The sequence below is a fragment of the Petromyzon marinus genome, chromosome 62, assembly GCF_048934315.1.
Source record: "Petromyzon marinus isolate PM22_M1 ecotype Great Lakes invasive population chromosome 62, UKy_Petmar_22M1.pri1.0, whole genome shotgun sequence".
In the NCBI taxonomy this organism is placed as follows: Eukaryota; Metazoa; Chordata; class Hyperoartia; order Petromyzontiformes; family Petromyzontidae; genus Petromyzon; species Petromyzon marinus.
In genome coordinates this window covers 9,776,973-9,921,151 of record NC_133728.1, presented here as the reverse complement: position 1 = coordinate 9,921,151, position 144,179 = coordinate 9,776,973, and the positions used below count along the sequence as shown (strand labels likewise).

At 46.9% G+C, this 144,179-nt stretch overlaps 5 protein-coding genes across 11 annotated transcripts; 4 read left to right on the top strand and 1 right to left on the bottom strand.

Annotated features, from left to right (window-relative positions):
* The first annotated feature begins 16,990 nt into the window (after positions 1-16,990).
* Positions 16,991-34,684, top strand: LOC116955933 (nicotinamide N-methyltransferase-like). Its single transcript, XM_032977292.2, has 5 exons — positions 16,991-17,150; positions 26,026-26,198; positions 28,277-28,484; positions 30,561-30,650; positions 32,196-34,684. Exons 1-5 carry the CDS (start codon positions 17,095-17,097, stop codon positions 32,536-32,538), a joined length of 870 nt encoding a protein of 289 aa, XP_032833183.1. The 5' UTR covers positions 16,991-17,094; the 3' UTR covers positions 32,539-34,684.
* Positions 34,685-49,483: 14,799 nt separating this feature from the next.
* On the top strand, positions 49,484-62,864 carry LOC116955931 (uncharacterized). 4 transcript variants are annotated; one of them, XM_032977290.2, is made up of 5 exons: positions 49,484-51,102; positions 53,249-53,341; positions 56,771-56,854; positions 58,108-58,242; positions 60,782-62,864. In XM_032977290.2, the coding sequence occupies exons 2-5, from the start codon at positions 53,263-53,265 to the stop codon at positions 61,633-61,635; spliced, it is 1,152 nt and encodes a 383-aa protein (XP_032833181.2). In that variant the 5' UTR covers positions 49,484-51,102; positions 53,249-53,262; the 3' UTR covers positions 61,636-62,864. The 4 variants fall into 4 exon arrangements, with proteins under 4 accessions (XP_032833181.2, XP_032833179.2, XP_032833180.2 ...); XM_032977288.2 differs by having other exon boundaries at positions 53,211-53,341; XM_032977289.2 differs by having other exon boundaries at positions 49,484-51,111.
* A 14,236-nt stretch (positions 62,865-77,100) lies between these two features.
* Positions 77,101-94,301, bottom strand: LOC116955927 (uncharacterized). The gene is made up of 4 exons (XM_076053734.1): positions 94,233-94,301; positions 91,758-91,857; positions 81,300-81,449; positions 77,101-80,541 (listed from the first exon to the last, which is right to left on the bottom strand). Exons 2-4 carry the CDS (start codon positions 91,855-91,857, stop codon positions 79,397-79,399), a joined length of 1,395 nt encoding a protein of 464 aa, XP_075909849.1. The 5' UTR covers positions 94,233-94,301; the 3' UTR covers positions 77,101-79,396.
* A 4,134-nt stretch (positions 94,302-98,435) lies between these two features.
* On the top strand, positions 98,436-117,961 carry LOC116955926 (uncharacterized). Of its 3 annotated transcripts, XM_032977280.2 has the most exons (5): positions 98,449-98,663; positions 101,897-101,996; positions 106,628-106,804; positions 109,363-109,497; positions 114,349-117,961. In XM_032977280.2, the coding sequence occupies exons 1-5, from the start codon at positions 98,472-98,474 to the stop codon at positions 115,515-115,517; spliced, it is 1,773 nt and encodes a 590-aa protein (XP_032833171.2). In that variant the 5' UTR covers positions 98,449-98,471; the 3' UTR covers positions 115,518-117,961. The 3 variants fall into 3 exon arrangements, with proteins under 3 accessions (XP_075909848.1, XP_075909847.1, XP_032833171.2); XM_076053732.1 differs by lacking the exon at positions 109,363-109,497 and having other exon boundaries at positions 98,443-98,663; XM_076053733.1 differs by lacking the exons at positions 106,628-106,804; positions 109,363-109,497 and having other exon boundaries at positions 98,436-98,663.
* A 14,821-nt stretch (positions 117,962-132,782) lies between these two features.
* LOC116955936 (nicotinamide N-methyltransferase-like) lies at positions 132,783-143,053 on the top strand. 2 transcript variants are annotated; one of them, XM_032977295.2, is made up of 5 exons: positions 132,783-133,085; positions 136,212-136,378; positions 137,389-137,596; positions 138,299-138,388; positions 140,929-143,053. In XM_032977295.2, the coding sequence occupies exons 2-5, from the start codon at positions 136,216-136,218 to the stop codon at positions 141,272-141,274; spliced, it is 807 nt and encodes a 268-aa protein (XP_032833186.2). In that variant the 5' UTR covers positions 132,783-133,085; positions 136,212-136,215; the 3' UTR covers positions 141,275-143,053. The 2 variants fall into 2 exon arrangements, with proteins under 2 accessions (XP_032833186.2, XP_075909846.1); XM_076053731.1 differs by lacking the exon at positions 132,783-133,085 and adding an exon at positions 133,094-134,088.
* Positions 143,054-144,179: the final 1,126 nt, after the last annotated feature.

Sequence of the window (144,179 nt, the reverse complement as noted above, 5' to 3'; positions counted from 1 at the left end):
CTACACAAGGCTGGAATGGGCTACAAGACCATTGCCAAGCAGCTGGTGAGAAGGTGACAACAGTTGGTGCGATTATTCGCAAATGGAAGAAACACAAAAGAACTGTCAATCTCCTTCGACCTGGGGCTCCATGCAAGATCTCACCTCGTGGAGTTGCAATGATCATGAGAACGGTGAGGAATCAGCCCATAACTACAGGGGAGGATCTTGTCAATGGTCTCAAGACAGCTGGGACCATAGTCACCAAGAAAACAATTGGTAACACACTACGCCATGAAGGACTGAAATCCTGCAGCGCCCGCAAAGTCCCCCTGCTCAAGAAAGCACATATACATGCCCGTCTGAAGTTTGCCAATGAACATCTGAATGATTCAGAGGACAACTGGGTGAAAGTGGTGTGGTGAAATGAGACCAAAATGGAGCTCTTTGGCATCAACTCAACTCGCCGTGTTTGGAGGAGGAGGAATTCTGACTATGACCCCAAGAACACCATCCCCACCGTCAAACATGGAGGTGGAAACATTATGCTTTGGGGGTGTTTTTCTGCTAAGGGGACAGGACAACTTCACCGCATCAAAAGGACGATGGACGGGGGCATGTACCGTCAAATCTTGGGTGAGAACCTCCTTCCCTCAGCCAGGGCATTGAAAATGGGTCGTGGATGGGTATTACAGCATGACAATGACCCAAAACACACGCCCAAGGCAACAAAGCAGTGGCTCAAGAAGAAGCACATTAAGGTCCTGGAGTGGCCTAGCCAGTCTCCAGACCTTAATCCCATAGAAAATCTGTGGAGGGAGCTGAAGGTTCGAGTTGCCAAACGTCAGCCTCGAAACCTTAATGACTTGGAGAAGATCTGCAAAGAGGAATGGGACAAAATCCCTCCTGAGATGCGTGCACACCTGGTGGCCAACTACAAGAAATATCTGACCTCTGTGATTGCCAACAAGGGTTTTGCCACCAAGTCATGTTTTGCAGAGGGGTCAAATACTTATTTTCCTCATTAAAATGCAAATCAATTTATAACATTTTTGACATGCGTTTTTCTGGATTTTGTTGTTGTTATTCTGTCTCTCACTTTTCAAATAAACCTACCATTAAAATTATAGACTGAACATTTCTTTGTCAGTGGGCAAACGTACAAAATCAGCAGGGGATCAAATACTTTTTTCCCTCACTGTAAATAAAAGACACCAGTCCAGAGTCGTCCTGGAAGTCGTTTATTACAGCTCTGTGTGAATCTTTTTCCTTGAAAAATTACAAAGGTGTTTTAAAAGATAGTGTGTAGTTCTGAAGAGGACTGTAGGACGTTTGCAGCTTTGGGAAGTTTTTCTGGTTGCTTGTGGGGTATATTCATCCAATAATGTTCCCAAAGTTGGTATAGTTTGTTGTTACCCACAAACTTTGGCGCAGTTATTTCTGTTATACAGTTGGTAATGCCTTGAAAATCATCGTTATTGAGACCGTGTGTTCCTCCTGATTACCCTGTAGAGACTGCAACCACACTGAGACATTATGCATTGCAAGTCTTACTCCCTTTAATCAGTTGTGAGCATTATGCAGCATTGAATAACCATTGTTGCATCCAGGGACCCTCCGGGGATGTCCGTGTTATGGTAATCCCTGACCACCCCCCGAAGATTTCAGCTTTAAAACCCACAGAGTTGGACTTGCCGTCCTTCTCTGGAGCTACAGGGACCACCGACCGGAAAATGGAAAGCACTTTTTAAGGTAATCAAGGGTGCCAAACCACTTTGTTTTTATAATGTTTCTTGATATCTGGACTCGTTGGGTACTTTGGATAGTGGGCAAGATAAAGAACCACCCCCAATCCGCTCCCTGGATCTTGAATGGGAAACAGACACCACTTTTTTATGAAACCAAAGGTGCCGAACAACTTTGCCCTTATTCATATGCTTAGTTCTTTCGGTAAAGTCACGTTGAAGGGAAACAACAAAATAATAAAATATATATAAAACAATAAAAATTCTCACGACGTTTCGACCATAATACAAACGGTCGTCTTAAGGTGTGTTGGTTTGCATAAATTTATTTTTAAACGGTGCATTTATTTATTTATAAAAAACGTTAGCGCCACGCGCAGCGATTTAGCAGTTTATTTAGGACTAGTCCATCTATATTCTGAAAAGAGGAGGGGGGAGACGATTTTTTTTTATAATGTATGCTGTCTGAAAGCCACTGTAAGCGTGAACAATCAATTAAGACCTGAAATGGTTTATCAAATCTTTCCAATGATTGCTAAGATAGAATCCATCTTCTCGGTTGAAATTGTCTCTGTGCTTGTATATGTGAATAGCCTCATGAACGAATCTCTCATGGTAGCCAGATGGCTTACAAAGAACCTCTGTCTTGGAAAAGTCAATGGCATGTGAGCCTACTGAATTATAACAATGATCTGCCACGGCCGAGGTGTTGGTCCTACCATGTTTAAGGTCTGCTTTGTGTTCACGAATGCGGTCCGAGACATGGCGTTTGGTTTCTCCAATGTCTGAGCGTGGTTGTGTTTCGCTAAATTCTCCTGTTTGATGAGTACTAGGTGCCTCGGTGAATGTATATACTCTGACTTTAACATAGCTATTTCTGTGACCAGTTACTAGCTAATCACTAAACTATTTAAATGCTAAATTCTATGCTAATACCTTTGTCAAGGGGCACCTCTGCGGATGTGTATACTTTAACTTAGCTATTTCAATGAGCCATTTCAATGCTAAATTATATGCTAATTCCTTTGTCAAAGCCCGTGGTCTTCTTCTTCTTCTCACACAGCTTAAAGGTCGTGATCTAAGCGTGGCTTCTTCCACTCCAGCGCTGTCCTCCAGACAGGCTCGTCCCTTCACCTGATGAAGGCCGCTTGTGTTGTGGCCGAAACGTCGTGATTATTGTTGTTTTATTATTTACCTACGTGACTTTACCGAATAGAACCAAAGAGTATGGATCCTTGCAGTCACGAAAGCTTTAAATCTAGAATTGATAACCTCTACGGGGAGGGCTTTCACCTATCTGTTAGAGCTTTTAACAGACAACGGGACAAGAAGTCACAGCTCATCGAGACGCTGACCTTCCTCAAAAGATGCCGCGATCACAAGGTAATACCCATCGCTTTCACACTCACTTCTGCTGCTGTATCTTCTCCGAATTCTAAACAGATTCTGCTTAAGGCCAGCCTATCTTTAATCTCAGAGAGAATAAGGCTACTCCGATTTGAACTCGATACTTTAGACAGGACTCTCCTACAAGCTCATTTAATGTTAACACAAAAAATGTCACCTTCTGATTGGAATCACGTAGACAACATGACTGCTTCTTCTGCTGAGTCACTGTCAGTCAAATGTAAAGCTAACCTGATTTCTAAATTCAACCACCTATCAAAGAAGAACCCAGTTCCACATATAACAAAACTAGATATTAACAAAATCGTCATTAATCAGAGTAGCACCCCGATTTCGGACAATCTGAAAACAGTACTGGCTAGGGGACTAAATTTTGCTGTCACCCCAAAACACATACCAATAGATGATATCATCTCTCAGGTCGATGTAGCCCTCAAAGGCGTAGGACACATCCAAGCAGACGTTGCGAGAGCTGAAATAGCCACTATTCTTAAGAATGCTAAGAAACCCATTAGTAACATCAGCAAAAATGAACGCTCTGAACTCGCGAATTTAAAAAACAGAAGTGATATAGTCATCCTCTCAGCCGATAAAGGAAACGCTACTGTTATTATGGATAAAGATTCATACAACAACAAAATCCAGAATCTGCTCAACGATGGAAGTTACTCAAAAATAAAAAATGACCCCACTAATAGCCTAGCGATAAAAACCAACAAGATCATCACAAGTTCGACCTCCCTAATCGACCCAACTAAACGTCCCTCCTTAAAACCTTCTGCTGCAAGACCACCTAGATTCTATGGTCTTCCCAAGATTCATAAAGAAGGCACCCCACTACGACCCATCGTATCCACGATCAACTCCCCTACCTATAGACTAGCCCGTTTTCTGTCAGATACCTTGCTGCCTTTCACTGGCAAGACCACCTCAGCAGTACTTAACTCAGCCCAATTGGTCTCTATGGTCAAAGACGTTGTACTGTCCCCTGACGATATCCTTGTCAGCTTCGATGTGGTCTCTTTGTTCACCAAGGTCCCAGTACCTGATACCATTGAAATAATTGAAAATTTGGTCCAACATGGACTAGACCCCGACACACCTGCACTGGTTAGGCACTGCCTCAACAATACCTACTTTACTTGGAATGGCTCCTTCTACAAACAAAATGAGGGTACCCCCATGGGTTCCCCCTTGTCACCAGTGATAGCCAATATTTTCTTGGAGAAATTTGAATCAGATGCCATCCAGACTTCCACCCTCAGACCTTCCCTGTGGAAGAGATATGTGGATGACACTTTCGTCATTTGGCCAAATGGCCTCCCAGCTCTGAACCTTTTCCTACACCACATCAATTCCAGACATCCCGCCATCAAATTCACCATGGAACTGGAGAAAGATGGCAAGCTACCATTCTTAGACGTTCTGTTTGAGAGGAGACCTGATGGCTCATTGGGACATTCTGTCTACAGGAAACCCACCCACACAGATTCCTACTTGAAACCTGATTCCCACCACCACCCAGCCCAAAAGAATTCTCTCATCAAAACTTTATACCATAGGGCTCATTGCATTTCGGACCAACACCACCTGACCAGTGAATTAAAACATGTACACCTGGCCCTCAAAAGGAATGGTTACTCTGACCGTACCATCCGCCAAGCTGTCTCTCCTTCCATACAGAAACAACCACTTGATACTCCGGTCAAAACCATCACACTTCCATATATAGCAGGCGTTACTAAAAAGATTTCCAAAATTCTAAACAAACACAAGATCCAGGTCCGGTTCAATACAGTACACAAAATTCGTGATCTGATCCCATCCGTGAAGGATGTCATTCCTGATTTACAGTACCCCGGGGTTTACAAATTGAGTTGTACCTGCGGTTATTGCTACATCGGTGAGACAAAGCGACATGTCTCTGACCGAATTCGCGAGCACAAATCAGATTTGAAACACGGCAAAACGAATTCTTCTGCCGTAGCTGATCACTGTTACAACGCTGTGGGGGATCACGATATAATTTTTTCTGATACCAAGGTTCTTTGCAAACCCACGGGCTTTTATCAGAGATTTGTTCATGAAGCAATTCAGATCTCCAAAACAGACACAATTTCAACCGAGAGGATGGTTTCAAATTAAGCAACCATTGGAAAGATGTTCTAAATCGAACTAAACATTAAACTAATTTCAATGGTACAGTATATTTTTCGAGTAGTGGTACCCCAAACTTTCGCAGCTCTTATAAATTCCCATTTTCACACCATCAATGGGTAAAATCCCCCTCCCCCCTTTCCCCCCCTCGCCAAACTGCAAGTCCACCGGCACGTACACCACCTCTTTGCTCGCACACAGGTCCGATGTCTGAGCGTGGTTGTGTTTCGCTAAATTCTCCTGTTTGATGAGTACTAGGTGCCTCGCTGAATGTATATACTCTGACTTTAACATAGCTATTTCTGTGACCAGTTACTAGCTAATCACTAAACTATTTAAATGCTAAATTCTATGCTAATTCCTTTGTCAAGGGGCACCTCTGCGGATGTGTATACTTTAACTTAGCTATTTCAATGAGCCATTTCAATGCTAAATTATATGCTAATTCCTTTGTCAAAGCCCGTGGTCTTCTTCTTCTTCTCACACAGCTTAAATGTCGTGATCTAAACGTGGCTTCTTCCACTCCAGCACTGTCCTCCAGACAGGCTCGTCCCTTCACCTGATGAAGGCCGCTTGTGTTGTGGCCGAAACGTCGTGATTATTGTTGTTTTATTATTTACCTACGTGACTTTACCGAATAGAACCAAAGAGTATTTCTCCAATGTAACTACTACCACAGAGGCAACTTAGTTTGTAGACACCAGGGTATTGTATGTCCGGAATCACATCTTTTACAGACGGAACCAGATCACGGATTTTATGTAATGTGTTGAAATGGACCTGGATCTTGTGTTTATTCAAGATTTTGGAGATCTTTTTTGTGATCCCCGCAATGTAGGGTAAAGTGATGGTTTTGAAAGGCTCCTCAAGAGGGTTCCTCTGCATGGTTTGAGTGATAGCTTTGCGGATTGTATAGTCGGAGTAACCATTAGCCCTAAGAGCTTGGTGTACGTGCTTGAGTTCACTGCCTATGTGTTCCTGGTCGGATATGCATTGGGCTCTATGATACAGAGTCTTGATGAGAGAATTCTTCTGTGATGGATGTTGGTGGGAATCCGGTTTCAGATAAGCATCTGTATGGGTAGCTTTCCTGTAGACAGAGTGGCTCATTGAACCATCAGGTCTCTTTTTAATTAGGACATCCAAAAAAGGTATCTTGCCATCTATTTCGACTTCCATGGTAAATCTGATGGCTGGGTGTATGGAATTGATGTGGTCGAAGAATTGGTCTAGAGCAGCCCGGCCATGTGGCCAGATAACAAAAGTGTCATCCACCTACCTCTTCCATAAGGTTGGGCGCAGAGTGGCAGTCTGGATGGCGTCAATCTCAAATTTCTCCATGAACATGTTAGCTATAACCGGAGAAAGGGGGGAGCCCATTGGGGCGCCCTCAGTTTGTAGAAAGTTCCATTCCAAGTGAAGTATGTATTGGTTAAACAGTGTCTCACCAGGGGGGGTACCTCAGTGTTTAGTCCTTGATGAACCAAGTCTTCAATGATTGCAATGGTGTCAGGTACAGGAACCTTGATGAATAAGGAAACTACATCAAAACTGACAAGCAGGTCGTCTGGGGACAGGGAAATACCCTTGATTGTCGATACCAGGTGAGTAGAATTTTGTACCGCAGAGGTGTTTTTTCCAGTGAAAGGACGCAGGATTTCAGACAAAAAACGAGCTAGTTTGTAGGTGGGGGAGTTGATAGTAGAGACGATGGGACGAAGGGGTGTATCTACTTTATGTATTTTTGGTAAGCCGTATAATCTTGGTGGCCTGGCAGCAGGAGGTTTCAACGAAAACTGTTTAGATTGATCAATTAATGCGGTTGAATCAGAAATTATTCTGTTGGTTTGTGTGACGAGGCTGTTGGTGGGATCTCTTTTTATTTTTGTATAACTACCATCGTCGAGTAATTCTTTAATTTTGTTGTTGTGTTCTATTTTATCCATGATGAAGAGATGCCGCGACTCTGGGGTAATACCAATCGCATTTACATTGACCTCTGCTGCTGTAACTTCTTCTAATGCGAAACGAATTATTTTCAAAACTAGCTTAGCTCTTATCTCAGAAAAAATCAGACTTATACGCACCGAACTAGATCAGTTAGACAAGACACTCTACAAATCACACTTATCATTGACGGCAACAATGTCCACATCGGATTGGGAACATGTAGACAATATGACTGCCTCTTCAGCTGCTACTATGTCGACCAAATGTAAGGAAAACCTGATTTCCAAATTTAACCTCCTCTTCAACAAAAGACCGGACCCACACAACAAAAAGTTAGACGTTAACAAAGTCGTAATTAATCGCAGTAACAGTTCTATTTCCGATGGTCTGAAATCCGTTTTAGCTAAAGGTCTAAACTTTGCATTCACACCTAAACACATACCAGTTAATGATATAATTGCCCAAGTAGACGTTGCTCTCAGGGGCCTGGGTCACATCGCTGCAGACATAGCAAGATCTGAAATCGCTGCAACCCTCAAAAACGCTAAGATGCCAGCTAGCAATCTCAGCAAAGATGAGCGTTTTGAATTATATAAATTAAAAAAGAGGAATGATATTGTAGTCCTCTCAGCTGACAAAGGCAATGCTACTGTCATCATGGATAAAATAGAATACAACAACAAAATTAAAGAATTACTCGACGGATTTCAGACCATCGGAAATAGAACTGTTACTGCGATTAATTACGACTTTGTTAACGTCTAACTTTTTGTTGTGTGGGTCCGGTCTTTTGTTGAAGAGGAGGTTAAATTTGGAAATCAGGTTTTCCTTACATTTGGTCGACATAGTAGCAGCTGAAGAGGCAGTCATATTGTCTACATGTTCCCAATCCGATGTGGACATTGTTGCCGTCAATGATAAGTGTGATTTGTAGAGTGTCTTGTCTGACTGATCTAGTTCGGTGCGTATAAGTCTGATTTTTTCTGAGATAAGAGCTAAGCTAGTTTTGAAAATAATTCGTTTCGCATTAGAAGAAGTTACAGCAGCAGAGGTCAGTGTAAATGCGATTGGTATTACCCCAGAGTCGCGGCATCTCTTCATCATGGATAAAATAGAACACAACAACAAAATTAAAGAATTACTCGACGATGGCAGTTATACAAAAATAAAAAGAGATCCCACCAACAGCCTCGTCACACAAACCAACAGAATAATTTCTGATTCAACCGCATTAATTGATCAATCTAAACAGTTTTCGTTGAAACCTTCTGCTGCCAGGCCACCAAGATTATACGGCTTACCAAAAATACATAAAGTAGATACACCCTTTCGTCCCATCGTCTCTACTATCAACTCCCCCACCTACAAACTAGCTCGTTTTTTGTCTGAAATCCTGCGTCCTTTCACTGGAAAAACCACCTCTGCGGTACAAAATTCTACTCACCTGGTATCGACAATCAAGGGTATTTCCCTGTCCCCAGACGACCTGCTTGTCAGTTTTGATGTAGTTTCCTTATTCACCAAGGTTCCTGTACCTGACACCATTGCAATCAGTGAAGACTTGGTTCATCAAGGACTAAACACTGAGGTACCCCCCCTGGTGAGACACTGTTTAACCAATACATACTTCACTTGGAATGGAACTTTCTACAAACAAACTGAGGGCACCCCAATGGGCTCCCCCCTTTCTCCGGTTATAGCTAACATTTTCATGGAGAAATTTGAGATTGACGCCATCCAGACTGCCACTCTGCGCCCAACCTTATGGAAGAGGTACGTGGATGACACTTTTGTTATCTGGCCACATGGCCGGCCTGCTCTAGACCAATTCTTCGACCACATCAATTCCATATACCCAGCCATCAGATTTACCATGGAAGTCGAAATAGATGGCAAGATACCTTTTTTGGATGTCCTAATTAAAAAGAGACCTGATGGTTCAATGAGCCACTCTGTCTACAGGAAAGCTACCCATACAGATGCTTATCTGAAACCGGATTCCCACCACCATCCATCACAGAAGAATTCTCTCATCAAGACTCTGTATCATAGAGCCCAATGCATATCCGACCAGGAACACATAGGCAGTGAACTCAAGCACGTACACCAAGCTCTTAGGGCTAATGGTTACTCCGACTATACAATCCGCAAAGCTATCACTCAAACCATGCAGAGGAACCCTCTTGAGGAGCCTTTCAAAACCATCACTTTACCCTACATTGCGGGGATCACAAAAATGATCTCCAAAATCTTGAATAAACACAAGATCCAGGTCCGTTTCAACACATTACATAAAATCCGTGATCTGGTTCCGTCTGTAAAAGATGTGATTCCGGACATACAATACCCTGGTGTCTACAAACTAAGTTGCCTCTGTGGTAGTAGTTACATTGGAGAAACCAAACTCCATATCTTGGACCGCATTCGTGAACACAAAGCAGACCTTAAACACGGTAGGACCAACACCTCGGCCGTGGCAGATAATTGTTATAATTCAGTAGGCTCACATGCCATTGACTTTTCCAAGACAGAGGTTCTTTGTAAGCCATCTGGCTACCATGAGAGATTCGTTCATGAGGCTATTCACATATACAAGCACAGAGACAATTTCAACCGAGAAGATGGATTCTATCTTAGCAATCATTGGAAAGATTTGATAAACCATTTCAGGTCTTAATTGATTGTTCACGCTTACAGTGGCTTTCAGACAGCATACATTATTTAAAAAAATTCGTCCCCCCCCCTCCTCTTTTCAGAATATAGATGGACTTGTCCTAAATAAACTGCAAAATCGCTGTGCGTGGCGCTAACGTTTTTTACAAATAAATAAATGCACCGTTTAAAAATAAATTTATGCAAACCAACACACCTGAAGACGACCGTTTGTGTTATGGTCGAAACGTCGTGAGAATTTTTATTGTTTTATATATATTTTATTATTTGTTGTTTCCCTTCAACGTGACTTTACCGAAAGAACTAAGAATATGAATTACTGCAGTCACGAAAGCTTTAAATCAAAATTTAACTTTGCCCTTATGAAGTTTTTTTTTATATATATGGACTACATGGGGTACTTTTTATTTCGTGGGTGAAACAGACAATAACCTCCGATCTACATCCTGAACCAAGAGCAGACCAGACCCGACTTAAGGCCTGAAGGCATTCACCCTTGACCACTCTGCGAAGGTTGCAACTGAAAAGCTTCCAAACCCACAGAGGGGATGGCCTGCAGACCCCACGGTTTTGGCCAAGTACACCGAGAGGTCGCCGACCAAAACTAAATTTTCCAAACGGGTTCTGGGACCCCCTAGAACCCCAATCGCTTGTCGGCGTTCGCCATGCCTGGGGGTGGTCTGCATTTGCCAGGGCTGGGGGGGGGGGGGGCGGGGGGGGGGGCTCCTGTGAGGGGTCAGGGGCGATGCTGTCGGGTGGGCCGGCTCGGTGGCCGGGACTGTTGTTGTGGTGGCTCGTTGCAGGCGCCGCTGCTGTTGTGAGGCCAAGCCGGTATCCGTGGCTGCTGGTGACTGACACACCCATGCGGGTGTGTCAGTGACCGAGGCTGCAGATGCGTTGAGTTGTTCAAAGCGCTGTTTATAGCGCCAACCAGGTCCTGAAACTGCCGCTGCGTTGATTCTCACAGAGCGAAATTAGAAGCGCCAACAAAAGTTCTGAGACTGCCGTTACTTACCTTGGGCTTTCTGTCACGTTGCCTGGTCACCCGGCAGTGCAGCGTGCGTAAATGTGTGAAAGGTCGTCGTGGTGTTCTTTTATGATTGTCGACACGCGGGGTCGCTGTGTTGGTGAACTTTTGAGAGTTTTGAAGAGTCGGTTGTTTTTAGGTTGTCGAGAAATTATTATCCGCCACGGTTGGTTCGTACCCCTTGTGCGTCGTACGTCAATAGTGCGTAACGAATAAAAGCAGAGTTAATTAAAATCCAAATCTTATTTTGATTCTCTGTATTCTAGATCAAATTACTGTCCATCTTTCTGTCGCCGTGAAAGCACGTTGAGATTCGTTGCCGCCCTATAAAAAGTATAGGGAATTTCACGGGAGAAAAAATGGATTCTAACTCCTCTCTCTCCAATAAAAAAAAAATTAGCAACCCACAGTGAGCCCTTTATCCAGCAGTGGATTGATCATGGCTGATGATGGATGTGTGTGCACGTGTGCACGTGCATCTCTTTCTCAAGTGACACGCCTTATGCGGTGCCATCATGGAAACGTGGAATTTCGACAATCGCCTTGTGTATTGCTGTTTTTCCCCCTCCTCGATCACAGCGTGGTCTCTCCTCCCTCCAGGCCTTGGCACGATGACTATGTTTGAACAGTGGGCGCGTGACGCTTGGGGTTTGGCGACTCACCCGGGGGGCAAGCCTGGCTTCACACCAATAATGAATCATTTGGCGGGACCCCGGGGTCCCGCAAAAATCAGGTCAATGATTATTACTTTTCAGTCCGCCCCACTCCGTGATCCCGACAGCAACGCGCCGCCCGCCCAGACTGGCACCAGCAAGCGCCAGCAGCAGCAGGCGGCGATCGACACGATGGGCACCACCCCACCGGCCAAACGCAAGCCCCGGGGGGACAACGCCCTCCGGTCAGCCGTCCATCCTCAGCTTCTTTGCCAAGGCGAGCCCCACCGCCGCCCCCCCTCCCCCACCAGGCAGTGAATTTAACGTGTCTATGTAATTTTTCAACTTCTTACGAAACTTAGTGCCCCGAGTAGCTCTCGACGAGGCCGATCGATTTGACCACTAGTTTTGTTGTCGGTAAGGCGAGACTCGTGTCGCTACGCTGGTTTTTCCCATCCCCCGGGACAGTGATGGTAGCCCCGGGGTCCCGCCAATTGCTTCAATTATCTAAAAACAGTGGCCTGGGACACGTGCGGGAATTGTGTGTTTTGGGTGTCAGTAAGTGTGCGCGCACGCATGTGTGTCTGTGTGTGTGAAGGTAGTGCAACGGTTAATCCGCTGCGCTACCAATCCCGGGCGACCCGAGTTCGATTCGCGCTTCTGACCAACACCAGTGACGATTATCTGAACCAGGTCTGGGCCTCCTCTAGGGTCAACTCGGTCTCAAATGAGTATCGAGTGCGGTGTATAAAAACATCGCCACTAAGGAGACAAAGGCGGTCGGGCGTGGTGCTGACCACCCACCCCCTCGTGTACCGTGCCGGCCTTCATAGGTGCTCGCATACAGTACTTGCCCCAACAATCTGTTAAGGCTATGCAGGGGATCTTTGTGTGTTTGTGCCCTGAGCGAAATTCTGAGGAAGGGCGGCATTTGTTTTCAGACTGCCCGACATGACATCATCATAACTATCTGAAACACAGGATGCGTCATGACTGGTGCATTACATTTAACCAACAGGATGACTCTATCCCGAGTGGCCACTTATGCTAGCACCTGGGACAGTAGGTTATAAAAGACGATTAACTCACCGGCTTTGTTTGCATCGCTCTACTGATGTTGATCTTCGGTGGGGACGTACAGTGAGGGAAAAAAGTATTTGATCCCCTGCTGATTTTATACGTTTGCCCACTGACAAAGAAATGATCAGTCTATAATTGTAATGGTAGGTTTATTAGAACAGTGAGAGACAGAATAACAACAAAAAACTCCAGAAAAACGCATGTCAAAAATGGTATGAATTGATTTGCATTTTAATGAGGGAAATAAGTATAATAAAAGCAGAAGGCTGCTAGAATTTTGTGCCGCCCATGGGCTTGTAATTACCTACACGCTGTTCCGGCGTTGACACATATACACATCATGGCTCACGCCGGGTCCAAGCAAGAACATCTGGACTAAATAGTGACAGACCAGCAGATGCGGGCCCATGTCCTTGACACCGTGGAGCTGATCTGCCCTCTGACCATCGGCTTATCATCTGTAAGATGTGCCTGCCATTCTTCCACTCCAGTTGTGGGTGTCCATCTGGGAACCCCCTTCAAACCCAAATTAGCCTGGTCTTAGCTAGCAGGAATTTCAACATCGGTTGCAGCTGGGCTAGGTATTGTCCCTTCCTCCTAATGCTGAGGGTAAATGAGTGAGGTTCAGGAATGTGGTTCATGGGTATGCGGTCCAGACCTCCACCGAGACCCTGGCTGAAGGAGGCAGTGTCATGGATGGTTGAGAAAAACGACAGGCCCGCACTCGTTTTCTTCAACAGCCAACATCGGAGAATGAGGAGGCTTACCGCAGCCTTCACTCGGAGGTTTGGAGAGTTGTACAACGCTGCACGGATGAGTGGTGGGTGTGCTTTGCTGATGAGATGGAATCTGCCTCAGTAGCTCGCAATCACAAATCACTCTAATGCCATTCAAAAAATAACTTGCAGTTCCTCATCTATCACCTTCCTTAAAGGAAAGAACAGCCATCCGATTTCCAACCGCAAGGAACTGGTCTGCAGGTTTGCAGAGCATTTCTATGAAGTCTTGGAGGAGGCTAATTCCCTCAGCCCAGACATCATGGGGCAAGGTAGGGACGTCCCTGCTCTGGCTATGGTGCCTCAAATATTGCTTCAAGTAGCCACCGCTTTTGAGTGGTTTGCCGAGGTGCCATCTGTGGAGGATGTACGAGGGGCGATCCGTAGTCTGACACCAATAAAAGCGCCGGGCAGAGATTATCTCTCAAGTGAAATGCTGAGGGTGGGTGGCATCTGTGTGCAAACTGCCCTACATGACATTTTCAGATCTGTCTGGACGCCAAAACAGGTTCCGCAGGATTTGTAAGAATGCCCTGGTGGTCCGTCTCTTTAAGAAGGGCGACCGGACATATTTTAACTACAGGGGCATCTCTCTCCTCAGCGTGCCGGGAACGGTTCTGGGCAAGGATTATCCAACATCGCTTTGCCAGGCACGCCGAGGAGAGGCTTGCGCAGCCCCAATGTGGTTCCAGACCAGGGCGGTCCTTTACGGATGCCAAATTTTATGTACGTCTGCTACTCCAGACGTGTAGGGAATTCCACAATGTCTACATTTATGCGCCAGTTAGAAACATTCAGGCTGGCCTGCCTGCGATCCATCCTGGGTTTAACCAGGCTGCGTTGTGTGAGGAGCTCACACATCCTAGAAAGATCTGGACGCTTTTCCATCAGTGAGCTCCTCCAGCAAGTATGTGCGTGTGTGTGTGTGTTTTTAAGTGATGTGGTACAGGAGGACGTGGAGCTGAGTGGACTTGCCGATGACTGGTACCAGCGGTGTCAAGATCGGCCTCTGTGGAGGAGGCTCGTGAAGAACGCTACTGGGCAGTTGGAGGCAGTCACCCTCCAACAACAACGGAGGGCGGAGGAGCGACGCTCACAACAACGAGCGGAGTGGCTAAAGCACAGCAGGTTGGCACAGTAGGGGGCACAGGTGGTGCATCGGCCAGTCATCTCAGTCAGTCGACCCGTGGCACCTGGGTCTGCCCTGTGGCCTCCTGCCAGCGAGCCTTCGACACTTCACGTGCCCTCAAAGTGCACCTGGCCTGGTACAGTGGCGAATGGCGAGTGGTGTTGTTGTTGTTGCTGTTGTGCGAGCGTTTAGGGAGTGATGGCGTAGCGGCTAGCGCGCTGCACTCCCAACCCGGGGCGACCCACGTTCGATTCACGGCCAACACCAGTGACGATTATCTGAACCGGTCCTGGGCCTCCCCTAGGTCGACTCAGCCTCAAATGAGTGCCTAGTGTGGTGTATAAACATCAGCCACTGGGGAGACAAAGGCGGCCGGGCGTGGTGTTGGCCAAACACCCCCTCGTGTGCCGTGCCGGCCTTAATAGGTTTTACTCGCTAACAGCACTTGCCCCAACAGTCTGTTAAGGCTATGCGGAAGATCTTTGTCTTGTCTGTGCGTTGCATCAGTAATTGTTAGGATGGCCGTGTCTGTTCGTCCATTACATCGTTTAATTTGGATAATTTATTTGTCTCTCTGTGTTCATTTACATGTGTCTGTGTGTATCTGTCTATACAATTGTTTTACGTTGATGTCCGTGTGTCTATGTGTTTGCCTGGCAATTATGTTTTATTTCATTTGTTGATCAATTCTAAATTGCCGCGGCACACACGGGGGACCTTGCCGGTTGCACAGCGGTTTCAAATCACTGCTCTAGAGTACTTTTTTGTTAACTTAAATATTTAGTAACAGGATTTTGTAAGTTGCACAATACAATCGTATTCATTGTGGAGGTGTTGTCCATCTTATATACTAAGAACCCCCCGTCCCCCCATCAATTAGCAGATTTTAATTGTAAATGAGAACGCAATATTCCCGTGAAATATCAAAATAAATCTGTAAAACTAGGAACGGTATATTTTACATTTTTTGCAAAAAAAACGATTGACTGATATAAAACTCCTGCAACTTTGCAGACATGTATTCATGAGCAGCCTGTCATCCTTACAGGGGCGGCCACAGTGGTGAGACGTTAACTACCTCGCTCGGTATACAGGAAGTCGTGGTTCAATCCTGAACTTTACGCCAATATATTTGGAGTTTGCATGTCTCTCTCCCCGTGATCATGTGGATTTTTTCTCCAGGTCCTCCGGTTTTCCCCTCCACATTTTGAATCAACCTGCGTTTCGAATATTTGGCTACTATACATTTCCACTTGCTAAGCCACTTCGTTGAGCGATCATTTTTGGCCAGGTCACTTTTGAAAAAAAAAGCTGTAAAGCTCAGTGGACCTTACCTGGTAAAATAAAATAAAAATTACTCATTGGTTTTTTCGGTAAAGTCACGTATGTAGAAATACAATAAAATAATATTTAAAAAAAACAATCACGACGTTTCGATCACAACACAAGCGATCTTCATCAGGTGTCAAGAATAAATCACGGAGGTAAATACAACAAAAAGATGAGAGACGAGAATTCAACAAACCTGAAAAAACATTATGTGAAGCACAACCAGTCAGGCCAACAACACAGTTAGACACTTCCTGGCGGACCACGAATTTCAGAAGAGTGTTAAATTTCGTGTTCAACCTTTGGATTGCACATACCAGCATAGATCCAAAGGTTGAACACGAAATTTAACACTCTCCTGAAATTCGTGGTCCGCCAGGAAGTGTCTAGCTGTGTTGTTGGCCTGACTGGATGTGCTTCACATAATGCTTTTTCAGGTTTGTTGAATTCTCGTCTCTCATCTTTTTGTTGTATTTACCTCCGTGATTTGTTCTTGATACCTGATGAAGATCGCTTGCGTTGTGATCGAAACGTCGTGATTGTTTTTTGTTTTAATATAATTTTATTGTAATTCTACATATGTGACTTTACCGAAAAAAAACAATGAGTAATTTTATGCAGTCACGAAAGCTTTAATACTTTATTATAAAATAAAAAGTTTAGTTTCGACAGATATGTCCTTCGCCTATGCAGCTAACTTTAAACAAAAAAAATACTTCTACAAATGGTCAGATTTGTTGGTGTTGATAACTATGCACGGTTGCATCGCCAACGGGCTGGGTGGGAGCTTCAGAGTAGATAACAATCTTAGTGCAGTGGTGATTCTTAACCTTTACTGCAGCCTGGCATTCCTTTGGTTCTCAATCATACAAATAATTACCTTAATAAATACATCGGTTTGATGGTACAAAGTAGTTGGACTTGCGTGCCCGTGTGTTTTCGATTATTTACCTTAAGAACCACTAAGTCTTCATTGGATGTACCAAACCCAACCTAAAATTCCCGAAGTGTTGCAGAAATGCAGGCGGTGCACATCAGAAGTATTGCCCTGCAGCGACTCTGCGAGTCGTTCAGGTTCACTTACCTGCACTCATGAAGTGGAATATGCTTACATGGCACTGGTCGTGTGGGAGGTGTCGACGAAAAATAGGATTTAAGAGCGATGCGCCCAGAGTGAGATGTGCCTTTTATGCATCTGGCCACGCATCGTTTCTGCCACCACCACCGCTGCCACCATCTGACGCTGTAAGTTTTCATTCAATCGATCCACACGTACATACATATGATCTCACTTGCTCAGTTAGGCACGTAACGCAATCGTCCTCCTCATAAGTAAGACAATTAAATTCTCACTGAGAATTCTCACTGAGAATTTTATTGTCTTATTTTATTTTATTATTTTATTCCCATTCTACGTGACTTTACCGAAAGAACCAAGAAGATGAATCCTTGCAGTCACGAAAGCTTTAAATCGAAATTTAACCACGCTATGAATTGTCACGATTCAGGGGTTGCCATTTGATTCAGGAATCTGCTGTCGTGGTTTTGTCAATGTAAAATCCTCTAAGCGGCTGCGCGCTGGTTGATGTGAATCAATTACAACGTGCGTGTCTACGTTGAACTTATTTCGCACCGTACGTAGACAACCGCGCTGATATTTTGACGCGGTGTAGTTGGGAAAGCAACGCTAAACTTGCAAACCAGAGGTCGCCGGTTCGATCTCTCGGCGCGGCAATTGAATGTGTCATCTACTTAAATACCCCCTCGCTTCTGTCCACCCAGCAGTGCCAATGTTGCTTGTGATTTGCATAAATTGTGCGTATTCCCACCTTTTTCAAGACGTCCGGGTCAGCGTGGAAGAGTAGGCCAATGCACCTCTCCAGAGGTGGGGATCTCTAGAGCTTCCTCTAGTGAAGCCTTTCTGCTAGCAGTGGCGTATCCAAATAATTACAGGTCTGCCAAGTTACCTCTTATACTGTGTGTATGTTGAACTTCTTTCACGCCGTACGTAGCCCAACCGCACTAATCGGAAGTGTCATGGAAGGACAACTAAACACAAAAAATCGGGTTAAAGTATTTTTTTTTCAAGCTAGATTTAAAAGTGCAGTGTCCCAGTGGCTTATTGATATCGAAAGGAAGAGCGTTCCAGACGGCCGCAGAAGCGCATCTGAAAGCGGGGATGGTCGGAGTTTTCGTGATGATGGTTTATGCTCCTGATGGAAGCGAAATACGTTGTCGCAGTAGTGGGGCGTTGTTGTTACTGATGCTGTGTGTAATCACTATCGAGTCATTTGCACATGTACTTTTTTTCATTATTGGATGCTTTGGCCAATGTCAGTACATTGTTTTTTAGCTACGCCTGGTATACATGAAGTTGTGCGTTAAATCCCGATCCTGATGCCTGCTGTATATTTGGCGTTTGCATATCCCTCTCCCCATAGTCGCATGGATTTTTTCTCCGGGTCCTCCAGTTTTTCCCTCCACATTTATAATAAACGTGCGGTTTAGAGTATTTGGCTGCTATACATTTCCACACGATAAGCGAATTCGTAGAGCTATCATTTGTGGCCAGGTCGCTTCTGAAAAAGAGCTACATAGCTCAGTGGCCTTTACCTGGTAAAATAAAAAAGTATTTTTTTTTGTTTAGTTTTAGAGAGCGAACATTCAAACTACACACACAGAAAAATGTCCCCTGGTCGGGAATTGAATCCAGGTACCGTCCTGCTATGTGGTGCAGATTCTACGACTGCGCCACCCTGTACGCCAGATACTTTAAATAGCTAATCGTTTCTCCATTCCATTCGTGCCTTTGTGTCTCTAATCCACTTTTTGGGCTTGGGGGGGTGCGGTGTGGAAGCTTCTTCTACTGGGTGCTGCAGATATCGTGTGACCACCGTTGAATTCTCTAAAACGTAATACTGTCCATAGAGTTTTTTGGGGGGCTTAGATCGCGTAAATATGAATGCGTCGTTAAACCCACCACCAACCAACACAGCCAACTAGTAAGGTTTTACACGTAACAACAATTAAGATTTGTCACAACATTTACAATTCGAGTACGACATTTCGTCGGTAATTGCAGCCAGCCTCATCAGGCGACAGCCAGACTTGTGGAAAAATCCTCCTCCTGTTTCGGTCTTTAGATGGATAAATGTGACGTCGTCACTTGTGAGCCAATCAGGTGCAAGGACCAGAGGAGGGCATTAATGTTTTCATATAAATAACAATGGCTATCTAACAACAACAAAAAACATATATTATGGAAAATATTATATTCTTGGTTCTTTCGGTAAAGTCACGTTGAAGGGAAACAATAAAATAATAAAATATATATAAAACAATAAAATTCCAACGTTTCGACTGTAACACAGTCATCATCAGGTGTGATGACTGTTTGTGTTACAGTCGAAACGTCGTTGGAATTTTATTGTTTTATATATTTTTTATTATTTTATTATTTCCCTTCAACGTGACTTTACCGAAAGAACCAAGAATATGAATCACTGCAGTCACGAAAGCTTTAAATCAAAATTTATGGAAAATAGTGTTCGCGAAAGGTGACGTGTTAAACTAACGTAACACTGTATGAACACACAAATTAATAAGTAAAGGGAAAAAAGTTAAAGGTCAATTAATTGGGGGGTGCTGTACATAGACTTGGTGAGAGCTTATTTCATTATCTTCTATGTTTACCAATGCTTTCGATCATTTCCATATTTTTGTAATTAAAGTTTTTTCGTTCGTGAGAGATTGGATGTCACTACATCACTTTCCGCAAAAATCACACTCATTTTCATGAAGGCGTCTAAAACATAAAAACATTCAACATTCTTGCTTAAATAATTTGCGTTTGGAGGGAGGGCGCGATGGGAGAGCTATTTGGAGCTTTGAGCTGACTTGGCAAGACAAAATGAAAAAATATCTTTTGACCTAAGGCAATAAATCATATTTCATTTATTCATTCCAAAAATTCCAAACTGTCACAAGACCAAAACCAGAAAAGTGACAATCCTGAGTGATCATTAGTGCAGTCCAGCCTGTCCTTTGCAACACAGAAGTATACTTAAAATGGGCCAACTACTGTACTTGTACAACATTCATCACATGCACGTACCACTTGGAACATGCGTAATAATAGTAATTTAGTGCTTTTTTTGGTATTTTTGTCGCAATTCTCATAGTGCCAGGTTATCATCATGAAGGAAGGCGCTAACGTTTCACAGGTGTAGTGTGCGGACGTTTCAGACTATGGGGATAATGTTGCTACCTGTCATCGCAATTCGATAATTTGCGGGTACATTTTTTGTCGAATTTGGTTAAACTTGCGATTATCTGTAACTCTTTCGATTTAAAGCTTTCGTGACTGCAAGGATTCATCTTCTTTGGTTCTTTTGGTAAAGTCACGTAGAATGAGAATAAAATAATAAATTGATAAAATAAAATAAACGTCGTGAGAATTTTATTGTGTTATTTTATTTTATCAATTTATTATTTTATTCTAATTCTACGTGACTTTACCGAAAGAACCAAAGAAGATATCTGTGACTCGTTTCGAATGATGTCACGGAATCCTTAACGTCCACTCAAGTATACAGCACGTGGTATTTTCTGGTGAATAACACATGACTAATAATCAATCTGCAATTAGCGTGTACATGTAAAAAGCCACTCGGGCACACAAATGAAAATCAAACATCCGAATGTTTGTCTATGCTTAATAATCTGAGAACATAGTGAACTCATTTTACCCTCTTTATGTAAATTCTTAGTTTCACGACGCCGAATGATCACAATGAATGTGTAATCTGCTGGTTAGAAAAGGGGAGCACGGGTACGGGCACCGCTAAGACAACATCCAATCTGAAGGGGAGAGGCATCTGGGGCAAAGGTAATGGGCGGGGCTGGCCGAGATGCCCCGGAAACCTGCTCGAAGGTTCCACGATAGGGCGTGGCCGGAGGCGGAGCCTGCCCGCGCTTGGGGTGATATAAGCGGGAACGGAGGAGGACTCGGGATTCGTGTGTGGAGTCTTGGGTCCAGACTGCGCCGCCGCTCGCCGTCATCTCTCTTTGTCGTCCGGCCACGTGGAAGATCTCCTGCGGCTTGCATCACCCTCCCCGGCACGCCACCAGCCAACGGCGTGGCCGAGTGCAGGCGGTGGAACCACGCCGAGTGACCGGCCGTGTGTGTGTAGCCTGTAGAGACGCTAACAGCCAGTGTTGTAGTCAGAGTGAGGGATAAGGTTGGCCTGTGTTGTGCCCGTATATGAATAAAAGAAGAAGTACCCTCTACACGACGTTTCGCGGAAGTATCTCATTACAAATGCATAGGCGTGCCTCACAACATGCCCTGCGGCATGTGATGGGTCCTATATATCTTCTGCCGTGATTGTAAAAATATGCTGGCTGAAAAAACAACAACCGCCATTCGCCACTAAGTGGCGGTGACGTCACCACGACGCTTGTGCCAGGCCATGTGCACCTTGAGGCCACGTAAAGTGTCGAACGCCCGCTGGCAGGAGGTCACGGGGCAGACCCAGGTGCCACGGGTCGACTGACTGAGATGACTGGCTGATGCACCACCTGTGCCCCCTACTGTGCCAACCTGCTGTGCTTTAGCCACCCGGCGCTCCGCTCGTTGTTGTGAGCGTCGCTCCTCCGCCCTCCGTTGTTGTTGGAGGGCGACTGCCTCCAACTGCCCAGTAGCGTTCTTCATGAGCCTCCTCCACAGAGGCCGATCTTGACACCGCTGGTACCAGTCATCGGCAAGTCCACTCAGCTCCACGTCCTCCTGTACCACATCACTTAAAAACACACACGCACATACTTGATGTTAACTTGTGTTGCGTTTTCTCGTCCACTTCCGTGAGAAAGAGGCTATTTGAGATGTCTGGACAGCTGCACAAACTAGAGAACGCGGGTGGGCCATTGTGATGGCAAGATTTTTTTTCAAAATTGACCTCGTTTCAGAAAGCATTTGTGTCTCTTAGCAATAGCGACCTGCTACACTGCATCAGCCTCCGCACCTCCAATTAGCACGGCTGGCTACATGCGTTGCGAAAGAAGTTCAACATACACCTGTACACACGACACAAAACACCACACTGCTCAATACCCCCCCCCCCCCCCCCGTATCAGCTCGTTCAGACCTGAATATGGAATCCCGTTTATCATTTGTTCAGAAACATACCTCAGAAAAAAATTCCACCAAAATGTTCGATTCACAACTTCCTTAATCATTCTTAAATCAAACAAATAACTACCTGTAGAAATAATGAACAAACAAAAATTACACTTGTTTATGTGTCTAACTATATTAAAAACTAGAGGGCAGTCTGTCTTATCTTCCCCATCGGTTCAGCCCCCTTCACTCACCTCTTCTCCCCTTACCAGTTTCTCCGCCACGGGCTCTACCCTCCTCTGTTGGCCACTCTCAATACTCTCACCAGGCACCTGACACTACTTACCATCTGACAATCTCACCAGATGCCTCACCACTCACCTCACACCGCTGCCAGTCACCCACCCACCAGACACTCACCTGTGACATCTGACCCTCACCCAGATACCACTCACCAGATACCTCACCAATGCCCACGATGTTACTCACCAGTCATCCACTTGGCCCCTTACCAGACACATCTGACACCTCACCACTTGGTAGACACCAGACACTACGCTGCTGACACCGGACACACCACTCTCCTGAAACTCAGTAGACAGCATTCGCCACTCGCTGACACACTTATAATAAAAAAAAACGCACCTGGCACTCCGTAGCAATTACAGCAACACGTATCAGAGCGCACACGTATACGTGCGATACGTCACAGGTAAGTTCACATGGCGACATTCACCCCTCCTGAATCACACGATATTTGTGTCACTCCCATTAAAAAAAAAACATTCAGGAAAGTGGTTATCAGTCTTCTTCTATTAAATAAATCACCAAACATTTCCACTACAACACCAGAACAAGACGACCCAGCATCTGGACCCAGCTATACCGCAAGCACTCTGTTCCTTGTGACAGCTCGATAGCGACTCGCTTCACGAGTTCAGAGAACCTCGCGGGTGATCAATCCCCCAGTGTCTCCTTAGTCGAGTGTGGTGCCTTACACACCCCACAGAACTTGGTCACTCTTCTGCCTGAGCCTCCCGAACCTTTGCTGGTTCAGAAACATTACCTATCCCACTCGCTAGGCCACGCCTCCTGCCACGCCCTCTCGTGGAACTTTCTGGCCGGTCCTCAGAGTTTCTCGGCCGGCCTGTTGTATATGAGCCTTTTCCAAAATTGATATTAACAATAATATTTGCCGTTATATGTCATTTTTTTTTTACAAACAAAAAAATTAATCAATAAAACCCGTAAGCCAGGCACACGAAAAACCAGATGTCGGTCATAAACAGGCCATTAATAAATAAAGAAATAATAAAACTCTCGAGGTGAGGATGTTAGCAGCTATCTGCGAAGATCTCCAGATGAACAAGAGTTTGATGTGCCCTAAGGGAGGTCACGCAGAGGGAAGCCCTCCGCAAGCCAGAAATGAGGACGCCCACGGGTTAAACCATATTTTTTTTTAAACAACGGTTAAAATTTAAAATGCAATAACAAGAATAAGCTAAAGTTAGCGGTCCACGCGCTCATTCCAATTAAGACCAGGCCACCAGATACATCAGTGAATAATTATCCAATAATTAATTCGCTATCAAATGATTTTCACCTTTAATACTTTTACTGTTAAAACAAAGCTTGGAGACAAAATACAGTCACATCAAAGGTTTTCGAGAAGGAATGAGACAACGGGCAAACTTGCGAAAGAGTTTAAACAATATCCCAAGCAACCCCGACCACCTTTGTCTCTCTCGCAAGAGCGGGGAAGCAGGAATTACACCTTATCACAAGGGGCCATCTGGAAAAGCCAGCCGGGTTTGATGAGGAGACACACCCCACCCCACACACAGCAACCAGGCTGTCAGCGAACCAGCACGGGCGCGTTCGCGCACTTCAACAGAGAGAGCACGTGCAACTCCACTCACTCAACTGAAGAAAAAGCTTGGCCAGCCGCCAACAAAGTATCAGCGAATCAGCGCTGAGAGCGCTCGAGCATCTCCACAAAGAAAGCACGTGCAACGTGGCTCAACCAGCAGCGGAAAAGCACGAGCAGCCGCCAACAACTTCAGCAAACCAGTGACCAAGCGCGTGCGACTTGAGTCATACAGCAGTGGAGGAAACCTGCTGTCAGAGAGCCGCCAGCAACCTCAACAAAGAGAGCGCGTGCGACTCGGCTCACGCAGCAGAAGAAAAACTTGACCTGTCGCCCGCGAGCGCAGCGTCAGATACTACAGCAGCGGAAAGAGCGCGCACCGGCGCAGCTCATCCAGCAGTGGAGGAAACTGCTGTCAGCGAATCAGCACGGGCGCGTTCGCGCATCTTCGAGGAGAAAGAGCGCGGCCAGCAACGCCAAGCAAGAGCGTGCAGCAGCTCAGCCAGCAGTGGAGAGAAACTGCTATCAGCGAACCAGCACGGGCGCGTTCGCGCATCTTCAAGGAGAGGGAGCGCGCGCCACCAGCGTGCCATCAGCATCAGCACCAGCGCGTGCCAACAGCGCGCCACCAGCGTGCCACCAGCACCAGCGCGTGCCAACAGCGTGCCACCAGCGTGCTACAGCGTGCAACTTCGCGTCACCAGGGCTGAGAGGGCAGCGGTCCTGCACTCAACACCCATCGGCGCGACGACGGCGAGCGTCGTGCTGACTCATCCAGCCAGCGGTGGACAGAAACTGGCAGTCGTTCGTATGCCCCCCACACTCTCCCCCCCTCCTCACTCCCCCACCGCTACACAACGAACAAACATTTTTTGACAAGGAAATCAACCTAGGCGTTTGCTCAACGCAAGAAATCAACAACGCTCCCATTAAACATACAAGACTCATGATAACTGCATCAACTATTAGCTGATAACGAAAAACATCGCCACCCGTTGAGTTACTTTGATGAGGCAATCAGAATTATTTCAGTCGAACGCATAATCGTTGATGAATCAATGAACGAACATCGCCGTGGTACTGTGCTGACGATTTCAAGCATAATAATTTCGCATATCAGAATGTGTTAAGGATTGGATACGAATCAAAGACCGAGTGCCGTGTTGTGTAATCATTCAAGAATACGAGTTTGCATATTATAAGGTTTTGATAGAATAGTTCGCTTGTTTTTAATCTCTCTCTCAACAACCGATCGATTGCGTTACGCGTCGGGAATTAACCACAGGTGCCGCTATCGAGGTGAAACAACGCAATCGTGATGGTATCATGTTAACGCTGTGTTGAAATTCCAACATCCCGAGATTGAGTTTTCATATTATCCAAAAATTAAAGTTAGCTAGAAAATAAAATTGATCAAAACAGAAGGTTTGTGTGTGATTCTTCCTGAAATTCTGCATAATATTGTCCTGCGTATGAGATCTGAATCCTGGGGACCTATCAGAAGCACACTATCACCACACATAATCCATAACACACATAATTCGTAATGTTCAATCGAAAGTAATCGTATCCTTATCGATAATACGGAATTAAAGAGCAGAGTCGAAACGACTCTCTCTCATTCACGCTCACAACGCCTGCGTCACTGCATACGATTAATTGCGTCATTCCAATTCATAACACAATCCTAGTCACCGAGGCTCGACCTGATAATCCATAATGACCCGCATTATCCTAACCACGCCCACTCGCATAAATTAATACGATTATCTCTCGAAGCAGCATAATTTATGCGCATAATTACACTAATTAACATAATTTCGGATAACTTATGCAAATTTCTAATTTCATTTAATTTTCATTATTTTCATCAATTATCATAACACCTATATATACAACAGGCCCCACCCTTCACCTTTGCCCCAGATACCTCTCCATTCGGGGATTGGATAATGTTTATAGTGGTGCCTGTACCCGTGCTTTCCGTTAATAACCAGTAGATGTCACTATCTCATTACACATACATAAAATGCACACTGGATGTATTTTCTTGCCATCCTACCTGTAAACCAATGAATCACAGACTTGTACCAGCAAGCCCAATGTGTGACTACCACCTTTTTGTCCTTTAAAAGATCGACAAAAATGGAAGGTCAAAACGTTACCAAGCGATACGGCCAGGACTATGCTACACACTTCAAAGCGCGGGAGTATTTGGACACGTACTACAATACAACACCGGAGGATTCGCCCAAGAGAGACTTCTTCCCCGAGCTCCTGCAGTTCCTGCATTCAACCTTCAACAATGGTGAAGTATTCAAAAGCCTGAATTCTGAGTCATGGCCCGGCTCAGGCTTGGCTCTGGCTCAAATGAGCCAAGCTCAAAAAGACATGCTTAACACCTTCCTGTTCCGAGACGTCTGCAAGTTGCAGGGTGTGGGTTCATCCATTTCACCCGCTGAATCTCGGAACGCGCGAGCAGTTCAGCATTGATTGTATTTAGAGAGGCACAGTAGCACCGTTGTTTTTAAAGACGTACTCAGCAAAGAGAACTATAGCGACATGACCGCCATACTCTATGGTAGCTGGTACCAAACTGTGCCACACGCCCTCCCACATGGCCTTGTGGGAGCCTCGATACCAATAAAGTTATTTTATATAAATCTTTCCTCTGGTTCCATTCGTGTATGTGATAGGAATGGAATCAAAAGAAAAAAATATGTACCTGTACGTCATCCTAATTGGAAAGGGTTACACTCAGCTAGTTCTGAGCATGCGCACAGCCATTCTCAGGATTTCCATTAGCTGTGTCTGAGCCAAGCCATGGCTGCGTTGCTCAGATTTCGGAACAATTCGTTTTATAACATACATGTCGAATGTTATACTGAAAATTGCTGAATCAAGAATTGAAAGCAAAGCAGATGGGTACATTGCAAAGGGCCAAGTTGTTATTTATGGAAGGGATACATCTCAAGATAAGCAATTTGAAGAATGAGAACAATCTCTGTAAGGAGCTTGGCGTTTAACACAAGTTTACATTTGTTCAATTGATATTTAAATAGCATTCAATGGAATATCTTGTTTGCCATACTCTAACGACCAGAGTGGACTGGAAAGATAAATGCCTGATTGTATATTTGTACATGGGTCAAATAGCAACAGTACAAATATCCAAAGACTAGAGGATAAAATTATTGGATTAGAATTGCAACATGGGTGCACATTATCCCCAACACTTTTTAACAATCATGTCGAGATGATGATATCAGCTTGGGAAAACGTAATGGAAGGAATGATCGTATGACAGTAAGATGAAGCATATTTTCATATGACAAGGCTGGCAAATACAGGAGAGTTACAAGTGTCAGTTGCGATGCTAAACGAGGCAGCCATCGAACAAAGACGGTCACTGCATCACGCCCTTTCAAATGCGCTTTTGGACCAGTCTGGAATGCTCTTCCTTCTGATATTTGGAAGCCCTGGAGCTATGCACTTTTAAATCTAGATTAAAAACTAATTTCTTTAGATCTGCTTTTTGTGTTTTCGTTTGTTGTCCTTCCCCCTGCACCTGAAATTAACCCAGTTGGCTACGTACGGTGCGAAAGAGGTTCAACATACATACATACACTTCTCTTGAGATGGCACTTTATTGAAGATACGTTCACTTGACATCAGGCCAAGACCCCACTGCAACAGCCCCAAGTCTCCCGCGCATCTCCCTTATATATCAACACGAGGCCACGCCCCCCTTCTCGATCATTCCGGTAGCCACCAGTCCCTTCGCACTCGCAAGTGGTACCCCTGTCATTACCTCCCCTGGCCACTAGTGCATTCATACTGTAAGCTGGCTTCCTTGTCATTACCTCCCGTGGCCACAAGTCCCCTCACATCGCATGCAGGCTCTATTATTATTACACATGCAATTAATTCCAACTGTGATATTTTATCTGGTGGCACATCTTTATTTAGTTGTTTATAATTTATCTCATTTTTATTGTTGTTATTATAGAGTCTTCAAAATGACGTTTCCACCATTTCCATAATTGAAGCAAATTGGCAGGACCCCGGGATCCCATAACTGCCCCGCGGTGGGAAAAACCGCGTAGCGACACAAGTCTCGCCTTACCGACAACAAAACTAAGTGTCAATCGATTGGCCTCGTCGAGAGCTACTCGGGGCACTAAGTTTCGGGCTCGCGTTTGGCCGGTGGGGTGGTGCCCATCGTGTTGATCACCGCCTGCTGGCGCTTGTTGGCGCGAGTCTGGGCGGGCGGCGCATTGCTGTCGGGATCACGAGTGGGGCGGACTGAAAAATAATAATTATTGACCTGATTTTTGCGGGACCCCGGAGTCCCGCCAAATGATTCAATTTCCGTTGTTTTGCCAGGCGAGATCAGAGGTCAGCGCCTCCTGGACGTTGGATCGGGCCCCACCATTCACCAGGTGCTGAGCGCGTCAGAGTGGTTCCCCGAGATCTACCTCTCCGACTATGCGCAGAGCAACCGGGAAGAGCTGCAGAGCTGGCTCTGTCACTCCTCGGACGCCTTTGACTGGACGAGGACGATAGAGTTTGTGTGCCGGCTCGAAGGACACAGGTGCTGCTGTTCGCGATGCGTGCTCCATGGCGGTTTCTGTGTTGTATGCCCGGATCTTCTCTATTAGCTGCCTGCTAGTAAAATGCTGACCAAAAAAAAACATAAAATCCTTGAGAGGTGCTGTGCTTTGTAATAGCCTATTGAAGATATGTCACTCTCTGGAGCGAGCCAACAGATAATGATGTATCGCCCCAAAATATCTCAGTGCCATGCCAGATAGAAGGCCAACATTACAACACCATCTTAACATTACAACACCATCTCAATCACACCTTCAATCAGTTTGCACCTCCGATTAGCGTGGTTGGCTACGTACGGTGCACAAGACAAAGACCAAAAACAGACCACCTACCTCACATGGTGCACGTGCAAACAGTCTGGAAGTGTGTCAAGGCCTCTGAATGGTGCAGGGAGGTCTCAAAGAGGATTGGCTAAGGACAGATAATTGAAATGATTGGGAGAGAAATTCAAACGTAAAAGGCAGGAAACGAGGGTTGACTGTCGGGGAGACGGTTGACAACCGTTGGAGGAGGAGTAGGACGGGGATTGGCTGAGGGAAATGGGGGTGGAGCGAACCTTCCAGAAAGGGGTCTCGAGGGATATAAAAGGGGATAGCACAAGGGGAAGGACGATTGGACAGAAGACGAAGTTCGTGCATCAAGAGCCGAAGTTTGGGCCTAAAAAACGTATTGGTGTCCATAATTAAGGCTCTTAGTAAAGGAAGAGCATGTGTGGGCATCATGACACATACATCAAGAAAGTTAGCCAAAAAAGGGAAAATAAACACAAAAAGCAGATCATGTGCAAATCCGATGGTATGAGCCGGGGAGCTGATGTGCTAACATTTCAGACAGCTATACCTGGAGATCCCGCTAAATAATGAAATGCCTATTGTCACAAAAACATTAAATCTACACCAATGTACATAAATCCCTCGCCAACCGCGGGGATGGGCAAATCCGCGGTTGGTAAGCTACAGGTGCTTATGGGAAATAGGGGGTTAGGGGAACCACAGCCGCGGTCAGACTCGTCATAGCTTAACTAAGTTGCCTGTTTCTTCAATAAACACGAACAAAATACAGTAAATTACACGATAACATAATAAAACATAAATAAACATTACATTCAATAAACACGAACAAAATACAGTAAATTACACGATAACATAATAAAATATAAATAAACATTACAATAACTACATACCTTTAATATGGAGGGTAGAAGTCCATTATTTCTCCAGCTAAAAAAAACTACCAATATAACCCGTATTGGCCAAACATCCCAACAGTAAAAAAATACCTGTAGGTTACACATAGCAACATCGTCCCCTGCCCGAAAAACTGAAACATTCCTGAGACTGGGCTTGTCTTGGGTAATTAAGTGGAAATAATTATTATTTGTATTACAACAGAGGTGCAGGGTCTGCAGTTATTTGTATTTCGTAGCAGGTAAAGACATCTCGTCCCTCCTGATGAAATACAAATGTATGCATGTAGCCAACCATGGCACGTAGCCAGCCGTCCTAATCGGAGGTGCGGGGGAAGAACAACAAACTAAACACAAAAATCACTGAAAAAATACGTTTTCATATTGCTTGTGTTGTGGTCGAAACGTCGTGAGAATTTGTATTGTTTTGTATATGTTTTATTGTTTTGTTGTTTACCTTTAGCGTGACTTTACCGAAAGAACTAAGAATATGAATTACTGCAGTCACGAAAGCTTTAAATCAAAAGATATTAACTATGTTAACCTATTTGTATTTTTATTTTTAAATTATATCTTAAAGCTATTTTATATTCGATATTTATTCAATTTTATATACTTCAGCCCCTTGGTGTTAGTTAGACTTTTAACCCTTATTATTATAGTAAGACTTGTTTAAAACTTATTTAAGATTTTAGATTCCTATATGTTGAATGTATGCACCATCCTGCCAAAGTAAATTCCGTGTCGGTGTGAACTTTCATGGCGAATAAAACCCTTTCTGATTCTGATTCTGATATTTCATGAAATCGCCGCTCACAACTCCAGAAACCATGCCGGCTTTAACGCGACGATGGTGGTGTCTGCCTGCAGAAAAACGGTGGAGGAGAAATCGGTGCACGTGCGCAAGGCGGTGCGCGCCGTGCTGCCCTGTGACGTCAACCAGGAAGACCCACTGCTCGGGTGAGTTCCTGCACAAATCTCAACGCGTGCAGAACAGTGTCATAGTTCATAGTTCATTTATTTGGTATAGCCCTGTGAGCCATTCGGCTCTTGAATCGGGTGCAACCGCAACAAACAAAAAACATGAACAAGAAAACATCTTAAAGTGATTATGTGACTGTGCAAACAGAAAATCCAGGAAAAAAAATATCAAAATATTCCTGAAATAGCACCGTACACCAACTCTGTGTGCAAAAATCCCAGTGGGATGCAAGTCAAATAACAACAACAACCACAAGACAACTAAGATTAAGGCCATCAGTCTAACTCCGTACTGCAATAAACAAAAACATGGCCAAAACAAAAAAAACTTTTCTAAATCACCAAAATAAAAGCCATAAATCCAATGTAACAGTGTCGCAGTGGTGACTCATCCTGAAAAAAAAATCAATACATCAGGTAAACTTTGTTTGGCATTCGTGTGGCCCAAGTAGACCAAGTGTTCAAATATCCCATCAGTGGGAATCCTTCGGTCAACAACTGTTGGCGACTCAATCCGACCCTCTACCTATTGCAAACTTTTCCGCAAGTAATCGTCCATTCACACAATATTAATGGCCTCAACCACTGAAATGCCAACACATTCCCACGAACCTCAACAAACCGGCTCAAAGCACGTGCTCCCTTCTTTCAGGAAACTCCTCTAACCTCCCGAAAAGCAAATCATCTTTACGGGTCATAGGTCAGCCAAGTACCTGACTCAGCCCTCATCTCTAACCTCAAGGGAGTCTGTAAACTCCTGCATATCCGCAGAGCCCTTTGGTCCATATTTTACTACAAAGTCGCTCCCTCAATGGTATCAAACAATCCTTCAGTCCCTGTATCCGTTCACTCAGCAGCTTTTTTATTGGGTGCAGTTGTGAACAATTGCCATGTCAGACATAAGTAAATCTATTTAACACGTAGGCTTTCGCGACTGCAGAAGGCGGCAAACGTGGCCCAGTGCTGCCGTGAAATCGCCTATCGATCTGCACGCTGCCTCAAAGCACAGCGTGGAGATGATGCAAAGGGGCCTTGGCTCCAGGACCTACGGAGACATTATCGTGTGGACAGTATAAGCGGAACGTCTCAGAAATGAGACAATGGTGGAGTGGAACAATAATGAACAGGCGGTGCCTCGAGGGTGCCTTGGGCCACAGCAAGTAATTTTCTTGCTGTGGTTTTCACACCTGATGATGATTGCTTATGTTGCAGTCGAAACGTCGTGAGAATTTTATTGTTTTATATTTTTATTGTTTCCCTTCTATGTGACTTTACCGAAAGAACCAAGAATATGAATCGCTGCAGTAACGAAAGCTTTAAATCAAAAATACCCCCTCACTGTCCAAGACGGAAGAAAATGGCTCCGCCCCATAGTCCATGACGACCAAACTAAGGCAAACCCCATTCACATTTGTGGGAGTAGACGTGGCTCGAGGCACCGCCTGTTCATTATTGTTCCACTCCACCATTGTCTCATTTCTGAGACGTTCCGCTTATATTGTCCACACGATAATGTCTCCGTAGGTCCTGGAGCCAAGGCCCCTTTGACTGCATCATCTCCACGCTGTGCTTTGAGGCAGCGTGCAGATCGATAGGCGATTTCACGGCAGCACTGGGCCACGTCTGCCACCTCCTGCGGCCCGGGGGATGGTTCATTCTTGCCACGGAGCTGGGCGAGACGTTCTACCACATTGGCTCCGAGACCTTCCATGTGCTGAGCTTGAATGAGACGGTCATCCGGCAAGTTGTAGGCGATGCTGGCCTCATCATACAGGAGTTGGAGATGCATCTCGCGCCTAAGCCATCTCCCGATGATACCAACGACCACCAGGCCCTGCTCTTCCTGAGAGCCCAGAAGAAGATGTGAGATTCCCGTGCCGGAGTCTATGGTTATGGTGGTTTCTTTCACACACAATTGTAATCTAGACCAGTGGTCCCCAACCATTTTCGACCTACACATCAATATTTACCCTTGAACAAGATTCACAGACCACCGGTAACATTTGGCAAGATTAAATGTATCCTTAAAGTGGCATGATATTTTATTATTGAAGAGCCATAAAATTATGAACTGGATTTTAATATAGTTGTACTTATTAGATATTAAAGGCTCGTGCAATGGGCGTTAAACAATACGGTTCTTTGTAAAATAAAATTTATTTCTCCAATAGTTCTACAGACCACTTCCCACTGCCTTGTAGACGACCAGTGGTCGTCTATAAGGCATTGATCTATATCAGTGGCTCTTAACCTAGGGTGCACGCACCTCTGGGCATGTGAAACATGGCCAAATTTGTTTAGAAGGCAAATCATCGAAACACAAAATAAGCATGAGCACGTAAGTGCAACGTACTTTGTTTCATCAAACCCTATACATATTAACATTATGAATAAATTCACGATTAAGAACCAAAGTGGTGCAAGGCTGTAGCAAAGGTTAATAATCCACTGGTCTATAGAGTATCCACTTGCAGGGGAGTTACGTACATTAAGCTTTGGTACATAAAGGTTTCTCAAACGTTAGTTGGGAATAATATGATTTTGTATGCATGTTTATTTTTATCAGGGTTTATCTCAGCAATCTCGTTTTTGACGCCGCTAATATCCATCATTTTATTGATTGCTGTTATAGATATGAATTATATTCCAATTTAAATGGTATTCATTTTGAAATTGTGTATCAATACAATTCTTATCAATTACTTTTGTGTGTGTGGGTAAACTCCTCTCCTTATTGATATGAAGCTTTCGTGACTGCAGAAATCCATACTGTTTGGTTCTTCCGGTAAAGTCTCGTAGATAGAAAATTAATTAAAATTAATCAATTAAAATTAATTTTCTATCTACGTGACTTTACCGAAAGAACCAAAGAGTATCCTCTCCTTATGTATGACAATTCACTAACATCTCCATAAACTCTATTGGCTGTTGTTTACTCCCAATATAACATTCATATTCTCTCTGCCTAGGGTCGACTCGTAGCTGCACTTGCTTGCGTCTCACGGACGCTGCGAGCGGCTGGGAGTCGGTCCAGACGACTGAACGGCTGTAGAAGTCCTTCTACGGTTTTTTGCTCCCTCCTTTTATGCCCTGGGATTCCGAAAATCCAGGGTTACGTGACGTTACCCTACGCGGCCAATCGTGCACCTACCTTTCGATATTAAACCGATGCCCCGCCCTTGCCTGGAGCGTTACTTTCTGTTACACCTCGACCCATTGTCTACGCACCTGCCCTCCTCATCCCGGATTCAACCAGTTTGATTGGGGTGGCCCAGGGATTTCCCTCCCCCCTCCTCGTCTGCACTGCCGGCGTAATATTTCCCCCCTGGCCCCTCCCCCGTGCTGTGAGCGTCTCATTGCGGCTAGCCCGGTGAGCTTCTGTGCGCCCATACAATTGTAGTGACTGTGAATGTCACTGTGTGGTTGCTGGGCTTACGAAGCAACGGCGGATAATGTTTTGGCATTGTGTACCCCGCTTACTGGGCGTAGTACCAGCCCTAGCGGGACTTGGGTGAGCGCTGGTCAGCGTGGAGGCACCACGTACAGTGTGTGGTGCGGGGTCCCGGTGAGGGAGTGTCAGCCAGCCAGGGTTACGTTGGGGCATGATACGCTGGTTGACCTGCCGACACGTGACAGGATAATATTGGAGGGGGGCCACCGGTGGACGGGGGCCGCTGGGCGGGCACGTGGTATAGAGGAGCTCTCGGGAGCCTTCGGGAAAGAGCTCGAGAGATCTAGAAGGTGGGCGGGGCGAGGGGCGGAGCCAGCCCCAGCCCAGGCCGATATAACGGAGGCCCCGTGAGGTGCTCAGGGTTTTTTGGGTTGCTGGTGAAGAAGACCGACGTCGGGTTAAAGAAGCCTCTAGCCACGTGGTCCGGGACCCAGCTTGTGGTCCGGACAGGGATAGCGAACCGTGTCTAGTTCTGCCGTAGCGTGGCTAGATGGGCATTCAACACCCAAGTGTAGGTTGTGTTATGTTATGTTGAGTTGGTGAAATAAAGTGTTGCTCCCAATACAACGTCTGCGACTCAGTTGGACTCACTACACAATTTTTAAACCAATTTTAGGGGCACCGCAACGTAACCTGTCTTGCGAGGGTCGGCCAATCTCCTGGCACCAGGAAACCGTTGGACTTTCCCTCTAGGGGCCCTTCGGATTAAAACCCGATGTGCCAGGCAATCCCCCGCCAGGACACTACGTGCGTGCGCTGCGTGCGGGTGTGTGTTTAGTGCAGGGGCCAGGAGGGAATCGCGGCGCTTGTGGAGTTGTCCGCGGTGGTGGCACCACACTTGAGGGTTAAGTGTGAATTCAAGGGTGATCAGTGCGCAGTCAAAGCTAATGAAGTCATGGATGTTGGGCTTTGCTATGAAGGGCAGCAATGGCTCTCGGAATGATGAAGAAGTTATGCGGGATAGAGGGTGTTGGGCTCTTGAGATGTGAGTAAAGTCCTTATCTAGGGGGTGGATGGTGTGCCAGAGGCTACGGCCACCTGGACTCTTCCAGGTCCAAAATATTTCGCGATGTCCTTTAAACCACGTTTGTCACTATTTGCCCATTAATGTGCACCATTTTACAAAATGTTGAATTTTTCTAAGATCCATATGTTTAAAATATATCATCTACTTAAACCTCTCCAAATTTTAATTTCAGTATCCTATTACAATTCATATCTCCTTTGATGTACACAGTTCTTTCATTTTATCTATCTCCTCAAAAAGTTCCATAAGTTCCTCTTATGAGTGTTTAGTTGAACGTGATGTTAAATGGGTTACATTTCTTCGCAGCAGCTTTTGGCTAGCCATCAAAGATGGTCACTGCATCGCGCTTTCAGATGCTTTTTATTCCGATATTAGGAAGCCACTGACGCTATGCATTTTAAAATCTAGATTTAAAACGAATTTCCTTAGAACTACTTTAAGTGTTGAGTGTGTTGTCCTTCCCCCATACCTCAGATGAGCACGGTTAGCTACGTACAGTGCGAAAGAAGTTCAAAATACATACATTTCAATTGCAGAAGCAATAATTAGACATTGCAAAATCTCCTGACAGCGTGCTGCCTGTTTGTCTATCAACATTTCCACTCCTCTCGAATGCCCACTACCTCTCCATGAAACTTCACTCAGTCCTAAATAATTTATACCAAGTTTTGTCATTTCTTGTTTTACATTATACAGTTTTCCTTGTTTGTGAATGGGTTCTAGCACACACACACGCTAAACAACCCCCTACCTCCTCGTGGTGCCGGGCGGGCAACACTGTCGTGGGCAGTGCTGTGGGGGAAGGCCAATTCCGATTGGCCTTTCCCCTCATGGCGTTTGTGACCACCACAGCGGCCAAAAGGGGGCTCTGGATGGGTGCAAAGGGCTGGTAACCCCTCCACCTTCAATTAATTACCGCTAAACCACAACAGAGATGTGTAATTAATAAGCTTGTGCCGGAGGCCCCGGGAGAACAGGCATCTATGACGTCTAATGGCCAAACCCCATTTGATGGAGCCAGGAGATTGAATCTTTACCCTCGGGGCTCCTCCAGAAACAACAAAAAACCATTACGCATGGCCACGTGGAATGTTCGAACGCTCACTGCGGAGGAGAGGCTGCCACTCCTCTGTCGGGAGCTGGACCGGTACCGCCTGGATCTCTGTGGTATTCAGGAGGTCCGGTGGACCGGCTCTGGCTCCTGCCACCATGAGGGGTGGACAGTTCTCTTCTCGGGGCAGGAGACTGCAAACAACAGGTAGTGGCTCTTCTTCTGAACAAAATAATGAAGGGGCGTGGGAGCATGGCGGTGAGGTGTGGGCAGCTGTAAGCCCCAGGCTACTTTGGGCTCGCCTTCCCATCAACCAGAGGCGAGGAGTGGTGGTCGTGGTTACTTATGCCCCCACTGAAGACGAACATCCGTGGAGGGATGCAGGCTAGGCCGATGAGTGAGATACCTTCTATCTCCTCCTGTCATAGGTGCTAGCTAAAGTGGCCCCTCGGGATAGAGTCATCTTGTTGGGTGACTTCAATGCCCGAGTTGGTCATGATACTGGCACCTGATCTGAAGTGATTGGAAGGCATGGGCCACATCAGCTCAATAACAACGGCAGGAGGCTGCTAGATTTTTGTGCAGGCTATAGCCTTGTAAACCTTGTAATTACCAACACGCTGTTCCAGCATGGGCGCATCCACACAACATCATGGATGCATGCCGGGTCCAAGCAAGAACATCTGCTGGACTACATAGTGACGGAACAGCAGATGCGGGCCCATATCCTTGACACCAAGACCTACCGTGGAGCTGATTTGCCCACTAACCATCGACTTGTCATTTGTAACATGCGCCTGCCATTCTTCCACTCCAGTGGTGAGTGTACACCCAGGACCCCATTAAAACCCTTAGTGGCATGGTCTCAGCTAGCTGATGAAAGTTATAAGCGAGAATTTAATCATCGCTTGCTGCTGGGGTTGGCATCGTCCCCCACTTCTCCTGATGTCGAGGGGAAATGGGCGACGTTTAGGACTGTGGCTCATGCAGCTGCAATGGCTGCTTTGGGTACACGGTCCAGACCTCCCCAGAGACCCTGGCTGACAGAGCAGGCGTTCAAGCTGGCTGAGAAAAAGCGACAGGACCACTCTCGTCGGCTACAGCATCCCACATTGGAGAATGAGGAGGCTTACCGCAGCCTTCGCTCGGAGGTTCGGAGAGCCGTGAGGCGCTGCAAGGATGGATGATGTTCGCGGGTTGCTGAGGAGATGGAGTCTGCCTCAATGGCCACTACAATGGCATCTCATTCCTCAGCGTGCCGGGAAAGGTCTTGGCAAGGATTATTCAACATCGCCTTGCTAGGCACGCTAAGGAGAGGCTTGCGGAGCCCCAATGCGGTTTCAGGCAAGGGCGGTCCTGCACAGATGCCATATTTTCTGTCCGTCTGCTACAGCAGAGGTGTAAAGAATTCCAACAAGACCTACATCTCTGCTTTATTGACCTGGTCAAGGCCTATGATACCATCAGTAGACCTCGGTTCTGGTTGTTCTTCATGCTTTCGGAGTCCCTGACCCTCTGCTCACGATCATTAAGGACCTTCATGATGGTGAGCAGGCCCGAGTAAAACTACGTGGCCGGGAGTCAGAGCCATTCCCTGTACAGCTTGGGGTGCGGCAGGAATGTCCTTTGGCTCCCACATTATTTGACATCTATTTCGACCACGTAGTTCGTGAAGCCTTCAATAGCTGTACCGGAAGAATTTCCATCTGGTACAGATACAATGGAAGGCTGGTCGATGCCCGGGTACGGTCAAGGGATGGCTCCCTATTGCTCAACCATGTTATGTATGCCGATGATCTGGTAATTGCTGCTCACTCAGAGGAGGAGTTGGAGGCACTGCTGCTGAACCTGGAGCTTGCCACTAAGAGACGGGGCCTTACCATCAGCCCCACCAAAACTAAGCACCTTCCTGGGTATTTTGTACCATCGGACACTCCACCCCACACTCCCAATTGGTCATAGGGCAGTTGTGGAGAGAGTGGAGAGTTTCCTATACCTGGGCAGTGTGCTCATGACTGGCTCCAGTTTAACAGCAGAGGTTTCACTCCGGCATTCTTTTCATCAGTTGCGTAACGCTGTGTGGAAGCTACCTGGTCTGTCGCTCTACGCTTGCGATACGTGGACCCCCTTAATGGAACATCTTCGCCGGTTAGAAACATTTAGGCTGGCCTGCCTACGTCCATCCTGGGTTTAACCAGGCTGGATTGTGTGAGCTCACAAATCCTTGAAAGATCTGGACAAAGTCCCATCGATGAGCTCCTCCGGCAGGCAAGGCTGCGTTGGCTGGGCCATGTAGCCCGAATGCCCAGCCACTGCATGCCTAAACAGCTTTTGTTCAGCCCGCTTTGAGGGGCCTAAACGGGCGCGGCACGGGCTAGAGAAGAGATGGAGTGATGTGGTACAGGAGGATGTGGAGCTAAGTGGACTTGCCAATGACTGGTACCAGCGGTGTCAAGATCGGCCTCTGTGGAGGAGGCTCGTGAAGGACGCTACTGGGCAGTTGGAGGCAGTCGCCCTCTAACAACAAAGGAGGGTGGAGGAGCGACGCTCACAACAACGAGCGGAGCGCTGGGTGGCTAAAGCAAAGCAAGTTGGCACAATAGGGGGCACAGGTGGTGCATCGGCCAGTCATCTCAGTCAGTCGACCCATGGCACCTGGGTCTGCCCCGTGACCTCCACATGGGAATGTGTGAAAGAATGAGTGGGTGTGTCTGAATGAGAGTAGGTGAATGAATGGGTGGGTTTGTCTGAAAGAGAGTGGGTGAATGAATGTGTGCCTGAATGAGAGTGGGTGATTGAATGGGTGGGTGTGTCTAAATGAGAGTGGGTGAATGAGTGAGTGTGTGCCTGAATAAGCGTGAGTGAATGAATGGGGGGGGTGTGAATGAGAGTGGGTGAATGAATGGGGGGGGGGGTGTCTGAGAGTGGGTGAATGAATGTGTCTGAATGAGAGTGAGTGAATTAATGGGTGGGTGTGTGAATGAGAGTGGGTGAATGAATGGCAGGGGTCTGAATGAGAGTGAGTGAATGAATCAGTGGGTGTGTGAATGAGTGTGGGTGAATGAATGGGTGTGTGTGTGAATGAGAGTGAGTGAATGAATGGGTGGGTGTGTGAATGAGAGTGGGTGAATGAATGGGTGGGTGTGTGAATGAGATTGGGTGAATGATTGGGTGGGTGTGTGAATGAGAGTGGGTGAATGATTGGGTGGGTGTGTGAATGAGAGTGGGTGAATGAATGGGAGGGGGGGTGTCTGAATGAGAGTGGGTGAATGAATGTGTCTGAATGAGAGTAGGTGAATGAATGGGTGGGTGTGTGAATGAGAGTGGGTGAATGAATGGGAGGGATCTGAATGAGAGTGGGTGAATGAATGAATGAGTAGCTGTGTCATAATAAGTAGGTAAATTAAGTAATGAGTGTGTCAGTTTAACACGGAGGCATTCACAACCAATATCATCCATAAGAGGTTTTTTTTCGGTTAAACCGCGTAAATATATAAATGTGTCGTAAAAATCCGCTACTACCCAAAAAAACCTCTGTTATGGATGAGTGTATGTGTCTGAATGGGAGTGTGTGAATGAATGAATGAATGAGTGGGTGTGTCTGAATGAGAGTGGGTGAATGCATGGGTGGGTGTGTGAATGAGAGTGGGTGAATGAATGGGTGTGTGTCTGAATGAATGGGTTGGTGTATGAATGAATGAGAGTGGGTGAGATGAATGGGTGTGTGAATGAGAGTGAGTAAATTAATGGGGGGGGGGTCTGATTGAGAGTGGGTGAATGAATGAGATGGGGGTGTCTGAATGGGAGTGGGTGAATGAATGAGTGGGTGTGTATGAATGAGTGGGTGAATGAATGAGTGGGTGAATGAATGTGTCTGAATGAGAGTGAGTGAATGAATGGGTGGGTGTGTGAATGAGTGAATGATTGGGTGGGTGTATCTGATTTAGAGTGGATGAATGAATGGGTGCCTGAATGAGAGTGAGTGAATTATTGGGTGGGTGTGTGAATGAGAGTGGGTGAATGAATGGGAGGGGTCTGAATGAGAGTGGGTGAATGAATCAGTAGGTGTGTGAATGAGTGGGTGAATGAATGGGTGTGTGTGAATGAGAGTGGGTGAATGAATGGGTGGGTGTGTGAATGAGAGTGGGTGAATGATTGGGTGGGTGTGTGAATGAGAGTGGGTGAATGAATGGGAGGGGGGGGTGTCTGAATGAGAGTGGGTGAATGAATGGGTGGGTGTGTGAATGAGAGTGGGTGAATGAATGGGAGGGATCTGAATGAAAGTGGGTGAATGAATGAATGAATGAGTAGGTGTGTCTTAATAAGTAGGTAAATGAAGTAATGAGTGTGTGTCAGTTTAACACGGAGGCATTCACAACCAATATCATCCATAAGAGGTTTTTTTGGGTTAAACCGCGTAAATATATAAATGTGTCGTAAAAATCCGCCACCACCCAAAAAAACCTCTGTTATGGATGAGTGTGTGTGTCTGAATGGGAGTGTGTGAATGAATGAATGAGTGGGTGTATCTGAATGAGAGTGGGTGAATGCATGGGTGGGTGAATGAATGGGTGTGTGTCTGAATGAATGGGTTGGTGTATGAATGAATGAGAGTGGGTGAGGTGAATGGGTGGGTGTGTGAATGAGAGTGGGTGAATGAATGGGTGCCTGAATGAGAGTGAGTGAATGATTGGGTGGGTGTGTGAATGAGAGTGGGTGAATTAATGGGGGGGGGGGGGGGGGGTCTGATTGAGAGTGGGTGAATGAATGGGATGGGGGGTGTCTGAATGGGAGTGGGTGCATGAATGAGTGGGTGTGTATGAATGAATAAGTGGGTGAATGAATGAATGAGTGGGTGAATTAATGTGTCTGAATGAGAGTGAGTGAATGAATGGGTGGGTGTGTGAAGGAGTGAATGATTGGGTGGGTGTGTCTGATTTAGAGTGGGTGATTGAATGGGTGTGTGTGTGAATGAGAGTGGGTGAATGAATGGGTGCCTGAATGAGAGTGAGTGAATGATTGGGTGGGTGTGTGAATGAGAGTGGGTGAATGAATGGGTGGATCTGTGAATGGGGGGGGGGGGGGTGTCTAAATGAGAGTGGGTGGGTGAATGAATGGGTGGGTGTGTGAATGAGAGTGGGTGAATGAATGGGAGGGGTCTGAATGAGAGTGGGTGAATGAATGTGTCTGAATGAGAGTGGGTGAATGAATGAATGAGTAGGTGTGTCTTAATAAGTAGGTAAATGAAGTAATGAGTGTGTGTCAGTTTAACACGGAGGCATTCACAACCAATATCATCCAAAAGAGGTTTTTTTTTGGGTTAAACCGCATAAATATATAAATGTGTCGTAAAAATCCGCCACCACCCAAAAAAACCTCTGTTATGCATGAGTGTGTGTGACTGAATGGGAGTGTGTGAATGAATGAATGAGTGGGTGTGCCTGAATGAGAGTGGGTGAATGCATGGGTGGGTGTGTGAATGAGAGTGGGTGAATTAATGAGTGTGTGCCGGAATGAGAATGGGTGAATGAATGGGTGGGTGTGTGAATGAGAGTGGGTGAATGAATGGGTGTGTGTCTGAATAAATGGGTTGGTGTATGAAGGAATGAGAGTGAGTGAGATGAATTGGTGTGTGAATGAGAGTGAGTGAATGAATGGGGGGGGGGGTCTGATTGAGAGTGGGTGAATGAATGGGATGGGGGGTGTCTGAATGGGAGTGGGTGAATGAATGAGTGGGTGTGTATGAATGAGTGGGTGAATGAATGAGTGGGTGAATGAATGTGTCTGAATGAGAGTGAGTGAATGAATTGGTGGGTGTGTGAATGAGTGAATGATTGGGTGGGTGTGTCTGATTTAGAGTGGGTGAATGAATGGGTGCCTGAATGAGAGTGAGTGAATTATTGGGTGGGTGTGTGAATGAGAGTGGGTGAATTATTGGGTGGGTGTGTGAATGAGAGTGGGTGAATGAATGGGAGGGGTCTGAATGAGAGTGGGTGAATGAATCAGTAGGTGTGTGAATGAGTGGGTGAATGAATGGGTGTGTGTGAATGAGAGTGGGTGAATGAATGGGTGGGTGTGTGAATGAGAGTGGGTGAATGATTGGGTGGGTGTGTGAATGAGAGTGGGTGAATGAATGGGAGGGGGGGGGGTGTCTGAATGAGAGTGGGTGAATGAATGGGTGGGTGTGTGAATGAGAGTGGGTGAATGAATGGGAGGGATCTGAATGAGAGTGGGTGAATGAATGAATGAGTAGGTGTGTCTTAATAAGTAGGTAAATTAAGTAATGAGTGTGTCAGTTTAACACGGAGGCATTCACAACCAATATCATCCATGAGAGGTTTTTTGGGTTAAACCGCGTAAATATATAAATGTGTCGTAAAAATCCGCCACCACCCAAAAAAACCTCTGTTATGCATGAGTGTGTGTGTCTGAATGGGAGTGTGTGAATGAATGAATGAGTGGGTGTGTCTGAATGAGAGTGGGTGAATGCATGGGTGGGTGGGTGTGTGAATGAGAGTGGGTGAATTAATGAGTGTGTGCCTGAATGAGAGTGGGTGAATGAATGGGTGTGTGTCTGAATGAATGGGTTGGTGTATGAATGAATGAATGAGAGTGGGAGAGATGAATGGGTGTGTGAATGAAAGTGAGTGAATGAATGGGGGGGGAGTCTGATTGAGAGTGGGTGAATGAATGGGATGGGGGGTGTCTGAATGGGAGTGGGTGAATGAATGAGTGGGTGTGTATGAATGAGTGGGTGAATGAATGAGTGGGTGAATGAATGTGTCTGAATGAGAGTGAGTGAATGAATGGGTGGGTGTGTGAATGAGTGAATGATTGGGTGGGTGTGTCTGATTTAGAGTGGGTGAATGAATGGGTGCCTGAATGAGAGTGAGTAAGTTATTGGGTGGGTGTGTGAATGAGAGTGGGTGAATTATTGGGTGGGTGTGTGAATGAGAGTGGGTGAATGAATGGGAGGGGTCTGAATGAGAGTGGGTGAATGAATCAGTAGGTGTGTGAATGAGTGGGTGAATGAATGGGTGTGTGTGAATGAGAGTGGGTGAATGAATGGGTGGGTGTGTGAATGAGAGTGGGTGAATGATTGGGTGGGTGTGTGAATGAGAGTGGGTGAATGAATGGGAGGGATCTGAATGAGAGTGGGTGAATGAATGAATGAGGTGTGTCTTAATAAGTAGGTAAATGAAGTAATGAGTGTGTGTCAGTTTAACACGGAGGCATTCACAACCAATATCATCCATAAGAGGTTTTTTTGGGTTAAACCGCGTAAATATATAAATGTGTCGTAAAAATCCGCCACTACCCAAAAAAACCTCTGTTATGGATGAGTGTGTGTGTCTGAATGGGAGTGTGTGAATGAATGAATGAGTGTGTGTGTCTGAATGGGAGTGTGTGAATGAATGAATGAGTGGGTGTGCCTGAATGAGAGTGGGTGAATGCATGGGTGGGTGGGTGTGTGAATGAGAGTGGGTGAATTAATGAGTGTGTGCCTGAATGAGACTGGGTGAATGAATGGGTGGGTGTGTGAATGAGAGTGGGTGAATGAATGGGTGGGTGTGTGAATGAGAGTGGGTGAATGAATGGGTGTGTGTCTGCATTAATGGGTTGGTGTATGAATGAGAGTGGGTGAGATGAATGGGTGGGTGTGTGAATGAGAGTGGGTGAATGAATGGGTGCCTGAATGAGAGTGAGTGAATGATTGGGTGGGTGTGTGAATGAGAGTGGGTGAATGAATGGGAGGGATCTAAATGAGAGTGGGTGAATTAATGAGTGGGTGTGTATGAATGAATGAGTGGGTGGGTGAATGAATGGGTGTGTGTATCTGAATGAGAGCAGGTGAGATGAATGTGTGGATGTGTCTGAATGAATGAGTGGGTGTATGAATGAATGAGTGGGTGAATGAATGTGTCTGAATGAGAGTAAGTGAAATGAATGGGTGGGTGTGTTTGAATGAATGAGAGTGGGTGAGATGAATGGATGTGTGTGTCTGAATGAATGTGTTGGTGCGTCTGAATGAATGAGTGGGTGTGAGTTGGGGTGTATTGCCGCAGTGTTGGTGGACGCGGTGTGGACGAGCCGACCGGAGCCGAGTGCCTGATGGAAGGTACTGATGGACCGAGTTCCTAGACGTGGCAGGACGAGAGAGGACTCTGCGTTCGACCTTCACGTTAACCGTGGCAGCAGCAGAGTGAAGAGCGAAACGGTGGGGTTGACCGACCGCGAGTGAGCGACCGTCTGTATCTTGGCGGTCTCCACGCAGCCTAGATCTCCGTCTGCCTTTGTCTCTGTCCGTGTCTCTGGGGCTGTGTCCTCGTCCCTGTCTGTGCCTTGCGTGCTCTGTCTGTCTGCACAGACGACGATGCGCCTTGTCCTCGCTCGTGTGCTGCATCTTTGTTGTCAAGCGACAAGCTGCGGCACTACGTGAGCTACTGTGCATACAGGAATTCCTCGTTACTGTATCTATATGTGAGTCCATGGGTTTGTGTGTGAGCGTGTGAGTCTGTGAGTCTGTGTGCGAGTCCATGAGTCTGTGAGTCTATGGGTCTGTGTGAGTCTATGAGTCTCTGTGTGAGTCTATAGGTCTGTGTGTGAGTCTATGGGTCTCTGTGTGAGCCTATGGGTCTGTGTGTGAGTCTATGGGTCTGTCTATCGGTCTGTGTGTGAGTGTATGGGTCTCTGTGTGAGTCTGTGAGTCTGTGTGCGAGTCCATGGGTCTGTGTGTGTATGAGTCTCTGTGTGAGTCTATAGGTCTGTGAGTCTATGGGTCTCTGTGTGAGTCTATGGGTCTGTGTGTGAGTCTATGGGTCTGTCTATCGGTCTGTGTATGAGTGTATGGGTCTCTGTGTGAGTGTATGGGTCTCTTTGTGAGTCTATGGGTCTCTGTGCGAGTCCATGGGTCTGTGAGTCATGGGTCTGTGTGTGAGTCTATGGTTCTGTGAGTCTATCGATCTGTGTGTGAGTGTATGGGTCTCTGTGTGAGTCTATGGGTCTGTGTGTGAGTCTATGGGTCTCTGTATGAGTCTATGGGTCTGTGTGTGAGTCTATGGGTCTCTGTATGAGTCTACGGTCTCTGTGTGAGTCTATAGGTCTGTGAGCCTATGGGTCTTTGTGTGAGTCTATGGGTCTGTGTGTGAGTCTATGGGTCTGTCTATCGGTCTGTGTGAGTGTATGGGTCTCTGTGTGAGTGTATGGGTCTCTTTGTGAGTCTATGGGTCTCTGTGCGAGTCCATGGGTCTGTGAGTCATGGGTCTGTGTGTGAGTCTATGGTTCTGTGAGTCTATCGGTCTGTGTGTGAGTGTATGGGTCTCTGTATGAGTCTATGGGTCTGTGTGTGAGTCTATGGGTCTCTGTGTGAGTCTATGGGTCTGTGTGTGAGTCTATGGGTCTCTGTATGAGTCGACGGGTCTCTGTGTGAGTCTATGGGTCTCTGCGAGTCCATGGGTCTCTGTATGAGTCTATGGGTCTCTGTGCGAGTTTATGTTTGTGTGTATGTTGAACTTCTTGCGAATTGGAGGCGCGCGGCGGAAAGGGACAATGAACGTGGCTCGATGCGTTCCTGAAAGTTGTCACGTTCAGCCAAAGACGTGTTAAGCGAGGAATTGCTGCAGCGTGTAGGAGTGGAAGATGGCCAGCAGCCTTCACGTGCAGTCTGTCGTTAAGTGAGAAATCACGACGAACGCCATCGACGCTGCGAGCGAACATCCATCACCATCGATGTCACCGGTCTGCAAGAGCAACAAGGACACAGGAGGCACAGCCAATGGCCCTCTGTTCAGGTCCAAACAGCAACGCGCCAGATAGGCTCCTTGAGCAAGGAATCCTCCCAACTAAACACCGAGGGACTCTTTCCCCGGGCGAATTACGAACACCCATATAACGTTGAGACACCGCAGCGATGGCGATGATGATGATGATACAACACTACTCAGCTCCTGCTCCTGACAAGGTTGTCTGGGCTTGACCACCTGAATGTGAAATGTGTAAGTCGTTAAATTTGTAAGTCGTTAAATTTGTAAGTCGTTAAATCTTTCGTGAGTGCAGGAACACACGCACTCGTCATCACCTTTTCCTGATGACGACCGCGTGTGTTGCGATCGTAATGTTTTAGTTTTGTTATTTTCTTTGAACCTATCCACGTGACTTCAACGGAAAGACCCAAAGAATATGTGAGTCGTTCCTCTGCATCTCATACATCAGCCGCCATACGACAGGAAGAAGACGACGCTCTATATTACATGGCACGAATACATTCAACAAAATGCTCATTTGAATCGTATTTGCACGATAAAATCGCCGTGCTGCCATCCCATGGCGGGGCAAAGAACTGCAATGAGGAGCGTGGTAAGCGTGGTCGGCCACGTGGGGCGTTGGCTGTTGTGTTGGCTGCCTCTCTGTGTTGTGTTGTTGCATTGTGTTTCTAAGCTCACTATGTTTGTTTTTTCGCATTCATTCTTACCTGATGATGGTTGCTTGTGTTGCAATCGAAACGTCGTATTCTATTACTATTTGATTTTATTTTCTACGTGACTTCACCGACAGAACAGAAGAGTGACTGAAACGAGGTTTCGCCGCTTCGTACGGAATCATCCCGCGCGTTATAGCCAGCGGGTTGCACGTTATATCGGGCACGCTCCACGTTATCAAGAGTACGATCCGCGTTATAGCGGGCGCGTTTCTGAATAAAAGAACCGTGTTATAGCGAAGACGCGTTGTGTGAACACCGCGCGTTAAACGAGCACTTGCCATATATATTTCACCATTTTAACTTTTTTATTTGACCAGGTAAGACCCACTGAGCTATCTAGCTCTTGTTTTTTCACAAGCAACCTATCAGAAACGATAGCAGCTCAACGAATGTGGCTTAGGGGCCGTCCATAAATGACGTCACGTGCCTGGGGGGGGGTTGTCTGACATTTGTGACGATATTCTTGGTTCTTTCGGTAAAGTCACGTAGAAGGGAAACAATAAAATCTCTCTCCGTGGTGCTAACTTTAAAAATAAACGCCACTTTTTTCAAATTTTCTTGTTGTTGTTTTCACACCTGATGATGATTGCTTGTGTTGCAGTCGAAACGTCGTGAGAATTGTATTGTTTTATATTTTTTATTATTGTATTGTTTCCCTTCTACGTGGTGACTTTACCGAAAGAACCAAGAATATGAATCCCTGCAGTCACGAAAGCTTTAAATCAAAATTTGTGACGATGTGTGACGGAGGGGGGGGGAGAAATGTGACGTCACATCAAAATGCGCAACTTTAAATAAATATAGACAACACGTTCTAGTTAATTAAATATACTTTTTAATGTTTTCTCCTACAACATCAGAGTGCAGCGTCACAGTAAATACGCACTACAATGACGATAGTTTAAAACGATTTAAAGCATGTTTTTTTTGGGGGGGGGGGGCAGAGCTTTGTGACGTCATATTTGAGGGGGGGTCTGACTTTTTGTGACGCCGTGTGACGAGGGGGAGGGGTAAAAAATTGTCCAAAATCGCGTGACGTCATTTATGGACGGCCCCCTTATCATCATCACGTAGATATTGACACCAGCAGCAGTCAAATACTCGCACTTGGCCGCGTTCCAGGCAAGTATTCAAACGGGGAATCCAGCCAGGAAAAGTGATGTTATTACACAGTGCAGTGTAATGCGAGAGGCAACGTTTCAATGGCCCTAAATCATAGGACACAAAAATTAGGCTTCGATTGGACAGGGCGCATCGTGGCAAGAATATTGGTCGCTATGGATGGAATATAATTTATGGACATTCGACAAATATTGGCAAACTATCGGGAGTGAGTTAAACGCATTCAAGTGCAGAGATACTTTGTAAACCCTTCAGAAGAGCCATTGCACGAAACGTCGCCCATTATATACAGTGTGAAAACGAAATAAGAATGTGTTACCCTTTTTTTGGCAATAAAACAGGTGGTCAGTTTAACACGTAGACTTTCGCGTCCAATATTATTCATAACAAAGGGTTTTGGGTTAGATCACTTAAGTCACTTAAGTGATCTAACTTAATTGATCTTAAGTCACTTAAGTGATCTAACCCAAAACAAAATTATGAAAAACAAGTTGCGTATGTTTAAACACCAAATATATACCTTTTTGCAAGAAATTAAGTCTGCATTAACCCCCCACATTACTTGTGGTTAACATGCAAATAAACATGCTCTGATTATATATTGGCTTTGAAACTAATTGGCCTACGCCAGAGATAGCCTTCTTTAGGGCCCAGTTTCATCAATTTCAGACCTGAGGACCGCCTGGTCTGACATACTTTGATACTGGCAATAAGGTCCCATTTCATACACAGTATGCTCGTTTTTAACGTTAAATGCCACGCTTTGTTGACGAATGTGTTTAGATTTCTTGTTGATATCTCACGCACAGTAACAAAGTGATTTTTACTCTCCAACACACAACCGGTGTGTGCTGAACTAGTAACGAATTTGGCATGTTTTGTTTACATGACAAAACCATTACTAATTGGCTGTGGCGAGTTTAAAGACGCATTTAAATTTACTCGTCCTTACCCAAAACACACGCGCACAAAACCGCCTCTTATGGATATTGGTCGAGAAAGCCGACGACCGCGTGGCTTAACCCCGTCTTGTGCCGCATCTTGTAGCAGAAACACTTATTGTCTAGTGCCGCATCTTGTAGCAGAAACACTTATTGTCTTGTGCCGCATCTTGTCGCAGAATCACTTATTGTCTTGTGCCGCATCTTGTAGCAGAAACACTTATTGTCTTGTGCCGCATCTTGTCGCTTGAAACACTTATTGTCTTGTGCCGCATCTTGTAGCAGAAACACTTATTGTCTTGTGCCGCATATTGTAGCAGAAACACTTATTGTCTTGTGCCGCATCTTGTAGCAGAATCACTTATTGTCTTGTGCCGCATGTTGTAGCAGAAACACTTATTGTCTTGTGCCGCGTGTTGTAGCAGAAACACTTATTGTCTTGTGCCGCATCTTGTAGCAGAAACACTTATTGTCTTGTGCCGCGTGTTGTAGCAGAAACACTTATTGTCTTGTGCCGCATCTTGTAGCAGAAACACTTATTGTCTTGTGCCGCATCTTGTCGCTTGAAAGGCAAGATACGTGGGTGGGATGGACGAGACCTGTGGAGACGCCACGGACAGACGCCACGGACAGACACCTGACGGAGTGAGAGACACGGACACAGAGACAACGGAGACACTGACAGTGAGAGAGACAACGGAGACACTGACAGAGTTAGAGACACGGACACACTGAGAGACACTGACGGAGTGAGAGAGACAACGGAGACAACTGACAGAGTTAGAGACACGGACACACTGGGAGACACTGACAGTGAGAGACACCGATACAGAGACAACGGAGACACTGACAGAGTGAGAGACACGGACATACTGAGAGGCACTGACGGAGTGAGAGAGACAACGGAGACAACTGAGAGACACCGACAGTGAGAGACACTCAGCCACTGAGACACTGACAGAGAGACACGGAGACACTGACAGTGAGAGACACTCAGCCACTGAGAGACGCTGACAGTGAGACACGGAGACACTGACAGAGAGACACTGACAGAGAGACACGGAGACACTGACAGTGAGAGACACGGAGACACTGACAGAGAGACACGGAGACACTGACAGTGAGAGACACTCAGCCACTGAGAGACACTGACAGTGAGACACGGAGACACTGACAGAGAGACACTGACAGAGAGACACGGAGACACTGACAGTGAGAGACACTCAGCCACTGAGAGACACTGACAGAGAGACAGGGAGACACGGACAGAGAGACACGGAGACACTGACAGTGAGACACTCAGCCACTGAGAGACACTGACAGAGAGACACGGAGACACTGACAGTGAGAGACACTCAGCCACTGAGAGACACTGACAGAGAGACACGGAGACACTGACAGTGAGAGACACGGAGACACTGACAGAGAGAGACACTGACAGAGAGAGACACTGAGACACTGACAGAGAGAGACACTGACAGAGAGAGACACTGACAGAGAGAGACACTGACAGAGAGAGACACTCAGCCACTGAGAGACACTTACAGAGAGACACGGAGACACTGACAGTGAGAGACACTGAGCCACTGAGAGACACTGACAGTGAGAGACACGGAGACACTGACAGAGAGACACGGAGACACTGACAGAGAGAGACACTGACAGAGAGACACGGAGACACTGACAGTGAGAGACACTCAGCCACTGAGAGACACTGACAGAGAGACACGGAGACACTGACAGTGAGACACGGAGACACTGACAGTGAGGGACACTCAGCCACTGAGAGACACTGACAGAGAGACACGGAGACACTGACAGTGAGAGACACTGACAGTGAGACACGGAGACACTGACAGAGAGACACTCAGCCACTGAGAGACACTGACAGAGAGACACGGAGACACTGACAGTGAGAGACACTCAGCCACTGAGAGACACTGACAGAGAGACACGGAGACACTGACAGTGAGGGACACTCAGCCACTGAGAGACACTGACAGAGAGACACGGAGACACTGACAGTGAGAGACACTCAGCCACTGAGAGACACTGACAGAGAGACACGGAGACACTGACAGAGAGACACGGAGACACTGACAGTGAGAGACACTCAGCCACTGAGAGACACTGACAGTGAGACACGGAGACAAAGAGACACGCACAGAGACATAGCCAGAGACATTCGCTCACCGGCTGGTCAGTCGCCTCCTTGTCGCTCTTCTATCGCGACTACCGTGGGCTTGGCTTCGACCCCCGTGAGATCGACTCAGCCATTGAGGTCGTGGCGTCCCCACACTCCGTCCTTCGACCACCCAACTTCTTGCCCGGCACTTCCCCGGCAACTCCGATTAACACGGTTGGCAATGTGCGCTGCAAAAGAAGTTCAACATACATACACTGGACTATACACTACACTATACACTACACTATACACTATGCACTACTATACACAACACTATACACTACACTATACACTACTACACGATACACTACACTACACCCTACTATATACAACATTATACACTACACTATACACTACACTATACACTACGGGATACGCTAATATACACTACATTATACACAACACTATACACTACACTATACACTACACTACACAACATTATACACTACACTATGCACACTATACACAACACTATACACTACACTATACACTACACAACATTATACACTACAATATACACTAGTGCTGTACTAGTATACTACACTATACACTATGCACTACTATACACAACACTATACACTACACGATACGCTACTGAACACTACACTATACACTGCTAAACACTAAACACTACTAAACACTATGCACTGCACTAGCGACTACTAAACACTACGATACACAACAATATACACTACACTATATGCTATACCATATATTGTACTACACTATACACTACTAAACACTATATACTACACTTGCCACTACTAAACACTACACTATACACAACACTATACACTACTAAACACTACACTATACACAACACTATACACTACTAAACACTATACACTACACTAGCCACTACTATACACTACACTATACACTACTAAACACTATACACTACATACTCTTTGGTTCTATTCGGTAAAGTCACGTAGGTAAAAATAAAATAACAAAAAATCACGACGTTTCAGCCACAACACAAGCGGCCTTCATCAGGTGAAGGGACCGGACTGTCCAGAGGACAGCGTTGGAGTGAAGACAGCCAAGCCCAGGTCGCGTCCTTTAAGCTGTGCGGGAGGAAACAAAAAAAACGCCTTGACAAAGGAATTAGCATAACAATGATGTAGCATAACAATGATGTACTGGACCGGCACGGTGGGGGTGGAGGGGGGAAGTTTACATAATGTTGGTGTGAAGGGAAATAAGCTGCTGTGAAAGTTTGGGATACCACTACTTGAATAAATAAACTGTACCATTGAAAATTACTTTAATGTTTGGTTTGATTTAGAACATTACACCAGCCACTACTGTACACTACACTAGCCACAACACTATACACAACACGATACACTACACTATACATTAGCACGTACATATTGCAGATCACAGCGACTTCCATTGACTCACCGCACCCGCTGTCCACAACAGCACACACACCATACTCATCCACAACACCCACTCATCCACAACACCCACTCATCCACAACACCACACTCAACCACAACACCCACTCATCCACACCACCCACTCATCCACAACACCCACTCATCCACAACACCACACTCATCCACAACACCCACTCATCCACAACACCCACTCATCCACAACACCACACTCAACCACAACACCCACTCATCCACACCACCCACTCATCCACAACACCCACTCATCCACAACACCACACTCATCCACAACACCCACTCATCCACAACACCCACTCATCCACAACACCACACTCATCCACAACACCCACTCATCCACAACACCACACTCAACCACAACACCCACTCATCCACACCACCCACTCATCCACACCACCCACTCATCCACAACACCCACTCATCCACACCACCACACTCATCCACAACACCCACTCATCCACACCACCCACTCATCCACAACACCCACTCACTGTGGCACACGAGTGTGTGGGTGGCCAACAGCACCACGCCTGGACGCCTTTGTATCCCCGGTGGCGATGTTTACACACCGCACCAGGTACTCATTTGAGGCTGAGTTGACCTAGGGGAGGCCCACGACCGGTTCAGATAGTCGTCACCGGTGTTGTGCCGTGAGCGGGACTCGAACTCGGGTCGCCGGGTTCGTAGCGAGCAGCGTGCTCACGACTGCACCACCGCTTCCCGCAATCATTCACTCACCTACACACACACACAACACTGCAGGTCAAAACACTCATCGTTTTAAAAAAACATTCCAAAGCACTTGCTGCACTTTGTAATTACCGACCATCGTTTCTTTTTCCCTCCTTCCCCTCCCCAAAGCTCTTAACAACAACAATAATAACCTCGCTTAATTCAAGGAGCCGTGTTATCGATGAAGCCCGTGAATGAAGAGAACGCAAGCAGCGAGATGTTTCCCCACTTGACGGTTAAACACGAAGATGCCGATGCCGGTGAGATGCGTTCGCAAGTATTTTCCTGTAATCTCATAGATTTACACAGCGCTTTAACTAAGGTGCTGCACAGTGGACTAACCGTGAGGTACAAGGTGGTTGGCGAGATGAGTGAATGGGATCTATGTAAAATTAAGTGGTGGTGGTGGTGGTGGTGACGATGCGTGGAACAAACGAAGATGGAAATGAGACGGGTGGTGGATTGATGGTGGGTGACCGTGGGGAGTTGGGGACAGGGAAGGCAGCGTTAGCATCCCTGTCAACCCCATACCCGTCAACCCCTTACCTGTCATCCCCTTACCTGTCATCCCCTTACCTGTCAACCCCATACCCGTCAACCCCTTACCTGTCAACCCCTTACCTGTCAACCCCTTACCCATCACCCCCATACCTGTCAACCCATTACCTGTCAACCCCATACCTGTCAACCCCTCACCCATCACCCCCATACCTGTCAACTCCTTACCCGTCAATTCCTTACCTGTCATCCCCTTACCTGCCAACCCGTTGTCAGCGCCTACCTTATAAATTTCAACGTTCATCCTTCAAAGTCCCATCACAAGGGAGAAACACAAACAAATAGACAAAACAAATTTTTGCCCGTATTGAAATGGCTGTACACCGCAATGGACCTGAAATCTCCATTTCCCTCTTCATGAATACGGGCTAAACCCTGTGGGTTGACACGGCATGCGTTAGTGTAAGTGGGGAGGACAACTAGAGAAGAAGGAAGGATGGGGCAAGAGGGAACGAGTGGGGTTTAAGAGAGGAGCCGAAGGTCAGCGAGAGAGAGAGTGATGATTGACGTGCGGGGGCAGCTGATGCCAGGGAAGAGGGGGCTAGGAGAGGGAACGAGCGAAACCGAGGACTTTGCGACACTGAGGAGGTGGAGGAGGAGGAACAGAAAGAGACAGCGAAGATTTAGAATGCCCGAGGAGCGGGGCGGGAACGTAAAGTGAGATGAGAGAATAGAGGTAAGGTGGAGGAGCCCAGGCCGTGGAGAGATGTATAAACTAAGGTAAGGGATTTAAAGAGGCAACGATAATAAGGGGGGAGGACAGTGTAGCTGAACGAGGAGGGGCAATCTGCGGGAACGGAAGGGAAGATTAAAGATCATACGGGCGGCGACGTTTTGAATTTGTTGGGAGTGGTTTGAAGGCATAGGGATGGTAGACCGATCGTGAAATAATTCCAATAGTCGGGTCGAATGAAGGTGAGGCAGTCAATAAGAAGTTTGGTGGCAGTGATTATAATAATCAAACCTCAGTTATTGCAGCACCGATTAAACACACGGCGAAGCACAAAGCACGACGGAGTGTCATTTGGTGTTGAGTTCGGAGAGGTCTGGCGAAGCGGAGGCTACTCTTGAAATCGTTCTGTGGAGTCATCTTCCGTGGCCATTCCCTCAAGTGATGACGCGAGGCTCTGCTGACTTTTAGGAGCTCCAGAACGGGCGTCGCGGTGGCTATGAGATGTTAACTACCTCGCCTGGTATACAGGAGGTCGTGGGTTCGATCCCGACCCCTGACGCCTGCTGTATATTTGGAGTGTGCGTGCCTCTCTTCCCGTGGTCGCGTGGATTTTTCTGTCCGGGTCCTCCGGTTTTTTCCCCCTCCACGTTTAGAATCAACACAACACGTTTCGAGTGATTTGCCTGCTGCGATAAATTTCCACGTGACGACGATAGGCCCGCTTCGTCGAGCTATCGTTTTTGATGACCACGTGGCTTCTGAAACAGAGCTACACAGCTCAGTGGGGCCTTACCCTGGTTTTAAAGACGAGAGAGAGGGGAGGCAGGGGACGTTAATTCACCTCGTAATGAACACGACTTCGCTCGCGTCGCTTATTTCCCCTGATTGTCCAGCTGCCATGTTCTCGGTGTGTCACTTCACAAAGGTGTGTGGCCATTTGCGTCACTTGCCTGAGCCAAACGTGCCCACAACGGAGCACACAGAACTGTGATGTGAAGGAAGGTGACGTCACGCGTAACTACTTTTGTCACCCAGGAAGCCGCCTTTTCCCCAAATGTTGTTCTCCAAAAAGAGTTTTCATTGCACATGAATACAACCAAAACTTTTCACCGATGGTTTACACTAAATAAAATGAAAATTCAAATACACCATTGGAAACCTCATTTGCCAGTCACAAAATATCATAATTGGTTTTTTACCCTTTTATCTGGCAACAAAACTGACACCTTTTTTTTGTAAACATGACTCCTTGTAAAAAAGGTGTCAGTTTTGTTGCCAGATAAAAGGGTAAAAAAACAATTATATTTTGTTACTGGCAAATGAGGTTTCCAATGGTGTAAATGCTTAACCCCGAGCTCTCATACTCTGATGGTGCATTGTCTTTGAGTTGTGCGCCTTTTGGCGTCTTCTGGTCCAACACCATGTGAGACCAGGCTCTAAAGAAAGCTGTCTCGGGTGTGGACCAATCAAATTTCAAGGACAGTGCCACATACATTATCAGAGTTGTTGTTTTTTGTTTGCGTTCCGACCGCAGGTATTGTGGTCAATGTAAACATGACTCCTTGTAAAAAAGGTGTCAGTTTTGTTGCCAGATAAAAGGGTAAAAAAACAATTATCGAAAATTCAAATGTTATACAATGATTTCTGCGTGTTCATTGGTGGCTGGGCTGAGACCATCAACCCGCTTCTTTTGACAACTGAGTTTTTTCATCGCAGGCTGCTGAAACACAGATTAGACATCCAGGAATGTAGGGGTGTGAGTTCATGTGTACCTGACATGTTACATACTCTTAAGCCATCCACTTTCACTGAATCGCGCCCTTTCAGATGCGCTTTTGCGACCATCTGGAACGCTCTTTCGATATTAGAAAGGCTCTGGAGCTATGCACTTTTAAATCATTACGTTTAAAACGCATTTCTTTAGGACTGCTTTTTGTTATTAGTTTTTTTGCCCCTCCGCCACACCTCCGATTAGCATGGTTGGCTTCGGGACGGTGCGGAAGAAGTTCAACAAACGTATCGTCTGTTCTATAATACAATAGTTGCTTTCCTGAAGAACACCGCGTTATGGAAAAATTGCGTTGTAATATAGGAGGAAAGCAAAGTCCGCGATAAGATGTGAGATGCGTATGCAAGCTGAACAATAACAGAGGCATGTGGGTAGCATCTATAAGCATCCAGCAGCATCCCACCTTGTGTGATGCTACGCCGAGACACCCATACAACTGCTTGTTCCTACTCGTGTGACGTAGTTCTGTTCACTCAATCGTGTTGTATCCAATTCACATCCGCGTTATAAAAAAATGTGTTCCCGATAATACATTCAATGCGTTATATATCTAATCTCGCATTATAGGAGAACAGACTGTATATACTTAACATACATCCAGACACCTCTATGTCTGCCAGATTCAGCAGCTATCGTCAGTAACAGTTGATTGTGAACGTACGTGTGCAGGGACAGTTGTGAAGCAAGAAGATGAAGAGAGTCTGGGCACTGAGATACTGAGGATTATCGTGAAAACGGAAGTCGATGAAGATGGTAAGAGCCCTGTCGTATAGGAAGGTGGGGCGATCAACAAGAATCAAAGAACCGAAATAAGGCGGGATATAAAAAAATCGAAGTATAATGAGGAAGCGGCTTTATATAATCAGAATATTTATACTGGAGGAATCCGATGAGCTATGAAGCTCTTTTTCACAGATATCCAGTATCCTATGCATTTTATTGTATGATTTATAATACAGGTAGTCCTCTACTTACGACAGAGGTGCGTTACGACGGCCCCATCGTAAGTCAAAAATATCGTAAGTCGAAGATGGCCTAGCCTACCCAGGAGTCTTAAAGAATGGTGATAATTGAGCAAAACAGCAATTTACAGTACCGTACTGTATAAACTATATACTGTATGTATTTATTAATTACAATACTGTATTGCACAGTAAAATGTAAAGTAAAAAAACAAGGTCAATTCTTAGCCTACCTATATGAACTGCAATTTTAATAGAAAGTTTTTTTCAGAAAACAATCCTATCTGCTATAAAAAAACGTTTAACATGCATTGAACGTATCATATCGTGGTAACCCTAAAATGAAATCTCTAATGCTACGTATCTTACATGCGTTGAACGTATCACAGCATATCCTATTGTACTGTACTCGCCAAGATTCTGTCCGTCGTCTGCACACTTGAACGATGTTAGGTTGTTGATGGCAATTTTGTCGTATCGCTGTCACCATCGTAAGATCGAAATATCGCAAGTCGGACCATCGTAACTCGGGGACTACCTGTAAATGTTTGCATTCTAACACCCAGGGCTCACACAGCTCAACTCGGGCAATATTGATATATATGCGTTAGTGGTCGGATAAATGAGCTGACCTTTCGTAACCACCTTGTTTATATACGTGTATCAGACTTTCCCTGTGTAGGTTAATACAATAAGTGGATTTTATTTTACGTATATAATTGTGCAGTTCCTGATCCAAAATACGTTTCAAGTTGAAGAAGCCAGTGAAATATCAGAGGAGATGAGGGATTCTATTTACATTTGGCGATCAAAATGGCACCTGTGGTGGTGTAAGTTTACTTTGCTGCAAATGTATTACTTCCGATTCAGTGACTTTCAACACTTAAGACTCAAAGGGCGCAACCAAACGCAACGTTCTATCATTCTCACGGTGCTCGGGGTAATGGGCTGACCTTTGTAACTGCCGTGTTTTGAAAGTACGAGACCGTCCACATATGAAAAACAATGCTGTAAAAAACAATGTTTTTTTTTTATAAATTGCAGTTCCGGATCCAAATTCCTTTCAAGTTGAAGACGCCAGTGAGAGACCGGAGGAAACGGAGGATTCCCATGGGCATGCCGACACTCCAGATCAGAACTTCATCGAGGTGGAGTTATCGGACGGGGACGTATGTGATGGTGAGTTTGCTTTGGATTGCATCGCAGAGAAAAAGGCAAAACTTACCTTGCTTCATCACAGATTATATTCCAGTTGTGCTAATAATGGGGGTCATACAGTATGCTCTCGATTATCCACACTAATGACGGGGAGGACTGCCACGGATCATTCAAAATTGTGGATAATCTAAAAATATAACCATTTACCACGGATCTCTATGCCAAAAACCATGAATATAGATACAAATTATATATTTATCTTGTTTTATTACAAAAGTCCATGAAAAAACACTCACTTAAACAGGTTTGAAAAATCCAACCAATCGATACGCTTGCTTAGTGATAACACTTTCCTGCTCCCGTGCAGAAAGAGTCACACCAATCAACATCAATCAAACTCCGCCCACTGTTTTAAAGATATTGCAGCTGCTGTACTGTAGGGGTGATCACGTGGATTCGGATTAACCTTAGCAACATTAATTGTTTGGTTTAAGCACCGCATGACTTATAATAAACATTTCCAAGTACAACAAGGTATAACTGTTTTTACACGCTTTTCATTAACTCAGTCTGTTATTCTTGGTTCTTTCGGTAAAGTCACGTAGAAGGGAAACAATAAAATAATAAACATATTGTTTCCCTTCTACGTGACTTTACCGAAAGAACCAAGAATATGAATCCCTGCAGTCACGAAAGCTTTAAATCAAAATTTCACTGTCTGTTGTATCCTCAAATCTTGTAACTCAATTTTAACCCACTTTCCCATACTGATGACAATACTATATTCTATCATTAAAAATGAAAGATATCTATTTTGAAACATAATTTTTTTATATGTTATGTTTCGGCTTGGGTCTAATTGTCCACGCTCAACTCACATTGGCTGTAATTGGCCACGGCCCCTTACGTTATGGCAAGCTTCAGGGCCACTTCCTGGAGTCGTGGAGTTCTTCCATTACTAGTACAGTACATTTCATAAAAGCGTGGTTTTTTTTAAAATATAACTTATTAGATTATTAATTTGGGCTCAAGAGAAAATCCGTGAGTTATTAATTTAAGTCTTTCTCAGGTGCGCGGTTAATCTGCAAATCGGATAAACCGCACGTGGATGATCGACGGTCTATTGTATCGTGGACAGAGGAAATGTGCTTATGAAACTCTCCCAGCAATTATTTCATATCACGTCCAGAACTCGGCTGCCAGAATCTTAACAAACAAAATCTCCGACATGCGAACAAATCCGTCCGGTGTTGACCTCTCTTCACTGGTTTCCTATGAAGTTCAGAGTTGAATTTAAGATTTCCCCTTTGAATGTGAACGGTTCTCTCACAAAAGTGGAAAACCCCGGCATTCTCCCGGCTTTGTGTTCCTCGAACACAGCTCGTCCTCCCCATTGGGTGACCGTACCCTCTGTTGTTGCTGCTCCTTGTCCATCGAGCGCTTCTGCCCAGCGTCGTCACGATTCCGGAGATAACAGCGATGTGGTTTTATACGACACATACAGTCTGTTCTACCTATAACGTGGTAGTCGTTGCGTTCCTGAGGAACACCGCGTTATGAAAAATCGCGTTATAATAAATAATATAGAATATAGGGGTAAAGCACAGTCGGCGATAACGCGCGAGATGCGTAACGCAGGCTGAACAAAGACTAAGGCGCCATGGTTAGCATCTGGAAGCATCCAGCAGGATCCCGCCTTGTGCGATACGACGCCGAGGCAGCCGTACGACCACTTATTCCTACTCGCACAACGTAGTTCCGTTCACTCCATCGCGTTGTATCTATTGCACTTCTGCATTATCGTCTTATATCCAATTCGCATATTGAAAACAAGCGTTATAGGAGAACAGACTGTACTATACTATTTTTATTTTACCAAGTAAGACCCACAACAAAGTGGCTTATCGTGTGGAAATTTATAGCAGCCAAATATTCTAAATGCATATTGGTTTTAAATGTTGATGGAAAAACCGGGGGAACCCGGACACGCGACCCCAGAGAGAGAGACATGCAAACGCCAAATATACAGCAGGCGTCAAGGTCGGGATCAAACCCACGGCCTCCTGCATACCAGGCGTTAGGAAATAACATATCCTAGTTACCGTGATGATGATGAGAAAGACATGCAAACTCCAAATATACAGCAGGTGTCAGGGTCGGTATCAAACCCACGACCTCCTGCATACCAGGTGAGGGAGATAACATCTTGCTACCTCCTCAAAGTGCATTTATTGCTTCTTGCTTTCAGCTCTCTCAGTTGTCTCCAATACTTCTTCGTTTTTCCTCCCCCTGGGCACTGGTTGATTTATTGTGGTGTATAGCGCCTTGAGTACTTTGCAGAAAGTGCTTTATAATTGACATTTATATTTATCATTAATCACGTTTAGAAAATGGTCGTGGAGGATGACGCCACTGTTTGTCAATTTGTTTTTCGACAACGTTTTCTCGTAACCGAGTCCATACGCGTTACGGCATCCGGCGTCCACAAAGTTTTGTCAGCGGTTAATCGAACCTCGCATTTGCATTTAATATATTTATATTTTTTATAAATGCATGGCAGATGAATCGGAAAGAAGGGGGCTTCTGTGCAAGGCGTGCGGGAAGGGCGGTTCCTCCGGAGCGAAAACGGACGGAGCGAGATGCAGCGGACCGAGCTCACAAACCTGCAGGCGGTGCGGGGAGTCACTCGAAGACGACGCGCCGCGTGTGGCGACCGTCGCCACCGGTGGGAGGAGGCACACGTGCAAAGAGTGTGGCAAGGCGTTCTCGACGCGTTCCAATTTAAACACGCATTTCAGAACGCACAGCGGAGGGCGGCCACACGTGTGCACGGAGTGCGGGAAGGGATTCTCAACGCACGCCAGTCTGGAGACGCACTTGAGACTGCACAGGGGCGAGAAGCCGCACGTCTGCAAGGAGTGCGGGAAGGGCTTTGCGCACCGTTCCAATCTGGGGAAGCATGCAAAAACGCACGCCGGCGAGTTGCCGTACGTGTGCGAGGATTGCGGGAAGGGGTTCACGTGGCGCGAGTGTTTGAGGGTGCATTCTGTCATGCACACGGGTCAGTGGCCGCACCTGTGCAAGGCGTGCGGGAAGGGCTTCGCGCAGCGCTCCGACCTGGAGAGGCACGCGAGGACGCACACCGGCGAGAAGCCGCACGCGTGCAAGGAGTGCGGGAAGGGCTTCGCGCAGCGCTCCGACCTGGAGAGGCACGCGAGGACGCACACGGGAGAGTGGCCGCACGTGTGCAAGGAGTGCGGGAAGGGCTTCGCGAAGCGTTCCGACTTGGAGAGGCACACGAGAGCGCACACCGGCGAGAAGCTGCACATTTGCAAGGAGTGCGGGAAGGGCTTCACGCGGATCTACACTTTAAAGAGTCACGCAATAACGCATACTCTGGGGTGCAAACCCTGAGTCCGAATTCTGTCTCCATTGATGTTTGCATGTACGTATGTGGAACTTCTTTCGCACCGTGCGTAGCCAACCGTGCTAATCGGATGTGAGGGTAGGAGTGGTGAATGTTATTTGTTTGTATAATACCGTTGTCCAACTGTGTCCTGTTAACTATACGTAATGAGAATGGAGTGATTGATTCCCTTAAAAGGCATGTGCAGAGCCGTACCTAGGATACACGGTGAATCGGGGCGACTGCCCCGGGCCCCGCACTTTGGGGACCCGCCCCCAATGCTTTGACGTCACGGTGTCAGACGTTAACACTTCCTGGGGCAAATTCAGCTGTACCCACAGTTTGATTTGCCCCAGGCCCTGCACGCCCTCCCACCCCCATGGATAGGCCTATGCACTGGTAACTCTCAATTATCCATGGGTGGATTATCCGGGTCGCAGATTTACACATTATAAGTGCGTTGGTTTTACGAGCCGCTCCGCAACTCGTCGCGGGCCCATTATTCACTGCCCACGTGACCGCACAATATTTATGCAGATAAATTGATTAAGAAACAATAAAAATATTAATTCCAAATATTACTACTTCTTCATTAACATTTTGTATAGTTTCGCAATTACGATTTGCATGCCCTAATTTGCATTCGTTTTATCCGGATTTTACTCTGACCGCCGTTAACCCCAGACAATCAAAAGTTGACCTGTCACGAATTGGGAAACACGTCTTAAGTCGATAGTGGTCAGGCTATATAGATGACATGATGGTACGGAGAAAAACATTTAAAGCACGTAACATTGAAAATTATTCCGTCGTGAATGATTTGATGCGTACATCAAGTGTCCTCCATATCAGAAGTATTTAGGGCCAAATGATTGTTCCTTAAAATAAGAACGTGGTTAATTGTCAAGCTACTGCTGGAATAAGGCCTTCCCCAGGCCGTGTGTTATGCTTGGGAGTTTAACCATACTTCACCACGCTAGTTGTGAGGAGGATGATTAACTGTATACTTTTTTGCATGGCTAAACATTGTAATGTTTTTTTTTACCATGAACGAGTATGTTGCATTCACGTGCAGTGTTCATCGAGCAAAAAGCTTCAATGAATCTAATAAGTCAGCCGTCAAGATGGCTGCCAAGTGGCCGCACCCATGTGTTCCTCTGCTCATCTACCGTAACTAAAGTTATAATTGCATCTACCCTGTCCTAACCAATCTAATTAAATGACATTTAAACACAAATTATGTTTCATGGAATCTTTCTATTAATTTAATTGTAATGTTAAGACTATTCTGTTCTACTACCTCGGGTTAGCAACACCTGTACCCTCCACTCCTCATGTACAGGGCTACTCTATTACAAACTTTTTTTTATTTTACCAGATAAGGCCCACTGAGCTATGGCACTCTTTTTCAGAAGCGAGCTGGCCACAGATGATAGCTCAACAAACTGGCTCATCACGTGAAAATGTATAGCAGCCAAATACTCAAAACAAGTGATTTTAAATGTGGAGAGATGCACACAACTCCTAATATACAGCAGGTACCCACGTCCTCTTGTATACCAGGCGAGGTATTTTACATCTCGCTTACTGTGGCGCCCCAAAGTGGTTCAGCCAGCTCGGAACCCCAGGAAACAACAGACCAGTCATGGCAGCCGTCCCGATGCCAGCTTAACACGTTTTTGCGACCAATATCCATAATAAAGGTTTTTTTTGGGTTAGATCGTGTGCCAGGCACCCAAAAAAACAAGAGCAGGGTTCCTGAGAGGCCGGTCACACTGCCCAGCCACTAGATTTAAAACTGCCCACAACCAAATCAACCCACTCTGTAATCCTGCTGTCAACTTCTGAAAGCGGAACGTCACTGACTTGACCTCGAATAGATATTTGGATGGAAGGGTGGCGCAGTGGTAACACTTGGCAACAAGCTCCTAGTTTGATTCCCCACCTAGCTAGTATCTTTCTCCATAGAGTTTGTGTTTCTCCCCATGTTCTGTATGGGTTTCCTCCGGATTTCTCTGGTTTCGTGTCATAGCAACAGCAACATCACTCCCAACTGCTTAAACTTTGGCTGGACTCTGCTGATAAAGAGTCTTGAGACTCTAAGGCTTTCCTACGTAAACAAGCATGATAATAATGAAAACTAAATAGTCTAGATATCGCTAGGTCACGGATTGGAAACTTGCGGCTCTGGAGCCGCATGCGGTGGCTCGTTGGCTGCCCCCCTTGCAGCTCTTTGGCTGCCCCCTTGTTGTGGCTCTTTGGCTGCCCCCTTGCGGCTCTTTGGCTGCCCCCTTGCGTTTTTTTGGCTGCCCCCTTGCCGCTCTTTGGCCGCCCCCTTACGGCTCTTTGGCTGCCCCCTTGCGGCTCTTTGGCTGCCCCTTTACGGCTCTTTGGCTGCCCCCTTACGGCTCTTTAGCTGCCCCCTTGCGGCTCTTTGAGTGCCCCCTTGCGGCTCTTTGGCTGCCTCCTTGCGGCTCTTTGAGTGCCCCCTTGCGGCTCTTTGACTGCCTCCGTGCGGCTCTTTGATTTCCCCCTTGCGGCTCTTTGGCTGCCTCCTTGCAGCTCTTTGACTGCCCCCTTTGCGGGCAGCCTTTTTTTCCTTAAATCTTAAGCATAATTTCACGTGAAGATAATGTATTAAATATGGCAGGGAATTGGGTCACTTTGGGATGTCTTGGTGACGACAAAATGTACAACAGTCACAAACTGTTATTGTTGAAGAATAACGCATCACCTATTTTGTTTAAGTCAGAATGTGTTGATGTTGGTGTCGCCTGCTGTATACCAGTGGCTGTTTGTGTACACGCAGCAGCTGTGCGTGTGATGCAGCTGAACTATTTTGATCAAAGACCAAAACTAAATAAACTGCTCTCCTTCTTTGAAAGGGTTGCCGATCCCAGCGCTAGATAGACGTAGGGTCAAAAAATAAAACAAGAGTAACGTGGAGATACGGCGTTGGCAGTGGGGACACAACACATCATCTTGGACCGCCCATTCAAGGTGATAAAACGAGCCACACCTATGGCATCCATACCGTTTTCGAATTATTCAGGTTTGAATATCATAAACTGCATATTTTTTCGTTCAAAACCGTTTGAATCCGAAATTCTCAAAAACAATCAAAGAAAGAACAATGGTTCTCATTTGTTGACAATTCAACTTCTTATATTTAAAGACGTACCCATCGGAAACCGCTGGATAGTTTCATATCCAACACACCAGTGGGCTGAAGTAGTAACTAATTGGCACGTTTTGTTTACATGACAAACCTTACTAATTGACGGTGTTGGGTGGTGGTGGGTTAACGACACATTTATATTTACACGATCTAACCCAAAAAAAGCCCCTTGATTATGAAAAATATTGGTCGCGAAAGCCTACTGCGTGTTGAACTGGTTGTCAGTTATGTTCTGGTGTTGGCCAGGTAAGTTGTGTTTGAGATGAGCTCCCGATGCAGGTATCATATTGAGTCTATACGAATGCTGTAGTGTATTAATATGAAGATTTTACTCACGAATACGCTTATAATATAATTAAACTGATACATTTTGTACACATGTAGTGTGGTGAAATGTGGTGCACACTGTTGGCCGAGGGCAACCGAGGACAAACACGTGCGCGTCTGCAACATGAGAAGCAGGTGCAGACTGGGTCGGCCCGGGGTTGCACGCTGACACCGGAGGTGTTGCCAGGGAGACGTGCGATAAGGGGTGATTGATGGCCTGACAGGTGCCAGCCTGTCTGGCCCTAAAGAGACACAAGGGAGGAGCTGGACAATTGGGAGGGGGATATAAGGACGTGTTTGAGAGCGGAGCGAGAGTTCGTGTTGCGGGGCACAAGAGAGAGAAGACGTCTCGCCACTGCCGAGAATGGACCTCAGCCCTCACGAGTCGCCGGGTGGGTGATGGTTGATCCCCCCGCCCGGGTCGGACGAGTGAGTGGGTCTTCGGGAACGTAGTCTGTGTGAGCGCTGCTGTGTGGAAGCCTCGGTGTGAGCGCTGCTGTGTGGAAGCCTCTGTGTGAGCACTGCTGTGTGCAAGCCTCTGTGTGAGCACTGCTGTGTGCAAGCCTCTGTGTGAGCGCTACTGTGTGCAAGCCTCTGTGTGAGCGCTACTGTGTGCAAGCCTCTGTGTGAGCGCTACTGTGTGCAAGCCTCTGTGTGAGCGCTACTGTGTGCAAGCCTCTGTGTGAACACTGCTGTGTGGAAGCCTCTGTGTGAGCACTGCTGTGTGGAAGCCTCTGCGTGAAAGCTGCTGTGTGGAAGCCTCTGTGTGAGCACTGCTGTGTGGAAGCCTCTGTATGAGCGCTGCTGTGTGCAAGCCTTTGCGTGAACGCTGCTGTGTGGAAGCCTCTGTGTGAGTGCTGCTGTGTGCAAGCCTCTGTGTGAGCACTGCTGTGTGGAAGCCTCTGTGTGAGTGCTGCTGTGTGCAAGCCTCTGTGTGAGCGCTGCTGTGTGCTGAGCCTTGAGTGCAGAGCTGCTGAGAGCAAGGTCTGCTGTGTGCAGGTTAGCGACGTGTAGCGTAGGTAAGGGTGGGAAATGGTTAACAGAAGTGACTGTAGCAACAGTGATGGAATTGCCTACAACTGGTGCAAGAATGGACTAATAAAGTGTAAGCAGATGACCTGTTACAACGTGTCAATCTGAGTGATTTTACAAGATTACACACACATTAAAGAGTTTCGCTCATCTGAGCCTTGCCCAAAGAACCTGTGTTCGAGTCATCGTTATAGCACACATTATATGGAGCAGCGGTTCTCAACTGTGGGTAAGCAAATCCCTGGGGGTACGTGAGGTGATTTATAAATGTCATGAAATTATATCATACGCGAGAGTCATTGGTGAATGATCATGTATGAATCTGTCAATATAACCACAATAACATTTTAATCAATATGGTATAATATAGTATGATATAAAAACCTTTCTAAACGCATTGATCGTAAACAATGTTGGTTTACAAGAGTAACGGGCGCGAACACATTACCTCATGCAAGCGGGGCATACGTAGAAATGTTTTTTATATTCGCTTGGAGTTACTCGCCGGTTATGATATACCTCACAAAATGGACAATTGATTAAAAAAATATATTGATGTTCATTATTCATTACATTTGTAGTCTAATAGCGCCGGCTGCTGGACAGCAGCGGCAACTGTGTGGACAGATAGTACACACGCCAGTGAGCGTGTGCTCGGGTGTGTTGGCAGGGCGGAGGCACTGGGGCAAGGGTCATGGGCTTTCCAGCCAAGGTCTGGTTCATGCGCTCCACCATACTATTTTCCTGGGGGTGGTATGCAGTGGTTCGGTCCTTCTGGATTCCGAACTCCCGGCACAGCACCTGAAATAGCTCTGCCTCGAACTCACTACCCTGGTTGGTAATGACTCGCACGGGGATCCCGTGCTTGAGCACGTAATGTTCAACAAATGCCCGGGGCGACCACAAGGGCCGTCTTTTTGGGGATGGCCACTGCCACTGGGTAGCGCGTAAAATACTCTACCGGTACGAGAATGTACCGGTTGCCTAGGTGGGACCGCGGGAATGGCCCCTGTAGGTCCACCCAACGAACTGGTTCACCCGGCTGACACGGAACGGCCTCAGGGACACCTGATACTGTGCCGATTTCTGCCCACACTGTTGACAAGCGCGGCAGCCCTGTGCCCAGGCGGCCACATCTTGTGTCAGTTTGGGCCAGAGATACTGGCGACGTAGGGTCTCCCGAGTGCGCCATTCCCTATCATGGCCCCCGAGCAGGTGGTCATGCACCAGCTGTAGCAGCTGGGGCCGCACCTGGGCGGGAACACATGCACCCCGGCTGCCCGGCTTCGGCTAGTTCCCGCACCACCCCATCCTTCACACAACCGGGAGTACAACCCACGGAGGGCCGCCTCCACCGCCGACAGGTCCAGGTCCCGCTGCTGGGCCTGTCGCAGCTCTTCGTTGTCCAGGCCAGGGAACGCAACAGCCGACGTCCTCTTGGATCCGATTGGGTGGGGCAGAGCATCCCATCGCGCTCCTGGGTGCGGGCTCCATGCCCACCGGGTGACCCTCCGGGCCCCCGGCTCCTTCAGCAGGGACCTCTGTGACACACACGGCACTCTCAACAGAGGGGATTAGTCTCAGGGCCTTCCAGGGGGGCCGCTGCTTGTCGGCAGCGCCCCCCCGTGAAGCACGGGCAGGCCTCCTCTGCCCATGTTTCGGAGCACACCGTGGGTTGCCTCGACAATGCGTCCGCGTTCGCGTGCATCCGTCCCACCCTGTACTTGATTTGAAGGTTATATTCCTGCAGCTGCATCAGCCACCGGGCCAACTGCCCCCATGGTTCCTTGAAAGTGAGGAGTAACTGCAGAGCATAATGGTCAGTGTGCACGCGATATTTCCGGCCATACAGATATGGCCGGAACTGCTTGCACATGAACATCACAGCATACAGTTCCTGACGGGTCACACAATAGTTCAGTTCGGCCCCGCTCAGGGTCCGGCTGGCATATGCGATGACCCGCTCTGCCCCATCCTGCACCTGTGACAACACAGCCCCCAACCCACTGCTGCAGGCGTCGGTGTCCAGGATAAAATCTGTGGAAAAGTCAGGGAAAGCCAGCGTGGGGGTATGGGTGAGGTGGTCCTTGAGGGTGGTGAAGGATATCTGGCAGGCCTCCGTCCAATGGTAAGGGTTCTTAGGGGAAGTGAGTTGGGTTAGGGGACATGCAATCCCGCTGAATCCCTTCAGAAATCGACGATAATAAGTGGCTAGCCCCAGAAATGACCTGATCTCCGTCAGGTTCCTCGGCCGCGGCCATTCCACTATGGCGCGCACTTTTTCTGGGTCGGTGCGCACCCCTGCCTCGCTGACGCGGTATCCGAGGTACCCCACCTCGCGCTGCGCAATATGACACTCCCGTGGTTTTAGCTTGAGATGGCCTGCTCGCAGTCGATAGAACATCTCCCGTAACCTGGACCAGTGCTCAGACAGGGACCGACTGAACACTATCATGTCATCCAGGTAAATTAGGCACTGTTCCCATTGCAAGCCCCGCATCACCAACTCCATCAACCGCTGGAACGTCGCAGGCGTGTTAGTGAGTCCGAACGAAAGCACTCGGAACTCGAACAGTCCCATTGGAATGGTAAATGCGGTCTTCGGCCGACCCTCCTCCGCCATCTCCACCTGCCAGTACCCGGATGCTAGATCTAGGGTGGAGAAATACCGTGCCCCCGCAAGGCTGTCAAAGGTGTCATCGATGCGGGGGATGGGGAAGGCGTCACCGAGGGTAACCGTGTTCAGCTTTTGATAATCAACACAGAACCGGGTCGACCCATCCTTTTTCGTCACCAGCGCGACCGGGGAAGACCAGGGGCTCGCTTAGGGCTGGATTATGTTATCGCGGAGCATATCCACGACCGCCTCTTTAATCTGGACCCGTTCGGGTGCACCCACTCGGTATGCAGGAATCGGGCTGTACCTGTGTCAATTTGTTGCTTAACGAGGTCTGTCTGGCCTACATCTGAATCGTGCTCACTGAACACGTCGGCGTACTCCCACAGTAACCCTCGCAGCTGATCGGCCTCCACCTTGGTAATTCTGCCCAGGGTACCTGTAGTGCATCAAGCAGGGGGACGATCTCCGCTCTGGAGGTCGGGCTGACCTGCCACACCAGGTCCTGGTTGTCCTCGGGACGGCCGGGGTCCTCAGCCCAGAGGGCAAACACCGAGCTCCTAAAGTGGCATGCGTGCAGGGGGTGCACTGTGGCTACCGTGGTGTGCCGTCGCAGCGTTTCTGGGGTACTATGGGGATTAAAAACTCGTAGAAATAGCTGGCCCCCGTAAGCGTTTACCAACGTGGCCGACCCTACAACCCCATACCGTGCCGCCAACTCCAGATGAGGAGTCAACATTACATTACCTCACCCGATGGTCGGTGCGCGAGGGGGCCGACGGTGATGGCTGACGCCAGGATAGCGGCCACGGGCTCGAAGCGGGAGCGACCCGGCTCCTGTCCCAAGAACGGAATCCATTCCCCGCTGCCCTCCACGGTGGTGCATTGCTGTTGGGGCTGCACGTTGAGCCCCAACTTTTCCAGGTCGGTACCTGCAATACACTCGTGAAATAACACGCTCGACACATAGAACTCCTGGGTACACATCTGGTGCCCGAGGCGGACCTCAAGGTTGACCCTCCCCAAGCAGTCCCATCCCAGCTCCACTTGCCGTGTGCAGTGCACGATCCAGGGCCTGTAGGCAGCCCACGTCAACCCCGACCACGCTGCAGTGTGTTGTGCTCACGAGTGAGGCTACCACCCCTGTGTCCAGCAGAATCCGGGTACGCCACCTGTTCACCTGCCCTTCCACCAGCGACGTGGCCCCCGTTATTCCTGCCCCTAGCTCCCGCAGCCAGTTGCCCACAGTCGCCGCGTTCTTGGGTGTTGTTGCTGGCATCTGCGTGGAGGTCACTCGCTCACCATTATCATTACAGTTTATTCGTGCCGGGACCGTGTCAATTGCACCCCTCAGTGGTCCCCTCTCTGGGGAGGCCTTGGTGTTTAACCCTGGCACTTGTCTAACGCGGGCGATCTGGAGACAGTCTCTCACGAGATGCCCCCATTGGTCGCATAGATAGCACGTACGGGGAAGGGCGGTGGCTGCATAAGAGGCCCCTTGCTCACTCCCCCTCCCAGTGTGCATTTGTTCAAGCCCTGCTTCTGTAGTGTTGACAAAGGAAGCAGACACTATTAATGGAGACACTCGCCCGGTTAGCCTCCCTACTGTAGAGCGTAGTCCTCCCACCTATAACTGGACCACCTCCACTGTGGACTGCAGCTTGTTCATATTTCCGCGTGCTTGGGTCACCTCCCCGCGTATTTGGGTCACCTCCCCGCGTACATGGGTCACCTCCCCGCGTAAATGGGTCACAGGGCCTGCTATATCTCCTACCTTGGTCTGTAGCCCTGCCACCCATTATGGAGCTGTCTCACTGGGTCCCGGAGGCTCCCTTGTCCCCCCCTCACCGTCCTGGCGAGCTCCTCCTCCTCTGGAAGGAGACTTGCGATGGTGCGCTCCCGTCCCAGCCCTCGGAACTGCGCGGGCTCATGAGCAAATCTCTCACGCACGCACGCTCAACAAGGGTGTTAAATGGGGGATATGGGCAGTCCGCATCTGGCTGCCACCACGCCGTGCTGATCAGATAGTGTTGGCGAGGTTATCAATGATCTCAGCAGCGTACCCCGGACGTCCTCGGCGTAGCTGCTGAGGTCCTCGCCAGTGCTGGCGGCGGCGCGCATTGAATGCTGCCTTTGCCTCCTTCCGGTCGCATGCGCCGAAGCGTTGGCCGAGGCGGTGCATTAACTCTCCCCAGTGCGCTTGCAGCACTTGCGCGTCCGTCCAGCCATTAATATCTCTCGTGTACGTGAGGTTCCGGGCAAACGATTTCCATGACGGTATCCCTTGCCTGGTGAACGCATATTTGCTTGGGGTGGGGCATCTCTCTCCCTTGGAGGTGTGGGGGAGTCGTACCACCTCTGACACCATTCTGTGGTGCAGGTGGGGCGCCACGTTCGCCCCCTCCCCTCCCCTCCCCCACCACATCAATCAGATCCCGCCAGGCCCCCGCCGATCGGGTGATCAGCCCTCCCGCGCGAGCACCCTCTCGGAGAGACATGACTGAACTCCTGGCTTACCGCCGTACAGAGTTAGCCCTCACCCACGCGTACACACCACCACTAATGCTAACGCGGCGGCGAGCACGCGCGCGAACCACACGCCCCACAGCTAAAGCTAAAGCAGCTGCGCAAACGTGCGCGCTCCTGCAGGAGATTATGCTCTAACACGGGCACGCCCCTAAAGCTAATGTTAAAGCAGCTGCGCGAACGCGTGCGCTCCTGCGGGCGATTATAACAACGCGCACTCATGCTGCGGCTCCACCCTCACTCTCTCGCCGTGCGTCCGCCCACGCAGCCACTCCACGCATAAATCACTGACGCCACACGGATGCTCTGTCCTAACGTTTATTCACGGCGCAAACCCTGCACTGCCCGGAGGGAATATTCTGCGAGCAGAGCCTAGCCTACTGCTATCCAAGTCCCCAAACACTCACACGCCCTATTCGTACGTCGCAGCTGTACTCACAGCGTCGCACGGACGCTGTGGGAGTCGGAGGATGACAAACCTCGGCTATCACTGCCTCAAAGCAGCACTCGCTGTCATCACACGGATGCTGCGAGAAGCTCGGGGAGGCAGGACGGCAGGGGGGATCTTGGCGACCAAGCTGTTGCAGACGAGAACTGTCTTGAACCGTTTTTGTGCTCCCCTTTTAATGCCCCTTGACTTTGAAAATCCAGGGTTACGTCATCCTGCGCAGCCAATCGTGCGCCTACCTGTGCTTTTCAAGCGTTTGTCTTGCCTTACATGGAGTGTTGCAATGGTTACATTTTGTCTGTGCACCCATAACTCATTAATTGCTGACTCAGCCTGTTTAATCTGGAAGGGCGTCCGGCTGGTGAATACACACCCGGCTAGTGTGTACTTGGTCTGTGGCACTGGGATCCCCTGACCTCATCGTCTGCTTTGCTCGTGCGTGACTCATTGCAGCTGGCCCGGTGAACCTTTGTGCGACCATACAATTCTAAGCCAATTTAGGGGCACTGCAATGTGACTTATCCTGTGAGGGTCGGCCAATCTCCTGGCACCGGGAAACCGTGGGACTTCCCACCTCGGGGCCCTTCGGATGAAAACCCGTTGTGCCAGGCGATCCCCCGCCGGGACACTAGGTGTGTGTGCTGCGTGTGTGCGTGTGCTCAGGGTGGGGGGCAGGGGGGAGTCGAGGCGCTTGCGGAATTGCTCTGCGGCCGTGGCACCACACACTTCATAACGTACCTATTCATATTGTAAACAAAGACAATTTGTCTTTAAGATAATATATTTTACTGTACACTACAGTCAGGTCTCCGAGTACACGGCGGGGGCTAGGTTCCGTGTACCCCAGTGTAAGCGAAAATTGCCGTAAGTTGGGGTTTGCCTACACGAGTGTCGATATTTCAGATGTAAGAGTGTGGATATACAATGTAAGAGTGGATATCAAATGTATACAAATGTATATAAATGTTTCACAAAGTACAGCACTGTACAGTAAATTATTCGCTAATCATTCGTGTATGATAAATACGAAAGACGTGAGCTGGGTGAACTCGTTTCTTGCGCGGCAAATAGAGTTACACCGCCGTCAAATCCTCGTGCGCTTAATGTCAGGCAGTGATTTGACTCACTTCCCGCCTCGTGTGTGTAGCGAAAGTCCGAGTCACACAAAGCGTGAGTATGAATCGGGGTTGGTCGTGTATGAGCGGAGCCCACGTACTCTGTATTTAAAACTGACATAAGTAAACAAAACATAGTTTACTGTAAATATATTTACACTCACAAGTTTTGTCTTCGGTTGCATTGCCCAGCAAACACCAGAGCTCCGTAACGCAGTCCGCTACTGCGCACTGACTGGTCAAGACAAACGTAAACAAAAATTCTGACCCTCGCGATTCTATTCTATCGCGAGGGCGCTTACAAATTCTAGCCAATGGCGATTTTGTAAGGAAAGTGACGGAATGAATGGAGGGACAGGAGCTGGAAATGCAGCTTATGTTGCTGGGATAGGAAAGGCGGAATAAGGTGGAATGTGATGGTGAATGAGGGTGCAACGTTGATGAGAGGCAGTGGGGCATGGGGCACATGTGTAGTGACGTCGCGGGATGTCACTGTGTAATGCCGGCCCGAGAGAGGCACGGCGTGCGATGTATTGTCATCGCGGACACCACTTACATGTGGGTGCAGTACCAGCCCTAGCGGGGCTCGGTGAGCGCTGATCGATAGCGCTGGATGGCACCACGCTCGGCGTGCCGTGCCGACCCCTAAAAGATAGGGTGTGGGAGTGCCAGGCCATGGAAATAGGGTTACTAAAGGCCGTGGCACTCTGGTTAACCCCAGAGGACACGTGACCGGTTAAGTCTACACAGGGGCCTCAAGTGGGGGCTAGGGGTGGTCATGTGTCAGAGTGTCAGAGTCGAGATCCTGCTTGAGAATTCACGAAGGTGGTCGTGGCCAAGGGCGGGGCCAGCCACGCCGTAGAGGATATAAACCGGGTTCCCCAGAGGGACCGGTTGCTGTTGTTCGTCCTGAAGAATCCTTCATCATCGTTCTACGTTCTACAGAGTCTCCAACACGTGGACCTGGACCCAAGCTGTCGTCCGGTCCGTTGTCGCTAGTTACGGTGTAATTAGTGTAGTTAGCCTGGTGGTCCACCACCATAGGTTGTTATTCTGTTAAGGGGCAGTTCCCCCATGTGTTGGTGTTAATAAATGTGTTGCCTCCAAATAGCACATCTGCGACTCAGTTGAACTCACTACAACTGGTGTCAGAAGTGGCCAAACGTTATTTTAGTAAGCTAGCCGTCTAAGGTTATATATTCTTGGTTCTTTCAGTAAAGTCCACGTACCAGGACGTCGGACGATGAGGATGAAGACCTCATCCCTCATACTCGTTGGTTCTTTCGGTAAAGTCACGTAGGTAGAAAAATAATGAATCATGACATTTAGATCGCAACACAAGCGACCGTCATCAGGTGGGACAACCACAGCAAGAAAAAACTGCTGATGTAGGCGAGAGATCTGCCGTGGCACGAGGTTATATAGGCCTCGGTAGTAGGGGGGGGGGAGAAAGGAGGTGGGGGGAGAGAGGGAGCGGGGCAGAAAGTGGACCACCGCGGCAGCACTCGGGTCACTGGAGTAAAGTGGACCATCGCGGCAGCACTCGAGAGATCGGCTGCAAGGGGGCGAGAGAATGGCGGGGGGGAGGGGATGGCAACCCCGGAGAAGGGAAGTAAGGGGCCGGTCGGCAGAGCAGCGCTTCCACCGTCCATGTGACAGCTCACTGCCGTCGGGGAGGGAGCGCCGTACAGCACACTCCCGCCTCGCTGAACTCCTCCAAGCCGCGGCGTCCATCGTCGCGGAGCTCCATCGTGAGGAGCCAGCGGGGGAAGAGAGAGCAACGGAGCCGTGTGGGATGGAACATCCCGCCGCCATTTCCCACCAAAAGGGAACCTCCGTTGCGCAGCCCGCGTATGCGACTATTTTGATGGAGGAGCGGAGCGAGGTGCCCGCCAAATCTGAAGTGCACCTGTGGACATCCCATCTCTCTGGCGACGACTGCCCTTCGCTAAAGTATTCATAGCCGCCGGAGGCAACTGGGTGGCCTTCAAGCGGCGGTTCTGAACAAACAGCGACTTGGCAGGGTGGACGGAGGCGGAGGCGCTGAGAGCGCTGTGCGCCGCACTTGACGACGACGCCTTGGCAGTTTCTCACCATCCCGCCGTTGGAGAGGGCCACGCTAAATCAAGCCTTTGACCAAATGGCGGCGATCTATGATCCGCCGTCAAATGTGTGTCATAAGTTCGCTGCGCGGAGGATGGGAGAGGCCAAGACACCCCTTGCCTTCCGTAGCGCACTTATGGCACTAGCTAAGGCTGCCTTTCCAAGACTGGACCACAACGGAGTGGACTCGATGGTCCTCAAAAGACCTCAATGTCATTCTGCCAGCTGTCGACAACGACGATCTATCCTCCATCAAGGTTGCAAGATGCATCCAGGCGCACCTGCTCTTGCAACGGCACAAGGGGTTGGCGGCGTGTACCACGCCTTGTGAGGCACGTGATACACCCAAAGACGTGGAGCCCGCCCAAGCCTGCGCATCGACCCAAGGCGGAGGCCGGCACGGGGATTGCATCGGGCGACAGGATGAATGATATATTCTTGGTTCTTTCGAAAGAACCAAGAATATGAATCTCTGCAGTCACAAAAGCTTTAAATCAAGGATGAATGACGGCGGAAGACATCTCCTCATCCAGGGAGCGGCCTCATGTGCTACAACTGCGGCCTAAAGGGACACGTCTCATCGGGCTGCCGCGTACAACGCCGCCTCCCTGGAACACCGCCGTCTGACGCCCAACCGTTCTCCACTCCACTACACACTCGGCCCCTGAATCCACCTCACCCATCTCGTTCGGTCGGTTTTCGTTCCCGTCGTGCGTCGGTGCGGGAGGGTTCGGACTTTGATCGGGCCGATGGGACGCTCTGACCAGGTCAGTGGTTGGAGTTGGCCCATAGAGTGGTTCCTGCGACCGCAGGTTCATCCGCTGAATTGCACTCTCATGCTCACATGTCCTTTGGATTGCACTCTCATGCTCACATGTCCTTTGGTTTGCACTCTCATGCCCTTTGGATTGCACTCTCATGCTCACATGTCCTTGGGATTGCACTCTCATGCTCACATGTCCTTTGGAATGCACTCTCATGGTGCTAATCTCTCATTAACACTGCTGCTGTGCGCATATGCGGGGATGATACTCTTACGCCGCGACAGAAGCTCATTCATGCTAATCTCCCTCCCTAATCCCTCTCTCCCTAATCTCCCCCATTATCACAACTGATGTGCTTGCTCCCGTGGATGGAATTCCTTCCCAGCTCAGACCCCGCTTGCTTGGCCATCACCACGTATATAGCCTTGTTGTAACTGCCCTCTCGCTGGTTCAGCAGTTCCACTGCTGGATTCTATTTTTTCCGCCTGAGGACGACCGCTTGTGCTGCGATCGAAACGTCGTGATTGATTTCATTTTATACCTACGTGACTTTTAGTTTATTATGTTTTACTTTTCGTAACAGCTATTTTCATTACAGTATGACAGGTGAGGCTGTGCTTCCCCTGCCTCCCCTGAGCGGCTATCACATCTGCCTCACTGAGGGGGATGTGTCTAACACGCCCCCCTCAGTGTGTGAATCTGGCTCTGACACTAGCCAGTGCCTCCCCAGCCATTGACCTCACCGCACGTCACTGCTGTGATGCAGACAATTGCGATGATATCATGTCGTGCAGTCTGCACACAGACGCCACCCTCCCTGAACAGTTCGCTTGGGGTCTTATCTCTGCCCCCGGCGCTTTTCCTGGTCTCAGACTTTGTATCGCTCCTTGTACTTCCTCAACAGATTGGCACATCAGTCAGCCACATATAGTCAACACGAGGGCTGAGCGTCAGATGGTCACACTCGGCCACATACAGACGTACAATAAAAAGGTAAAAGATCCCCCATATAACCTGTAACGGAACTGTTAGGGCAAGTGCTGTTAACGAGCATCTATGAAGACCGGCACAGCACACGAGGGGGTGGGTGGCCAGCACCACGCCCGGCCGCCTTTGTCTCCCCCATTGGCGATGTTTACACACCGCACCAGGTACTCATTTGAGGCTGAGTCGACCTAGAGGAAGCCCAGGACCAGTTCAGATAATCGTCACTGTTGTTGGCCGTGTGTGGGAATCAAACTCGGGTAGCTGGGTTCGTAGCACAGAGCGCTAACCTCTACACTACCGCTACCCATGCACACACATACAAGTCACATACATACACACGCATACAGAGAAAGATGTAGGGCTAAAGATGGGCACATTTACAATCTTTAACAGTACATTTTAATATTCAGGGGGTTAACGGTAGCATTAATTACAGGATACTACACAACCATAAAATATTCCTTAAAGTATGAAATCCAGTGTATATGTATAATCCTGAAATGTAAGCGACATGGCAGGTCTTTCTTTTTATAATTTTGAGAAAATATGCAAGTTAGAACCGTTTCAAACCGGTTTCCACAACGGTTGTCCACATCCGAACCTTTAAAACTCATTTCGAGTCGTTTAAACCGGTGAATGGTTAAAATTTTATTTCGGTGTACCCGAACCGCAGCCGAAAACCCATCGGATCAACGCGCCGGTTATCAAAAAATACCTCCAAATATTGGCGCTGCCTGGAACTCCTTCCCGTTAGTTCGTCGATGTAAAACGTCGGCGTGGCGATGAGGTTTTAAAAATCTTATATTAATTAGAATTCGCTAATTTCGCCACGGGGCGTTTGCCCTCTTGTTCCGACGGTGAGCGACTCGAAGAGGCGCGGAGAGGAACCGCGGACGAGCAGGGAGGGAGAGATCACGTGGTGTGCCGGTGCCAACAATTTGCCCAAGCCGTGTGGTCCTCTACATGTTAAGGTGTTCATCGGCCAGTTAACCCTTTCCCCGTTCTGATACGTCTGCAATTTGCAGGATGTGTTGGGGGGGGGGGGCGTCCCAGTTCGCCATCGAGTCTCGGAACGCGCGAGAGGCTCAGCGTTTGGAGAAGCGTAGAAGCGAAGCGCCATTGTTTTTAAAAGCAGCAACTAAAACTAAACATTTTTGTTTATTTTACCAGGTAAGGTTCACCGAGCAATATAGCTCTATTTTCAGACGCGACTTGGCCACAAATTATAGTTCAATAAAGTGGCCTATCATGTGGAAATTTACAGCAGCTAAATACTCTAAACGCATGTTGATTCAAAATGTGGAGGGAAAAACCTGGGAGAACATGCAAACTCCAAATATCACAGCAGGCGTCAGGGTCGGGATTGAGCCCACAATCTCCTGTATACCAGGCGAGGTGGTTAACATCTCACCACCATGGAATCCAATGTACTCACCGCAGAGAACCGTAGTGACATGACCACCACACTACGATAGTTGGCACCAGACCGGTGCCACACGCCATCCCGCTTGGCCTTTCTTCAGTGTTAGTTTTTACGACGTACTCGTATGTCATCGGAACAGGAATGGGTTAACGAGTTCTTGGGTGTGGGAGATCGGAGCACTCGGAGAACACTCACGCGTGCGAAGGGGAAAAACTCTCTTCCTCATACAGACGTAAGAGGCAGGGTTCACACACGTTATGCTGTACCACCTTCTCGCGAGCCAGGGTCCTCTGGTTTTCCCCTCCACATTTATAAACATGCCTTGAGATTATTTAGATGATTTTGATTGTATAAATGTCCAAATACAGGGCCACTTTGTTGAGCAATCATTTGTGGCCAGTCGCTTCTGAAAAATAAGTTAATACCTCAGTACTAGGATGGGGATGGTTTAGTTTTATTTGTATGTCTTTGGGTGATTTGTTTATCTTTCTTGTACCCCTATCATGTTTTTGTACTGTTTGTTGTTGTAACGTTCTTACTCCGTGCCCCTACTGAGCATCTGTGAACAAAAGTTTTATAGCTCATCGGATTCCTCTAGAATAAATATTCTGATTCTGTATGGATCCTACTCAATGTACACAGGGGGGAGTTTCACAGCATTTGGGAGATTCACCAGCCCACGCCTCCACAATGCTGAATTACAAGCGTACATGCCACCACTTTGATGTTTAGCACGCAGTAGTAGTGAGGCTTTCCCGACCAATATTATTCATATTAAAGGTTGTTTTTGTTTGGGTTAGACTACGTAATTCTATTCTGGAAAATCGCCTGACGAGGCTGGTTTTTTGAAACCTCACGGTACTCGAATTGTAAATGTTGTGGGTTTACTCTCCAACACACAACCGGTTAGTGCTGAAGCAGTAACGAATTGGCAAGTTTTGTTTACGCAACAAACCTCACTGATTGGCTGTGGTCGGGTGGTGGCGGGTTTAACAACATTTCTATTTACGCTATCCTTTCGTGAACTTTATTCAACCACAATCAACGTTAACTTGTTCGATAAAAAACTAAAATGTTAAATTCCATAATGAACAAACAACGGAAAGGGGGGGGGGGACAGAAAACTGCCGACAATAAAACTGATTTGAAAATCGATAAAAAAAACACCCCTCTCTCTTTGCACGTTCACCTTCGCCGCTGCGTTCCACCCCAAAAAAAACGCAAACTACGTGGGCGTCGAGGGCTTTCCTCACTCGCCGATATGCGTGCTAAAGAAATGCTTCTTCAGAGCATCGATCTGCAAAAACCCCTTGCCGCAATCCTGGCACATGTACTGCTCCTCGCCGGCGTGCACCTTGGAGTGCTTCTTCAAGTGGGAGGGGATTGAGAAGGCCCTGCCGCAATCTTTGCACACGTGCGGCTTCTCGCCGGTGTGCGTCAGCGCGTGCTTCTTCAAGTTGCAGGGCAGCGAGAATCCCCGCCCGCACTCGTCGCACACGTGCGGCTTCTCGCCCGTGTGCGTTATCGAGTGCTTCTTGAGATCGGAGCGCTGCGAAAAGCCGCTGCCGCACTCCTTGCACACGTGCGGCTTCTCGCCCGTGTGCGTCAACGAGTGCATCTTCAGGTGCGAGCTCTGCGAGAAGCCCTTGCCGCAGTCCCGGCACGCGTACGGCCTCTCGCCGGTGTGCGTCCGCGAGTGCGTCTCCAGGTGGAAGCGGTGCGAGAAGCGCTTGCCGCACTGCGGGCACTCGTGCGGCCTCTCTCCCGTGTGCGTCCTGGCGTGCGTCTCCAGGTGGAAGCGGTGCGAGAAGCGCTTGCCGCACTGCGGGCACTCGTGCGGCCTCTCGCCGGTGTGCGTCCGCGAGTGCGCATCCAGATTGGAACGCCGCGAGAACCCCTTGCCGCACTCCCGGCACACGTGCGGCGCCTCGCCCGTGTGCATTATCGAGTGCTTCTTCAGGTCGGAGGGCTCCGCGAACCCCTTCCCGCACTCGGCGCAGGTGTGCGGCTTCTCGCCCGTGTGCGTCCTGAGGTGCCGGTTTAACCCGTACTGATGCGAGAAGCCCTTGCCGCACTCCAGGCACGCGTGCTTCCTCTCGTCGTTGGCGCCCGTCGCGTCGCGACCTCCCGACAACTTGTCGTCCGGTTTGGGCGCCTTCCTGGGGGGCGTCGCTTGCAGGCATCTCTCCTCTCCGGCGCTTGTCGCCGTCCTGCTCCTCCTCCTACGCAGAATATTGACGCACCACGTGGCGCTGTCGAGCGTCTTGCCGCACTTGGCGCAGGCTCGCTGGGTCCGGCAGGAGGCGCGATCCACCTCGCCCACGCTCGTCTGTAGGCACGCGCCAAAGTCCTTCGCGCACTCCTTGCACAGGAGTTCCACTTCCTCGTCTTCGTCTGCGGGAAACGTTTTCGAAAGAAGAAAAACAAACGAACGCGGATGCATTGGTTGGGAGGCAAAGAATTAAATAAAACAGCGAGGGCCTCAGCGGCACGACTCCCCACGCGTTTCAAAACGCCCCCGCCGTGATGCCACTGGCGGAGTGCAATTGCAGTGCTTATGAAGATTACTTGCAAGTGTTTTATGTCATTAATAAATGCTGGCTCAACCAAAAAATTCAAATAAATATATTTTTTTCCCCAGGTAAGGCCCCACTGAGCTACGTAGCTCTTTTTCAGAAGCAACCTGGCTATCACATTATGATAACCCAACGAAGTGGCTTGTCACGTGGAAATGTATAGCAGCCAAATGCTCTGAATGCGTGATGTTGATTCTAAATGTGGAGGGAAAAACTGGAGGACCCGGAGAAAAATCCACACGACCACGGGGAGAACATGTGATTTCAAAATATATAGCAGGCGTCAAGGTCGGGATTGAACCCAAAAACCTCCTGTATACCAGGCGAGGGAGTTAACATCTCGCCACTGGTAGTCAGGTAAACAGCCTAGCTCCATGTCTAGAATACATTAGCTATTTAGTTTGGTTATACTTAGATGGGATAGAAGCATTACTACCTTAAAGTGTCTTAATCTAATCGCCCCTCCACGGCTCAACACAACCTCCTAGACTCTTTCGCTTTGACTGGGATATGACTCGTGGTAGAACAAACAATAAATTATTTTATCGTCTCTGGAATGCTCTCAGAGGGACTCACCTTGACCAATGTTCTCCTCGAGCAACTCCACCTCGATGAACTGTTTCACATCTTCTGCCCACATCTCCACCTTGATCAGCTTTTGCTCCGGAGTGGATACACATCCACGGGAATCCCCCAGCCCCTGCGGTCTCTCGTTAACTTCTTCAGCTTTAACAACATTGAAAAAGAAATCACCTCCGATTAGCGCGGTTGGCTATGTACAGTGCGAAATAATTTCAACATAAAAACATTTACAGAGACCCATAGACTCACACAGAGACCTGTACACTCACAGACTCATAGACTCACACAGAGACCCATAGTTTGTTGTCCTTCCCCCCGCAACTCCAATTAGCATGGTTAGCTACGTGTGGTGCGAAAGAAGTTCAACATATCTTCAGTCTGTTCTCCTATAATGCAGTACAGTAGTCCCTCGGTTAACGTTTTTAATCCGTTCCACGAAAACTACTGTTAACCGAAATAACTGTTTATCGAATTCACTTATTAGTTGAAAATTAAGTAAAAAGTCTGCAAGAGAGCTGTTTCCACTGCCAAAACAAAAAAAAATTCAAACAAAGCCAGTCGAGGTCTAAATGCTCATAAACGGGCATCGCTGATTGGCCGAGGGCGTGGCTCAGCCCCACTTAACGAGCGCTCGGATAGGCCGAAATTGGCGCCCGCGTGGCTATAACCCATCTACGTCACTTTACCAAAAGATCCAAGAATATAAACACGGTACCATTAGTAAACATTTTTACGTTAGTCAAAACCATGGGGGCCTTTGGGAGGCGAAACGTTAACCAAAAAAACGTAAACCGATTACGTCACTGTTAACCGAGGGACTACTGTAGATACGTTCCTGAAGAACACCGCGTTATGGAAAAATGACATTATAATAATTATTATAGGGGGTAAAGCAGCAGTCCGCGATAACACGTGAGATGCGTAACGCAGGCTGAACAAAGACTGAGGCGCCATGGGTAGCGTCTAGAAGTATCCAGCAGCATCCCAATGCCTTATGTGACAATGATGCTACGCCGAGGCAGCTGTACAACCTCTTATTCCTACTCGCGCGAGGTAGTTCCATTCACTCGATCGCGTTGCATATCCAATTCGCATCTGCGTTATAAAAAAATGTGTTCCCGAATACATTAATCGCATAATAGGGTTTTTCCCCTTTTTTCTGGCAACAAAACTGAAACCTTTTCACAAGGAATCATGTGTGCATTTACCACAATACTTGTGGTCCAAATGCAAACAAAAAACACACTCTGATAATATATGCATTGTCCTTGCAACTGATTGGTCTCAATTGGTGCTAGACCAGAGGACGCCAAAAGCCGTACAGCTCAAAGACAATGCACTATCAAAGTAATGCATGTACATTAGCATAATTTATCAGTGTGTTTTTTGTTTGCATTTTGACCACAAGCATTGTGGTTAATGCACACATGATTCCTTGTAAAAAGGTTTCAGTTTTGTTGCCAGAAAAATGGGGGAAAACCCTATTATTATATTTTGGTACTGGCAAAGGAGGTCTAATGATACATTAATCGCGTTATACCCAATTCGCGTTGCCAAAACAACACGCGGCGTTACAGGAGAACGGAATGTACATGCACAATTTATAAAACGCACCGTGGTCTTTGATAGATGGGAGATCTATCGCATTACACAACAAGGCAATCACACATGCCAGACAGGCATGTTTTGCCCACAAATATTAGAATTCTCATTGTGTTGCCAAAGTTGGATCGCTCATTCTTGTGCTGTAAAATCCAACTGAAGCAGCGGCAGATATTCATTTGAAAGAGTGGGTGTGAAAGGCGCTCGATAAAGATAATTATTGTATAATCTCATGTGCCGGCTTGGATAGATCTTGTTTTGTAACCACAGTAGACTCTCGATTATCCGCGTTAATGATGGGTAGGATGGCCACAGATAATAAAAAGTAACGGATAATCCAAAAATATAAATTTTCCACGGATCACTATGCAAAAAAACACTAATATCGGAATAAATTATGTTTAAGTTAAGAAATTTGAGTTTGTCATTGCATAGTTTCGTTAATTAAAACTCACAAAATATATGATCGGATAAATCACTCAAAATGAAGCACAACTGATGATTTCGATTTGTTACTCTTTCGATTTAGAACGAACGCTCACGATCAACCGAACGATGATGCATGTGCTCAGCGATAGTAACACTTTCCTGGTCCTGCCCAGCAGAAGATTCCGGTCCACTAAGTTGATAGCAGAGCCACGCCAATCAAAATCAAACTTGGCCCACTGTTGTAAAGATATGGTAAATCCTGCACTGTAGGGGAGATCACGTCTATTTGGAATTCACCGGAGCACATATTTGTTTGGTTTAGGCACGTAACTTATAATAAACATTTCCAAAAAGAATATGTATAACCGTTTTATTAGATTACAGATGAAATGAGAGAGTGCCATCTAGTGGGCGACAAGGGGTAACTGCACGGCCACTATCGGGTAACCGGTATCCAATCCTAAGCGGAGATACATCTGGGCCAAAGGTAACGGGCGGAGTCAGCGAGAACGTTCGGGAACCATCGAGAAGGTTCCACGAGGGGGCGTGGCTAGAGGCAGAGCTTAGCTCCGCGGAGAGGACTATAAGCGGAGGCAGGGGAGGACTCGTGGTCGGTGTGGGAAGCCTCGGTCCGGACCGCGTTGCTGCTCAACCTCTTCTAGCAGTTAGAAAAATGGGAAATACTCGGAGAGAGAAGGAGCGGAGCTGTGCAGAAATTCGGTTAAGAAAAAGACAACAGTCAAAAGCTGTCGTGGAAGTCGTTTATTACACAAGGATTCCTCTACTGATGAATGCGTTAGGTTCCAGAGGTCTGTTCGGAAGCCGATTTGTTCGTAAGTCCAACTTTACTCCTGTTGATTCCAAACACGTTTTACTGCGTGTACACTAAATACGAGGAATGGCTTCAAAAGTTGTAAAATCTCCTGTAGATGAAGATGCCACTGGTTCTTTATGTTGGGCAGACGTAGATGCCACCATCTATTTCGCGGCGGTTGAACTTACGACTCTCGGTCCGAACAAGCAACTGGACATACAGACAGGTTTGTTCATATCTCTGAAAATTCGGAAGTCAAATGTCCCTGTATAAATTTGGGCTCAAGGGAAAAAACAGTTATTAATTTACGTCAAAATCTCAGGTGCTCGGTTAATCCGTAAATTGGATAAACCGCTCACGGATAATCGAGAGTCTACCGTATTCTTTGGGTCTTTCGGTAAAGTCACGTAGATGGTTCAAACAAAATTTTAAAAAACTACGACGTTTCTATCACAATACAAGCGATCATCATCAGGAGGAAAGAGGAGGAAAGCTGCTGAATGCAGACTGTTTAATAGGGTGTAGTCCTAGGGAAATAAATGAAGTGGGCAGGGCTAGTGATGTTAATGTGAGAGATTAGCGTGTTAATGTAAGATTGGAGAGCAGCGTCCGCAACGAGTGTGCGGGTGGCTATGTTAATGTGAGAGATTAGCATGTTAATGTAAGATCGCAGAGCCACCGTGACGTAAAGGTTGGCGTCCGTAGGTGGCCACGTTGGCGCGAGAAATTCAACCTGTAAATGTGAAATCGGAGAGCCGAAGCCACTGGGGAAAATAAATAAATAAAATTCACATCGGAAGGTGGCAGGAAGGGAACATCACAGCCAGTTATGACTTTGACTGGTTGATAACGTCCTTCCAATGATTGCTAAGTTTGTACCTATCTTCTTGGTTGAAATTGTGTCTGGGTCTGTATATATCAGGGGTCGGGAACCTTTTTGACTAAGAGAGCCATGAAAGCAAAAAAATTGGAAATGTATTTCAGTGAGAGCCATATAATATATTTTAAAAGTGAATTCAACTAAATGTCAGTATAATAAGCCTCTGAATTTATTCTTTTAAATAATGTTGTTATAACACTCACCATTAATGCGACTTCTGGTGCTGCATGGATTTGCTGATGTCTTTGTAGTCGGGTTGGTACTTGGTGAGGTTAAGCTTCATGCAAGCGTTGAGGCTTTCATCCGTTAAACGTGATCGTAGGTTGGACTTGATGTTTTTAAGATGTGAGAATGACTGCTCACATGCATACGTAGATCCAAACATGGTCAATACAGCAATACTCACACGCTGCAGTGTGTGGTATGTGACAGGAAGCGCGTTCCAAGTTTTGAGAATCAGCTGGTCTTCGGGTTGGAGTTTTTTTCATTTCTGTCCACATGTGCTTGCTCGCCAACTCCGCTTTCTGTCGTGTGATTCTTTCCAAATCTTCATTCAGTGACTTGAACTTATTCACCCACATGTCTGAGGCCTTCAGGTCAGCCACTTCTGCCTCAAAATCTCTGACGGAGACACCAGGGATGTAATTCAGGTCGGCTGTGTTCAGTGAACACTCGTTTGGATGGGTGATGAACTTAAAAAGACGAGTGTGCTCACGAAATTCTCCAAAGCGTGCTTTGAAGGACTGTAGCAGACTGGATGTGCAGCCAGCTAGCTGGTGGAGATCAAGGTTTTGAATGGGCTCACTTGCTGTGCATGCATCTTTAAATTGGCTCAGTTTTTCAAAATGTAGTAAACGACCTGTTTCAAGATCCGTGATGAAAAGCTCCAGCTTGTTTTCAAAAGCAAATACAGCTTGTTGAAGGGATAACACTGTATTTCCAATGCCTTGCATTTTCACGTTGAGCTGGTTCAGATGTTCAGTCAGATCTACGAGATAGTAAAACTTGAGGAGCCACTCGGTGTCGGCTAGCTCAGGATGCCCGACGCCTTTCATTTCAAGGAAAGTCCGGATTTCGTTCAGGCAAGCCGCAAAACGGCTAAGCACCTTCCCTCTTGACAACCAACGCACATTGCTGTGCAAAAGCAGACCAGGATAGTTATTTACAACTTCATCCAGCAGTGTTTTAAACTGGCGATCATTTAAGGCTCGGGCAACAATAAAGTTGATCACACGAATGACCAGCGACATCACTTCGCCAAACTGCCTGTCACACATCTGAGCACAAAGTGCCTCCTGGTGTATAATGCAATGGAAACTTAGGATGGGTCTATTTTCATGTTCACGGAGAAGCGCCACAAATCCTTTGTTTTTCCCCACCATACACGGAGCACCATCAGTACACACTGAGAGAAGTTTATCCATAGGTAGACTTTTTTCTTGAGCAAACTCCATGAAAGACTTGAATAAATCCTCACCTCTTGTGGACCCTTTTAATGGCAGAACAGCAAGACTTTCTCCGCGCAGTGTGTCACCAACAGCATATCTTGCAATCACGCTGAACTGCGACAAATGGCTCACGTCTGTTGACTCATCCAAAGCCAGAGAAAAGAACGGCGCTGCATTTATGTCCTTCACTTGCGTTTCCTCCACTTTGTTTGCCATCACGATGGTACGATCATGAACAGTTCTTGCCGACAGAGGCATGTCTTGTATCCGTTTGATTATCTTGTCTTTGTTCGGAAGATCATCAAAAAGTTCATTGGCTACATCCAGCATGAACGTTTTAGCATACTCGCCATCTGTGAATGGTTTTCCGTTCCTCACTATTGCTAAAGAACCAGCAAAGCTAGCCGAATTATAGTCACCTTGCCGGGTCCATACGCGGAGTTGCTGCTGGCTAGCTTGCACCCTGCTCAGAAGCTCTTGGCACGCTTTCTTTCTGCTGTCTCCCGCAGGGTATTTTGATGCAAAGGTAGCGTGGCGCGTGTCGAAGTGCCGCTTTACATTCGACCGTTTCAACGATGTAATTTTGTCATTGCAAATTAGACACACCGCAGAACCCGCTCTCTCCACAAAGGCGAATTCTTCGGTCCATTCGTCCTGAAATGTACGATACTCGTCGTCTTTTTTTCTTTTCGCCATCTTCTTCGTCGAAGGGTTAGCTTTGAGCTAATGACCGAGCAGACGCAGTCTCAGACTGATTCAAAAGGGGGCGTTTACCTGTTTTACCCAGCAACGGCAAACGTAGGCCAGTATCATCCAATTAAAATAATGGACAATTGCTCCTGCAGCCCTGAACAGGACATGCGCAGTGAAAAATCGATGGATGGATTAAAACAAGTGAGAATATTTTGTTTTATCTGCGAGCCATATGCAATCATCAAAAGAGCCACATCTGGCTCGCGAGCCATAGGTTCCCGACCCCTGGTATATATGGATGGCTTCATGAACGAATCTTTGTTGATAGCCAGTAGGTTTGCAAAGTACCTTCGTCTTAGAGAAATCAATTTCGTGTGAGCCCACCGCATTAAAACAATGATCAACCACGGCCGAGGTATTGGTCCTACAGTGTTTGAGATCTGCCTTATGTTCACGAACACGGTCCGAGACATGTCTCTTAGTTTCACCAATGTAACTACTGCCGCAGACACAGCTTAGTTTGTAGACGCCGGGGTATTGCATGTCAGGGATCACATCCTTCACAGATGGGATCAGATCACAAATTTTATGTACTGTCTTGATTTTAAGTTTTCGTGACTGCAGGAATCCATGTTCTTTGGTTCTTTCGGTAAAGTCACGTAGGTAGAAAAATACATAATAAATCACGACGTTTCGATCGCAACACAAGCAATCGTCATCAGGTGGAAAGATACAGCAGTAGAACTGCTGAACAAGAATGGGCTGCTGCAACAAGAGGTTATATGTAGAGGTTTGAGGTGGGTGTCACCCAAGGGTAAGTAGGCGGGGTCAGAGATGGAAAGGAGTCCCGTCGCCACACGCACGTGTAGAGATGTTACAGGAGGGTGACACGCGGTTGTATAACGGTGGCCACAAACACGTCCGCTACGGCCACCACCCTGGGGGGCTGTGGGGGATGATGTGATCCCTCCCAGCCCCGCCCCTCAGTGAGAGACAGTATAAAAGGTGGGACCCGGAGAGCTGAGGGTTAGTTCGACCCAGTCAAGATGAAGAGCCAGTGAAGAATGAAGATCGACTAGCCAGACCCTGGAACTCCTTTGACTCGCTGCCCTTTTGAGGGCCGGGTAAAGCAAGCCAGGGTGCGACACCAGAGCCGCGAGGGCCGATGTCTTTCTGAGGGCCGGACTCGTGTGGCTGGTATTGGGACCTGCGCCGAAGCTGGGCCAGGTCAGATAGCCTCCCAGGAGAGGACTAGGGTAGAGGAAACTAGGGAGCTAGCGTGGGCTAAAGCTCGGGGAACGCTTCCCTCTATAGAGTATGGGTGAAGAGGCCGTTACCTCTTCAAGTATCAGACTCGCTACTGTAATTGAAGTGTCTGTAATAAATACGTGTTGCCTCAAGTAAACAGTCTCCGATGTCAATAAGGCCACTACACACGCACAACAGCTGCGTTAAAGGGAGAGATTGGCATGTTAATGTAAACGAGTATAATGGGAAATGAGCCCCGTCGTCGATATAGTCTCTCTGTTCACCAAGGTACCTGTGCCTGACACCATTGCAATCATTGAAGACTTGGTCCAACAGGGACTGAATCCGGATGTACCAATTTTGGTAAGGCACTGCCTTACCAATACTTACTTCACCTGGAATGGTACATTCTACAATTAAAATGAAGGTACCCCTATGGGTTCTCCCTTGTCGCCAGTGGTAGCAAATGTTTTCATGGAGAAATTTGAAACAGATGCCATCCTGACATCCACCCTACGTCCTTCCTTGTTGAAAAGATAAGTAGATGACACGTTCGTCATCTGGTCACATGGTCATACAGCACTGGACCAATTTTTCAACCACATCAATTCCATACACCCATCCATCAAATTCACCATGGAAGTAGAAAATGATGGCAAGCTACCATTCCTGGATGTTTTGATCGAGAAGAGACCTGATGGCTCGTGGGACATTCTGTCTACGAAAGCCACTCACACAGATTCCTATCTAAAGCCTGATTCTCACCACCATCCAGCCCAGAAGAACTCCCTCATCAAAACCCTACACCATAGGGCACTTTAAAGGCATCTCCGACCAGCGCCACCTAGCCAGTGAACTGGAGCACGTACACCAAGCCCTCAAGATGAATGGATATTCAAACCGCACAATCCGCAAAGCTGTATCCTCAACCATGGGGAGAGAACCATCTGAAGACCCAACCTCTTATTCCTACTCGCCATACATAGCAGGTGTTACCAAAAAGATTTCCAAAATCTCGAACAAACACAAGATCCAGGTTCGATTCAACACAGTACACAAAATCCGTGATTTGATCCCATCTGTGAAGGATGTGATTCCTGACATGCAATACTCTGGTGTCTACAGACTAAGTTGTGTCTGCGGTAGCAGTTACATCGGGAAACGAAATGACATGTCTTGGACTGTATTCGCAAACATAAGGCAGATTTGAAACACGTCAGAACTAATACCTCTGCCATGACTGATCACTGTTTTAATGCAGTGGGTTCACACAATATTGCTTTCTTCCGAGAACAAGGTACTCTGCAAACCTTCGGGCTACCATCAAAGGTTTGTCCATGAAGCCATCCAGATATATAAACACAAACAATTTCAACCGAGAAGATGGGTACAAACTGAGCAATCATTGGAAGGATGTTATTAACCAGGTAAAGTCATAATTTGATGTGATGTTTCCATCCTTCCTGCCGTTGTTTAGCAGTTATTTCCTACTCTCTGAATTACATCACCTTGTTAAATGTCTTTAAATTAACAGACTAAGGTCTCACTAACATAGCCACGACTGCTCCCTTTTGCCTCAATGTAACAGTAGCTCTCGCTCTTTAATAGGCTGTATGTCTCACTGGCACGTCCACCATTACGGTGGTTCTCTTGCGTTTATACGCTGGCCTCTAACTGTGCAGCAGCCAACGCCGCAGCTTGTGTGCCCACGAGGTGGCGCTATGCCTGGTCCTCTGACAGAGATGCTATGTTGCCATTAAACTCCTTTACGTTGACATGCCAATCTCTCCCTTTAACGCAGCTGCTGTGCGTGCGGCGACATTGCTCTTGTGCAACAACGGAGAACATTTTCCATTATATTCGTTTACATTAATATGCCAATCTCTCCCTTTAACGCAGCTGCTGTGCATGCGGCGACGGTGCTCATTTCCAATTATACTCGTTACATTAACATGCCAATCTCCCACTTTAACGCAGCTGTTGTGCGTGCGTGCGGCGACGGGACTCCTTTCCATCTCTGACCCCTCCTACTTGCCCTTGGGTGACACCCACCTCAAACCTCTATATAACCTCTTGTTGCAGCAGCCCTTTCATGTTTAGCAGTTCTACTGCTGTATCTTTCCACTTGATGACGATTGTGTTGCGATCGAAACATCGTGATTTATTATTGATGTATTGTGTTAAATCGAACCTGGATCTTGTGTTTGTTCATGATTTTGGAAATATTTTTGGTGACCTCTGCTATGTATGGCAAGGTGATGGTTTTGATTGGGTCCTCAGATAGTTCTTTCCCAACGGTTGGGGTGATAGCTTTACGGATTGTGTAGTCTGAATATCCATTTATCTTGAGAACTTGGTGTACGTGTTCCAGTTCACTGGCTAGGTGATGATGGTCGGAAATGCGTCGAGCTCTATGGTGTAGAGTTTTGATGAGGGAATTCTTCTGGGATGGATGGTGGTGGGAGTCAAGTTATAGGTAGGCATCCGTATGGGTGGCTTTCCTGTAGAAAGAGTGTCCCATTGAGAAATCTGGTTTCTTTTCGATTAAAACATCCAAGAATGGTAGCTTGTCATCCTTTTCAACTCCCATGGTGAATTTGATGGCTGGGTGTATGGAATTGATGCAGTTGAAGAATTGGTTCAGAGCTGGACACCCATGTTGCGAATATAATCGGTTTGTTCTACTGTAATTTATTTGTTTGTTTGGCCTTCGTCTTACTTTGAACTTTACAGTAAAACCTTGGATTGCGAGTAACTTGGTCTGTGAGTGTTTTGCAAGACGAGCAATTTTTTAATAAATATTAATTTGATAAACGAGCGAGGTCTTGCAATACGAGTAGTACGTATACGCTTTGTCTGCCGAGCGTCACGTGATCACAACTGATATACAAAGTGCTTTGATATACGAGCGCTTTGGATTACAAACACGTTTCCGGAACGAATCATGCTCGAAATCCAAGGTTTTACTGGAGTTTTTTTTTTTTCAAAGTTGCTGTAGAAATGCGTTGATGATGCGTAACATCGTATAGGTGTGGGGATGGGGAAAAAAGCTGAAAGTGATTTGATTCGATGTTCTGGGAGGCCCAAAGCACAATGAGTGGGGCAGCCCGTCCTATCAACAGGGGAATAACGTGACAATCGCATGACACTCACCTAACAGTCCACAGTCATTCACCACTCACCGGACACTCATCGGTCCAACTCACCCAATACCTCACCACTCATCAGATTATACAATACAGTGGGAAGCCTGTTTTGTGATTAATTTTGACGTCAATTTGTCCTGCAATGACGATTCAAATGCGAATATAATCGATCCGTTCTATAAGTACTCTCACCGGCATCGGCACGTATCGCCGTGAAGTCGCAACACGGCCCAGGTTTTGGACGTTCTTCATACTCTTGCTTGACGAGCGGTAATTCAAGGTGTGAAGCCATCTGAGGAACACAAAGGGACATTCTAAACAGACCGCTGTGCACTTTTAAATCGTCTAGATCGAAAACTCATTTATTTAAAACTGCTTCATGTTGTGAATTTAGTTTGTTGTCCTTCCTACTCCCCCCGGGCACCTCCGATTGGCGCGGGTTGGCTACGTACGGTGCGGAAGAAGTTCGACTAACACACACGTAAGCAAGCCAAAAATTAAACACGAGCACACTCAAACATTATCATGGCCCGGCATCACGAAATCCCTACTAGGCATAAAACTACACAACACGGCACACCTGTCAACCCCTTATCAGTGCCCTACCGTATTACAGACCAATTCAGACCTTATTGGTCACCCCCCGTGCCCCTTATAAATCCCAACGTTCACCCTACAAAGTCCCACCACAAGGGAGAAACACAAATAGCCAAAACAAATGTTTCGCCCGTATTGAAACGGCTGTACGCCGCATAGACCTGAAAACTAAATTTTTCCCAGTACAACAAGAATACGGCGCGAACCGTGTGAGTTGACACAGTATGACACAGGCAAGCTCTTCGCACAAGGTGAAGAATAGACACGCGCATCACTCAAGAGGCAGCGATCATCACGACTGTTTGACGTTAAGAACGGGCAAAAAGCAGTTCTGAAGATGATTGATCAATCGATCGATTATTCCGACTTAACGGCGTCTCCGCCGTAATAAACGCAGCCGAGTGTGATGATGACGTAGCCTGATTCGCATATTTAGAACTGTGTTTATGTTTGCTTGTGTTGATAATTATTGTGTGACGGAGTATGCTGATTTCGGAAGTTGGGGTGAGTCAATGGATAGCGTAACTCCCGTTGCTCCAAATCCTTGTTCTGTCTCATTCCGTGTCGTCTCTCTGCGTCTCTGTGTCTCTCTGTGTCCCATTGCCTGTCTACATGTGCATGCAGTATCCCTGTGTTTTAGTCGCTATGTATCTTCGTCTCGGTGGCTCCGTGCATCTCTCCAAATCCCCGTTCTGTCTCACTCTGTCTCTCTGCGTCTCGCGCCGTGTCTCTCTGCGTCTCGCTCCGTGTCCCTCTATCTCACTCCGTGTCTCTCTGCGTCTCGCTCCGTGTCCCTCTGCGTCTCGCTCCGAGTCTCTCTGCGTCTCGCTCCGTGTCTCTCTGCGTCTCGCTCCGTGTCCCTCTATCTCACTCCGTGTCTCTCTGCGTCTCGCTCCGTGTCTATCTGCGTCTCGCTCCGAGTCTCTCTGCGTCTCGCTCCGTGTCCCTCTGCGTCTCGCTCCGTGTCTCTCTGCGTCTCGCTCCGAGTCTCTCTGCGTCTCGCTCCGTGTTCCTCTGCGTCTCGCTCCGTGTCTCTCTATCTCACTCCGTGTCTCTCTGCGTCTCGCTCCGTGTCCCTCTGCGTCTCGCTCCGTGTCCCTCTGCGTCTCGCTCCGTGTCTCTCTGCGTCTCGCTCCGTGTCTCTCTGCGTCTCGCTCTGTCTCTCTGCGTCTCGCGCCGTGTCTCTCTGCGTCTCGCGCCGTGTCTCTCTGCGTCTCGCTCCGTGTCTCTCTGCGTCTCGCTCCGTGTCTCTCTGCGTCTCACTCCGTGTCTCTCTGCGTCTCCGTGTCTCTGTCTGTGTACGTGTCTGTCTCCGTCTCCATGTGTACGTGTGTCTGTGTACGTGTCTGTGTCTCTGTGTGTACGTGTCTCTGTGTACGTGTCTGTGTGTACGTGTCTGTGTCTCTGTGTACGTGTCTGTGTCTCTGTGTCTACGTGTCTCTCTATTTGTCTGTGTATTTGTCTCTGTATTTACGTGTCTGTGTGTACGTGTCACTGTGTGTACGTGTCACTGTGTATTTGTCTGTGTGTGTCTTATGTATCCGTCTCTCTTACCGTGTCCCCCTGATTTATTGTTTTATTATTTCTCAGGGACTCGTCTGGGATAGGAGGGAAGGGGCAGGGAGGCCCCAAATTCGACGCCCAAATTAATATTCGTGCCAACCCGAAAAGTCGAAATTAATCGGCGTGTATCTCTGTCTCTCTCCCCGTGTCTCTCTCTCTCGTGTCTCTCTGTCTCTCTCTCTTGTGTCTCTCCCCGTGTCTCTCGTGTCTCTCTGCCTCTCTCCCCGTCGCTCTCTCTCGTGTCTCTCCCCGTGTCTCTCTCTCTCGTGTCTCTCCCCGTGTCTCTCTCTCGTGTCTCTCTCGTGTCTCTCCCCGTGTCTCTCTCTCGTGTCTCTCCCCGTGTCTCTCTCTCGTGTCTCTCTCTCTCGTGTCTCTGTCTCTCTCCCCGTGTCTCTCTCTCGTGTCTCTCTGCCTCTCTCCCCGTGTCTCTCTGTCTCTCTCTCGTGTGTCTCTCTCTCGTGTCTCTCTGCCTCTCTCCCCGTGTCTCTCTCCCTCATCTGCAGTGACCTCTCCTCCTGGCGCCCGGCAAGCGACAAGCTGCAGCGACGACGGCAAGCGACAAGATGCAGCGACAAGATGCAGCCGCAAGGCTCACAGGGCTATCTCCATCTCCATATATATAAAAGGCAAAGTTGTGAATGTGTCTGTTCAAAATGTTTAGCGTACTTCCCGACATGCAACAAACTTGAAATTTGCCATGTGGGTACTTTCCAGGCTGTACACCATGCAAAAATTTAAAAAACACTTTTTTTGGGGGGGAGAGCTCAATAATGCATTTTTTTTTGCACGGCAAGTGATCTGTGACGTCATATCTGTCACGTGACCCACGCACGTGGAAGCGTAACGCATTGTGGTGTAGTGGTTAGCGCACTGCGCTATAAACCCGGCGTCCCGAGTTCGATTCCCGCTCACGGCCACCACCGGTGACGATTATTTTAACCGGTCCTGGGCCTCCCCTAGGTGGACTCAGCCTCAAACGAGTAACTGGTCTGCTGTGTGAACATCGCCACTGGGGAGACAAAGGCGGCCGGGCGTGGTGAATCCAAGTCCCGGGCGAAGCCGGCTAGTAAAACTAGTACCTAATAAATTAAACTTTAAGCTTGAACTTGAAACACCCAACACGGTCGATTTCGGAACGGTGTCCTATGTGGGACCCTGGTTTTTTTTTTGGGGGGGGGGGGACACAGTATCAAAGCATGACAAAAAAACAAACATTATACTTTACGTGTTAAATTTGAGGTTTTGAGGTGGTGTTAAGATGTTCAAACACCAAATAGCCACACACGGTACGGTACTTGTGGTGAACATGCAACCAGAGACAGCTTCCTTTATGGCCTAGTCTCACCGCCGGTGTTAGATCGGGGAACTCCGAAATGCGAACAGTACAAAGGCAATGCACGATCAGGGCATTTGTATCTTGCGTGAGCGGCTACAACATAGAACACCTTTTTTTGGCAGTATCAAAGCAGAGGAATAACATCCGAATATGCTTTACCATACTCTTTGGTTCTTTCGGTAAAGTCACGTAGGTAAAAAAAAAAAAAATCACGTTTCGGAGGCAACACAAGCTTCCGTTATCAGGTGTAACTAGCACAGCAAAATGACTGTAATTACAAAGAGTATGGATCATTGCAGTTACGAAAACTTCAAATCTAGAATTATGCTTTATCCTCTCTGGCAATAAAACAGGTGTTAAGACGTTCAAACATCAAATAGAAACCTTTTACAAGGAGTCAAAGTACTGCACTGACCACACAGTACTTATAGTGAACATGCAAACAAACATGCTCTGGTAATATAGGCATTGCCTTTGAAACTGATTGGTCTACTCCAGAGACAGCTTTCTTCATGACCAAGTCCCACCACCGGTGTTAGATCGGAGAACGGCGAAATGCGAACAGTACAAAGACAATCTTGATTTGAAGCTTTCGTGACTGCAGGAATCCATACTCTTTGGTTCTTTCGGTAAAGTCACGCAGATAGAAATAATTCATAATAAAGGTTTTTGGGTTAGATCGCGTTATTTATAAATGCGTCGTAACCCTCCACCACCCGACACGGCCATCAGCAAAACGTGTCACGTTGACAAAAGACAAAATAGTTCACTACTTTAGCCCACCGGTGTGTTGAGTGAATCCACAACATTTACAGTTTGAGTACGACGTTTCGCTGGTAATTACATCCAGCATCATGGGGCAATTCGCCAGAATTGCCCGATGATGCTGGATGTGTTGCAGCTACAGTGAGGGAAAAAAGTATTTGATCCCCTGCTGATTTTGTACGTTTGCCCACTGGCAAAGAAATGATCAGTCTATAATTTTTATGGTAGGTTTATTTGAACAGTGGGAGACAGAATAACAACAAAAAAATCCAGAAAAACGCATGTCAAAAATGTTATAAATTGATTTGCATTTTAATGAGGGAAATAAGTATTTGACCCCTCTGCAAAACATGACTCAGTATATGGTGGCAAAACCCTTGTTGGCAATCACAGAGGTCAGTCGTTTCTTGTAGTTGGCTACCAGGTTTGCACACATCTCAGGAGGGATTTTGTCCCACTTCTCTTTGCAGATCTTCTCCAAGTCATTAAGGTTTTGAGGCTGACATTTGGCAACTCGAACCTTCAGCTCCCTCCACAGATTTTCTATGGGACTAAGGTCTGGAGACTGGCTAGGCCACTCCAGGACCTTAATGTGCTTCTTCTTGAGCCACTCCTTTGTTGCCTTGGCCGTGTGTTTTGGGTCATTGTCATGCTGGAATACCCATCCACGACCCATTTTCAATGCCCTGGCTGAGGGAAGGAGGTTCTCACCCAAGATTTGACGGTACATGGCCCCGTCCATCGTCCCTTTGATGCGGTGAAGTTGTCCTGTCCCCTTAACAGAAAAACACCACAAAGCATAATGTTTCCACCTCCATGTTTGACGGTGGGGATGGTGTTCTTGGGGTCATAGGCAGCATTCCTCCTCAAAACACGGCGAGTTGAGTTGATGCCAAAGAGCTCCATTTTGGTCTCATCTGACCACAACACTTTCACCCAGTTGTCCTCTGAATCATTCAGATGTTCATTGGCAAACTTCAGACGGGCATGTGTATGTGATTTCTTGAGCAGGGGGACCTTGCGGGCGCTGCAGGATTTCAGTCCTTCAGGACGTAGTGTGTTACCAATTGTTTTCTTGGTGACTATGGTCCCAGCTGCCTTGAGATCATTGACAAGATCCTCCCGTGTAGTTCTGGGCTGATTCCTCACCGTTATCATGATCATTGCAACTCCACGAGGTGAGATCTTGCATGGAGCCCCAGGCCGAGGGAGATTGACAGTTCTTTTGTCCTTCTTCCATTTGTGAATAATCGCACCAACTGTTGTCACCTTCTCACCAAGCTGCTTGACAATGGTCTTGTAGCTCATTCCAGCCTTGTGTAGGTCTACAATCTTGTCCCTGACAGCCTTGGAGAGCTCTTTGGTCTTGGGCATGGTGGAGAGTTTGGAATCTGATTGATCGATTGCTTCTGTGGACAGGTGTATTTTACCTGTATAACCTGTATAAAAGACACCTGGGAGCCAGAAATCTTTCTGATTGAGAGGGGGTCAAATACGTATTTCCCTCATTAAAACGCAAATAAATTTATAACATTTTTGACATGCGTTTTTCTGGATTTTTTTGTTATTCTGTCTCTCACTGTTCAAATAAACCTACCATTAAAATTATAGACTGATCATTTTTTTGTCAGTGGGCAAACGTACAAAATCAGCAGGGGATCAAATACTTTTTTCCCTCACTGTACATGTGTTGTAGCCACTACTACTACATGTGTAGCTGCTACTACTACGTGTAGCTGCTACTATTACATGTGTAGCTGCTACTACTACATGTGTAGCTGCTACTACTACATGTGTAGCTGCTACTACATGTGTAGCTACTACTACTACATGTGTAGCTACTACTACTACATGTGTAGCTGCTACTACTACTACATGTGTAGCTACTACATGTGCAGCTACTACTACTACATGTGTAGCTGCTACTACTACTACATGTGTAGCTGCTATTACTACTACATGTGTAGCTACTACATGTGCAGCTACTACTACTGCATGTGTAGCTACTACTACATGTGTAGCTACTACTACATGTGTAGCTGCTACTACATGTGTAGCTACTACTACATGTGTAGCTGCTACTACTACTACATGTGTAGCTGCTATTACTACTACATGTGTAGCTACTACATGTGCAGCTACTACTACTACATGTGTAGCTACTACTACATGTGTAGCTACTACTACTAGATATGTAGCTACTACTACGTGTAGCTACTACTACATGTGTAGCTACTACTACATGTGTAGCTATTACTACTACATGTGTAGCTATTACTATTACATGTGTAGCGACTACTACGTGTAGCTACTACTATATGTGTAGCTACTACTACATGTGTAGCTGCTACTACTACTACATGTGTAGCTACTACTACACGTGTAGATACTACTACATGTGTAGCGACTACTACATGTGTAGCTACTACTACTACATGTGTAGCTACAACTACATGTCTACATGTAGTTGTAGCTACTTTTGCTACTGGGATAATCCGGCACTGGACACAAATCATCTCAAGACGGTCAACCCGTGGCACCTGCCAGGGTCTAAGTGGACGGCGACCGCCCGGCTTGCCCGGCATCTTGTCGCTAAATTGTTTCATTCCTTTCGTCGGTGCATCTTGTCGCTTGCTGGACAGTGAATGGGGGTGGGGGGGGAGGTCACTTGCAGACAGACAGACGGCAGCCTCGGCTGTTGCAGACACGGGGAAGGACACGGAGACACGGACAGCGGGGACAGAGACACGGACAGCGGGGACAGACACACGGAGAGCGGGGACAGAGACACGGCCGAGCGGAGCGTCAGTCGCGTGTTGCCCGTCTCTGCGTCCACGGTGAGCCGAGTGGGGCACGCGGACACGGCGCCGACTCGAGGCCGACTCGCAGTGTCCGGGGAGACGTCGTAGGGAGAGAGACAAACACAATAACACACAGAGACAGTAACACACAGACACACACAGTAACACACAGACACACAGAGACACAGTAACACACAGAGACAAAATAACACACAGACACACACAGAGACACAGTAACACAGCCACGTACAGAGACACAGTAACACACAGACACGTGCAGAGACACAGTAACACACACAGACACGTACAGAGAAACAGAGACACGTACAGAGACACAGTAACACACAGACACGTACAGAGACACAGTAACACACACAGACACGTACAGAGACACACACAGACAAGTACAGAGAAACGCAGCCACGTACAGAGTTACATTAATACACACAGACACGTACAGAGACACACAGACACGTACAGAGACACACAGTAACACACAGACACGTACAGAGACGCATCGAAAGAGACACAAACAACAATACACACATGTAACACAGAGTGATACACACAGAATATTACACAGACACAGAATAATCAATAAGCTATTGATCAATAATCTTCCCAAGACACGTTACTCGCAGCAGCTGCTGCTGCCCGTTCTTAACGTCAATCAGTTGTGATGATCCGCTGCCTCTTGAGTGATGATCCACGTGTCTCTTCTTCACATTGTGCACAGAGCTTGCCTGTGTCATACCGTGTCAACTCACACGGTTCGCTCCGTATTCTTCTTCTTGTACAGGGAAAAATGTGGGTTTTCAAGTCCATACGGCGTACAGCCGTTTCAATACGGTCAAAACAACATTTTTTGTGTTTGTCTATTTGTTTGTGTTCCTCCCTTGTGGTGGTACTTTGTCGGATGAACGCTGAGATTTATAACGGCGCGGGGTGACCAATATGGTCTGAATTGATCTGTAGTAAGGTAGGCACTGATAAGGGGTTGACAGGTTTGCTTTAGTGCAGTGATAACTGTTTAATTGAAACTTATATTCAGGCCTTCAAGGTACCATACAAGGCCGTAGCCATGGAGTCAACATTGGGGGGGACCAAATCTTACAGGGAGTCCCCTCCCAGAAAAAAATCTAAGTTTGAAAACGAATTTCCTGCCTAAAATATTGAAGAATTCACTAACACATGGGATGGACGTTTTATGTTTTACAATAATGTATAATAGTGTATTGTATTAGATTGCTCAATTTTTTTTTATGTTTTACCTTTTCTTGTTTCATTGTATGTAATGGCAGAGATTAGGGATTAATAATAATATAACCACAATCATATCAACATAAATCTATTGCGTAGCAATATATTGGGGGGGGGGGCATTTGTAGCATATTTATTATAATTACGGCCTTGGTACCATATCAAGGTTTTAGTCTGTCTGTTGGTATATACCATCTTGTTGAAAAACTCCAATGCATATAAATGAAAAGTTGGTCATACGTAGTGCGGTAAACTTTTTTAACATTCAGCTGCTGTCGGTGAGTCGACAAAATTTATTGTAAAAAATTGTATTGTTGCATTAAGTCTCGTGCAACATTAAATATAGCACAACGGTGATAATTATTAAAAGGATTTATTCATCAAGTGCAATTAAAAAGTCAAGTTTTTGAAGGAGTTGATTGGTGACTACTACTGCATAATTGAAACTATCAAACTACTGCATATCATGGGACCTCCTTTGGTGTGTACCAATCAGTTTCAAGGACAATGCATATATTGTCAGTGTTTTCTTTTGTATTCTCACCACAAGTATTGTGGTCAATGCAGACATGATTCCTTGTAAAAGGTTTCAGTTTGGTGTTTTAACATCTTAACACCTTGATTTGAAGCTTTCGTGACTGCAGGAATCCATACTCCTCACACCTGTTTTGTTGCCAGGAAAAAAAAAAAAGGGGAAAACCCTATTATATCAAACTATAATTTTTACTTTACCAGGTAAGGCCCCACACTGAGCTGTGAAATTCTTTTTCAGAAGCGACCACCTGGCCATCACAAATGATAGCCCAACGAAGTGGCTCATCATCGTGTGGAAATGCATAGCAGCCAAATACTCTAAACGCGCGATGTTGATTCTAAATGTGAAGGGGGAAACCGGAAGGACCCGGAGAAAGATCCACGCGTCCACGGAGAGAGAGACACCGCAAACTCGAAATATCACAGCAGGCGTCAGGGTCTGGATCGAACCCACGCCCTGTTGTGTCAACGGTTGTGATCGCTGGGGCGCGTGTTTGTGTTCATTCTACGTGGCGCTTGCTAACAATGTTCACGCAAGTGCTGCTTGTATTGTCTTTTTTTTCTAAATGCTTATAAGGGATTTCATGATGCTATGCTTACTAATGGTTGTGCACGAATACTCTATTATTGTCCTCGTGGGGAGCGGTGGTGTAGCTGTTAGTGCGCTACGAACCCAGCAGTCCGAGTTCGATTCCCACTCACGGCCAACACCAGTGACGATTATCTGAACCGGTCCTGGGCCTCCCTTATGACTCAGCCTCAAATGAGTCTCTGGTGCAATGTGTAAATATCGCCATTAGGAAGACAAAGGCGGCCGGGCGTGGTGCTGGCCACCCACCCCCTCGTGTGCTGTGCCAGCTTTCATAGGTGCTCATTAACAGCACTTGCCCCAACAGTCTGTTAAGGCTACACGGGGAATCCTCGTCCTTGTTATATATATATTTGCATCTGTTTTTGACATACAATATGCAGTCCCAGCTACGGCAAAAATCTTTCACGAGTGGTATCTGAACCGGTCCCTTACCTCCTCTAGGTTTACTCCGCCTTAAATGAGCACCTGGTTGTGGTATGTAAAGAGCAGCACCCGAGAGGCGAGTTCAACATATATACAGGAAAACCTTGGATTGCGAGCAGAATTCGTTTTGTAATCCAGAGCACTCGTATATCAAAGCACTCGTATATCAGTTGTGATCACGTGACGCTCGGCAGACAAAGCGTATACGTACGCTACTCGTATTGCAAGACCTCTCGTTCGTTTATCAAATTAATATTTATTTAAAATTTTCGCTCGTCTTGCAAAACACTCGCAGACCAAGTTACTCGCAATCCAAGGTTTTACTGTACATGGGATCCTCACTAACAGCACCTGCGTTTGCCCCAACAGTCTGTCTTTGTGTATGTACAACAGTGCACATGCGTATGTGTGTCTGCACATGCCTAATTGGATGCAAAACAAAACTTATTTTCGTCCTCAGATGTCTTCGTACGTGGAATTTCCGATCATCAAACAAGAGGATGAAGAAAGTCCAAGCTTTGGAGCGTGTCCTGACTTCACGATGAAATGCGAAGATGCCGGTGAGTTCCGTTTGAAACACGACGATTGACAATCAAACATGGATTGTCGTCGCGGCAGCAGCAAGTTGACACGGAGGCGTTTGACTATCGTTGCGATTATTTCATTTACCGTGTGCGTTGAGCTTAGCCTGACATGACATGAGCCACACAGCCCCATTTCAAAATAATAATAATAATTTACAATAGACTCTTGATTATCCCAGGTGCACGGTTAATCCGCAAATCGAAAAAACCGCGCACCTGAGATTTTGACATAAATTAATAACCCATGGGTTTTTCCTTAAGCCCAAATGTAATAATCTAATTGCAGTGAAACATTGTACTTCTTGGAAATGTTTATTACAAGTCACACGGTGCTTAGACCATGCAATAATGCGCTTTGGTTAATCACTAATCCACGTGATCGCCTTCTACAGTGCAGTAGTTGCAATATCTTTACAACAGTGGGCGGAGTTTGATGTTGATTGGCGTGGCTCTGCTGTCATCCACTTAGTGGGCCGAGTCTTCTACACTGAGCACGCGCATATATAGGTCGATCGTTATTATTAGTTCTCAATTTTATTTACTTAAACATATTTGATACCTATATTAGTGGTTTTCGGCATAGATATCCGTGGGAAATGTATATTTTTGGATTATCAGCGATTTTGAATAATAATACACAGCCGTCCTCCCAGTCATTAGCGAGGATGATCGAGAGTCTACTGTATGAGGCGCAAATTCATCCAGGGATCTCAGAGCACCGTGCAAGAAGTTAAGAAATATAAATACTGCAAAGTCCAGAGTCCACTGGTCATACATGGGGAAGTGCAGACCTGCAGGAGAAACAGGTGCGAGCCTTCAGAGAAGAGCTAAGCAGGGTGAGTGAGCTCGCCCATCGAACCACACGACGGATAGGCATGCGTCATTGTGGTCTGGTCAGAGGATCCATTGAAACTATAAAAAAACTAGTTTTTATTTGACCAGGTAAAAAGGCCCCACTGAGTTGCTGTGTAACTCTTTTTTAAAAGCCACTTGGCTATCACAAATGATAGCCCAATGATTGTGGCTTGTCACATCATGTGGACATTTGTAGCAGGCAAATACTCTTAAACGCAACGTTGATTCTAAATGTGTGGAGAGAAAATCCATGTGACCATGGAGAGAACATCCAGACTCCATATATACAGCAGGCTTTCAGGGTCGGGATCGAACCCACGACTTCTTGTATACCAGGTGAGGTAATTGACATCTTGCCACTGTGGTGCCTCAACAGGCTTCCTGATGTACTGTAGAATATTTCGTGAATGCTGAGGATCAGGTGAGTGGTGAATGTCAGGTGAAGTGTTGAATGACTGACGAGGAACAGGTGAGTGTTGTGCGAGTGTCACGTCACCCTGTTCAGAGGACAGAAGATCCCTGGGGTTTGATCTTCCACGAAGCTGCTCATGATCCACCCTAAACCGCTTATCCACTGCACAAACCATGGCAGCAGATGCGGATACCCGATGCTCAAATGTAAAATTAAAAACTCTGCAGTAGCGTGCAACTTTGGTCATCCAGAAGAAAACGTATAACGTGTAACAATGCAATGCCCAGATCCACAAATACGAAGGAGACAACGGCGATTAACATTCCGCTACTCCTGATACGGTTGTTATCTGGCTTGGCCACCTGAATGTGAAATTGTAGTTGTTAACCTGCATCTACATCAGCCGTACAAAAGAAGAAGATAGGTTGATTGCGAATAACTTACAATTGTGCCTCCCCAGAAAATGTAATCAGCATTTGCCCTTCCACACCTACAGCACTTTACACATCCGCCCGGGTAACATCCACATGTATAACCCTGAGAATAGATTTCCCCCTTTTTTCTGGCAACAAAACAGGCGTTAAGATCTTGACTTAAAGCTTTCGTGACTGCAGGAATAAATAGTCTATGGGTCTTTTGGTAAAGCCACGTAGGTAGAAAAATAATAATAAAAATATCACGACGTTTCGATCGCAACACAAGCAATCGTCTCTCATCTGAAGAGGATTGCTTGTTTTGCGAGCGGAACGTCGTGATATTTTTGATTATTTTTCTATCTACATGGCTTTACCGAAAGGCCCATAGAATAGTCGTGAAGATTTAGATTTAAAGCTTTCGTGACTGCAGGAATTCATATTATTGGTTCTTTCGGTAAAGCCACGTAGAAGGGAAACAATAAAGTAATTTAAAAAATGTTTACGTTTTATATTTTTATAATTTTATTGTTTGCCTTCGTGACTTTACCGAAAGAACCAAGAATATAGTCGTTAAGATGTTAAAACACCAAACTGGAACCTTTTACAAGGAATCGTGTCTGTATTAACCACAATACTTGTGGTCAGAATGCAGACAAAAAAGTACTCTGATAATATATGTGGCATTGTCTTTGAAATGTATTGGTCCACACCAGGGACAGCTTTCTTTTGAGCCTCGTCTCAAAACGGTGTTAGACCAGAGGACGCCAAAAGTTGTACAGCACAAAGACAATGCCACTATCAGAGTAATGAGGGCTCGGGGTGAGCGTCAGTTTCAAAGACAATGCATATATTATCAGAGTACGTTTTTTGTTTGTAAAAGGTTTCAGTTTGGTGTTTTAACATCTTAACACCTGTTTTGTTGCCAGAAAAAAGGGGAAAGCCTATTCTCATATTTTGATACTGGCAAAGGAGGCCCCATGATGTAGATGCTCATCCCCGCGCCCTCAATACTCTGATAGTGGCATTGTCTTTGTGCTGTACGCATTTTGACGTCCTCTGGTCTAACACCGTTTTGAGACTAGGCTCAAAAGAAAACTCCCTGGTGTGGACCAATCAGTTTCAAAGACAATGCCACATATATTATCAGAGTGTTTTTTGTTTGCGTTCTGACCACAAGTATTGTGGTTACTGCAGACATGTTCCCTTGTAAAATGTTTCAGTTTGGTGCTTTAACATCTTAACACCTGTTTTGTTGCCAGAAAAAAGGGGAAAACCTATTCTCATATTTTGGTACTGGCAAAGGAGGTCCCATGACGTATAACACTCTACGGATATAAACACCCCACAACAGCTGTGACAAACAAGCTGGAGGTTTAAGTTAAACAGAAACCCAAAAGAAACAAGTTTGTAGTAGGGAGTTGGTTAGATTAGTTACTGAAACAACATCGAGCCAAAGCCAGCACACGAGCTTAAATCTGCTACTTAAATAAATAAATGCTAATTCATTACCATTTAAATTATAGCTGTTGCCTGATGAGGCTGGTTGTAATTACCGGCAAAGCATTACAGCTACTCGAATTGTAAATGTTTGTGGGTTTAAATTTAGATTTAAAGCTTTCGTGACTGCAGGGATTCATATTCTTGGTTCTTTCGGTCAAGTCACGTAGAAGAGAAACAATAAAATAATAAAAATAAAAAAACACAACTGGTGTGCTGAACTAGTAACTAATTGCCACGTTTTGTATACGTGATAAATCTTATTAATTGGCTGTGTCTGGTGCTGGCGGGTTTAACGAAACGTTTACAGGTAGTCCCCGACTTACGATGGAGGTGCGTTACAACGACCCCATCGTAAGTCGAAAATATCGTAAGTCGAAATGGCCTAGCCTACCCAGGAGCCTTAAAGAATGGTGATAATGTAGCAAAACAGAGCAATTTACAGTACCGTACTGTATAAACTATATACTGTATGTATTTATTAATTACAATACTGTTTTGCACAGTAAAATGTTAAGTAAAAAACAAGGTAAATTCTTAGCCTACCTATATGAACTGCAATTTCATAGAAAGTTTTTTCAGGAAACAATCATATCTGCTGTAAAAACTTTTAACATGCATTGAACGTAAGTATCGTATCGTGGTAACCCTAAAATAAAATCGCTAAAGCTACGTATCATACATGCGTTGAACGTATTATAACGTATCATATTGTACTGTACTCGCCAAGATTCTGTTCGTCGTCTGCATACTTGAACGATGTTAGGTTGTTGATGGATACATTACCTTAGTTGTCGGAAGAGGAGGATGGCGATGATAAAGTTACAGTATCGTACCTCGTACGCTGCTGCGTTTGCCTGCCGCGCGAAATTTAAAATATTTTACAATTTTGTCGTATCGCTATCGCCATCATCGTAAGATCGAAATATCGTAAGTCGGGGACCGTCGTAAGTCGGGGACTACCTGTATATTTCTGCGATCTAACTCAAAAAGTCACGTAGAAGGGAAATAATAGCATAATAAAAATTATACAATAAAATTATCACGACGTTTCGATTGCAACACAAGCAATCATCATCAGGTGTGAAAAACACAGTAAGAATTTTTTTTGCTGTGGTTTTCACACCTGATTATGATTGTTTTTGTTGCAATCGAAACATCGTAATAATGTAATTGTTTATTTTTTATTATTTTATTATTTCCCTTCTATGTGACTTTACCAAAAGAACCAAGAATATGAATCCCTGCAGTCACGAAAGCGAAATTTAAATAGACCTCTTATGGACAAGCCTCTGAGAGTCCTAACTATGGCAGCGCAATGAGAATTGTAATATTGGTAGGAGAAATATCCCTCTCCAGCCTGTGTTTTGTAATGTAATAAATATGCCATCCGTCAAAATTACCGCGGTGCATTTTCTGAATTACAGCTCCAGATGTCAATTCTGTTAAGGCTGAAGAAGCCACCGAGAATCCAGAGGGGATGGCGGATTGCCACGACGGACATCCTGCCAATCCAAAACAGAACTTGACCACCAAGGTGGAGGTGTGGGCGGATGACATAAAAAAGTTCATCCAGGTGGAGTTGTTGGAGGACACTGGTCAAGGTGAGTCTCCATTTCGAGCGCATTGCAGACAAACGTGCGATGTCGTCTTGTGTTACCGTCGATGGATGCTACCGTTGGTTGCACTCGTTACACGTAAAGTGCTCGCCACAAATGAACCACAGCATCTCGCTGATCTCAAGGAGCATGAGCCATCACTTGAACTCCGGTCATCCTCGCAGCAGCGGCTTTTGGCTGGGCCATCGAACAAAGGTGGTCACCGCATCATGCGCTTTCAGATGCGATTACTGTGACTGTCTGGAATGCTCTTCCGATATTAGGAAACCGGTGGAGCTATGCACTTTTAAATAATCATCTTGATATAAAACTCATTTCTTTCTAACTGCTTTTTGTGTTTAGTTTATTGTCCTTCCCCCCGCACCTCCGATTAGCACGGTTGGCTACGTACGGTGCGAAAGAAGTTCAATACCTGGCTACTGTTTAAAACACCAGTAGAGCCAACCCATCTTCGAGAGGGAAAGAAATCACAGTTCATTTGTGGTCATATCAGGGTGCGTACAAGAGGTAAACTAATAGATGCTCTTGAATGAAGAATGAGTTTCCCACAGGCAGTCATCCAAACGTTTACAATATTTCTAGCTGGGATACGACAGATTGCAACGATATGAGAAACATTGTAGTAAAAGCCAAACATAGCGCGTGTGTCGGGGGACATGGATTGTGAGGAGCGGTGGCACAGCGGTTAGTGCGCTGTACTATTAACCCGGTGACCCGGGTTCAACGCCCGCCAACGGCTACCAACACCGGTGACAATTTTCTTTACTCGGTCCTGGGCCTCCCACTCGGTCGACCCAACCTCAAACGAGTACCCGGTGGGGTGTGTAGTAAACATCGCCACTGGGGGAGATAAAAGCGTCCGGGCGTGGTGCTGGCCACCCCACGCCGCTCGTGTGGCGAGGCGGCCTTCATAGGTGGCGCTGCTACTCGCTAACACAACACTTGGGACATGGATAACACTGCCGGTATGACAAGCGACCCACGTCAGAGTTGGAAAGCACACTCTGGGGGAATTAGCTGAACTTCACAAATACCTACTCCTCTCTCCCCAACGATATAAAGCCAAGCAATATGAAGTTAACGGTAGATTTTTTTGGGGTGGGGGGGGGGGGTGGCATAACTTGACCCCACAGTATGTACAGTACAGACTGTTCTCCTATAATGCCGCGTGTTTTCATAACAATTTGTTCCCTGACACATTAAATGCGTTGAATGTGTCAGGGAACAAATTGTTGCAACACGGATGCGAATTGGATATAACGCGATCGCGTGAACAGAACTACTTCGCGCAAGTAGGAATAAGCGATTGTAATGCGACTGAATCGGCGTAGCATCGTATAAGGTGAGATGCTGCTGGATGCTTCGAAATGCTACCCACATTCCTCAGTCTTTTCGTTTTAAAGCTTTCGTGACTGCAGGGATTCATATTCTTGTTTCTTTCGGTAAAGTCACGTAGAAGGGAAATAATAAAATAATAAAAAATATCCACATATACAAACACAGAGACAATTTCAACGGAGAAGATGGATTCTGGCTTAGCAATCATTGGAAGGATTTGATCAACCATTTCGGGTCTTGATTGATTTTGTTCACGCTTACGGTGACTTTCAGACCGCATTCCATTCTCTTTCTCTCCCCACTCCTCCGTTCGGAGCATAGATGGACTCGTCCATCTGAACAACCGCCAGTCGCTGTCCGTGGTGCTAACGTTAAGAAAAAAATGCCACTTTTTTCAAAAACATTTCTTGCTGTGGTTTTCACACCTGATGATGATTGCTTGTGTTGCAATCGAAACGTCGTGATAATTTTATTGTTCTATTTTTATTATTTTATTCCTTCTTCGTTACTTTACCGAAAGAATCAAGAATATGAATCCTCAGTCTATGTTCGGCCTGCGTACGCAGCTCACACCTTATCACGGACAACGCGATTTTTCCATAACGCGGTGTTCACCAGGAACGCAACTCTACCCGAGTCTGCTGGTTAATGAGCCGTGTTATATCAGGACTTTTTAATTGTAGTAATTTTTTTTTCAGGCTCAGTAAATATGGCACTATATGGTTTACTAATGGAGGTCCAGTCATGTTCTTCAGACAATCAAATCCCGGGCATATAATTTATCCCTCATAAAATATGCGCACACACATTGGCATTTGGGGTGCCTGTAACAAAAGAGTGAGCATTAAACTGGCGGTTAAAGGAACGCACAATGTATTCTTTGGTGCTCTTTTTGCTATTTTTTCATCATCTTGATACTAGATGAAAAAAAATTACAGGTGTTTAGATGTTAAAAAAACGTATTTGTGCTATTCAGGTTGGCTATCTGAACAGCATCTGTGGTGGTTTAAATCTACTTGCTGTAAGTAAATAACTTGCGATTAATTAACTTTTAAACACCCAAGCTTCAAGCGACTCAACTGATTCAACGTTGATCATTCTTAGCGGTGGTAAGGGCTGATATATGTAACTGGCCATGTTTATTTATGTATTACAACTCCTATGTTTGAAAGACCGTAAGACATTTTTTTATTATAAATGTGCAGTTCTGCATCCAAATACTCGTCAAGTTGGAGAAACCAATGAGAGACCAGAGGGCACGGACGATTCCCATGGATACGTTGACAATTTAGACCCAAACTTCATCAAGGTGGAGTCATCAGAGGAGGACGCTGGTGAAGGTGAGAGGTCCCAATTGTATCACCTCGCAGTCCTTCCGCATCGCTCCTGCCCGCTTTCATTCGTCTGTTTTTGCCCTTGCTAATTGTATCTGTAACCCTCATCATTCTTCCGCCTCTTCCTCGTGAGGTTCTCTCTCTTGCTTCGCTCCTTTACATACTTGTATGGAGCAGTGCAGCTCTGGAGGCAGAACTGCACCTCTACCCAGCACGTCCGCAGGTGGCGGACAGTGGAAAGACCTTCTGTGGAGGTTGTGTGCGAAATAAGCAGGGGGCAACCCTCACGAATAAGTTGTGGACCAAACTGCTCAAGCACCACCAGGGTGTGGTCAGGAGTGCAGATGGCAATGCTTTTCCTCTTGAAAAGCCACATTTACCCTTTGACGATGCTGTGACATGGCGATTATAGGCCACCATTATAATAATCCTACCTGCCTCCAGCCATGGGTTAATACGTCCTCGACGGAAGAGTAGGCAGAAGAAGATGTTCAGATCTTTTAACGGCTGTGAAGGCAGATGAAGGCTGCAGCAGAACCATATCTGCAATCGTCTTGGTCTCCTTGCCATTGGATTTATAGTCGCGTTCTGTCCAGAAGCTGCTGTGCAACAGGTTCACAATAAAATAAATCACGCACAGGCGTCTTTCATTGAAGGAACATCAGCTTCCAGCACATTCAATACAAGTCCTTTGGCGACCAGCTAGTGATTAAGGGAGCAGGATTGTGAAGTCTGGAAGCTTCTCGTCACAAGCTGGCATGAAGGCGGCTGCTACAAGAAGGATGTCTTACACTTGGAGGAGACAGGAGTGTGTTTTGGCAGCTGTGACTGAGCATTCCACTTTAGGATCCACTCTGCTCACCTCACATGGGGAAGGGGCTAAAAAAGGTGCCTTAAACATAGTCTGTCTCACCCCTTCCCGACTAGATAGCCGCCTCCAGAGGGATCACCATTGCTGCAGTGGAAACAAAAATTAAAAGCCAGAACATTTAATTTGGGATCTCGAATATCAGGACCCTTATGGACAAGCCTAAAAACGAACGCCCAGAACGCCACACCACAATCGTGGCCTGGGAACTCAGATGACACAACATTGACGTGGCTGCCCTCAGTGACACTCAGTGAGCAAGGGGGAGGAGCAGCTCAAGGAGGTGACTAAACACTCTTCTGGAAAAGGCAGACAGGAAGAACAACGGCGGCTGCACGGAGTTGGTTTCGCCATCAAGAACGAACTCATTAATCGGCTTGTCAAGTTACCCATCGGAATCGGTGAGCGCCTCATGACTCTTCGTCTAAAACTGGTGGGGAGGCGATCTGCCACTGTCATTAGTGCATATGACCCACTCTTGATTCTGATGATAAAACCAAAGAAGAATTATACGCCAACCTTGACAAGGTCGTTTCTACCATTTCTGTAGGAGACAAACGTATTCGTCTCGGTGATTTTAATGCCAGATTAGGAAGGGACTTAAGCCTCTGGAATGGAACCATTGGCAAGGAAGGAGTGGGAAAAGTCAATTCCAACGGCATCCTCGTCTTGACTAAATGTATGGAACATGGACTCATCGTCACCGACACCCTGTTCTGCCAGAAAAACAAATACAAAACTTGGCAACATCCACGATCTAAGCATTGGCACTTGATCGATTGCATAATTATTCGTGCCCAGGACCGTAAAGATCTCTCCATCACCCAAGCTGTGCTAGAAGCTGATGATTGCTGAACTGATCACCGACTCATCTGCTCAATCATGTTCATTAAAACTGGCACCCAAGCGATGGCTGCAGTGGAAGAGATGCCGACGGAAGTTCAACGTGGAAGGTCTCAAGAAGTCTATTAATACCTGTAAAGAGAAACTTTGAGGTTCTACAAAGAAACATCAAGACTGGTTTGATGATCAGGAGATCCAACAGTTGATCGATCGCAAACACAAGGCTTTTTGTGCTTGGCCAAATTACACCAATTCCAAGCAAAATAGGTTGAATCACCTACAAGCGAAGGCAGCAGTCCAGAGGAGGACCCGCGATATGAAAAACAGATGGCGGGAAGACAAGGTGAAAGAGATCCAACATCTTTTTGACATCCATAATATGCGCGGCTTTTTCAGTGCCACCAGAACCGCCTATGTCTGACCACTCGGGGACGAATCCACATGAGGCCTAAGAATGGAGAAAATCTGATCAAGGAGAGGGAAGCTGTCAACACTTGCTGGAAGGAGCATTTTGAAAGTCTCTCAACCGAGACTCGTTCGTCGATGTTTTCTGCTCCATCCCACAACACCCAATCAGAAATGAGCTTGGAATCCCCCCAACCATTGATGAAGTGAGAAAAGCTATCAAGCAGATGAAGAACAATAAGGCATCTGGAGCTGATGGAATCCCTGCTGAAATTTTCAAACAAGGGGGAGAGGAGCTCATGTCATTGCTTCCAAGCACTCATCTTGAAGATTTGTAAATACTAGGAAATCGCAAACGACCTCGGATGTCATGATTGTGACAATCTTTAAGAAAGAAGATAAATCCAATTGTGGAAAATACAGGGGGATCACCTTGCTGTCCACTGCAGGAAAGATCATTGCAAGAACTCTCCTGAACAATCTTCTGCCACTTGCTAATGAACTCCTCCCAGAATCTCAATGTGGGTTCAGGCCATCGAGAGGCAAAACTGACATGGTCTTCACTGCCCGTCAGATGCAATAAAAATGTCAGCAACAACACAAACCTCTCTACATGGCCTTCTTTGACCTCACAAAAGCCCTTGATTCTGTCAACTGAGAAGCACTGTGGAGGATCCTTCAAAAGTATGGATGTCCATTTAAAATTTGTCACATTCTTTGGCTGCTGCATGATGGTATGTGAGAAGTGATTCTTAGAAATGGCTCCATCTCAAACCACTTTGAAGTTAACACTGGAGTCAACCAAGGCTGTGTCATCGTTCCAACACTCTTCTCAATATTCATTGCCGCGATGCTACAGCTAACTGCTGGCAAGTTTCGAGCATGAGTGGAGCTAAACTACCGAACGTTGTTCAACATCAACCGACTTAGATCTAAAACTAAGACCATCCTGGCAGCAGTTGTTGAGCTCCAGTATGCTGACGATGCTTTTGTGTGTGCCCAATCAGAAGCAGATCTTCAGGCAATTGTCAAAACTTTTACTAAAGCATATGAGAAAATTGGACTGACGCTGAATATTTTAAAGAATAAAGTCCTCCATCAAACAGTTCTCAATGAGCAGTCCCCAGCTCTGACAATTTCCATCCATGGTGAGACTCTGGGAAATGTTGAGCATTTCCAATACCTCGGAAGCAGCGTTTGGTCAGTTGAGGAAAAAGGTGTTTAAGGAACGTGACATCAGGTCCAAAACCAAGATCATGGTTTATCAAGTAGTCATAATCTCTTCCTAACTGTACGGAGCTGAGACGTGGATAATATACAGGAGACATCTCAAAGCCCTAGAGAAGTGCCATCAACGCTGCCTGCCGAAGATCCTTAAAATCAGGTGGGAAGACAGGTGCACGAACATTAGCATCCTCTCGCAAACAAACACCATGAGCATTAAGGCCATGATCATTCGACATCAGCTTCGCTGGGCTGGTCACGTCCGTATGCTCAACTCCAGACTCTCGAAGCAAAGAGTCTTCTACACCCAGCTTAGTCGGGGTGTGCGTTCAAGAGGAGGGCAGAGAAAGCACTTGAAGGATGTCCTCAATGCCAACATGAAGAAGTCGATGGTGCACACCAACTCATAGGAGATTCTTGCCCAGGACCAACTCAGTTGGAGACACACACAGAGAGTCTCTTTCAAGGATCCGAACATTTTGATGCTCAACGGCAGAAACAGGAAAAGGAAAAGCGGGAACAACATACTGCAGCCTGACTTACTAATTCAGTTCCATCCACCACTCATTCTGGACACGTGTGGCCGAGCTGCAACAGAATCTGTCAATCTCAGATCGGTCTCTTCAGCCATCTTCGGACCCGCAGATAATCCAACTCTTCTATGGAAGACAGTCATCCTTGATTGCGAGGGATAGCCTATGATGATGACATACTTATAGATTGTACCACAGTGGCGAAATGTTAATTACCTCGCCTGGTATACAGGAAGTTGTGGGTTTGATACCGACCCTGACGCCGGTATATTATGAGTTTGCATGTCTACCTCTCTACCCGTGGTCACGTGGATTTTTCTCTATGTCGTCCAGTTTTTCCCTCCACATTTAGAAACATGCTTTTAGAGTATTTGGCTGTTGCTATACATTCCCACGTGATAAGCCACTTCATTGAGCTATCATTGGTGGCCAGGTCACTTTTGAAAAAGAGCCACATTATTCAGTGGGCCTTATCTGGTCAAATAGTTTAAGTATTTGAAGTAAGATCATGTCCATTCACTGTTTATTTAACCAAACAGGCAGATTGTGCATAACATGTTTCATATAAATTTTGATTTAAAGCTTTCGTGACTGCAGTAATTCATATTCTTAGTTTTTTCGGTAAAGTCACATTGAAGGGAAATAACAAAATAATAAAATATATATAACAATAAAAAATAAAAAAATTCTCACGACGTTTCGTCGTTGAGTTATGGTCGAAACGTCGTGAGAATTTTTTTATTGTTTTATATATATTTTATTCTTTTGTTGTTTCCCTTCAACGTGACTTTACCGAAAAAACTAAGTATATGTTTTATATACTAATATGATTTCCAAGTATTTGTGATGCTCGCATGCAAGACACCATTTAACCGAGATATGCATATTAAATTGATTGACGGAGCTATGTTTGTTAAAAATGTATTTTCCTCCAATCAGTAGATCAAACTATTTCTGTTTTATTTTTATTTAAAAACCCCGCAGCGGTTGAAGCAAAAGGGAGGAGGCTTCTGTGCGAGGAGTGCAGGAGGGGCGGTTGCTTCGAAACGACGACGGACGAAGTGGGGCACATCTGCCAGACCCCGCGAGAAGGCTGCACGCGGTGCGGCAAGACGCTCCACAGTGTCGCCTTGTCATCCATCGGCAGCCGGCAGAGGCCACGCGCCGACGGAAAGGCGACCGTGCCGGCCGTCGATCGCGAGGCCCGTAACGCGACGAGCGCCGCTGACGGCAGGAAGCACGTGTGCGCGTATTGCGGAAAGGGGTTTTCGTGTAACTACGAGTTGCAGAAGCACGTCAGGACGCACACGGGGGAAAAACCTTATGTGTGCAAAGAGTGCGGGAGGGGGTTCGCACGGAGTTTCGACTTAAAGACTCACTTTATAGTGCACACCGGCGAGAAGCCGCACGCGTGCAAGGAGTGTGGGGAGCGCTTTGCGCAGCGCTCTCACTTGGAGGCGCACTCCGTGTCGCACACGGGCGAGTGGCCGCACGCGTGCACGGAATGTGGGAAGGGCTTCATGCGGTCGTACGATTTAAAGATCCACTTCAGGATCCATACCGGCGAGAAGCCGCACGCGTGCAAGGAGTGCGGCAAGGGCTTCACGAGGCGTTCAAAATTGGAGGCGCATTCCGCGTCGCACACAGGCGAGTGGCCGCACGCGTGCGGCGAGTGCGGGAAGGGCTTCGCGCAGCGCTCCGATCTGGAGAAGCACAAGAGGAAGCACACCGGCGAGAAGCCCCACATCTGCAAGGAGTGCGGGAAGGGCTTCGCGCAGCGCTCCTGCCTAGACAAGCACGCCATCACGCACACCGGCGAGAAGCCGCACGTGTGCGGCGAGTGCGGGAAGGGGTTCAAGTGGCGCGAGCAATTGGCGGCGCACTCCATTACTCACACGGGCGAGTGGCCGCACGTGTGCAAGGTGTGTGGGAAGGGCTTCGCGCAGCGCTCCAAGTTGGAGGGGCATTCCGTGTTGCACACGGGCGAGTGGAGGCACGTGTGCGGCGAATGCGGGAAGGGCTTCGTGCAGCGCTCTGACCTGGAGAAGCACACGAGGACGCACACGGGCGAGAAGCCCTTCGTGTGCGGCGAGTGCGGGAAGGACTTTGCGCACCGCTACCATCTGGAGAAGCACAAGAACACGCACCGGTGAGAGGCCCGTGGGTGCGCGTGCAGTGTGGGAAGAAGGACTCTGCCGGAGTGCGTACGTATGTACGTGTTGTTGAACTTTCGCAACGTACGTAGCGAACCGCGCTAATCAGAGGTGCGGGAAGTGATGATTATAAAGAGGCGCCCCTAGAACTACCCGGTAGAAATCTTGAATCCTGAGGTTTTCCCATTTGACATTGAAAGCAATGGTGAATGGGTTTTCTTTTCTCCGGAATACATTTACCGATTTGTGTATTGTGCTCGTGAACGACGTGTATTAATTCGTAGGGATGTATTTAAGACCGCAACAGGAGGATGATGCTGGTTGTAATTACCGGCGAAACCTCACGGTACTCGAATTGTAAATGTCATGGGTTTACTCTCCAACACACAACCGGTGAGTGCTGAACTAAGTAAATTGGCACGTTTTGTTTACGTGACAAACTTTACTAATTGTCTGTGTCTGGATGGTGGTGGTTGTGCTGCTCCCAATGCATCCTCGTTGGGATTTCATTCGATTTGTACGTATGATGAACTCCGCACTTGATTATTGGCTCACAAGTGACGACATATTTAGCTCTCTATTTAAGACCAAACCAGGAGGAAGATTTCTCCACAACTCTGGCTGTCGCCTGACGAGGCTGGTTGTGATTACCGGCGAAACATCATGGTACTTGAATTGTAAATATTGTGGGTTTACCCTCCAACATACAAAAACCGGTTAGTGCTGAACTAGTAAACGAATTGGTCACGTTTTATTTACGTGACAAACCCTTTACAGATTGGCTCTGTGTAGGGTGGTGGCAGGTTTAACAACACAATTGAATTTCTGTGATCTAACCCAACAAAAAACTATTATTATGGGTAATGTTGTTTCAACGTCGATGATTTCAAAATAGACATTCGTCAGACCCCAGCGCCCCTTTGGCGACTCCCACATTGTTGTGTTGAACCTTTTTGGGCAGTATCCAAGATGATGACAAAAAATAAGAATAGGTTTTACCCCGTTCTGGCAATAAAACAGGTGGTGTTAAGATGTTCAAACAGTCTGCATTAATCCACACGTAATTGTGGTGGCAAAACTTGCAAACAAACATGCTCTGATAACATATGCATTGTCTGTTCGTCTTTTAGTATTCTCTGGTCTAACACTGGTGAGACAAGGCCGTACAATCGGTTTCAAAGACAATGCATACATTATTATCACATGTTTATTTGCATGTTTTGACAGACCTATGTGTGGTTAATGCAGACTTGATGCCTTGCAAAAGGTTACTATTTGATGTTTGATCATCTTAACACCTGATTTATTGCCAGAAGCTGTAAAACTTATTCTTATTTTTTCATCATCCCACATTGTTCATTGCCTGAGATCCTTCACAACCAACCTGCACTCACACATGTTAGACTCTTTCCCCCCTTCCTCCACCCACCCCTCCCGTGTTCATATAAATGAAAGAAACGGCCAACCGCTGCAATAGTCCAGCTATTTACCTGTAATTGAGGAAGCGTATGAATGACCCTGTAAAACATGAGGCGGTTAACTCTGTGTGTGTTTATCGTTGGAAGTGTATCGTGCATTGTGCATCGTGAATAGGAAAATATTTTTACTTCATGTGGTGATAAACTGGTGATATCAGAATCATTTCGGTATGAATTGATGTGACATCGGGTGTGTGTTCGTGTGCGCCCCTGAAGTGGAGTGGCGGCGCAGTGATTAACCCGCTGCACTACGAACCCGGCGACCCGAGTTCGATTCCCGCTCACGGCCAACACTAGTGATAGCCATTATGTGAACCAGTCCTGGGCCTCCCCGTGGGCGACTCAGCCTCAAATGAATACCTGGTGCGGTGTGTAAAAACATCGCCACTAGGAAGACAAAGGCGGTTGGGCATGGTCCTGGCCACCCACCCCCTCGTGTGCCGTGCTGACCTTAATAGGAGCTGCTCGCTAACAGCACTTGCCCCAACAGTCTGTTCAGGCTGTAGGGGGGATCTGCATCTTTATCTTTTTGCCCATGGAGTGATGCACAGGCCATTTCTCAAGTAGGCTAATATTCGATAGTTTAGAATTCTGCGGATTACTCTTTGGGTTTATCCATTCCATTGATATGTTAAATATACTAAATGAATGTCCATTGTCGTGGAAAGTGCACAAGATGCCAACTCAACAAAAAGTTGCAATTCATACTAAACAGGACAACATAGTCAATGTCCGGTAGCCAGTTGACGACATTCATCACATTGTCACACTGGAAGAATCCAATGAGCTATGAAGCTATTTTTTTTTCCACAAATGTTCAGCAGTAGGGGGCGGGTCAGGGAGTTACAACATTGCTCACGTAGTCGGTCCACCCTGTCCCCTCTCCTCCCGTCATGAATCCTTTCAAGGAGTGTGGGATGGGCTAAATAGACAACAATAAAAAAAATAAAGTTCTCAGACGATGAACAGTGACTCTGCGTTGTGGTCTGTCAGCCGAAGAAGTGGGCGACTCGACAACGGCTGAACACCAGGGGGCCGTTTGTGAAACGGCCAAACTTTACAGACAGGCTCTGGGTTGCGGAAGACCCGACTTACGGAAATCCGACCTTACGGAAATAAATCATGTTACAAAAAATTAAATACGTGGAAATGTTTGCGTTAGTTACGTAAGCACAAGTAGTGCAGTGCGGTGAGGTTGTTGATTAAATTACATGGAATTTATCTTTATTTTGGGTGGAAAATTGTTCAGTTTCCGACATACGGAAAATTCGGGTTACAGACTGTTCTCGGGAACCTATCCCTTCCGTAACCCGGGGACTCTGTGCTGTATTTCAAAAGTCCTCTTCAGAAGGGCAATTGTGTACCTGCAATAGCAATCAGAGATACCCTCCACGTCACAACCTTGCAGCTGAATTCATCGGTCCAATTGTGATAACAGCCGCTTATCATATTTAACAATAGTTAACATTATTTAACAAAAATTTAACATACATTTTAATATCTAACATGAAACATCAGCCCAAAACATCTGTCGCGCCTCTTACAGCCCCTGCTAATACTACATGAACGAGACAATACGTACTTATACAATTAATAATATATATGTAATGACCGAGGCAACAGACCGCTTACCTGACATATCGTACATGCGAACGGACAGTCAGGAAGTCAATCAAGGCCTCCAATTGGTACAGGGAGGCATCAAAGATGATTGGTTAGGATAAGAGATTCAAAGGGATCGGAAGAGGGATTCAAAAGTAAAAGGCAGGGAGGGTTGACTGTAAGGGCGACGGTTGACAACAGTTAGGCTAGCCGTAGCTATGCAAAATGTTTTTGTAGGTTCCGATATGCTACAGAGTGCACAATTATGCGCGTGATTAATCACAGGTGATGTCACACCGGCTCCACTTAGTTCAAGAGAGAAAACAACTAAGCAGGAGCAACCCACGTGAAGGAAGGTTTCCATCACGTCGTTGTCTTCGTCTGGTGGACTTATTGTAACTGGTGGCAGTGGTGGGATCACAAAGATGCCTCGACGCGGTCACCGAAAGGACCGTGACCGAGACCCCAGTGAAGAAAGAGAAGGATGTGCTTCCACTCCCAGCGCCCCGGATAGCCGTGATCCAGAGACAGCATGGTCTACAGCTCCCCGAACCGTAAGAAGACGGCAAAAGGTGAGGAGTGACTCATCTTAGAGCCCTCCACCCCATGAGAGAAGGAGGCCCTGGGCGGACCGAGTCTATCAACTCACGGAGGCGGTAACGCTACTCCTGCAACAGGAAGACAAGATTGCTGCATGCCCGGCGATGGCGCCCACGGCGACTCCTTTTTCTTCTCCCTCGGTTCAAATGGGAAACTCTGAAGTGGGGACGCCACGAGCAACAGCGACGGCAGAGATGATCGCCGCCCACGATGGAGCGTGGGAGACATTGGCACTGGGGACGGAGGAGCCAGCGCTGTTGACAGGTGAGAGCGCGGCACCACAACCGATGGGATCCACCCTCACCGGCCTGGCGAGCCCAGCGGAGGTCGCAAAACGGGCAGAAAAACAAGGGCAACCTCCGGAGGGAGTAGAAATAGATTTGGCGGGAACGACATCGATCGCCGCCATCGGAGCGGAATTGTCACGAAAACGCCAAGCCCAGCGGTAATGGCCACTCCGAGCCCGGATTAAAAGGCTGCAAGAATTCACCTATGAGGTGGTCCATAGACAGGGGTTGCGCCACACAAATGTGGATGCTTTAAATCGCCTACTAGAGGGAGGTACTTGTGCATGTGTTCAGGGGTCACCCAGGTGTAAACCACTCTCACCTGACACGGAGTGCCTTACAGCACCCGTGCACATATGGGAAAGCAAGCCAGAAACTCCCCTGGCTGATCGAGATTTGGGACTGAGCCAAGAGGAGTGGTGGCAATTGCAATGGGAGGATGAGACGCTTGAACCCATTCGTACCATCGCTAAATCTAGCCCAGAACAAGATCGCCCTCCAACAGCGTTGACATTCATAGAGTATGAAGGGCTGTTGATGCGTTGGGAGATTGAGACACAGTCCTGTGTCGTTGTTCCAACCTCTTTTCGCAAAAAGTTACTTGCAGAGGTGCTTTACCACCACCTCATGCATTTGGGTGAGCTGAAAACTACTATTAAGACGCATTATTTTTGGCCAAGCATGATGGCGGATATCCACACATGGACGGCCTCGTGTAGAATGTGCACGGCGAAAGTCAAGACCACAACTAATCAAAGTGCCTCTACAATCAATAGAGGTTTCGCGAGTATATTAGGACCCTACTTTGCACTGATAGAGGTCACAAATATCTGCTACTTGCGGTAAGTACCCAGCGTTGCCCGGGCGAAAAAGACCTACACACACAGACATTGACCAACACACACATATGGACTCACAGACATCGACTTTAGACACACACACATGGAGTTATACACACATATCAACTAACACACATACATAGACTCACACACACATTGACCTACACACACACAAATATGGACTTACAAAGACACATCGACGAAGAGACACATGGACTTACACACACACATGGACCGACGCACACACATCGACTGACACACACCTTCTTTGGTTCTTTCGGTAAAGTCACGTAGAATGAGAATAAAATAATAAATTGATAAAATAAAATAACACAATAAAATTCTCACGACGTTTTGGCCACAACACAAGCAGCCTTCATCAGGTGAAGGGACGAGACTGTCTGGAGGACAGCGCTGGAGCGAACACAGCCAAGCTCAGAATGTGACCTTTAAGCTGTGTGAGAAGAAACAGAGCGCCTTGACAAAGGAATTAGCATAGAATTTAGCATTGAAATAGCTGAGTGATTAGCTTGTGACTGGTCGCAGAAATGGCTATGTTAAAGTCAAAGCATACACATCCACAGAAGCACCCCTTGACAAAGGAATTAGCATAGAATTTAGCATTGAAATAACTGAGGGAATAGCTTGTGAATGGTCATAGAAATGGCTATGTTAAAGTCAAAGCCTACACATCTGAGCTATTAACAGTAACTGGGTATACACTACACTATATAATGAATACTATATAGTAAACCAATAAAAAACTAAAATATAAATTACCTCAATGTTATCAATAAACTCTATATATTCTCCAGTCAGCTAAGCTACCAACAATAAGTCGTTATATATCACAATGCTATATGGCGAAAAAATGGGTGGATTCTTACCCTCAACTTTAGCACCACGGATAGCTACGAGCCCCGTTCAGACGGAGGAGTTCATCCATGGTCGGAACGGAGGAGGGGGAGAGAGACAGCTGCGAGGCGCTGTTATACTCCATGTTGTAAAGCATACCATTAACCGTGGTGTGAGAGGTATTAAGAGTCAATGCCAGCGAAAGAGCTGCGGTCTGAAGGTCATCGTAAAATACAATTAATTAAGAACGGAAATGGTTTAAAACATCTTTCCAATGGTTACCAAGCCAAAATCCATCTTCTCGGTTGAAATTGTCTCTGTGCTTGTATATGTGAATGGCCTCATGAACGAATCTCTCATGGTAGCCGGTTGGTTTGCAAAGAGCCTCCGTCTTGGAGAAGTCAATGTCATGTGAGCCCACTGAATTATAAGAGTGATCTGCCACAGCAGAGGAGTTAGGCCTACCGTCATACGCTGAGTCACTCACACATCATACACTGACTCATCATACACTGAGTCACTCACACATCATACACTGACTCACTCATCATACACTGACTCACTCATCATACACTGACTCACACATACACAGACTCAAGTGCCGCCATTTTGTTGTTTTAATTAGCCGCGAGCGAAAATGTAAAAAAATATAAACTAATAATAAATAAACTTACGTGACCTGTAACTATGTCCAAATGCACACAAATAAACCAGAATAAACAATCTCACTGACCAAACCCCGCACAGAGGGGGAAAGTCTGATTAAGCTGGAACCAAAGCATAACCATATTTATTTATTTAAATAATAGCAAAGTCTAAAAGGAGCAAATGTGGTATAGTTAATAAACACTGTGTAACAAAAAAGTGATTATTTATTTAGTCCCTGCGTGGTAAGTGTTACTCTCTATATGCTTATGCCTCAAAAGTACCAAAAAGCTATAATTCCCCTCAAACTTAGCTTTTGTGTCAAGACCATATTTAGAAACGTAGCTATTTTCAATGATAATACGTGGTGTGCATTTGTGGCATTCCCTCACATAAAGGCCTGGTCACAAAAGCAAAGTTTGTGGGGAATAATAAGACATTTTCCATAAATAGTAGGCTTAAGCAAATTAAAAATAACAATATCCAGGGGGGGGGAACGTGTTAGTGTGCATATGTACGATCATCAAACATTGCTCAACCTATATTCTTAGTTTTTTCGGTAAAGTCACGTTGAAGAGAAACAACAAAATAATAAAATATATATAAAACAATAAAAAAATTCTCACGACGTTTCGACCATAACTCAAACGGTCATCTTCAGGTGTGTTGGTTTGCATAAATTTATTTTTAAACGGCGCATTTATTTTTTATAAAAAAAAAATCGTCTCCCCCCCTCCTCTTTTCAGAATATAGATGGACTGGTCCTGGGTAAACTGCCAAATCGCTGCGCGTGGCGCTAACGGGTTTTTTTTATAAATAAATAAATGCACCGTTTAAAAATAAATTTATGCAAACCAACACACCTGAAGATGACCGTTTGAGTTATGGTCGAAACGTCGTGAGAATTTTTTTTTGTTTTATATATATATTATTATTTTGTTGTTTCTCTTCAACGTGACTTTACCGAAAAAACTAAGAATATGAATTACTGCAGTCACGAAAGCTTTAAATCAAAATTGCTCAACCTCTATCATCTGACCTAATAATAAAGAGTAATACAAATTAGTAAAGAGTAATATCTATATTCTTAGCTCTTTCGGTAAAGTCACATTGAAGGGAAACAATAAAATAATAAAATATATCAAAACTAATGCAAACCGACACACCTGATGACGACCGTTTGTGTTATGGTCGAAACGTCGTGAGAATTTTTATTGTTTCATATATATTATTGTTTTATTGTTTCCCTTCAACGTGACTTTACCGAAAGAGCTAAGAATATGAATTACTGCAGTCACGAAAGCTTTAAATCAAGTAATATCTATGTTTTAACGGAGCTGTTAATATGCGCGACTCACCTAGCGTGCCCACGGTAATGAGAATCGCCCCTCCACCGTGTGCGCGTTGCCAGGGGCAACCCTCGCTCAGCGTTTCGCGCATGCGCAAACGTGCGCTTGTCGCGCGCTGAACGGCAATAAATAAATAAATATGACGCGCACTAAATCGTTAATTAAACTACCTTAACGTTTAGGGATGGGAAAACGGAATAGCCTATGCCAAGCAGGGGGCTTAGGGCTTGCCGCCCGTCAATTTATTTTCCACGCGAACCCCGCGGTTAAAGAGCCAAATCCCTCGAAAGCGAGCGTCGTCGCTTCAAGACGATTCTGAAGGAATCTACAACCTTCGATTCCTTTGCGCGGTTTAAAGAATCGATTTCTTGGCGCGCTCGGATTTTATTTTAAACGGATTTTATTTTAAATGAATGAGTTATCTTTTCATTTGTATGTTATGTTATTAAGTTTTCAGACGTTTTAAAATATATATTTCCCCGCTAGTAGCAGTATATATCGACTCTATAGCACAAAGTACTCACCTGACAGATTTGCCGTGACGAGGCCTAGTCCCGTGCAAAGCCTTCGGCCTTGCCTAGACTGCCCGGCCGGCCGAGGCTGGGGGCTGGGCCGCTACCCGCCCCCCCCCCCCCCCCCGCGCTACAATAATCCTATTTAATTGCTATAATTTTAGTATCTACCGAGCCTATAATAGTAAGTGCACATATTGGGGTGGAGGGGGAGAGAAGAGGACGTGACACTTTGATGAATTTACCTCAGCGTTGCGTGTACATTTTTTGCATTTTGAACGCAAATGAGAAATGGCGTCCACCCTGCGGCGACGGCGTCTGTGCGTTGCCAGGGGCAACAACTCGCGTCTGTGCGTTGCCAGGGGCAGCAACTCGCGTCGGCGTTTCGCGCATGCGCAGCAGCGAGCCGGTCGGCAAAAGTAAATAAATAAATAAAGATTAATCGCGCTGAATCGTTAATTAAACCACTTTAAAGTTTAGGGATGGGAAAACGAAATAGCCTGTTCCCACTGCGGGGCCCGGGGCGTGTCACCCGGCAAATTTTTTTCTACGCGAACCCCACGGTCCGAGAGCCAAATCCCCCGCAAGCGAGCGTACGCAGACGGACAGACAGACGGACAGACAGACAAAAAATGCCTTTTATAGGTTAAATGGGTCGAGTACTTCACATGATGACCGGTGGGGTGGCCCCTGGCGGATCAAACCGCAGTCAAGAGCAGAGGCTTTTGTGCATGGATATGTTATGGATAAAGGGGTCCCTGACAAACGTATAACAGACCAGGGTAAAATAAAATCCTCAACTGATACAGGAAGTGTTGCGACATCCTAGGCACAAGGAAAGTACATACTTCCCCATACCATGCACAAAACGATGCAGTGGTAGAATGCCTAAATCACACCATCACATCCATGCTATGTCAGGTGGTCAATGACACTCAGATGGACTGGGACCTACACATAGGCGGGGTCCTGGCGACATATCGGTTGGCTCCGCATGCGTCAACAGGATATTTCCCATTCTAGTCGATGTTTGGTAGGAAGCCAGAGATGTTTGGTAGGAAGCCAGACCCTCCCATCGAGTAACAGCTTTCTGACCTCCTAGCTCGAGCTGCGAAATGACCTATAGCGATGCGACGGGTCATGCAGCAGTGGTAGACGGCGAGGGAAGCGGCGCAAACTGCAGCGGCTTCTGCCCATTCTGCCAATGAAAAGGTTTGGCAAAAGGGAGTGACGGCCTTGCCTTTGGAAGTGAGAAACAGTGCGTGGCTACACTGCCCAAAGGTATCCTTAAGGACCTCACCCAAACTGCACCGTCCATGGCAGGGCCCTGTTAATGTTGTAGAGCTCTTTTGGCCTCAATGTGTACATTTCAAATTGGGGCATCGGCGATGGTATGTACATCCCACCAGTCTAAAGCCTGACCGGTCAAAACCTGCCACGCATGTACCACTAGTTTCAGAGGAGGACCCACTACACTCACCAAAAACCGAGTCACCACTGTTATGTTTCGTGTTGGGTGTAATTTTCCCTAACATTCTGTAAAGCTTCGCATGGAGCTATAAAGGACTGCGGCCCCTGGGGTCTGGGGAGCACTTCCTGGGTCGTGGAATAATGGATTAGTCGATGCTGAAGCTTCTCAGCCTCTGATCTTCATGACAAGTGTATCCAGGGTCTGCTCTGGCGGGTCAAGACACAACAACTAAACTGGCGACAAGGTCTGACGGACTTGTGCGGCATTATAAACGAACAAGCTGAAAACTTGGAAAAAGGAATTTTCTTGTAACGTGAAAAGCAAGAGGGAAGTGTGAAAATGCCTCTTCATACTGGAGCATTCGGCCATTTTGATTAAACAGGGGAGCAATGGAGTGCCTATACAGAGCGGTTTGATTTTTTTTGTGATAGCCAATGACATTAAGGATGAAGTTAAAGTGGCAAATTTCCTCAGTGTGATGGGAGCTAAAACATTTAGCTTGCAAAGGAGTGTGGTGAAGCCTGATAAACCAGGTGACCAGTAATATGAGGGTATTGTGAAAACCTTGCAAGCACATTTTTGCCCCAAGCCACTGGTTATTGCAGAGCGAATCAGGTTTCATAAACGTAACCAAAAGGAATGTTAATCTATTACCCAATATGTTATGGTGCTAAAGAGATTGACTGAACATTGTGAGTTTATATTCTTAGTTCTTTCGGTAAAGTCACGTTGAAGGGAAACAATAAAATAATAAAATATATAAACAATACAAATTCTCACGACGTTTCGACCATAACACAAACGGTCGAAACGTCGTCAGAATTTTTATTGTTTTATATATATTTTATTATTTTATTGTTTCCCTTCAACGTGACTTTACCGAAAGAACTAAGAATATGAATTACTGCAGTCACGAAAGATTTAAATCAAATTGTGAGTTTAATGCAACATTGAATGACACTATCCGCGATCGACTAGTTTGTGGCCTAAGGAGTGAGTCAATACAGAAGCGCCTACTCACTGAAGACAAACTCACCCTACAAAAAGCAGTAGAGGTGGCTGTATCCATGGAGCTAGCTGAAAAAGAAGCACAGGAGCTGCATCAAGAGTGTACAAGGTAGCAGCAGCAGCAGCAACACAGGATAAACAAAAGAGGAGCACCGAGGAGTGTTACCAATGTGGAAACCAAGATCATTACCCATCTGAATGTTGGGCAAAGGAGCTGACATGTCGCTATTGTAAGAAAAAGAGGACACATTGCGCGAGCTTGTAAAACCAAGCGAGAGAGACTAGTGAAGGACACCTATAAGGAAAGGTCGGAAAAAGGGAAAACATCCAGCTGGCGTCCTAAGAAGAAATTCCTGCATGCTGTACAGCAGGGACAGTCAAGTGACAGTGCCAGAGACTCTGAAGATGAGTCACTATTTCAGTTTCATTTATTTGGTATAACCCTGTGAGCCATTCGGCAACAAACAAAAAACTAAAACATGAACAAGAAAACATCTTAAAGTGACTGTGCGCAAACAGAAAAATCCAGGAAAAAAAACCGTACACCAACGCTGTGTGCAAAAATCCCAGTGGGATGCAAGTCAAACAACAACAACAACAACAACCACAAGACAAACTTTTCGAAATCACCAAAATAAAGCTATAAAAGCAATGTAACAGAGATCATAGGAACTGTGACCGAATTTTCACAATAAACTACATAAACAACATGTACCACCAAACCCTGTAGCCATAGCTGGCTGCATGAGTCACTCCACAATAGCAGGAGCATCAGTATGAGTATAAACATTTTTCAATGCACCTTTAAAGATCAGCACACTAAATCAAAACACAAGATCATACTTAGCAGCGGTCATCCGGAGCGAAACATTGGATTTCAGGCCACTGAATAGCAGTGGCAGCTAGGGGTGTACAACTCCTCTAGAGCAATTTTGAGTGATGATCTTACAGGTAGTAATCCCAGTTGTAGTTTATTGGCGATAGCATTCCAGACCCTGGGGGCATCAATTGCAAAGGCCCTTCCTCCACTATTTGTACGGCAATAAGGACTGTGAAGCTGGTAAATGAGCGAAGACCTTAGGTCACATTTATTTTTCGAATCAAGTTACTAATCAAGGTGTTAACAGTAAAAGGAGGCTCTGCGGCCTGTGGGGTAACACCATTGTTGGAAGGACAGCTGATTGAGATGGAAATTGACACAGGAGCTGCGGTCTCGCTGATGTCACAAAAATTACTTAAGAAAAGACAACCATTTTTCACTGACACATACCAAACTCATGTTGAAGACGTATACAGGATAGACCGTTACCATTGCTGGAAAGGCGGAGGTCCTAGTGGAATTAAATGGACAAAATGCTAGACTTCCCATCTACGTGGTCAAAGGAGACTATCCAGTGCTGATGGGCCGGCCTTGGTTGGAAAAGATTCGTCTGGACTGGATGAAGGTGAACATATTGGCACAAGAAGGAACAGGGCTGCCAGCTTTGTTGCATAGACATGCAGCTATCTTCAAAGTTGAACTGCGAAGTATGAAGGGGATTACAGTGAAACTACAGCTCAAGCCAGACTCTCACCCTAAGCACATGAGGGCTACAAACATTCCCTATGCCCTTAAACCAAAGGTGTATGCCGACTTACAACGGCTGGTCCAGATAGGAGTCTTGGATCCGGTTCCACATAGTGAGTGGGCAACCCCTGTAGTTCCGGTGATAGAGTGTGATGGCTCTCTTCGCCTGTGTGGAGATCTCAAGGTGATCGTGAATCCGGTACTAAAGGTCGAACAATACTCACTTCCCATCATCGACGAACTGTTTGCTGGGTTGACTGGTGGGAAGAAATTTAGCAAGATTTATCTAAACCAAGCCTATCTGCAGATGCATGTAGATTGAGGAGTCACAGAAGTACCTCACGATTACTACCCACAGAGAACTCTTCAGATATTGCCGCTTGCTTTTTGGTATTACTTCGGCACCCGCCTTGTTCCAAAGGGCCATGGATCAGGTTTTGAGTGGTCTTTCTGGGGTACAGTGTTACCTTGATGACATCCTTGTCACAGGAAAAGATGATGAGGAACATCTGCGGAACTTGGAAAAGACTCTAGATAGACTTTTTCAAGCCTGCTGTGGAGTACTTAGGCCATGTGATCGATGCGGAAGGTCTCCACACAGCTCCATCGAAGGTAACAGCCATTGCAGAGGCTCCTGTTCCACTGGATGTCAGTCAGCTGCGGTCTTTCCTGGGTCTCCTGAACTATTATGGCAAATTTATTCCACAGCTGGCGACACAGCTGAAGACTTTGCATAGGCTACTTAAAGAGGGCAGACCATGGTCATGGACCAAGGAGTGTGACATTGCTTTCAAGAAGTTGTAGCACTGTAAATGGGCTGTGTGCACTTACCTGCAGGGGCAGACAGGGTCCAGCAGGGGCAGTGCTATATTCCTAGCCTCAAAGCAGGAGGGGGCTGTGGGGTGTTCTAGGATCCCCCGGGATCCGTCCCAATAGGAGGGGGCGGCAGGGTGTCCTGGGATAACCTGAAACCCCCCTTGGAACTCTCTGGAAGGTAAGCGGGGCCAGGGGCTGACACACCGGACCGGTGTATAAAAGCCGGACCTCTGGAAAGGTCTGGGGCCAGTCCAAGACAGAAGCTAGAAGATGAGCTCGCTAGTACCCTGGGACCCCTAGCCCCACTGCCCTTGTAAGGGACGGGACTCTGTGGGCCCGTGGTGAGACCCTGGGAACCCCCGGCCCGACGTCCTTGTAGGGCCGAGTCCGAGTGGGCCAGTGGTCGGGACCCGCACCTTGGCTGGGTCGGGTCAGTGCAGCCTTCCCTAGGTCACTCGTAGCCGGAGGACCCAGAGCCCGTAGCCCCGTGATAGGGCACAGTAGCCCGGAGGCAGTACCTCCCCAGGCAGTAGTTAGAAGGGCCGTTGCCCTGTGTAAGACTGGGGCTGTACTGCAGTGTTTCTTTGAATAAAAGTGTTGCCTCCAAAGATTCGTCTCTGCCTTCCATAAAACCCACTACAAAGGCAAAGGCAGCGTTGATTGATGAGAAAGTGTTAACTCACTTCGACCCGTCCTTGCCAATTCAACTGGCGTGTGATGCCTCTCCATATGGAGTTGGGGCTGTTTTATCACACATCACATCTGCTGGAAAAGAAAGGCCCATCGCGTTCGCGTCAAGGACGCTGAGCAAAGCGGAGAGGAATTACCCACAGATGAAAAAAGAAGCGTTGGGAATTATCTTCGGAATCAAAAAGTTGTATTCCTATCTGTTCAGACGGAGATTCACGTTGCTGACAGACAATCGTCCTCTGACTTCCATCTTTGGTCCATACTCGGGAATACCAACCTTAGCAGCGAGCAGACTGCAGCGTTGAGCACTCCTCCTGAGTGCCCACAACTATGACATCAAGTTTCAACGGTCGGAAGAACACACCAACGCTGATGGCTTGTCACGCCTTCCTCTGCTGGACTGCCCTAAAAGTAGCGAACGGAAGGTTTTCTACTTCGATAAGAACACGCCTGTGACTGCTCAACAAATTAAAAGGGAAACAAAAGGAGATCCAACACTAAATTTCGATTTAAAGCTCTCTGGAGAGTGATGAGATCCAACACTGTCCAGAGTGTTCGACCGAGTGATGAGAAGTGATTTGCCAAGTGTCTTTGATTCGCCGCCTGATCAACGGCCTTATCTTTCTTGGGGAAAAGAGTTGACGGTAACGGCGGAATGCCTACTGTGGGGTTTGCGTTTCATCATACCGCCAAAACTGAGGAAACCTGTCCTGGATGAGCTGCATTCTGGACATTGTGGCATCGTCCTGATGAAAGAGTTAGTGCGTAGTTATATATGGTGGCCGGGACTAGACCAGGATATTGAAGCTACAGCTGGATCCTGCATTTCATGTCACGTCTACCGAAACACGCCAAGCTTGGCCCCTTTGCATCCCTGGGATTGGCCAGCGAGCCCGTGGCAGCATGTTCACATATATTTTGCAAGACCAGTGGAAGGAACGATGTTGCTGGTTGCTGTTGATGCCCATTCAAAGTGGCCAGAGGTCTCAGTCATGTCTACCATAACATCGGAGAAGACCATCGAGATTCTGAGGGAGATGTTTGGACGTCTCGCACTGCCTGAGCAGATAGTTACGGACAATGGGCCATCTTTTGCATCTAAAGAAATGCAGAAATTCCTACAGAACAATGAAATCAAGCAAATCCATCTACTAATGGACTGGCAGAGAGACTGGTTCAGACACTCAAACATGCTTTAAAAGCATTCAGAAGGGAGGCACCACTGAAGCAGTGACTCGACACTTTCCTGCTCAAGTATCGCAATACACCGCATGCGATAACTGGAATGTCCCCTGCTTATCTACTCATGAAAAGACAGCTCAGGACTCGCCTTGATCTATTGAGACAAACACCCACCAGAACATTGTTCCAAGACAAGCAGCAAGATCAAGTCAATTTACGAGCAAGGCGGTCTAAGGAGAGACAGTTCTCTGTCAGGGGTCCTATCTATGCCCAGTACTACACCACTAAGGAAAAGTGGGTTCCTGCAACGGTTCTTCAAAAGACTGGACCTGTCTCATATAGAGCCAGCACCCAAGAAAACCAGACCTGAAGGAGACATGTCGACCAGTTATTTCCTTGTGAACCTGCGGCTACAACCTCTGAAGTAAATACTCCAGCGTTTACCTTCAAAAGTGAGCTGACACCCTATGGGAACGTCTCAGCACCTACACCAGCCCCCTCTATACCACTGCCAATGGAGACCACTCCTCCGAGTACAACCGAGGCTCAACCGGAGCCTACATCTACACCTGAGCCTGTTCCGGTGTTGCGGCGCAACCCACCGAGAGAAATAAAACTTCCCGTACGTTATAGATAGTGCTAACCCTGGAAGCGAGGGGCAGAATTATCTCCTTTGGGTTTAGCGGAATGTTGAGGCAGTCTAACCTCTCTTCCAAGTTAGAGAAAGTTATTGTTTGGATTAATGTGGACATTACCATTTAAGGGGGGAAGATATGTTATGTTTCAAGTTGGGTGTAATTGTCTGCGGTCCCTAACAGTCTGTGAAGCTTCACGTGGAGCTATAAAGGACCGCAGCCCCTGGGGTCTGGGGAGCACTTCCCGGGTCGTAGAATAAAGGATTTGTCGATGCTGAAGCTTCTCTGCCTCTGATCTTTATAACAAGTGTATCCAGGGTCTGCTCTGGCGGGTCAAGACACCTACACCTTCACGCCTTCAGGACGGGGAAGCCACTGGCTGCGACGAACCAACCTCAACAAGGTTGCCCGTGACAAAGGAGGTGTGGTAGCATCCGACTGAGCCGCGGCTATACGGCCCAGTTACCCGGCCACGCGCCCAGGCGATGTTCCCACGGTGATGAACAACCACCACATGCAAGACCACGGAACCGCGGAGTCAAATTACATTGTCGTTTCTTCACGCCGGAGGTTGTCGTCGGTTGTTCGGGTTGGAAGGTCCGGTTGAACCTTGTATGTCCCGTCTCATCTTATGGGTTACCCGTTTATTACTGTCTTAACATCTGTTCTGTACACATGCACTCCACACCTATACACACAAAGTGACAGGACTTAGGTTGAGTTCAAAATTGCTTGTTAATTGACCGACAAGTTAATATTTTCTCCCTTCATCCCTACATACTCCCCTGCCATCAGAATTACCCTGAATCCCTTAGATTCTCACGGGTTGTGTTGAGTCGAGGACGACTTTTCTTCAGGGGGTGGGGTGATGTTGTGCTAATACTAACGCGACTTGGGATCCCAGGTCATTGTTAAGATGACGCCACAAAGGAAAGGAAAGAGAAGGCGGGGCGAGAGAGGGGATGTCACCGAATCGGTGAAATGCAACACAGAGAGTTGGTTAACACAGATTGTTAAATTAGAGGTTACGTGTGAAATTTGACAAACAGAGATACACAGAGAGCGAGAAAACTAACTTAAATCCTCTCTATTCAAGGCCTCGACACAGAGGCGCTGTGTCTCTGTGCGTCTATGTGTGTGTCCCTCTCTGCTTGTGTGTCTGTTTGTGTGACTCCGTGTCTGTGTTTTGTCTCTCTCTCTCAAATTTAGCAGTCTTTGGAAGAACGTAATCAACCAGGTAGGGTATTGACTGTTATGTAAGCCGACTCTGTGTGTTGTATTGCATTGTATTTCTAAGTTTTCTAGGTTTGTTTTCTACCTGATGACGATTGCTTGTGTTGCAATCGAAACTTAGTATTCTATTATTTAATTTAATTTCTTTCTACGTGACTTTACCGAAAGAACCAAAGAGTACTCACAATTAAGTTATCGTGCCGTCTGGCTTTCATGCGCGTGTCACTTGCCAAAACACCCTGGTGGTGTTCAGTAACAAACACCAGCAGTAGCGGCTACTAGATTTCACGCTGTGGATATTTTTCGGAAATATTTTTTTTCATTTATTAGTGGGGTTTTTTTGCATTCATGGGTAATTGTTGGAGTTAAAATCTTAACATGTTTGTACTTGTTTTTATCTTGTTGATTCAGGGCCCCCCTTGTGGCCGACTGGGCCTCCTATGTGTCGCATAACGCTGCCACATCATCCCCCTCCCCTCCCCATAGTTGCGCACCCTCGGTTGAGAACCACACGGAGACTGTTTTGGGGAACTTTGCTCGGCCTCCATCAATGATTAGCCCTGGGTAGGGTAGGTGGGGGGATGAGTTAGTGGGGCTGGCTTCAGCCATTGGAGAAAGATTCCTGGCAGAGCAACCCCACTACCGCTGCAGCCCGAGGACATTCCTGCGCTGGTTTGGGGGATTTTTGCTCTCAGATAAACTTTTGGGGAGGCAAGAGACGGCAGCTTCCTCCTCGTTCCTGTCCCAGCAGCAGCAACAACTTCAACAACGTCATCATCACTCTCATCAACCAGAGAAGGTTTGCGTTTAGCAGTTAATGTGTGTGTAATCAAGTGGTCTGGTGGTCTTGGGTTTCATGACATGACCCTGTCAGGTTTAATTATTATTACGCTTGCTTAGCCAGGAAGGCCTCGAGACTATTTAATCTATACTATTTACTGAGCTATTTTTATTTTACGAGGTAAGACCTACTGAGCTTTGTAGCTATTTTTCACAAGCGACCTAGCTATCACAAATGATACATATTTGCTCGGTTTAAGCACGTGACTTGTGTGGTGCTACGGCCTCGAAGCTACTCTGCAAGCGCCGCAACCCCCCCCCCCCGGCCCACACACCGAGTACACACACGCAGCGCACTGGCGTGGGATTGCTTGGCACAAAGGGTTTTAATCTGAAGGGTCCCTCTGAGGAAAGTCCCACGGTTTCCCGGTGCCAGGGGATTGGACGACCCTCGCAGGACAATTTACATCGCGGTGCCCCTGAGTTGGCTTAATATTGTTTGGGCGCAAAAAGGTTACCGGGCCAGCCGCGATGAGTCAGTCACGACATCCGGAGAAGCTTGGCTTGAAAAAGTGAGAAAGGCAGACGATGAGGTCAGGGGAGCGTAGCGCCACGACCCCCCCTCCCGACCCCCAAACCGAATTCACACCCAGATGCCCTCTACTGTTAATCCGGATTAACAGTAGATCACAGAAGCACCGGCTACCGCGATCCATGTAAGGGCATAAAAAACGGCAAAAGCCGAGCTGTGACCACAGGGTAGGCGCACGATTGGCCGCGCAGTACAATGCGACCCCGGGCGTTTGAAGTCAGGGGGATAAAAAGGGGAGCCCGAGGGCCGCGCGAAAAGTTCAACATCTTGGCCGTCAAGACCCCCCAACCCGTCCTGCCTTCTCCAGCCGCTCACAGCGTCCGTGTGACGCCAGTGAGGGCCGCTACGAGGCAGTGTGAGGCATGGCTTTATCGTCCTCTTCCCTCCGCCTCTCACAGCGTCTGTGTGGCGCCGCGAGTACAGCTACTAGGTACATGATAGAACACTTGAGTGAGCAGGAGCATAGATGGTAGGAGGTTAGACTTTTCTCGGAAGATATTCCCCCCTGGGTAGTGCCGACTGGGTAGCTTAGTTTAACACGTAGTAGGCTTTCGCGACCAATATTATTCATAATAAAGGTTTTTGGGTTAGATCGCGTTATTTATAAATGCGTCGTAACCCTCCACCACCCGACACGGCCAATCAGCAAAAAAGTGTCACGTTAACAAAAGACAAAATAGTTCACTACTTTAGCCCACCGGTGTGTTGAAGAGTGAATCCACAACATTTACATTTTTTTGAGTACGACGTTTCGCTGGTAATTACATCCAGCATCATCGGGCAATTCGCCAGAATGGTGAGGCTCTCCTCTTGCTCCCGGTCTTAAATAGAGCAGCAGGGTGACAGTTATCATTGAACTCATTCAGGTGCAGTGATTTGAGGGGGGGGGGGTTATTGTAATTATATTATAGATTGGTAATCAGTCAATTGTTATGATTAGTAGTGATTTGTAGATTAGTAATTAGTTGTAATGTGTGTTATTGCAATTATATGCTACGTTAGTGATCAGTTTGTTAGTATTTGTTTCCCCTATAAGGAATTGTAATATGTATTATGATGAGTTCAATGATGATGTCACCCTGCTGCTGCTCTATTTAAGATCGGGAGCAAGTGGAGGGCTTCACCATTCTGGCAAATTGCCCGATGATGCTGGATGTAATTACCAGCGAAACGTCGTACTCAAAAAATTTAAATGTTGTGGATTCACTCTTCAACACACCGGTGGGCTAAAGTAGTGAACTATTTTGTCTTTTGTCAACGTGACACTTTTTTGCTGATTGGCCGTGTCGGGTGGTGGAGGGTTACGACACATTTATAAATAACGCGATCTAACCCAAAAACGTTTATCATGGGTAGCTTAATTTGAGGGATTATGGTTTGCGCCGGGAATAAAAGTTAGCACAGAGCATAGGTGGTGTGGTGTCTGCGATTTCTGTGTGGAGCGACTGCGTGTGCAAGCCGAGTCCTGGGTAGCGGTGGGGAAACATGTGTGTTTGAGCGAGTGGGGTAATCGTGCAGGTGTGAGCTCGCTCACAGCACCTATTGTCAGCGGGGCCGCGGTGTGCGCGGGCGTGCGCGTTAAGAGTTAATCGCGTGCCAGTGGAAGTGTGCGGTCCCCGCCACGAATAGTTAATCGCTCGCCGGTGACAGCGGGGTTCGCGGCCTCTCTGTTAGCGACAGCTGCGGTATGCACCCGTGTGTGTATTGACCCCGTGCGGCTCTGAGGCCAGCAGCACGAGCATGTCCCTTTAGGAGAGGGCACTAGCGTGGGGGGCCCCGTCACTCGGCCGGCGGGGGCCCGGCGCGAGCCGACCGGCATGGCGGAGGGAGCGGAACGGGCGGACGTCGCGCCCCACCTACCCAGCGCGGGCGGCGGGGTGGACGTCGGGCCGCACACTTGTTATAAACATTTCCAATAATAACACTACATGTATAACTATTTTTAGTTGATAGATTTTGGGCTTAAGGGAAAATCCATGAGTTCTTAATTTACGTCAAAATCTCGGGTGCACGGTTTATTCGCAAATGGGATATACCGCACGCGAATAATCGGGGGTCCGCCATATGTACACACTCATTGCTTGTTGCTAAGAGCTGCAAAAGTACCGACGACACTTGAAATCGGTGCGAGTGTGGTACACCGAGGTCATGAGGGTATCTAGGAAACCGGGGGGGGGGGGTCAATGAAGCCCTGGTTCACCAGTATTGAACTTAAACTTATTCCACACCGTGCGTAGCTAACACGTAGCTAATCAGAGATGAAGTGGAACCGAGCCGACTTGTAACACCACACCTGAACGAGTCTCTCACAAGGAGTGTGGAGCCCCATAGGTTATGTTTTCGTGGGTTATTTGCCCTTTTTTCCACGGGGATCACACCTCCCAAAGCCGCACTGAAACCATATTCCCGTTTCCCACTACGATCGTCGTTCAGGTCACTTAACCCCTGTGATTCGGGTCGCGACACATCTCCCCGTGATTCTTTGCACGCCCTTTGAGCAATCTTTCCTGTCCCTTTCTCTTTTCCACGATTGCCGTGACGATGTTTCTGAAGCAAAATGGCGGAACGGGAGGTGACCAGGCGGCAGGGAAAGGACTATGCCACCCACTTCAGCCCGCGCGAGTACATGCGCGCGTACTTCAGCACAGCCCAGGGTGACGCGGGGGAGGGCGAGCTCCTGCCCCAGCTCCTCCAGTTCCTGCACTCGGCCTTCGCCACAGGTTCTCGGAGTCACAAGAATGACGGTCACAACAGCAATGACGACAACAAGACAACAGCCTCCGTTCGCTGCTGAAATAGCGGTCATGTCACCACAGTGCTTGTGCCAGCCTAAGTGCGCTTTTGAGGATTATCGCGTGAAGCGCGGAAGGCTCGCTGCTGGCAGGAGGTCACGGTACAGTCCCAGGTCGTCTGGGTTGACTGACAGATGACTGGCGGATGCACCACTTGTGCTCCCCACCGTGCCAACTCGCTGCGTGTTAGCCGTCCGTCGCTTTCCGCTCATTGTTGGGGAACCGCTGTGGCGAGGCGTTAAATCCCTTGCGTAGTATGCAGGAGAGGTCGTGGGCTCCATCCTGATGCCTGTTGTATATTTGGAGTTTGCGTGGATTTTTCTCCACATCCTCCGGTTTTCCCTCCTCAATTAGAATCAATGTGAGTTTAGAGTATTTGACTGCAGAAATTTCCACGTGATGATGATGAGCCACTTTGTTGAGCTATCATTTGAGGCCAGGTCGTGTCTGAAATAGAGCTACACAGCTCAGTGGGCCTTTACCTGGTAAAATAAAACATAGATATATAATTTAGTTTCACGTGAAATTGTCAGGTGGAGTGAGGCGTGTGTTATATAGTTTTTAGACACGAGAGGATACACTTGATGCAATAGTGACCAAGAGATCGGACTATAAGCCACACGTACACCTTAGGCCACGCCCAGAAAGCAGTTTTGGAAAAATCCATGTTCACGGGGCCCAAGGTAGGTGCTGAACAGCCGAATATGGAGGGGACTGAGCAGTGTGTTGGCTACATATGGTGCGAAAGAAGTTAAACATACATATATAAATTCATTTATTTTAGAATAGATTTTTGCGTTCAGTTTGTTGTCCTTTCCCGCACCTACAATTAGCACGGTTGGCTAGGTACGGTGCGAAAGAAGTTCATCGTACACACACACGTACAAACACTCCGTGCTTCACTTTGAACCCTTCTTTTATTCTCTCACCGCTTCCAGGCGAGGTGTCGGGCCAGCGCCTCCTGGACGTTGGTTCGGGTCCTACCATCTACCAGGTGCTGAGCGCCTGCGAGAGCTTCCCCGAGATCTACCTCTCCGAGTACGCGCAGAGCAACCGAGAAGAGCTCCAAGGCTGGCTCAACTGCTCCCCCGATGCCTTCGACTGGACGAGCATCGTCCAGTTTGTGTGCCGCCTCGAGGGAAGGAGGCAAGTGCCTCTCTCTCCACCGAGTACGGTCGGCCGAGTAGAGCCGTGAGACTCTAGGATGGTGAAGCGGCCGAAAGACGGGGGGCTGCCATGGTGGCTAAGAGGTGTTACCTTGCCTAACCCGGTATACAGAATGTCATGGATTACATTCCAACCCTGATGCCTGCTATATATTTGGAGTTTGCGTCTCTGTCTCTCTCCATGGCTGCTAGGAATTTTCTCCGGTGTTTTTGGTTTTTCCCTCCGACTTTAGAAACAATGTACGTTCAGAGTATTTGGCTGCTATACATTTTCACTTGATAAGCCACTTCGTTAAGCCATCATTTGTGGCCAGGCCGCTTCTTAACAAAAAGTGATATAGCTCAGGTGCGCTTCTGCAGCCGTCTGGAACGCTCTTCCAATATTAGGAAGACATTGGAGCTGTGCACTTTAAATCTAGATTGGAAACTAATTTCTTTCTAACTACTTTTTGTGTTTAGTTTGTTTGCCTTCCTGCGCACCGCTGATCAGCACCTTTGGCTACGTACAGCGCAAAAGCAGTTCAACATACATACAAACCTGGTAAATAAAATTAAATAGTTTAGTTTTTAGTTTAGTTGTTGGTACACTATCGTCGGGGGCAGAGAGAAGGCAGGCTGGCCCTGCATCGGGCTCTTGTTTGTGTGCGTAACGCCGCCATGGTGTGTGTGCGTATGTGAGTAGCGGATGTGAGGAGGAGAAGACGGAGCGCCTACGCAGGGCGGTTCAGGCTGTGCTGCCCTGCGACGTCAACCAGGACGACCTGTTACTCGGGTGAGGCCCCTTTTTGACTAAGCTTAGCTATAATCTTTTTTGTTACTTTACCAGGTAAGGCCCACACTGAGCTGCGTAGCTCTTTTTAGAAGCGACCTGGCCACAAATGATAGCTCAACGAAGTTGCTTATTAGATGCAAATGCATGGCAGCCAAATACTCTAAACACGTGATGTTGCTTCTAAATGTGGAGGGAAGAACCGGAGGACCCGGAGAAAAATCCATGCGATCATGTGGAGAGAGATAGAGAGAGAAACACGCAAATCCCAAATATACAGCAGGTGTCAGGATTGGGATTGAACCCACGACCTCCTGTATACCAGGTGAGGTAGTTACCATCTCCTGGCCACCATGGCGAGAGATGTTAACAGAATCAGAGGCGGCGGAGAGGGGGCACAACAATGGTAACACTCGTACCTACCAGCAAGAAGAGCCAAGTCCAATTTTAATTGCTCACAGCTTTTAGAAAAGTCTTAATTCCCCGTTGGTCTGGAGAAAGCAAAAAACTCTTCCGGAAATGTTATTCCGATCAGAAGCAGGAAACTGCAAAAGCCTTCCTCGAATCACTGGACTTGGCATGAAGACAAAGGTGGTGTGAAACAGTGGAGGCGCTTAACTTTACAAAATCGAGCCATTAACCCTGGAGCCTCCGAAGGATGCTGGGAGCAGCAGCCCACGCCAAAATACAAAACTCCACAAGTCAGTCATGACAACATTGCCGGACAGATAATCGGCATCTCATGAGCACCTATCAATAAAAAAACACAAGACGGCAAGTTTAGAAAGAAATCTACCATACTCTTGACCGCTGCCAAACAAACCTCCGCTTTCTCCGGTCCTTTCTCAATGGAGGAAGTAGATGTTTATATTGCCAGGATGAAGACCGGTAAAGCCTCAGGCCTCGATGGTATTTACCCAGAATTCATCAAGAACTTGGTACCACGAGCAAGAAAATGGTTTGCCACGTTCCTCACTGATATTCACTCCTCAGGAGTGGGACCATATGAGTGGAAAGTGGCTAAGATCATAACCATTCTTAAACCCGGCAAAGGCCACATTGGTGGCCAAAACTACCGCCCTATCCTCTTCCCTCAGCATCTGCTACAAGCTAATGGAGTGGCTCCTGCTCTAAAGGCTGAGGTCTATGCTTGATAAGATAGTCCCTACGGAACAAGCTGGATTCCGAACTGGCCGAAATTTCTGCGACCAGGTGCTAGGTTTCGAACACCAGCTCAAAACAGGAGCAGCATTCATTGAACTCTTCCTAGAATATGATACCGTATGGTTGAAGGGTCTCCTGCTGAAGCTTGCGATGGCCGTGTCTTGCCGCCCAACGATCAGACTCATCACTACAATTCTGAGCGACCAATGGTTCACCGTCCACCTTGGTGGAGCTGCCAGCAGCCCATGAACATTGAATAATAGGCTCCCACAGGGATCTGTTCTAGCCCCAGTGCTGTTCAATTTCTACACCAGTTACTTTCCGGCAGCATCCTCCCATAAGTTCACGTACGCAGACGACATCACACTGGCAACCCAAGCCCGGACAAAAAATGGACCCTGGAAAAGTTTTTTTTTTTTTTATCTCAAGAGCTTAGAAGCATACGTTATGAATTGGGGCCTAAAGCCAAACACTTCCAAGAGCATCGTCTCCATCTTCCGCCCCGTCCACCTTCCAAATCTCTCAAGCTCTTTCTCGAAGGCTCGCGATAGCTCTTTTAGACCACGTGACCGCCCAGCGGCCCCGTGCACTGGTGGCCTCCCTCCAATATCATCCGGTCACGTGTCAGCACAAACAACAGCAAGAACAGGTCAACCAGCGTATCGTGCCCCAACGTAACCCTGGCTGGCTGACGCTCCCTCTCGCTTCCTCACCGGGAGCCCGCACCGCACACTGCTCGCGGTGCCTCCACGCTGACGAGCGCTCACCCAAGCCCCACTAGGGCTGGTACTACGCCCCGCAAGCGGGCTACACGTAATGTCAACACATTATCCGCCATGACTTCGTAAGCCCGGCACCACAGTGACAATCACAGTCACTACACATGTATCAATATTATTGAGGGATTGTGCGTTGTCGTGATGTGGTATGGGACTGTTCTTGCTGTTGTTTGTGCTGCCTTGCGCAAGCTTGGGAATTGTATGTATATACGTACGTATACTAAACTTATTTCGCGCCGTACATAGACAACCGTGCTAATCGGAGGTGTGGGACTTGGTGTACTTATGCAATTGGAACCTGTATACTTAGAAATATATAGTTTTAGTAATTGCTTACCTTTCCTATACTTTGCACTCCGATCGTTATTTTTGTATTGTTTGTTGTTGCAACTTTCTGATCCATCCCTTCTGGACATCTGTGAAAAAGAGCTTCATCCACACCTCCGATTAGCACGGTTGGCTACGTATGGTGAGAAAGAGGTTAAACACACATAGCTCATCGGATTTCTGCAGTCCTAAATAAAGATCCTGATTCTAATAACCAGTAAACATGATCGTTTTATTCTGTATTTCTCCCCATCGGGTCGATCGGGTCGGCAGGTCCACACAGATCCCTGACCTCTTCGACTGCGTCCTCTCCACGCTGTGCCTGGAGGCTGCGTGCGACTCGGTCGAAGGCTTCGGTGCTGCGCTGAGCCGGATGTGCGGGCGCCTGCGTCCGGGCGGGTGGCTCGTCATGACCACTGTGTTGCAGGAGACATTTTACCGCGTCGGCGTCGAGACCTTCAGGGTGCTGCCCGTGGACGAGGGCAACGTGGTGGACGCCGTGAGGGCGGCGGGGTTTACGGTCCGCCGACTGACCAAGCACGGGGCGCCTGACGTCGCTGGACGGGAGAGGGCCTCTGACTTCAAGGGGTTGCTCTTAATCGTAGCGCAGAAAAAATAACGTCCATTTTTTCGTGTTTAATTTAGTTTTCCTTCCACCCCACCCCCCACGCACCTCCGATTAGCATGGGTAGCTTTGTACGGTGAAAACGAAGTTCAAACTACATAAACTAATTTAATTCGAACCGCTTGTTGTGTTTAGTTTGCTATACTACCCCCACAACTTCGATTAGCACGGTTGGCTATGTACGGTGCGAAAGAAGTTCAACATACATACAGTGAGGGAAAAAAGTATTTGATCCCCTGCTGATTTTGTACGTTTGCTTACTGACAAAGAAATGATCAGTCTATCATTTTAATCGTAGGTTTATTTGAACAGTGAGAGACAGAATAACAACAAAAAAATCCAGGAAAACGCATGGATTTTGTTGTTGCTATTCTGTGTTCATGGCGTCTGATGAGTATTTTCGATTGTGATTTAATCCCTACACATGTGTAGTGAGTCCAACTGAGTCGCAGGCGTTATCTTGGGAGCAACACTATGTATTCCGCATTAACACGCAACATAACACAATCTACACTTGGGTCTCGAATGCCCATCTAACCACGCTACGGCAGAACTAGACACGGTTCGCTATCCTGGTCCGGACCACAAGCTCGGTCCCGGACCGCGTGGCTAGAGGCGGCTTCTCCCCGACGTGGATCTTCGTAACACCAGCACACGAAGAACCCCGAGCTCCTCACGGGGCTCCCGGGCTGGGGCTGGCTCCGCCCTTCGCCTCTCTCGAGCTCCTTCTCGAAGGTTCCCGAGAGCTCCTTTAGACCACGTGACCGCCCCATGGCCCCCGTCCACCGGTGGCCCCCCACCAATATCATACGGTCACGTGACAGCAGGTCAACCAGTGTATCATGCCCTAAGGTAACCCTGGCTGGCTGACGCTCCCCTCGCTCCCTCACCGGGAGTCGGCCCCGCACACTGCTCGCGGTGCCTCCGCGCTAACCAGCGCTCACCTAAGGCCTGCTAGGGTTGGTACTACATCCCGTAACCTGGGCTACCCGTAGTGACAACACATTACTGGCCGTGGCTTCGCAAGCCCCGGCACCATACAGTGACGAGTACAGTCACTACACATGCATATCAACACGTTCATTGCGTGTGACATAAGTCAATTCATTTTTACTTTACCAGGTAAGGCCCCACTGAGCTGTATAGTTATTTTTTCAGAACCGACCTGGCTATCACGAATGATAGCTCAACGAAGTGGCTTTTCATCATCAACATGTGGAAATGTATAGGAGCCAAATGCTCTTAACGCATGACGTTTCTAAATGTGGAGGGGATAAAAATCCACGCGACCATGGGGAGAGAGGCACCGCAAACTCCAAATATACAGCGGGTGTCAGGGTCGGGATCTAACCCACGACCTCCTGTATACCAGACGAGGTAGTTAACATCTCATAGCCACAGGGATGATGGTGAGAGAGAGAGACACACACACAAACTACAAATAACATTTCACCAGTCAGTACGCTGTGAGGACACGGCATCACCATGTCAGCAGTGGACATTCCACATTCCCATGGTGGGTTGCCTCAACTCATCCAAGCATGGCACTTCTCAAGACTGCTACTAATTTTATCAAATACGGATGGAGTGTTGGCCGAGTTGATTCTTGACAAGGATCCCAACTCACAATCTCACATTTTGTTGAGATTTTAATTCTGCAATATGTGTGGTTGAATGATGGATGGCGGCTGTGTGACTGCATAAAGGATTTTTATTTTGGTTGAATTAAAAATGGTGACTGTGCAGTCGAATAAAGAATCACTGGTTGAATAATGATTCATAAAGGTTTTTGGGTTAGATCGCGTTATTTATAAATATGTCATAACCCTCCACCACCCGACACGGCCAAACAGTAAAAAATGTGTCAGGTTTACAAGAGACAAAATAGTTCACTACTTTAGCCCACCGGTGTGTTGAAGAGTGAATCAACATCATTTACAATTTTTGAGTACGACGTTTCGCTGGTAATTACATCCAGCATCATCGGGCAATTTGCCATAATGAAGCCCTCCACTTGCTCCCGGTCTTAAATAGAGCAGCAGGGTTATGTCATTTAACCCAATTCGGTGCAGTGATTTGAGGCAGAGGGGGAGGGTATTGTAATTATATAATAGATTGGTAATCATTCAATTGTTGTTAATTAGTATTTGCTTCCACTATAAGAAATTGTAACATATATTTTATTTAATAATACGCTTCCAGGCCGCACTAAACCTGAAGCTGTCCGAGCAATTCAAGTTATTTGTATTTCTCTCAATTTTTATTTATTCTCTAATTAGGCTTGGTCAGTAATTCGTTTTACACAACACTTCAACGTTATCAAAATCAATTGAGTGGCCTTGTTGACAAGCATGCTCTGCCACTGCCGACATTTGTGTTTGAGATCATTTAATATTTCTTTGGTGTTCTTTTAGTCTTATGCTGTTACGTCCCGTCTGTCCAATATAGCATCTGCCACGTAAACAATTAATCCGATATACACCTGTTAGTAATTTAGGTAATTCGTCTTTAGTGCAAGATACTAGTTTTTGCATTTTGTGGACCGTACTAAATCTGACTTTATTGTTTTGCTTTTGCAAAACACGGGCCAATTTGTCAGTTACTCCTGAGATATATGGTATTTTGATTGTTTTAACAATCTGATCGCTTTCAGCAGTGTTGCTTTGCGTTCGTGATTTGGCATTCAGTGTTCTGTTAATTTGAGCATTATTGTAGCTATTCTGTCGTAGTGCTTCTTTAACATGTTTAATCTCTCTCACTAGACTTTCACCATCTGACACTGTTTTAGCCCGATGTATGAGTGTCTTGATAATAGAGGATTTCTGAGCTGGGTGATGATGTGAATCTACATTTAGATAGTCATCAGTGTGCTTTCGGTAAACGCTGTGTCATTTTTGTC

Excerpts from the sequence above, each read along its gene's own strand:
- LOC116955933 (XM_032977292.2), top strand. The coding sequence starts at position 17,095 with ATGCATCTGGCCACGCATCGTTTCTGCCACCACCACCGCTGCCACCAT. Across the intron at positions 28,485-30,560 it reads TGCCGGCTCGAAGGACACAG|AAAAACGGTGGAGGAGAAAT; the intron begins GTGCTGCTGTTC and ends GTCTGCCTGCAG. Across the intron at positions 30,651-32,195 it reads CAGGAAGACCCACTGCTCGG|GTCCTGGAGCCAAGGCCCCT; the intron begins GTGAGTTCCTGC and ends ATGTCTCCGTAG.
- LOC116955931 (XM_032977290.2), top strand. The coding sequence starts at position 53,263 with ATGAAGCCCGTGAATGAAGAGAACGCAAGCAGCGAGATGTTTCCCCAC. Across the intron at positions 56,855-58,107 it reads AACGGAAGTCGATGAAGATG|TTCCGGATCCAAATTCCTTT; the intron begins GTAAGAGCCCTG and ends TATAAATTGCAG. Across the intron at positions 58,243-60,781 it reads GGACGGGGACGTATGTGATG|ATGAATCGGAAAGAAGGGGG; the intron begins GTGAGTTTGCTT and ends AATGCATGGCAG.
- LOC116955927 (XM_076053734.1), bottom strand. The coding sequence starts at position 91,857 with ATGGCTTCACACCTTGAATTACCGCTCGTCAAGCAAGAGTATGAAGAA. Across the intron at positions 81,450-91,757 it reads GGCGATACGTGCCGATGCCG|CTGAAGAAGTTAACGAGAGA; the intron begins GTGAGAGTACTT and ends ATGTTGTTAAAG. Across the intron at positions 80,542-81,299 it reads CGAGGAGAACATTGGTCAAG|ACGAAGACGAGGAAGTGGAA; the intron begins GTGAGTCCCTCT and ends CGTTTCCCGCAG.
- LOC116955926 (XM_032977280.2), top strand. The coding sequence starts at position 98,472 with ATGGGGGTGGGGGGGGAGGTCACTTGCAGACAGACAGACGGCAGCCTC. Across the intron at positions 98,664-101,896 it reads TGCCCGTCTCTGCGTCCACG|ATGTCTTCGTACGTGGAATT; the intron begins GTGAGCCGAGTG and ends TTTCGTCCTCAG. Across the intron at positions 109,498-114,348 it reads AGAGGAGGACGCTGGTGAAG|CGGTTGAAGCAAAAGGGAGG; the intron begins GTGAGAGGTCCC and ends AAAACCCCGCAG.
- LOC116955936 (XM_076053731.1), top strand. The coding sequence starts at position 134,021 with ATGGCTTTATCGTCCTCTTCCCTCCGCCTCTCACAGCGTCTGTGTGGC. Across the intron at positions 134,089-136,211 it reads GCCGCGAGTACAGCTACTAG|CAAAATGGCGGAACGGGAGG; the intron begins GTACATGATAGA and ends ATGTTTCTGAAG. Across the intron at positions 136,379-137,388 it reads GCACTCGGCCTTCGCCACAG|GCGAGGTGTCGGGCCAGCGC; the intron begins GTTCTCGGAGTC and ends CACCGCTTCCAG.